The sequence below is a fragment of the Sus scrofa genome, chromosome 5, assembly GCF_000003025.6.
Source record: "Sus scrofa isolate TJ Tabasco breed Duroc chromosome 5, Sscrofa11.1, whole genome shotgun sequence".
In the NCBI taxonomy this organism is placed as follows: domain Eukaryota; kingdom Metazoa; phylum Chordata; class Mammalia; order Artiodactyla; family Suidae; genus Sus; species Sus scrofa.
The window spans coordinates 94981758-95125936 of NC_010447.5; positions in this window are offsets into that span (position 1 = coordinate 94981758).

Consider the following 144179-nt stretch of genomic DNA (forward strand, 5'->3'; position numbering starts at 1 on the left):
CAACTGGTTGAATCCGGCCTACCCAAATTAACTAAAATTATCCCTTAAAATCAGCTGTTCCTGGACTTGAATGCTATCTACAAAATGCCTTCAAGCTATACCTAGATTAGTATTTGATGGAATAACTAGGGACTGTAACTTAGTCAAGCTGACATATAAACTGGATATTAAACTCAACTCTCTCCTATACTGCAACTTTTGTGAATTCTTTAATTTTAGTAAGTTTAAGCTTTCTTTTATGGACATCAGGAAGAGGTTTTAATATAATCAAATACATTAATGGCCCATTTGGTTTGTTTGTTTGTTTGTTTGTTTGCTTCTTAGGGCCGCATCAGTGGCATATGGAGGTTTCCAATCGGAGCTACAGCCGCCAGCCTACACCACAGCCACAGCAATGTGGGATCTGAGCCGCGTCTGCAACCTACACCACAGCTCATGGCAACACCAGATCATTAACCCACTGAGCAAGGCCAGGGATTGAAACCCCATCCTCACAGATCCTAGTCAGTTTGGTTAATCACTGAGCCATGAAGGGAACTCCTTATTGGCCCATTTGTATTAACCATCACTAGATATTAGTTTCAACACGTGTGCCCTTGAATTTACCTGCTTTCTAACTTTTGCCTTACTTATTTTAATGGATTCCTTTCTCATGATTCCGCTTGCAAGAGTGACTTCATTTTCCAAATGCTCTAGTGTAGTTTGAAAAAACAAGTCTATATACTTCTTTGATATGCTAATATTAGTTTCTGAGTACTAGGAATTTCATTGTCCTAGAAAAATAACTGTTTGAAAAAAATACATGTTTATGTATTTTGGATGTACAAAGCAGTTCTCACTTTTACATTTAGTACATGAATTTTTCAATACCATCACAAAGTAAACTATTATCTTTCCTCCACCTTCCCAGTCTACTTTATTGAGAAAACAATCACATTTCTTTATGCCAACAATATTATTTATTTAATGAACAGCAATAGATTTCTTTCACATTATTTTTATAACATTAAAAGTTTAAATGCTTTTTAATTCTCATTCTCTCATTTTCAGTGAAGGTATAATTTCATGATATAATTTTAACACTATTCCTGAATGAGGAAATAGCAATGCGCATAGAGGGGTCAGAGAAGGAAGGAAATTGGGCAATTTTTTATTAACTAGGAGACAACTTTGACTCTGATCTCAAATAGGTTTGTGTTTTACAGGTTGAGGATGGTGTTTCAGGTTGTGGGAGAGGAGTATGTCATAGACTAAACTACCAAGGAATCAAAACCTTTGTAATATTCGGGTAAGGGGAGAAATTCAGTGTGAAAGAAGGATTGAGTGTCAGCATTGAAATAAAGAGGAAACAGGCTGCAGAAGAAGTTGGTTGGATTTGGACTTGGAGTTACATAGTCAAACTAAAGAATGAATAAGCAAGAGAAAACTCACAAAACTGTGGGCTTTCCTACCTTACTGATATTTATCTATGTGTACCTAACACAGTGCTTGACACATGGCAGGCCTTCAGTGTGTTCCTTTGCTGATGGAATATATCCTGTGTTGTTTAGGACAAGTAGGCCTGTTTTTTGTTTTGTTTTGTTTTGTTTAAAAAAAAAAAAACAAAAAACAAAAAACAGCGCTTAGTTTTGTTGAAGAGTGAATTTGCATGGTGATGGAGAGAAATGAGTGGCAGAAAAATCAAATAGGGGGTCAGACAAAGAGATTGAGTTTGAGAACTCTTTTCCCTACCCAGAAGCATTTTAAAAGATAGATTGTGTGTTGGTATCAAAAGTTTAAACATGTTTTTATGACAAAGAGGCAGGTGTGCATTGTAGCATTAAATCACATTGAAACTCATCTGTGAGCAATACGTTTATAAACATCTAAAACTATATCAGGTGGAGAACAGTGTTATGCAATTTCATAGAGATTTTTATATTCTTTTTTGTGAGAGGAGAGTCTGAAAAACATCTTTTATCACTGGATCAAAGTTGTGAATTTGCCAACGTATTTTTCTGTGACAGTAAAGATATTCAAGAGATAACTAGAAATTGGATCTGAAATAATAGTCCATCTCTGGGGTTGCATCTCTTTCTGTTGATGAGTAATTGGGTTGTATCTGAAGTAATACTTTCTGCCAGGCTGGAATATCCCACTGTGTCTCTGAAAACTTTTTATCTTCTTTCCACAAATTGATGCCAAAGATTAAAGAGTTCATGGTTGTGATTTCATGTTGGACTTATTGACACCTCTTCTCACTGAGTGCAAAAACAGATTGATGAGCAATTTGTTTTAATCCTCTTGGGAAAGAGGTAGAATTACTGCAGACTGCTTGTTGGGTGGTTTTTTCACCAATGTCTGCCAACTTGAATACCCACATTGAGCGAGCTTCTTTCTAAATTTGTATGATTTAAGATATTGCATACCAGGACACAGGAAAAAAAAAAATCTCTCAGAGCTTACATTTTTCTTACGATTATAACAAAGCTGAAATAAAGCCAATCCAACTATTCGATGCAAACAAGCACCAAATATGGAAGATATTTTTGATACCAGACCTGTTTATTTTAAACTGCTTCTCTATCAGTTAAAAAAAAAAAACTTTGAAAGAATTTAAATGCTTTCAAAACTAAGTGAAATATAGACCTAGATTTTTGTCCTTTTTTTCTTTTTTTAAAACACGTCCATGCAGGCCTGAATAGTTCTCACTCTCCGATAGCTGATGCTTTCAATCAGAACCACGAGAACTTTCCCACCAGGCCAACAAGCTCTAGTTCATTAGACATAAGGACCAGTGAGAGAACTTTTGGTTAAATTGAAATTTCAGGATCAGATGAATGTTGACAACTGCATCACTTCAATCATGGTATAAGACTTCTTGGAAGTGTATTTATTCCTTTCTTCTTCTGGATTCTTCCCTGAGAAAGACTTATGGCACATTATGACCCCCAGCTATATATCTTAGTCTCACATGGTAGGTATGGAACATTGTAGGAAATTAATTTTGACTAGACATTTGTCTCCATCAATTTTTACTATCAAAAATTTAAGCTAAAGTTTGAGTTTGACTTTTTATACTGACTTTTGTTCTCTCTCAACTTACACTCATAGATGTATGCCTACAGTCTACCTAATATAACTTCACAGTATATATTCAAATTTCTAATCAGGTTTGGGCTCTGTCTTTGTCTATTAGGCATTAAAAATTCCATGCTTCAGTTATGAGTTCAAACTTATTCATAGATAAATAAATGAAGAAATCACATCTTGTTTACTTAGTATTAACACGTTCGGCACAGAGAAAATATCTCCTAAGGCCCTCTACCTTTCTTGGCACAGGTGGACCCTGGTAAATTTCTTGCTAGATTCTAAGGCATGGCCTACATGTTCACCCAGTAATCTTTTGTGCCAATACTGGGCATTAAACAACTTGGTTTATATGGGAATTGATTGAAAAAAGCAGGAAGTTTTCCACTTTTCTTGAAGTTTACAAATGGTATTATACTGATTTTCAATTTATCAGTGTACTAACCTACCAAATTGAGCCCAGGAAAATGAAAAGGTACCATTCAAGAAGGAATAAACAACAAGTTAAGCGGATGTGTACCTTTTTATGGGAAAATCGGTATCAATTGGAACTGAAGATGGACTGCATGTGGTGGGAGGTGGTTGATGGTGACATTTGAAGTAATAACTGGACCATATTGTATTACTCAAATCATCTTTCACAAATAGAAAATACTTGTATTAATCGCTTGAAACATTTGATTATTGTGACTATGAAAATCAAAATAATAGTTTATAATCATATTTCTATCAAATTCTAATCAAAGAATTTACTGACTCCACCAATTGCCCTCTAAACAGGTCTTCTTGAAGTTGAGGCACATAGTAACCACTAAGGAGAATGATACTTTTACTCTATGTCAGAAGGAAAATTATAGAAGGACTACTTGTTACATAATACATTTCTGTGCTGAGTGATTGCCAACATAGAAATGACCAGACCCCCATTTATTAGTTACTTTGAATTTATCTCTATTTCTCCTTCCTTGGCATTAGTTCTTTTCCATCTCCTTTGTCCCTGGAAATCTTCCTGGTGTCTTTCTGTCTTTAACTTTTCATCTTTCCCATCTTCTATCTCAGAGCACTGCTTAGTGCGTTCCAACAGTTTAAAATACTATCTGCTCTAAACATAAATAAACCTCTCATTGAAAATTAAGGAATAATTGTAGTTTGCAGACTCTCTGAGGGTCCTGTCTGGTTTAATTTTGTACATCCAAATAATAGGATAATTGGTTGTCTAATTAATAAATAGTAGAAAATAGTAGTTGCTCAACAAATGTATGTTAATTTAAAAATGATTTTCCAGAGCTTCATTGCTGTTACATTAAATAAATTAATTAACATTAATTATAATTGTACTAAGAGAGTTTCAGTGCTTCAAGGTGATAATAGGCTACCCTGACTGAACATGCTTCCACCTTGACAGATATTGTATATATTTATAAATGAATTAATTGCTGACTTATGAGCTAAGTTGCTTTCATTAGTTTGTTTTATATCTGAGGAAATGAAGGAATAGACTAATTAACTTGTCAAACATCTCAGTGCCATTCTTAGGGTTATAATATAAATACAACCTTACTACAAAATACGCTTTTTTTACCACTCTGTTTTAAAATAAAAATTGACCATCCATCGTAGCCAAGATTACTATTTTACAAATATTTGGATTTCATGATAGAGTTGACAACTTTAATTTTGTCAAAAATGGTCTGACAAAATTAGTATTGCCCAAACTATGTACAATAAAACATATAAAATATATCTTAGCACAAAAATCGAAATTATAATAATCATAATAATGGGCAGTTCTTTAATACTGACCTTAAAAAATGATGAACCAACCAATGCATTGTCCTCATTTCATTGCTCCCTGATTGCAGTGCCATCATAGATGGCAGCCGCAAATACACTGATGTTGGGGAAACGTTTCAGTATATTATGAGCTTTTGCCATGAACCTTTCTATTCCCATTTGTTCCCTTCTACCTAGGATAGATGTTAGCATGCCCTGGAAGTCTATACACAGGGAAAGGGCATGATTTGCTCCTGTGGAAATGAGAACATGACCATTTCACCAGCTGACCTGCATTTCAGGGTATCTGGGCATGAAGCCAGCAGCCTTAGAGAATTAGAGGAGGATGAAATCCTCTTGAGTTCACATCCAAGAAGGTATTTTTCAGTGCCCTCTGGGATCAAAGGCAAGAATAAAGCTGACTCTTTATAACTGGCTAACACAAATTGATAGTAGCATGAATAAATAGCAGTGTTTGAGGCAAACTTAAAACATGAATATCTGTAAAAAAAAAAAAAAAAAAAAAAAAACAACTAATGCCATTTGCAAGAACATGGGTGCATCTAGAGACTTTCACACAAAGTGAAATAACCCAGAGAGAAAGAGAAAAATACCATATGATATCACTTATTTATGGAATCTGAAATATGGAACAGATTATCCTATCTAAAAATAACAAACAAAACAAATAAACAAAAAACAGAAACAGATCATGGCCGAGAGCAGACTTGAGGTTTCTGAGGGGGAAGGGAGAGGGAGTGGAATGGATGGGCATTTGGGGGATACAAACTGTTATATCCGGAATGGATGGGCAATGGGATCCTCCTGCACAGCACAGGGAAATGTGTGTGATTGGGTCACTTACTTGTTCCACAGAACTTGATGAAACATTGTAAATCAACAATACTTGAATAATAAAAAAAATGCGTCTCTCTTCAAAGGTACAATTTCAATTTTATCTTGCTCTTTGGCTGCAGATTCATACCGACTCAGTTGCAGTACTTAATTATTTCTTTTGGCAGATAAAAGCACACATTTCCCCCTATTTTCTCATGCATTAAAAATGTTTGCAAAGGGATCCCACTCTTGGGCATCTATCCGGACAAAGCTCTACTTAAAAGAGACACATGCACCCACATGTTCATTGCAGCACTATTCACAATAGCCAGGACGTGGAAACAACCCAAATGTCCATCGACAGATGACTGGATTCGGAAGATGTGGTATATATACACAATGGAATACTACTCAGCCATCAAAAAGGATGACATCATGCCATTTGCAGCAACATGGATGGAACTAGAGAATCTCATCCTGAGTGAAATGAGCCAGAAAGACAAAGACAAATACCATATGACATCACTTATAACTGGAATCTAATATCCAGCACAAATGAACATCTCCTCAGAAAAGAAAATCATGGACTTGGAGAAGAGACTTGTGGTTGCCTGATGGGAGGGGGAGGGAGTGGGAGGGATCGGGAGCTTGGGCTTATCAGACACAACCTAGAATAGATTTACAAGGAGATCCTGCTGAATAGCATTGAGAACTTTGTCTAGATACTCATGTCGCAACAGAAGAAAGGGTGGGGGAAAAAACTGTAACTGCAATGTATACATCTAAGGATGACCTGACCCCCTTGCTGTACAGTGGGAAAATAAAAAAAAAAAAAAAAAAAAAAAAAAAAAAAAAGATATACACATCACAAAAAAAAAAAAAAATGTTTGCAAAGGGGAACATAGAAGATGGCACCCATGGGTAGGATACAGATCTCCCTTCACTGAAGATGGGGTTATGTCCCAATTAACATATCATACGTTGAAAATATTGGAGGTCGAAAATGCATTTAATATACCTAGTCTATCAAAAATAATAGCTTAGTCTAGACTGCCTTAAATGCTGAGAACACTTGCACTGGTCTACAGTTGGGCAAAATCATCTAACACAAACCCTATTTTATAATAAAGTAGTTTATTGAATTTCATACTGAAAATAAAAAACAGAATAGTTGTAAGGGTATAGAATGGTTGTAAATGTATCAGTTCTTTCTCGTAGCGATTGCATAGCTGCCTGGGAGCTAGAGCTCCCTGTGCCTGCCCAGCCTCACGAGAGAGTATCCTACAGAATATCACGAGTATGAGAAAAGATCAAAATTCAAAACTCAAGGTGAAGTTTCTATTGAGTGCTAATTGCTTTTGCGCCATTGTAAAGGTGAAAAATCCTAAGTCACAGGCCATCTGTATTTTTATTCTCCCTAAGTAAAACAGAATAATGTACATTACCTATTTCACTGGAAATAGGTTTAATTATATCTATACAGTTCATCAGTTATATTTTATTGCATTCAAGTCATTTCCTATTGGTAGTATACAGACTGTCTACTCTGATTCATAAATTGTCTTTTTAGATCACCTGCAGAATTGCCAGCATATTAAATATCCCCCTCCCTCGTCACCTTCTGAGAAGTGAGGGATAAAGTATCGCTCCTCTGGTCAAAGGTGGATTCCTTCTTCTCTGCTCCTCCAGATGCCACCCTAGCTGGCTTTCTTCAGAATTTCTCTCCTGCTTGTTTCCCTTCCACCTTGATTTTCATCTATCTCACCCTTGTCCTGGCTTATTCACTTAAGCCTAGGCTCTCTGACCTCAAAGAAAAACAAAACAGAAAAACTAAACAAGTCCTCCTGTATTCCCACTGCTCCACTTTCTGTTCACTTTCACACAAAAGTTTCTTGAAAAATTTTGTATAGAGATCTGCACACAAAAGTTAAGGTCTTGATGATATCAATGATATAAAGGAAATATGGAGGCTAGGGAAGTTTATTTTTGATGGACTGTACTTTTAGGTAAGAATAGCTCATGAGCGTATGTACCATGTTCTCTTCTTTGTTTTTAATGATTTATCTTCTGCTTCATATTGTATGTCAAAAACAGTTTGTGTTGAACGGAAATGGGGGCCTGCAGCCTCAGAGCCTCTCACAGACTATAATCAAGGAATCTTCTGCTTTTGATCATCCCAAAGCCAGACAGGATAAGGATCCACTTCCAAGCTCATGCAGTTCTTTGAAATATTCAGTTCTTGGGTTGTTGGACTGAAGGCCTCAGTTCTTTGCCAGGCAGGCCTCTCCATCATTGAAATTTTCTCCATCAAGTCCTACCAGCTGAGAAGCACATAGAGCAGATGCCGATGAGTTCGATACCACAATCTTTAGTCACCGAATCACAGAAGTGACATCCCTTCACTTTTGCCATATTTCGCAGGTTCGAAGCAAGTCAGTAAACCCATAGCAAGGGGAAGGATTGTACAGAGGTATGCATGTTGGGACATGTGTATCACTGGGCACTATTTTAGAAGTCTGCATTCAAATTCCCCAACTCCTGACAAAGTACCTGTCAAAAACTACTCTCCAGAAGAAAAATAAGTAATGTAAGAGCATTGATAAGAACAATCTAAATGTGATACTGAAAATTTTATAATCACATGTGGAATTTTTATTAAGTGCATAAAAACAGCTTATACATGACCAAGTGCAATGTGATTCAGATTTTATTGAAATAACCAAATGGAAATATCAGCAGTATAAAATAAGTTGATGGCACAATTTCAGATTATAAGGAAAAAACAGGTGTATAGTTTTCTTTTTTCAGTATGCCTAGTAGAAAAGACAAGGGCCAAGGTAATTAACCAAAAATGTAATAGTATTGTGCCAAAGAACATTCTAAGTATTCTATGCATGTTATTATGTATGTAACTTAAGTATTTTACATATATCATCTTATGAGGAAGCAATCGCTATTATAACCTCATTTTAAAGATGAGGAAACTAAGAACCAAAGTATCATGACTACTAAGTGATGGGGTTAGAATTTGAGCTTAGACTTTCTGACCCGAGTCCATACTCTTAAATACCAGACAACATTGTCCAATTGTTACCTGCAATGAGTTTCAATAGGTATTTCTGGGATAACAGGAGGCCAAGCAAGAACTACTGCGAGTTCAAAAGCAGTAGACTACAACTGGCAAAGGATAACATTTTTTTAACTCTGTGTCCTAAACAAAGACATTTGAGAGTGAAAATAGTCTTAATCATGCAGGAGAAACAAGCATAAGCAAGCCAGTGTTCCAGGCAAATTGAGATATCCGGTGACCTTATTTTTCTGGAATGCACCATGATTGGCTTGTTGAGATGGCTTTCGGAGGAAATTTTCAGAGCGGAGATAACTGATAACTTCCTAACTTTGACTCATCACAAGTGTAAACTTTGTTTATGGACCAAATACCATTGTTTCATTCTCCATGGGCAACAACCTCTTCTCACCCACCTACAAAAGCTTCCTTTTCTTTCCATGTGCAAGATCAGTTGAGAAACTAACAGAACCAAGACGAAGTTACACATTTCAAAGAGCATGAACAAGGCTAAGTCTGTAATAAAACATCGCTTGATTAACTAATATATCCTGTCCCTAGTTCTTTCTGCCAGTTAGCATAACCTACTACATAAGGCAGATTCTGATTTTTCATTGTATCCACGGTATTTGACTGGGGGTGATTTTTGCCTTGAGGGAAATTTTGGCAATGTCTAAAAAAATTTTTGGTTGTCGTGACTGGGGATGTTGCTGGCATCTAGTGACAGACAGAGACCAGGGACACTGCTAAACATCCTGTGATGTATAGGATACCCCTCTCCTCCCTGCCTGCCCCCAAACTGTCCTTCCTCTGACCACTGCCTCAGCAATGAAGAATTATGTAGACCAAATCGCCAGGGTGCTGAGCTTGGGAGACCATCCTTGGTATGAAGGAAGTTAACGAAGAGTCCTTCACGTCCCTACTTCCTTTTCCTCTTCACTGTGAAGACAACGGGCTACTTACATGCTTCAATAAAAGGAACCTATGTAAACAGGACAGTCATTAGGACCACGGGTTAGTGAACTGTAACATGGAATAAAAGAAATCCTCACTTCAGCTTTCCAAATTTAGACCAGATTTCATTAAGAATTTCACAAGTGTATCTTCAACAAATTCCGAAAGATATGTCTCAGTCTCTTGACACTCTATATCAGAAATAATATAGTAAACCATGTTCCCCTTCAAACAGTTTCACATTAGTGTTAGTTATCAAAAACTCCTGGACAATTCTGAGAGGGCAACATTAAAGAAAGAGAGAGGGAGAAAAGTCCTGCTTAGGCCAACTCAATGATAGGTAAAAAGAGATTAAATAGTGTTGATTGTCCTAATTTTAAAAAGTAGCCTGCTCTGGCTTGCATTAGCAAATGGAATGCATTTGGAGCAACTATAAAATATTTTAAGAACATATATTTAAATAAAAGAGGGATACCTCAAACATTAGGTCATTATAGGGGCTTATTCCTATCAATGTTCATGCATTTTTAAAATATATTTCGAACACAGAATTATGGAGAAAAATGAATTTATTTTTTTTTTTTTTTTACTTTACATTTTTAGAAAAGTCATTAGAAAAATAATGTGGACATGTGACATCATATCAATATATGTATTATGCTTATACTCACAAACCAATTTGGAAAGAAAAAGACTTGAATTATATAAACAATTTTTTAATAGGTAAAACTTTGGAAATGAAACTTACTTCTGTTTTGCTTTTGTTTGTTTTTAAATCAGTAAATATAGAAAGACACAAGCAAGCAAATAAGATTACATGACATATCACCAGTCACAGGACATCGCTATTAAAATTTTCTTTTTCTGATTAAAATATAGGTGATTTATAGTCTTGTGCCAGTTTCTGCTATACAGCATAGTGACCCAGTCATACATATTTATATATACATTTTTTTCTTATATCATCTTCTATCTCGTTTTATCCCAAGAGACTGGATAAAACTCCCTGTCCTGTACAATAGGACCTCATTGCTTATCCATTCTAAATGTAATAGTTTGCATCTACTAACCCCAAACTCCCAGGCCACCCCACCTTCTCTCCTCTCCCCCTTAGCAACCACAAGTCTGTTCTCTATGCCTATGAGTCTGTTTCTGTTTTGTAGGTACTTTCATTTGTGCCCTATTTTAGCTTCCACATGTAAGTGATATCACATGGTATTTGTCTTTCTCTTTCAGACTGACTTCACTTAGCATGAGAATCTTTAGTCGTATCCACGTTGCTCTTAATGGCATTATTTCTTTTTTGTGGCTGGGTAGTATTCCATTGTATATATGCAACACATCTTCTTAATCCATTCATTGGTCAGTGGACATTTAGGTTGTTTCCATGTCTTGGTTTTTGTGAATAGTGCTTCAGTGAACATAGGGGTGCATGTATCTTTTTGAATTATAGTTTTGTCTAGATATATACCCAGGAGTTGGATTGCCGGATCATATGGGAGTCCTATGTTTAGTTTTCTGGGGAAACTCCATACTGTTTTCCGTAGTGGTTGTACCAGTTTGCATTCCCACCAACAGTAAAGGAGAGTTCCCTTTTCTCCACACCCCTCTAGCATTTGTTGTTTGTAGACTTGTTACTAATGGCCATTCTGACCAGTGTAATGTGGTACCTCACTGTAGTTTTGATTTGCATTTATCTTATAAGTAGTGAAGTTGAATTTTTTTTATGGGCTTACTGCCCATCCATATGTCTTCTTTAGAGAAATGTCTATTTAGGTCTTCTGCCCATTTTTCAGTTGGGTTGTTTGTTTTTTTGTGGTCGATTGCATGAGTTGTTTGTATATTTTGAAGATTAGGCCCTTGTTTGCATTGTTTGCAAAGATTTTTCTCCCATTCTGTGTGTTGTCTTTTTTATTTTTTTTTTTTTTTTACAATTTTCTGCTCTTCAAAAGCATGGGAAAAATAAATCCTGTGGATTTATTTTTATTGTCATTATTCTACAAGGTGGATCAAAAAAGATGTTGTGATTTATCATTCTTCCAGGTTCATGCACATGCTCATATATAAATAGAATCTTCTGTGCTGTTTTATATTTTTTTTCTGTTATTTTGAAGACAATGTGAGGTCCAGTATAAACAATCATTTAATAACCAGGTTGGTCAAAAGGCTAATTGCTGCTTCTTAAAGTATATGTGAGCATAATTAGCTCTGTGATACTGGTTTTTTCTCACTCTTCATTCTTTTTTAAGCTTTAATATTTTAATTTTTGTAAGAATAAATTTCCATTTATGAGAAAGTCATCTATAAAATACCTATAAAATACTTCCAATGTAGTTTGGAACCTGGTTTCTTCCTAAGTACATTTTTCAAGTTATAGAAATATTTTGACTAGTCCAGACTCAATTTTCCAATATCCTTTTCTATAAAATACGCACATGCACATACACACAAACGCATGTCATTACATTATTTGATCACAAGATTAAATTAATATTTAAGAATTATTTATGAGGAGTCCCTGCTGTGGTGCAGTGGGTTAAGCATCCAACTGTGGAAGCTCCCATTGTGGCTCAGCAGGTTAAGAACCTGACAGAGATCCATCAGGATGTGGGTGCAAACCGTGGCCTCACTCAGTGGGTTAAGGATCCAGTGTTTCTGCAAACTAAGAAAGAGGTGTGTCTCAGATCTGGTATTGCCATGGCTGTGGTGTACGCCTGCAGCTGCACCTCCCATTCGACACCTAGCCCCAGAATTTCCATATGTTGCAGGTGCAACCATTACCAAAAAAAAAAAAAAAAAAAAAGAATCTGAGAATCTGACTGCAGTGAGTGGCTGTGGAGGCTCAGGCTCCATACCTGGCCTAGGCAGCGGGTTAAAAGATCTGGCATTGTGATAGCTGGGGCTCAGGACTTAATCCCTGGCCCAGGAACTTCCATATGCCATGGGGGTAGCCATAAAAAAATTATTTATAATGAAACTTGCTATATAGAGTGTTACAGTATTTATCACAAATATAGCCATATAAATCAAATTTTGTCAAGACTCTAATGAGTCTGAGACTTTATGCTGCTTGTAAGTTATTAAGCTAGTTTGCCAACATTATATGAATGCTGGCAACATGAGATTCTGTGCTAGAGATAAAGGATAGTTTATTTCCCACTGCAATAGTAGTACCCAATGTATGATCATTTTCTTAGCGTTGTTACCTGACCCTAAATTCCCATAGGATGATGCAACCAGGCAAAGTGACGCCTGGACATGCAATGAGTTTTATAACTAAGAGACCGCAATTTCGGGAACCACCTATCTTTCATAATGGTCTGCAAGCAAATCTGTCCTTTTGCTTTGGAGGGAACCATTAATCTTTATTTTACTAGAAAATCAACAACCACCCTTTGCTCCAGATACAGACACTCTCTCTGTCTTCTAGGTCTGGTTGCTGTACAAACATCCTTGAAAAGATAATCTTGAACAAGTGATTGCAGAAATGTTAGAGCTCTGTGGAGAATTATCTGCCAACACGGGGTAGCCCAATGATTAACAGTCACTCATCTGTACAACTGCATGTGGATTGTCTAGTTTTATAATCTACGTAGTGTAACATAGAATTATTTTATGTCTGAAACAGACATAAATATTCTCTTCCCAAGACACAGCATACTTTTTGAAATGGGTCATTGACTATTCAAATATTAAAACAAATATGAAGTCAGCCCCCCCACTCGATTCCTTCCCCTCTATTTTGCTACTATCTAACACTAACCACGTTCTCAGGTTCCTAGATATCCTTTCTGCCTTTTATTAATGCAAGTGTAAGAAAATATGAACAAATCCTTGTTTTCCCAGTTTCTTAAGTAAAAGTAGCATACTATTTCACAATTCCAGTGATATTTGTCTTGGTACATGTTGAATCACTTTTCCCGAGTGTGTGTGTTTGTGTGTGTGTGTGTGTGTGTGTATAGAGAGAGAGAGAGAGAGAGCACTTCATCTTTTTTATATTTGAATAATATTTCATTATGTTGATGTACTTTAGTTTCAACCACAAAAGTCTTTATCATTGAATAAACGCATTTTTCTATCTTTCATTACTTCAAAATACAAAAAAATTATGGTATATATATATCACTTTACACCTGTCCAGGAACAACTTCAGGATAACTTCAGAAGTAGCCTTACTGAGTCAAAGGGAAAATGTAGTTGAAAAGTTGTGAAAGATATTGCCAACTTACCTTCCATAGGTATAAGATTCTGCACTCTCTCCAGCAGTGTATACGATTATGTGTTTTCAGAGAGCTTTATTTAAATTAATGATGCTCAAACTGGGTATCCATCTGGAAATGATAAAATTGAACCATAAGACATACCATATACTAGTGTAAACTTCAAATAAATCCATGATTCAAATACAAAAACAAAGCCATGAACACGAGACGAAAACATAACTAAATGGCTTGCTAAACAGATAGCGCTGTTAGAAACACACACACACACACACACACACACACACACAGAGACATCGTCCATGTGACAATTATAATACAAAAAAGTATTAATGACAATCGGGGAAAACACTGAACAGAGCAATGAGGGAACGGTAGCCTTGTAAGTTTTATTAAAGCAATAATGAAAAATCATGTGTTACTGGTTTGTGAGTGGACAGCAAGAAAAAAGAGAAAAGCTCAAACAGATGGGAATTTAAGGAGCCATTTCAACAGAGCGATTAAAGCGAGACTGTTCCACAGTATTGGGCCTTTATTTGTTCCCATTTCTCTAAAGATTTCATTTATTTATTTATTTATTTATTTATTTATTTATTTATTTATTTATTTTGAGTTCTGTCAGTTCTTTCACTTTTATGGGTTGTTTAGCCACATCTTGCTTGAGTTCTTGTATTCCTGCTTGGAACTTTCCCTTCATTCTGATTGGTTCATCATTACTATAATTGTTTTTAATTCATGGTAGAGTGTTTACAATGTTTATCGGTCCCACGGCGATGTTTACCTGAGGAATGATTTTTATAGAGAAGTCCCAAAGTCACGTGGCTCTCTGTCATTTATCTACTACTTACCTGAAAGTTTTCATTCTTCCTTTTTGGTTACCTCTATTTGGACAAGTGGTCATTTTAAGGACCACTTCTTTGCAGAAGTTTCCTTCCTGGGAAGGGAGGGGCATAAGCAAGAGTGAGGGGGTAGATGTCTCACCCTTGCAAAGGGCTTCTTCCTCACTTGATAAGATGATTTGCTGTTTCCTTCTGTCCTGCCGTATCTTTGCTGCCTCTTAAATACAAGCAGCCACTAAAGACTTTTCCCTGCCTGCCCTACGTTCCCAATTTCTTTCTCAGCTGCTCTCGCCATGAATGCATCCAATAGGAGGCCCTCACTTTTGAAAGGGGTTTCTTGCTGGTGCTTCCAGAGCTATTCACTGTGCATTTTCCCCATCTCCTCGTTACTTCTCTACTGCTGCTTTTGCTTCGTTGGAGAAATCTGTCCTGCTCATAGTATTTGTTCCTAACAGCAGGGAGCTCACCTTTGGGGAATGATTTTTAAATGGACATGTCTGAAATGACTGTTGCTGGGATCCTGAGACTCCGCGCTTTCTGTAACTTCTGACAGAAATTCTTACACTGCTCTAATAGTCTCAGCTGTTTTAGTTGCACTTAAAAGCATATTGCAATTTTCAGGTTTTATGTCATATCATTTCCATGAAAATTCACTTATGGATTCCCCCCCCAAAACCCTCTAACCTCTTTATTTTGTTTTTGGAGTAGAAATGAGAAGATTCAGAATTAAGTTGCCACAGTGTTGGTACTAGTAATCTTTTTGAGTGTTTGATTTTTAATGAGGGGCTTGAAGCCCATTTTAAAACTAAAAACACAACATTTAATCAACTATAAATGATAAACCCGTTCCATACAAATATTGCTAATAGGCATATGATTCGATTAAACCAGGGAAATATAGCCTCATAAAGTTCTTTGAACATGATCTAGTTAGTGCAAAAAGTTATCTTCTTTATATTCTTGCCTAATCTTTATTGCAGCCGTTCGGAAAGTACAGGGACAGCTTTAAGAGGATTGATGCTTTCTGGGGGGATTTCAAGAGTTATATTTGAGAAGCTATTAACTGCAACTTTGAGTAACATGCTATCATTGTGAGAAAATTATATCAAGAAATGATTCTCTGGCTTCTTCTCACTCATTGCAAATTTCCCTGTAGCCAGCCTGAGCTTTATATTTCAAGTTATTATTCACTCTACTGCTCTAGGAGGAGAAAAGATTCCTACTTTTTGACTTTCTATCCCATCAATACTGGCTTCCTTTTGGGTCATGTTTAGTGAACTGAGGTCCCTCATTTAGTTAACTTTGCTTACTTTGTAGTATTAGTCCATTAATTTCTTACTTTGTCTTGCTATGAAATGCAAAAAAGAAAAAGAAAAAAGACTAAAAGCTATTGATTGATCGACAGTCTATCTCAGAAGCAAACAGTGTTGTTTATTTTAACATTATTTATCATTTATTTATTTATTTTTTTTTTTTTTGGCCACACCATCTGCCCTTTTCTTAGAATGCCAAACCCTTTAATCTTTTACTGACCATTTTCAGGAATTGCATCTCTTAGGCAATAAGACCGTTCTATTTCACAGTCAAAACAGAACACACATTTTAATGAGTATTGGTTTTCATAATATTTATTATAGGAAATTATAAAATTATTCCACTCTATGTTGTCATTTGCCTAGTCATTGTAGACAAGTATTTCATTTTCTTTCAGAGGGTGTTTCAATCAACAGTGGACAGCCAATCATCATTTTATAGTAACTCACTACTTCTTCTGGTTCAATATCTATTTCTTTTTCCAAAGTTGGTTTGGATGAGCTAGGTTGATAGATCTCAGCTGGACTCTGCAGTTAATTGGAGCGCTGTCTGAGCTGTGGCTGTGGCAGCTTTACCTGAGACAGATCACGGCATGTAGTCTCCCCTTCCATATCAGCCTCTCTGGTGCTTACTCCCATGGTAACTGGCAGCTGTCAAGAAAGAGAACAGAAGCATTCTATTGGCCAAAGCAAGTCTTACAGCCATCACAGATTCAAAGAGTAGAGAAACAGACAACGCCCTTTGTAGTTAGAACTGCAGAGTCACATTGCATTGCAAAAAGGTGTGCAGACAGGGAAATGGGAGTAATTGATGCCATGTGTGTAGTAAGTGTACCCACCCTTTCGATATGGAAATGTCCCATCCCCACCTTTAGTATTTGTTATTTATAGTGATCTTCATTTAGCTGTTCCAGTAGGCATATGTCTTAAGACCTGGGACAGTCATTGTTTCCAAATCCTCTGATACAGTGATTGATCAGGGCTGAGCATATACCCAAAAAAGTCTCTTCTTTTTAGAATAGAAGCTGATGATACAGCTGCAGAATAAGGGGAGGTTGACAAAGGAGGTGCAAGAGATGAAGAAAGAAATAGAGCCCTGGTACATTATTTTAGCCCTTAGATTCCAATGTCCTGAGGTTAGAATCAATCTTGATTCCTAGAAGTCATATTTACATTCCTAATAAAATCCCTTTTCTTAACAAAGCAAATTTGAATTAGGTTAGTGCCTACTTTAAGATGAGGCAGCCCTCCAACACCGCCAACCCCCTGCAAGAACCCCACAGCCTAAAAACACCAGAGCAAGCTCTGCATGACCAAGTGAAATCTGCTACCATCGCGGTGTGGACCTCTCAGTCCTGTCTGCCCTCAGGAAGTCCTCCTTTGCTTCAAAAAACACTGTTAGCCCCATCAACACTCCAGAAAAGCCACACTGCCTCAAAAAAGATTGACCAACAACGCCAGCCCTCAGGAAATATTCCACGGCAGTGACAAGGCAAACACTGCCCAATCACGGAGAGTACAACTCCCTCAGGAGAAAGAAAACAACAAGCAAGATGAAGAAGCTGAGAAACCACCCCCAGTCAAACCAACAGGAGAACTCACCTAAAACAGTCAACAATGAAACAGATCTCGGCAGTCTGACAGACTTGGAGTTCAAAAGAGAAATAATGAAAATACTGAAGGAATTAAGAGAAGATATGAACAGTAATGCAGATACCCTCAGAAAGGAACTAGAAAATATAAGGAGGAGTCAAGAAAAACTAGAACATTCATTTGCAGAGATGCAAACTGAACTAGGGGCAGTAAAAACCAGAATGAATAATGCAGAAGAACGAATCAGTGATATGGAAGATAGAATAATGGAAATCACTCAATCTGGTCAACAGACAGAAAACCGAATCAAAAAACTGGAAAGCAATATAAGAGACCTATGGGAAAATATAAAGCGGGCCAATCTACGCATAATAGGAATTCCAGAAGGAGTAGAAAAAGATAAGGGAATGGAAAATATATTTGAAGAAATTATTGCTGGAAACTTCCCAAGTCTAAAGGATACTGGATTCAAGATACAAGAAGCACAGAGGGCCCCAAACAAACTGAACCCAAACAGACCCACACCAAGACACATCATAATAAAAATGGCAAAAGTTAGTGATAAAGAGAGGATCCTAAAGGCAGCAAGAGAAAAACAGAATGTTACCTACAAGGGAACCCCCATAAGAATATCAGCTGATTTCTCTACAGAAACACTACAGGCCAGGAGGGAATGGCAAGAGATATTTAAAGTGCTCAAAGGAAAAAATATGCAACCTAGAATACTCTATCCAGCAAGAATATCATTTAAAATAGAAGGGGAAATAAAAATTTTTCCCAACAAACAAAAACTTAAAGAATACAGCAACACAAAACCCAGGTTAAAGGAAATATTGAAAGGGCTTCTCTAAACCAAAAAGAAAGGAAGGAAAGGGAAGAAAAAGAAAAGAAAAAAAAAAAAAGAAGAAGAAGAAGAAGAGGAAGAACTAGGACTGAGGAAACTGCAATCAGAGAGCAGTCATTCAAATAAGCCAGCATACAGATTTAATCATGAACATGCTTCAAACAAAATAAAATTAAAAAGAAAAAAATAAAAAGAGTCATCAAAACCATAAAATGTGGGCAAGGGATGTCAGGAGGTAAATAACCCTTTTTGTTTATATGTATGTCTCTCTTCTTAATTTTAATATAGTAATGAAGTGTTTGAACTTACAGGACCATCAGGCTAAAACACACATTTATGGGAAGGGGTTAGCATACTTAAAAAACAGGGCAACCACAAGCCAAAACCAAATATTGCATTTGCAAAAAATGAAAAAAAAAAATACACTCAAGCAGATAATAACAGGAGACCATCCAACCAAAAAAAAAAAAAAAAAATGGAGAACCATAGAATCAACTGGAACACGAGATTCAAATGGCAATAAATAATCATCTATCAATTATCACCTTAAATGTCAATGGACTGAATGCCCCAATCAAAAGACACAGAGTGGCTGAGTGGATAAAAAGGCAAAAACCTTCAATATGCTGCCTACAAGAAACTCACCTTAGGACAAAAGATACATATAGATTGAAAGTGAAAGGGTGGGGAAAAATATTTCACGCCAATAGACATGACAGAAAAGCAGGAGTCGCAACACTCATATCAGACAAAATAGACTTTAAAACAAAAGACATAAAGAAAGACAAAGAAGGACACTATTTAATGATTAAGGGATCCATCCAAGGAGAGGATATTACTATTGTCAACATATATGCCCCAAATACAGGAGCACCCAGATACATACAACAAATATTAACAGACATAAAGGGAGATATTGATGAGAATACAATCATAGTAGGAGACCTAAATACCCCCCTCACATCAATGGACAGATCCTCTAGACAGAAAACCAATAAAGCAACAGAGATCCTAAAGGAAACAATAGAAAAGTTAGATTTCATTGATATCTTCAGGACACTACATCCAAAAAAAGCAGAATACACATTCTTCTCAAATGCTCATGGAACATTCTCAAGAATCGACCACATATTGGGACACAAAGCTAACCTCAATAAATTTAGGAGCGTAGAAATTATCTCAAGTATCTTCTCTGACCACAATGCCATGAAATTAGAAATCAACCATGGGAAAAGGAAAGAGAAAAAACCTACTCCATGGAGACTAAACAACATGCTACTAAAAAACCAATGGGTCAATGAGGAAATCAAAAAGGAAATTAAAAACTACCTTGAAACAAATGATAATGAAGACACAACCTCTCAAAATCTATGGGATGCTGCGAAAGCAGTGCTCAGAGGGAAATTTATAGCAATCCAGGCCTCTCTCAAAAAAGAAGAAAGATCCCAAATTGACAACTTAACCCTCCACCTAAACGAATTAGAAAAAGAAGAACAAAGAAGTCCTAAAGTCAGCAGAAGGAAGGAAATTATAAAGATCAAAGAAGAAATCAATAAAATAGAGACTCAAAAAACAATAGAGAAAATTAATAAAACCAAGAGCTGGTTCTTTGAAAAGGTGAACAAAATTGACAAACCCCTGGCCAGACTCACTAAAAAGAGGAGAGAAAGAACCCAAATCACCAAAATTATAAATGAAAAAGGAGAAATCACAACGGATACAGCAGAAATACAAAAAACCATAAGAGAATACTATGAACAACTGTATGGCAACAAGTTTGACAATCTGGAAGAAATGGACAATTTTCTAGAATCTTACAGCCTGCCAAAACTGAATCAAGCAGAAACAGACCAACTGAACAGACCGATCACTAGAAATGAAATTGAAGAGGTCATAAAATCACTCCCTACAAATAAAAGTCCAGGACCAGATGGCTTCACAGGTGAATTTTACCAAACATATAAAGAGGAATTGGTGCCCATCCTCCTTAAACTCTTTCAAAAGGTTGAAGAAGAAGGAATACTCCCAAAGACATTCTATGAGGCCACCATCACCCTCATTCCAAAACCAGACAGAGATACCACCAAAAAAGAAAACTATCGCCCAATATCATTGATGAATATAGATGCAAAAATTCTCAACAAAATCTTAGCCAACCGAATCCAACAACATATCAAAAAAATTATACACCATGACCAGGTTGGGTTCATCCCAGGTTCACAAGGATGGTTCAGCATACGCAAATCAATCAGCATCATACACCACATTAACAAAAAAAAGGTCAAAAATCATATGATCATCTCAATAGACGCAGAAAAAGCATTTGACAAAGTTCAACATCCATTCATGATCAAGACCCTCGCCAAAGTGGGTATAGAGGGAACATTCCTGAATGTATTCAAAGCCATTTATGATAAACCCACAGCAAATATAATCCTCAATGGGGAAAAACTGAAAGCCTTCTCACTCAAATCTGGAACAAGACAGGGATGCCCACTCTCACCACTGCTCTTCAACATCGTTTTGGAAGTCTTAGCCACAGCAATTAGACAAACAAAAGAAATAAAAGGCATCCAGATAGGAAGAGAAGAGATCAAACTGTCACTGTATGCAGATGATATGATACTATACCTAGAAAACCCTAAGGACTCAACCCCAAAACTCCTTGAACTGATTAATAAATTCAGCAAAGTGGCAGGATATAAGATTAACATTCAGAAGTCAGTTGCATTTTTGTGTACCAGCAATGAAACATTAGAAAAGGAATACAAAAAATGATACCTTTTAAAATTGTACCTCACAAAATCAAATACCTCGGAATACACCTGACCAAAGAGGTAAAGGACCTATATGCCGAGAACTATAAAACCTTAATCAAAGAGATCAAAGAAGATGTAAAGAAATGGAAAGATATTCCATGTTCCTGGATTGGAAAAATCAATATTGTAAAAATGGCCATCCTACCCAAAGCAATCTCCAGATTCAATGCAATCCCTATCAAATTACCCATGACATTGTTCATAGAACTAGAACAAACAATCCAAACATTTATATGGAACCACAAAAGACCCAGAATCGCCAAAGCAATCCTGAGAAACAAAAACCAAGCAGGAGGCATAACTCTCCCAGACTTCAAGAAATACTACAAAGCCACAGTCATCAAAACAGTGTGGTAGTGGTACCAAAACAGACAGACAGACCAATGGAACAGAATCGAGAATCCGGAAATAAACCCTGACACCTATGGTCAATTAATCTTTGACAAGGGAGGCAAGAACATCAAATGGGAAAAGGAAGGTCTATTCAGCAAGCATTGCTGGGAAACCTGGACAGCTGCATGCAAAGTAATGAAACTAGAACACACCCTCATACCATGCACAAAAATAAACTCCAAATGGCTGAAAGACTTAAATATACGACAGGACACCATCAAACTCCTAGAAGAAAACATAGGCAAAACACTCTCTGACATCAACATCATGAATATTTTCTCAGGTCAGTCTCCCAAAGCAATAGAAATTAGAGCAAAAATAAACCCATGGGACCTCATCAAACTGAAAAGCTTTTGCACAGCAAAGGAAACCAAAAAGAAAACAAAAAGACAACTTACAGAATGGGAGAAAATAGTTTCAAATGATGCAACTGACAAGGGCTTAATCTCTAGAATATACAAGCAACTTATACAACTCAACAGCCAAAAAACCAATCAATCAATGGAAAAATGGGCAAAAGACCTGAATAGACTGTTCTCCAAGGAAGATATACAGATGGCCAACAAACACATGAAAAAATGCTCAACATCGCTGATTATAAGAGAAATGCAAATCAAAACTACCATGAGATACCACCTCACACCAGTCAGAATGGCCATCATTAATAAATCCACAAATAACAAGTGCTGGAGGGGCTGTGGAGAAAAGGGAACCCTCCTGCACTGCTGGTGGGAATGTAAACTGGTACAGCCACTATGGAGAACAGTTTGGAGATACCTTAGAAATCTATACATAGAACTTCCATATGACCCTGCAATCCCACTCTTGGGCATCTATCCGGACAAAGCTCTACTTAAAAGAGACACATGCACCCGCATGTTCATTGCAGCCCTATTCACAATAGCCAGGACATGGAAACAACCCAAATGTCCATCGACAGATGATTGGATTCGGAAGAGGTGGTATATATACACAATGGAATACTACTCAGCCATAAAAAAGGATGACATCATGCCATTTGCAGCAACATGGATGAAACTAGAGAATCTCATACTGAGTGAAATGAGCCAGAAAGACAAAGACAAATACCATATGATATCACTTATAACTGGAATCTAATATCCAGCACAAATGAACATCTCCTCAGAAAAGAAAATCATGGACTTGGAGAAGAGACTTGTGGCTGCCTGATGGGAGGGGGAGGGAGTGGGAGGGATCGGGAGCTTGGGCTTATCAGACACAACCTAGAATAGATTTATAAGGAGATCCTGCTGAATAGCATTGAGAACTATGTCTAGATACTCATGTCGCAACAGAAGAAAGGGTGGGGGAAAAAAACTGTAACTGCAATGTATACATCTAAGGATGACCTGACCCCCTTGCTGTACAGTGGGAAAATAATAATAAAAAAAAAAAAAGATGAGGCAGCCCTAAATAATATGTCAGATATGCACTTAAGTGATACATGTGCAAATATACGGACTGGTATAAATCTACTTGAATGTTTCTTGCCTGTTGTTGATGTCATTAATAATTTTTGTATAATTAACTCAATGCCAGAAAGGATTGTCACGAATTAATAACTTGAGGATTATCCGCCTGTGCATTTCATCGTCACTTTAATACTTATATTCTACAATAAACCCTTTTTTATTCATTCAGTAAATTGATCACTTATTTAAAACATTTATTAGGTGAAAGATATTGGGCTCGGCTCTGAGTTTTATGACTGAAGGAGACAAAGCCACTATCCTCAGGGAACTTACATTTTTAATAATATTTAAAATCTTGGAAAATTTAGCTTTGCAGAAAAACATTTGACTGTTGCTACTATTAAGAGTATCAGTGTTAAAATGGTGAATGCTGAATGATGCCTTATGTGAAAGTTAAGTTTCAAAAAACCTGTTAAGCTCTTTTTGAGACATGACCAGCAGAGTGAGAAAATCTATTTTATTCGTTTTTCAAAAGTTGCCCTTTTCTAATGTCAAACAACTACAGAATGGATGAACTTTGGATGTGTCAGTCTTGGAGTGTTATGCAATTTGTTCTGAGTATGAATTAGGCTGAGCCTTTGAGTGCATTGGAAACAAGCAGGATGAGCTGAACACTTTCTTAAAGGGCAAAAATACTCGTAGGTCTGTTTGGTTCAGTTTGTGTGCCATTTCTTCTACAGTGGAGATTTCCTAGTTTTACTCTCCATTCATCTGGCAGGATAGCCTCAGAAGTTTTATGGTCAGGACATAATGGATGGAAGATGTGGAATAAAGTAATGACATGCTTTATTGGATTGATTTACTACCCCAAAATGAATAAATCTTCTCCCACGAAAGCTGAAAGATATAAAGACAGTTTGTCCTACAGTCGCTGTGATTTAACTTTGTCCTAGCTTAAAATTAAATCATTCATTTACTCAACAAGCGTTTTATATGAAAATGACAAAGCCAGTAGTGCAATTTTCATTTTAACCATATTCACAAGTTTTCCAGTTGAAGTAGTTAGTGTCTTTAATATTGTAAAAGCACACAGCATATCCTGAAAAGACACTTGACAGTGAAAGGTCTAGGACACTGCAGAAATAGCCATATACTAAAGCCACAATATGATCCTAGGATGCTGGGAAATAAAAAGAGTTATGGGGAGGTGGGGTGGGAAAGACATCCATTCATGTTTGCTTCCCTTTCTTACACTTTCCCTAATTTCTGTCAGCCTCCATCTGAACACTGCAATATGCCCCTGTTTGAGGGATAGTCTCTTTCTCTTTTTTCTTTATTTTTTTAGGGCCGAACCGGTGACCTATGGATGTTACCAGGTTAGGGGTTGAATCAGAGCTACAGCTGCTGGCCTAGGCCACCAGCATAGCAATGCAGGATCCGAGCCATGTCTTCAACCCACACCACAGCTCAAGGCTACCCTGGATCCTTAACCCACTGAGCGAGGCCAGGGATCGAACATGAGGCATCCTCATGGATCCTAGTCAGGTTTGTTGACCACCGAACCACAAAGGGAACCCTTGTTTTGGGGACATGCTTAATGAAGACAGTATGTATATATACCAAAAATATACGTGCATTTTTCTTCTGCTCTGATTCTGAGAATTATCCCTCCCCATTTCATGTGACTCCTGTGACATTGTCAGAGAAGGAGGCCTGCCCTTCCTACCCTGTGCTCTGGCTGTGTCATCACCCAGGGCAAAGACTTGTTCACAGCTGAGTGCATTCCCCAAAGTGAGTCAATCAGGGCCCTTACAGTACTGACACTTTTATTTATTTTTGAGAGAATTTTAATAGAATGTTTCTAATTGCCAAATACTAATTCTGAGTGGTTTATGCAGAAGCAATCACTAATTCTCACAATAATTTTATGAGCTGTAATACTGTTATTATACTCCCTTTATAGATAGAGAAACTGAAGCAGCTTCGAGGTCAAGTTGCTTGCCCAAGGTCACAGTAGCGCTAGGAAGTTGCAGAACTAGAATTCTAAACCACACTGGCTTAAGCTGCTTTCTCTTAACTGTCTTATGACATTATTTCTGTTCTGAAATTGTCAATTATCAGCACAACATAAGCCTGAGTATACTAGGGGTCTTGCTTGAAAATACGACCAACAGAATAAAAGCACAGCCAATAATAACAATAATAATGACATATCAATAAAAAGTAATGAGAGAGAGAGAGACAGGCTCACAAGAACATTATTTGAGCACATTTCTGTTCTATCTTAGAATGAATCAGAAAACTTCCTCCTTCCATTCTATTATCTTTGGTAGGCTATTTCTTCTCCAGAAAATATAGAAAGAACAAGTATTACCATGTGATACCCCAGATCCTTTGCCATCACTTTCTAATATCCTGGTGACAGATCAAAATCGCTATTGTGAGAATTTAAAAATATAGGGTAAATGGCTGTCTTTCCTGGGATTAACCTTGAGTGTTTATGTATTTACTTTTCCTTCCTTCCTTGTTTCAGGCTAAGACCATTAAGTTGACATTGACTTTAAGAATTCATATCTGTTATTAAATTCAGGTAAATGTGAGGGAGGTAGCACCATTCAATTACATGTCAGAAAATATTATGTAATAAAAGAAAACTCTCCGTGGGTGATTTCATGCTCAATGGCATGAAAGCATCACTTAGGACCCTTCATAACACAAAGAGAATTCTGTCTTTTTCTAAACACTAAAGGGGTCAGTTTGCAAACAGTAGCAAGGAACTCAAGCAGAAGACTCCTACCAGATTGTCCTTGTATGCATACAATGCACCTCCCTTCTCTAGTTTCCTATAGGCTCTCATCATACCCTCATTCTGGACCAGCTATTCAGGTCTTTTGGCTACTTTGGGGACATATAGAGAAGTATGTCAGAGTTTTCAATAAAATGATTCTTTACCAAAAGGAAGAAAAATTAATCACTGTTAGTGCACCCTATATCTTGTAGCTTATAAGTAGAAGTATTTGGAATTCCCATCGTGGCTCAGGGGGTCAAGAATCCAACTAGTATCCATGAGGATGTAAAATCAATCCCTAGCCACACTCAGTGGGTTAGGGATCTTATGTTGCAGTGTAGGTCACGGATGCAGCTCGGATCCAGTGTCATTGCAGCTGTGGTATAGGCTGGCAGCTACAGCTCTGATTTGACCCCTTGCCTGGGAACTTCCATATGCGACAGGTGCAGCCCCAACAATAATAATAATAATAATAGTAATAATAACAACAATAATAATAATAATAACTGGAAATACCTGAGACTAGAAAATGAAATAGTAAAACAAACAAACAAACAAAACAAAACAATAAGCCAGAGTTGTTTCTTCTTCTCATTCAGCTGGCAAAACACTCTAAACACAAAGCCAGTACCCAAGTGCGATACTTCTAGAGAACCTAGTGTGTGTTCTTCAGCAGTTCCTGAAGTTCTAAACACACCATGAACTTTCTTTACATGCAACTCTGTTGACTCTTCAGGACCTGTGGCTGAATGCCTTGATATCAAATATCTTTAGCTGTTAGATATTATTTTCAAAATCTTTTCTATTTTGCCTCTATAAAGCTGACTGCCAAATAAATCCAGATAAAACATGTATCCATATTAAAAAATAATTATGGGCTGTCTGAATTATTTGCTTTACCAATTGAGGACAAAGTTTAAATTATCTCTATGATCCTTGGTCTGAAACATTGTGGTTTCTTTCTGAGAAAGAATCATTTTTGTGTTTTTTATGGTGAGTTGTATTGCTACATGTATTTTCATTGTGAAATGTATTTATAAAGAAAGAATTTCTTAATCTTTTACTGAAAGTTTTTCTTAAATAGATCTTTTTTTTTTTCTTAATGTAATTTTATAGATTTTGGGTTGATCTTTTATTAGTCTTTGAGACTTGCAACAACATTTTCTTTCATTACAGAAGTAATAAGCACAGCCAGATAAGCTGTGTGTGATAAGTTCATTTAAACCTTTTTAAACAAAATACCAGTTTGTTCCTGTTTGTTTAGTTCTTTGTGGAGTCAGCTGCCGTAGTCTTATATAAATTAGTGCACTGACACAATGTAGATGGATTTACTCTGGCTGATCCTTTAAACTCCTTTAGAGAACCATTAGGAACTCTGTTGACAATTACTAGTAGTTGACATTTTTAAGCAAATAAGTCGCATGATATATTCAAATTGCAATCAGAAACATTAAGTCTGTTGATTGTATATCTAGCTTCATCTTCCAAGTCTAATTATTCACCAGATCTTGTCCATTGTGTCTGTAAAATATCACTTGAATCCATCCATAATAGCTATTGTAGGCACTTGTCACCTCTTGCCTGAAATTTTAACTTTCTATATAATGTTGTTTGCATCCATTCTCTTCTATCACAATTCAATCCATTCTCAATCTTGCTGACCTACTTTTTAATAAAAAAAAAAATATTTGCAAATAGTTCTGTTGCTGAAGAGACTGGTGATATTCTATTGCAAAATAAAAATCTGAAATTCTTACCATGATATGCTGAGACGTTTTGAAAATTGTTTTTAATCATAGTTTCCCAGCTTAATTTCTAGCCAACAGTTACCAAAAACACAATATACTTCAACACATGTGTGCTTGAGAATTTCCAAGCACTTTTTACTTTCCCTGACTGTTCTAAGTAGATTTCATTCAATGACATTTGCTGGGATTGGATTTTGTGCAAGATAATTTTCTAAGAGTTGCAATACAGGAAAAAAATAAATCAGACAAGATCTTTGTTGTCTTCTAAATTATACTAAAAAGAGAGAGAGCTAAACAAATGAATAAACATATATATATGGAAAGAAATACAGTAAATATGAACGTTTCCATGTGTGATAATTTCAGGTTATAATAAGTGCTATGATGAACATTAAAAGATATGGTAAGTTAGACAAGTCGAAAGTAATTCAAATATCACCATATTTATCACTTATCATAGTAGCAGTAGCTAAAATGTACAGTGTGTTTATTATTAGTACATATCCAAACATTTTTCATACGTTAAATTATATTACCAGGCAGATAAAGCCACAGAGCTGGAATAATAGAGTTTAAATAAATAGCCTAAACCATAACTAGAGATGCTAAGACGATTCCTTCCTCCAGAGCTTACAGTCTTAATAACTGTGCTCTGCTGCCTTTTCACACTTGGCACCACAGTTTTCTATGTCTATGCAGTCCTTCCCCTCCAACTCCCACCAATCGATTGCTGAGCGGTTTGTTGGAAGGTCCATGCCCAATTCATCTTCATATCATGTGTGCTCAGTGTTCACTAAATCATTGCTGATGACGTCATGTTCTTGAAGCGAACGTGTTGAATGTGCTAATTTTGTCAAGTGACATACACATCGTACATGTTCCATGGGGAAAAAAGAGAGAGAGGGGATGCTCCATAATGTCAGAATTTTTAAATTAGGTTGTACATACTTTCTAAATCTGATACCATGTACAGAGTGCGGGCGAGAGGCTGTCCACTCCTGATTCACATGCTAAATCTTTGTGTCACATGCTAAACCTCGGGAGAAGTAGGAGAACGTCCCTTTGTTACAAACTAATTATGCATGAATCTCTTATGTTACTTCATGTCTAGACATTAACAGTCAACTGGCCAGGATTTATTTATATTCCAGTACAGTAAAGATAGGGTTATCTCACTCCCATCCCTGGAGAAGATTCACTTACACTCCCTGGTAATAAAGATAATGTCTCTGTCTTTAGAAAAGATGTTCAGGTTTCCAGCAGCTTCTGCATAAGACCGAGGGCTTCCTCCTTTGTAATACATCCTCACAGTGCATGCATTCAACCATCATGTTGCTGTGTGTGAACCGGAGCTCAGTTAACCAGCACTCAGACAATAATATTCTGTCTACTGCCATTTTTGTTAGGTAATAAACTTTGTCTCTCTGGCCCAGAGGTCTCATGTTTTTCTGCTAGCATCTATGAAACTATGGCAAGATAACTTATCTTGCAAGTAGAATAAAATTTCAATCTCGTCATAATTCTAGACTTCAAAACTCATTAAAAAGTTCAGAAGAGCCTTGAATTCTGGGAAGCTAAAACTCAACATTATCTGTTACGGATGAAACAAAGTATCGACATCAGGACTGTTTTTCCTACAGTTATTCACCTGGTGGGGAGCAGGATCTGACTTTAGAAGATACTTGTTCTAGTTTTGCTTAACAAAGCAGTGATCAGTAATACAAACAGTAACACCCCCATTCAAACCCTCCAGTGGAGTGAGGAAAATCATTTTAAATAATATTTGCAGTAAATTTCCTTCCTCAGAGTTCTTAGTGACACACACATCTAAGGATTGTACCTGCATATCTGTTTCACGGTTGCTGGATATTTCATGAGAGTTAGAGATCATTTGATTGTGATACAATTTAGATAATACACTGTTGCTAGCCTAATCCACCAGTTCAAGCCACTGTTTGGTTGGTTAAAACAAATACATCAATACAATTTTACTTTCTAGAAGTAAGTGACAAATATCTAAAAGTAAAAAGAATGGTATATACATACTGCTACTTTGATGTACTGTATCTCATGAGAGCTCAGTACAAAATCTTCTGAAGAAATGTTCTATTTCCTATTTCCTGACTTGCTAATCTGATAAACTCATTTGCTTCTGAGAATTTTTAATGATATAAATCCTGTCTTTTGTGAATAAAGAGAATTCTCCTTTTTTTCCCACTTATTGTGTCTTTTCTTTGTTGATCTATCTTGCCCTGTTGGAGAACCCAGGATATCAAACACTGATTCTGACAGTCCATGTCTTTGTCTTGTCCCCAACTCTAAGGAAGGAGCATTCAGTTTTTATCATTCAGGTGATAGGAGCTGCAGGATTCCCACACATGTCCTTAGTTGGCTTGAGGAAGTTCCCTTCTTGTTATCAGCAGACTAGCTGGGTGCCTTGATGCTGCTGAAGTTTCTGACTGGCGCTGTCTCTTCTGTCTCAATCTATTGACTGGGACATGTCATTTGAACCCCAAGTTAAGTGACATAAAAATGTAGTCTGTTTTATGGAAGAAACTTCAAAATCATATGCCTTTGGTTATAGGAAGAATGAACAACTGCAGCAAATAATGCAATCTACTACCTGAAGCAAATATTGAAAAGTGTAATAATCGTTAAACAATAGATATTAATTATACTAGTCCCTCAGCTTTTATATATATATATATTTGAATTTTTTTTTTTTTTTTTTTTTTTTTTTTTTTGCTTGTTAGTGCTGCAACCCTGGCATATGGAAGTTCTCAGGCTAGGTGTCAAATCAGAGCTACAGCTGCCAGCCTATGCCACAACCACAGCAACGCAGGATCCGAGCTGTGTCTGTGACATACACCACAGCTCACATCAACACTGGATCTCCAACACCAGATCCTTAACCCACGGAGCAAGGCCAGGGATCAAACCCACAACCTCATGGTTACAGTCCTCTGAGCTGCAATGGGAACTCCTATTCAAACATTTTAATGGTAAAAAACTTAAAAATCAAAACCAGTGAAAATATGAAAGCTGAAGGATTAATATCTATAATAGAGTGTTTTTAGAAATTGGCAAAAAATAATCCAAAATGAAAATGGCAAAGCATATGAAGAGAAAATTTTCAAGGGCACACCTAAATTTCCAATAAACATTAATATCACAAATAGTTTGAGGAATAGAAATTAATCTAATGATGAGTAATATCAAGAAATATTTTTAAGATTAAATACTGCCAAAGGCAGTGATTTCAGAAAAGAAAATATTTCTATGCATTGCTAGTGGTTTTATGAATTGTTACAGCCTTTCACTGGAAAATAATTTAAATTGAAAATTGACCCAGTCACTGCTGATAATCTATCCCATAAAAATATAACATCAGTAAATGCTTACTAAAGCATTGTAATGACAGAAGAAAAATAATGGCCTTCAACTAATAAATGGTTGAATATAGTGTCATGCAACCACTAGAGAAAGAATTAATTCTTTACTGACTGGGAGAGATTTTCTCAGTGCATTCTTGATTGTAAAAGCCATGATGTAGATAACCATAGATAATATGACAGTATATTATTATTATTATTTTATTTTTATTTTTATTTTATTTTATGGCCACACCCATGGCTTGTGGAAGTTCTCAGCCCAGGGACTGAATCGGAGCCATGGCTATGGCAATGCTGGATCCTTTAACCCACTGCACAGCACCAGGGATCAAACCTGCAACCCCTCAGAGACCTGACCCAGTGCAGTCAGATTCTTAACCCACTTCACCATGCCAGGAACTCTGGTACTATTTTTTTAAATGAACTTAACTAATCCTATATGCATATAAATATATTTATATGTCATCATACGATTATGATAAAATGACATATTATCATAATCAAATGATGACATATAAATAGTTACTTACCAGGTTATAATCATTGAGTGTGGAAGAGTGGAGAATGGGAAAATAATGAACATAATAAAAAATATATGCCCGGTAAAATGCCCTGTACTATGTGGTATTATATAGATACAAGTTTCCATAGATGTATAATAGTATGTAGATTAGTGTCTTTTCTGTAGTCTCAGAGTTCTGGGCTTCATCCTCAAAGGACAGGAAGAACTCTCTAATAAAGGGAGCTGGACACATTCTCATGGGACGAGCAGTGGCTAAACTGGACCAGTGATTGTCACTCCAACATCCTACATAAGATAAAGCTATTTACGAGGAACGAGGATTTAAGGAAGGAACTTGAAAGATTGGGAATGCCCTGTCTTTGTCTCGGCCATAGAGAGGGGAAGGGGGCCCTAGGGATACTCCTCAGGGAGCTTGTCTGGAGGATCTGAATTGCTATCCCCTACTCATTGTCCGTGGAGCAGGAGCTTAAGATATTTCTACACGGAGTATGGAGCATGTCCTCGAGTTTGGAGGCCAGCAGACCTCAGACTTAAAAAAAAAATTATTGCTGTGTAGTTGACCTACAATGTTGTATTAGTTTCTTTGAGAGTAGTAAGAGGAAAGCATGGGAAAATACTTTTCTGCTCGATGGTGGGGCTAAGACATAGGTAGCAAATCTGGCTTTAGTGCATGTTGGGTTAAAGCTATCTTGCAAAGAATTTACCTGAAAGGAACTTCTTTTATATGTATAATGATTTTTATTTTTTTGCATTATAGCTGGATTACAGTGTTCTGTCAATTTTCTACTGCACAGCATGGTGACCCAGTCACACATACATGTATACATTCTTTTTTCTCACATTATCATGCTCCATCATAAGTGACCAGACATAGTTCCCAGTGCTACACTGCAGGATCTCATTGATAATCCATTCCAAAGGCAATAGTTTGTATCTATTAACCCCAAATTCCTAGTCCATCCCACTCCCTCCCCTTCCCCTTGGCAACCACAAGTCCACAATTGTCTTTTCTGTGGAAAGGTTCATTTGTGCCACATATTGGATTCCAGATGTAAGTGATATCATATGGTATTTGTCTTTCTCTTTCTGACTTACTTCAGTTAGTATGAGAGTCTCTAGTTCCATCCATGTTGCTGCAAATGGCATTATTCCGTTCTTTTTTATGGCCAAGTAGTATTCCATTGTGTATATATACCACATCTTCCTAATCTAATCATCTGTCAATGGACATTTGGGTTGTTTCCATGTCTTGGCTATTGTGAATAGAGCTGCAATGAACCTGGACAGCTGCATGCAAATCAGTGAAACTGGAACACGCCCTCACACCATGCACAAAACTAAACTCAAAATGGCTTAAAGACTTAAATATGCGACAAGACACCATCAAACTCCTGGAAGAGAACATGGGCAAAAAATTCTCTGACATCAACCTTACAAATGTTTTCTCAGGTCAGTCGCCCAAGGCAACAGAAATAAAAGCAAAAGTAAACCAATGAGACCTCATCAAACTGACAAGCGTTTGCACAGCAAAGGAAACCAAAAAGAAAACAAAAAGACAACTTTCAAAATGGGAGAAAATAGTTTCAAATTATGTGACTGACAAGGGCTTAATCTCTAAAATATACAAACAACTTATACAACCCAACATCAGAAAGCCAACAACCCAATGGAAAAATGGGCAAAAGACCTCAATAGGCATTTCTCCAAGGAAGATATATCGATGGCCAAAAAGCACGTGAAAAAATGCTCAACATCCCTAATTATTAGAGAAATGCAAATCAAAACTACCGCGAGATACCACCTCACACCAGTCAGAATGACCATCATTAATAAGTCCACAAAAAACAAATGCTGGAGGAGGGGGTGTGGAGAAAAGCAAACCCTCCTGCACTGTTGGTGGGAATGTAAGCTGGTACAACCACCATGGAGAACAGTATGGAGGTACCTCAGAAAAATATACATAGAACTACCATGCGACCCAGCAATCCCACTCTTGGGCATATATCCAGACAAAACTTTCCTGGAACTTCTTTTGAAAAAGTCTGTGAGTGGTATATTGTCAGAGGCCAGGTCCAAGGGGCCAATGTGAGACGTCAGAAGTCAGGAAATTCACGGTCCACACCGGCCAGTCCTACCTGTGAAAAATCCACAAATGTGCCTTTAGACAGAGAGAAAGAGAAAGGGATAGAGAGAAATGGTGTTTGAACATTTAGACGCTTATGGGAGAAGATACCAGCACCCAGCCAAGATAAATAGCCACAGTGATTGAAAGACCTTTTCTTTTTTTAATTTTTTTTTTTAAATTCTAGTCATAGTTGAGTGAGGAGAAAGGAGACTGCAAAAGACCACACTTTCTTTTTACTGCTGTTCTTTATTTTAAGGGGAGAAAAGAAACTTTACATTGAATGTAAGATAAAAATACTTATTTAGCTTAGACGAGGCTTTTATTTAGTGCCTGAAAATGACCATTAATCTTTGAGTTCTGACCACATGGCTGACAAGGGGCAGGGAAGTGAAAAAGATCAGAGCATTTTAAAAGTGAAAAATAAAACTGTTTCTTGCTTTTGCTCTAAAACTGTAAGTTCAGTGCATCTTTATAAAAACAGGACATTTGGGAGTTTACACATTGTGACTCAGATACGTACACACAGAAAGATTGGCCACTAAAATATTACTGTTATATCAAAGAAATGGATTTTCAGGTATTTTTTTTTTAACATGAAAGTGCAGTCCCATTAAGTTGTAACCTGAACCTAGAATTAGAAATTGGTGCTCATCTCTCTTGTAAAGCAGATGCATTTTCTTTAGGCTTATCTTTACCCACAAGTCCCCAAACATCAGCAAAACCTCTCTCCCAGGACACACATATATGAGCACACACACAAGGATGCAAGGAGAAAGTTTCCCAAACTCTTCAACACTAAGTTCTGACAGAGCGTCTCTGCAAAGATGCAATTTGTGTGGCTCATTAAAGAGCGAGTCTCAATCAAAAAATATATAAAACCTTAAGTATTCAAATATGCAGCACAATCAAGGAAGCATACCAGCTGATTGTTAAAATATGCAGCCTGTTCAGTAAATCCCATGAAAGACAATTTTAGACTAAAATATGTTTGAAAATTAGTAAAATATGTGATGTTAGTTGTCAAGTATATTCAAAGATTTCAAAGGATACAAGAACTTGTTGTGAGGAAAGATACAAAACGTTCAAGCTCTGCCAGTGAAGGAAGCCTGAACTAGTTCTTCGGGTGTGGGGTTCTAATGTGATGAGAGGCAGTAGAGAGCAGGAGTGAAAGATACGGTCCCTCCATCACAGCTCTGCTTTTGAAAATCTCAGGAAACTAGAGCATGGAATGGTGAATGGCAAAGGTTGAGATTAGGTTTTCTTTCATTCCTGAGAGGGGCAGCATCTTCCTCTCCTGGAAAAGATACAATGTGCCCAGGGGATAGTAAGTCAGAGAAAAGGAGGTCTTTTTGTGAAATTGGCAGAAATTGCCTTCTCATCTTCCAACAAAGCCTTGGGAGGCAAAACTGCCAATTTAGCATAGTTTTACTTTAAAACCATTTCCTGGTCTTGTCCATTAACTTTTAAAACTCTTTTTCTCCCACAAAGAAAACAACAACCATAACAACAACAACAACGACAAAAAAACCATAGCATGGAAATACTGTGGTTGATGCTTATATATTGCAGCTTGATTATGTTACATTAGTCATCACTTGTGTCTTTAATATGACAAGGAATATTTTAAAATACTGATACAGTCTCTTCTTTTGGCGAATTCAGCTTGTGATGGGAAAGGACCTATCTGGTTTCACATATGCAGGCGCTATGCAACCTTTCCATAAACGTGCAGATGGTCAGTTGGTAATAGCAGTAGTCTTTTGCACAGATGGAGGAATAAAAATGATTAGTGGAAATTACAGGAAGATTCATTCAGATCATGGCAAATGTAACTGTGTAGGAGTTATGGTTTATATTTGCAAGCTGAAATAGGGCAAAAAGAGATTGGCCAATGAAAAACGCTGTAATCAATTCAGCGATCAGTACCCAGAAGTCCAATAATGTCTTAAATATATGGTCATTTTATGAATACTCAGAAGGCTACGATTTAACATTCTTCTTTTACAGGCTCTCCACTCAACACATTTATTAGAAATCATATTCTCTTAGCAACAATAGTTTGGCTTAGAAACACCTTTGGGAAACTTTACTCATTTTAAGTTTTCAAGTTCTCTCCTTAATGGCTAAGCTATGCAACTATTCATGACTATGTAAAGGCTAGCATGGCATTTATGTAAAATAAGCAAAAACCTTGCAGTTACATCTGTGAGAGTTCTTGGTTTCTCTCAAGTCAAAAAATATCTGAGTTCTTTCGCAGAGTTCTCACTATGGCACAAAGGGGTCTGTGGCATCTCTGCAGCACCAGGGCACAGATTTGACCCCTGGCTGAGCATAGTGGTTTAAAGTATCTGGTGTTACCACAGCTGTGGCATAGGTCTCAACTGTGGCTCAGATCTGATCTCTGGACTGGGAACTCCATACGCTGTGAGGTGGCCAAAAAAAGAAAGAAAGAAAGAAAAAAGTATATCTGAGTTCTTTCAAATCCCATTCTAGAAAGTGAGCATTTTAATTGTGCACATTTATCTCTCATCTATCCCTGGGATTTAAATTCTGAGTTACTCAAATATGCTGAGAAAAAAAATGAACATCTATTTTACATAGAATCGCCATCGTGAAAGTTTGGAAAAACGATTCAACCAACTTCCAAAATATTTTTTAAATACAAAGGTCAGTGGACTTCATTTAGAAAATTACGAATATATTGTTATTGGTACATTTTTATTAAGAAAAATGAGGAGTTCCCTGTGGCTTAATGGGTTAAGGATCTGGTGGTGTCACTGCTGTGGCTCAAGTTCAATCCCTGGCCCGGGAATTTCTGGATGATGCCAGGGCACAGCCAAAAAGAAAAAAAAAAAAAAAAAAAGAAAGAAAGAAAGGAAAAGAAAAATGAGATCAATTTTTAAATTTAATGTAAATCTAAGTTGATTTTGCCTATTTTTAGACCATTAATTCATATTTTATTGAAATAATTTATTATATTTAAAGTTTCAGCTCAGTTTCAGTATGCCATATGACATTATAATTTAGGATTTCTGAGAACTACTGCAAGGTTTTTGAAAGAATAATTTAAATACCAGTTAAATTATAATCACAAAGACACACACAATGACAACAAAAGCACAATATACCTAAGGGTAGACTTTTAAGAAATATTTAGGTTACATGTGAAGAATAGTCTCTACAGGCACACACAAAGTTTTGTGTGTTTTGATATGATGTTTCAGAAATATAGACATGCATGGGGTTCTGTTTGTGGCTCAGCAGCTAATGAACCAACTAGTATCCATGAGGACATGGGTTCAATTCCTGGCCTCGCTCAGTGGGTTAAGGATCTGGTGTTGCCATGAGCTGTGGTGTAGGTCACAGATACAACTCCGATCTGGGGTTGCTGTGGCTATGGCGTAGGCCAGCAGCTCCAGCTCCAATTCGACCCCTAACTGAGCCTCCAAATGCTGCAGGTGCAGCCCTAAAAAAAGAAAAATAAAATAAAAACATAGACATGCCTTGTCTTAGAGAGGATAATACCATAAAGATGTTAGATTTCTCTAAATATTTTTTCCAGATTCAGTGAAATTACAATTACAATTCTAATGGGATTATTGGAAACTTGATTAAATGGTTCAAAGGATCATCTGTAAGAGGAGAAGGGCAAGACATTATTAGAAATATCCAAAGAAAAAATAGGGCTGGGTCATGCCCTTTCAGAATTAAATGCATTAGGAAATATAGTAAACATAAGTGTATAATACTGATTCAAAAATAGGCACATTAACTTATGACCCACAGAAAACAATCAAAAAATAGATAGAAATAAAGATGAGAATTCAGTGTAGGCTAAAATTTGAAAAAAGGGTCATCACACATAACTAAGTGATTCATAAAGAGAAAACTTACTTTTTTATTTCATTCAACTTTTTAGTCTTCGATATCTACTACATCCTAAACCTGCTCCAGTTGCCAGAGATAGAAAACTAAAGAAAGAGAAAAGGTCCATACCCTTACAGAGTATAAATCCTGGTGGGGGAAGATAGACAATAAATAATAAATCAACATATGCTATGTCCAATAGGAAAAATGACACTGAAATAAAGAATTAGGGAGGCAGAGTGTGGTTGTTGAATAAAGTTGTGCTATGTTATAGAAGGTGACTAGGGAAGGTGTCCAAGTGGCATGTGTGCAAACTAATGTGATACTTTTGTATAAAAGATTAGCAAAGACGAAGAGATTATATTAGCATAAGAATGTAGAGGAAGATATAGTTTTATGTGCTATGTAGATGGATAACTTTTCTGCTGTGAAAATGGGTGATACGTATAAAATTCTTTTCATTAAGGATGTAATCAAACAAGTGGCAAATATTCATGTGGAAGCACTTTTTATATGGACATAAAAAAGAAACAACCTCAGATGTATTACATGGTAGTGGTAAAATAAAATTACATTTTATCCAAACAAGGAGAGATTATGTACCTGTGGAAGATAGATAAATGCTTTGTTTAATAAAAAAGTTATAAAATTGCAAGTACAGTGTAACTTTATGAGTATAAAATGATGTTATCAGTTTGTATTCCTCTCTCCCCCACACACACATATCTGAAAATTCATTTATCAAACTATTTACATAGATTATCTAAGAGAGAGAGGATCTTGAGTGATTTTTTACCTTATTTACTTTTTTATTGTTTGAGTTATTTGGAGTGAGCATATATTATTTTTATAATGGCTTATAAAACAGTTATTTTCCTGTTTTAAAACACTCTATATAAACATCAATTCTGTAGTAGTTATAAAGAAATTATTACCATAATGTCCTCTGGGTAGGCTGGTGGCTACAGCTCTGATTCTACCCCTTGCCTGGGAACCTCCATATGCCACAGGTGCGGCCCTAAAAAGACAAAGGGACAAAAAAAAAAAAAAAAAAAAAAAAAAAAAAAGACATTATCATAGTGTCACTACAGGTTCATTAATGTAATTTCAAGCAAACATTTAAAGTGAAACAAAGATGTGAACTGCAAGCAAAGCCATGTTTTGTGAATGGGACAAAAAGAGTCACTCTAAAGTCAGGTCTATAAGACACAGATTTTTTTCCTCTCCCGGTACCTTAAGTCAGATGGGAAGGAAGGAAGATCTTTAAAGGCAACGGAGCTGTAGATATCTGAGTCACTAATCAAATAGACTATAGAAAGAAGGCAAGTAACGTGTATATGTCCTAAAGTGGACACGGTCTTAAGGTAACATGCTAAGGAAGGGATTCCCTTTCTTCTCCATGCCCTCCCTTCTGCCCTGGTCCCCTCTTTCTACTTGAATAGGCAGGCACTGGGTGAAGTAACAGTCATCTCTTTGAAAAAGACTTCATTGAGTTGTTATTGAGAACACACAGTGCTATTAAATGTTTTGATCAATGAAACTAGGAAGGAAAAAGAAGATGAAGATGGTAAAGGTTTATAACAGTTGACGTTGAGTGTGATTAACTGCAGCTTGGACCTGCTATTTAAAAAATTCTGCAGTGTTTTATTCTTAAGTGTTGTTAAGCAATTTAGTTTATTGTGTAATAGCAACTCGTTTATCCTTGTAGGGGATGTGTTCTATTTTAACCATGATCAAATGAAAAAAGAAAGATTTCCTTTTTTAAAAAATCGCTATCACAGTAAGCATTCTGGTCATTTGAAACTTAAGACATGATGACACCCCCCTGCCAACTCCCCGTAAGATCTCTTTTCTTCCTTATTCCTTTCCAGATAGATATTTCCACAATCTAAAAGATACGTCAAGCCAGAAATTCAAGTGTCATCTTCAATTCTTTCCTGTCTCTTAACCAATGCTATATCTGTCACTGAACCTTACTGATTTTCTTTAATGTCCTTAAAATATATCTTCCTCTTTTCCTTTTTTTTTTTTTTTTTTTTTTTTTTTTTCATCTCACTATCACAACCTTAGCTCAGGCTTTTGTAATTTCTCACCGGGGGAGCTGCACAATCTCAAAACTCTCTGCTTTACTTTCCTATGTCTTGTTTTCTGCAATCCATCCAACCCTTTGCTGTCAATAGTCTTTCTTAAGTACAAATTCAATCTACTTCTCTTTGATGCTTAAAAGCATTGAACAGCATCGTCACATCTAAAAGGGTATAGATAATCTATCTACTACCCATCCTCCCCCTCTATTCCCCCTCTGAACCTAATATACTCACACTCTAGTTTTACTAAAATGTATGTAACTTCCTGAGTGTGGTCATGCCTCTCTGCTTTTACTCAGATATTCTCTGTCAAACACACCCTTGCATTTTCAAACCTCTCACCATCCCCACTTGTTTATTTATTTGTTTTAAATGAAGTTATTATTTTACTAGTCCTTTAAATTTCAGCTCACAACAGCCTCTAAGAAACTTTTTCTGTGTAATCTAGTATGAAATAAATGGTCTCATAGCATCCGTACTTCCTATATCACAGCGCATATCACATTGCATTGCCATTGTGTGTCCATTTATCAATTTCCTCCATTTACAGCTCCTGATGGGAAGACATTTTTCTAATTTTCGTATTTCCAGAATCTTACAGAATGACTGTGGTCAGTGAACATTTTTTGAACATAGAATCTGGAGATTACCTAGTTTATCTATTTGAATCTATCAAATCCCATCAAATAGCTATACGTAGGCCATCAGAAGAGGGTTCCTCTCTTGTATAGTTTTAAACTTTTTTTTGTACAAGAATTCATAGTATGTTTTATGTTGTGCTTCTAACAAAATATAAGATCACGTTCCTAAAATTATACATTAACAGTTCCTTTTCAGATGAAGTTTCATTGTAATGTTCCAAGTGTGATACACCATAATTCCTGTAAATGTTTATGGAAGTGAGCAATTATTGATTCATCAGATATGTATTGACTACCTACTGTGTGTCAGGTCCTGGCCCAGAGTACACTTGAGAAGAAAAATAATACAGTACATTTCCTATCCTTGTGGGACCATGAGTCTTCATCTTCTGTACGTGGTAAAACACAAGGCAGTGAAGCTATTGATAAAGTCTCTTCACAGCATAGAAATATAAGAAGCCTGCAAAAAAGACACAAACTAGTAGGGTAGACAAAATGTTAATGAAAATGTGAAAAAATAAGAATTGTTATAATAAAGCCACTTCTTAGGATGACCTGCTTGATTTCATGCATGAAATTTAAGCCTCTTAAGAGAGTGGGTAACTGTCAAACTTTTGTATTACTTCCTAACATGGAACTATTTATGACTGTGACTTAATGGAGGTTTATACCCGCAAGATTATTGTAACATAGAAATCAGGGTGAGGTTTGACATGGGCCTTGATAGGAAATATATTTTTGGCAGGTCGATACAAAGAGGAATGACTGTCTTAACAAAGAGGACAGGGAATACATTTATTCGGCTTGAGTAGGGATTTAGAGTGGGGAAGAGCAGGTTTAGCTCTGGAAAGGCAAAGCAGTTGGATTAAGCAGACCCTTGAATTGCAGCCTAAGGAGCTTGGAATTTATCCTATAGGGAGGCAAGTAGGGTGTCTTATTTTTTATTCTGCAAATGACACTACTGAAATAGTGTTCTAGAAAGACTGATCTGGCTAGGGATTACAGGGTGCATTGGAAAGAGAAAACTCTCCTTAGAGAGAGAGGAATCCATAAAAGATGTGGCCATGGAAAGAGAAAGTATAAAATATATAGAAATTTAAATTTATCCATGTTGCTGGGTAGAATATATTCTACTACATGTTTCATGTCCATTTGCTCTGTCTCTCTTCTGTTACCTAATATTGCAATCAGCAGTCCAACAAGCTCATTGTTTCAAACATTTGGAATGTTTGGGGAAGACGCCTAGTCGATTTACAGGAAAGTTCACTTTTCAGAGAGTTGATTTGTAGGTTGGAAGACTCAGTTTACATTCATGTGTTTTCTTTGTCATCTTCTGGAAAGTAATCAAGAAAGTAAAAGTGAACTGGACAAAGAAAAATAATTGATTTCAGGAAAACGTGGAAAGTGCAAAACAGAGAAGGATCTAATTTGGGGGTAAATTTAAGGACAATCGACAACACTTTGAAGGAGTTTCTTCTTTTTAAGTATGTTAGTATCAACTCTTTATCACTTAGTGCACTAGATAGAATTAATGTGGAACCGGAATTGGGATCAAAGCCAATGAAAGCAAGTATTCAAATAAATATAGTAATAAAGAAATGAGTCTTTTGGGAATTGTAGAGAGATGGAAGAGAGGGGATTGTGGAAAGCAAGCTGTCATTTTCGATTCAGACGACATTTATGTGAGGAGAATGTTCTGTCAGTTTATACAAAGATGGGTTTTTAGACAGGTATGTCATCCAGGTGTGAGAAGGGTATCCTGCCGTGTTATTAGGAATGGTTCCTGGTAGGGAATACCTCCTACTGTCAGACGTAGTGATCAATCTGCCTCATTGTAAGAGTATAATTTTAATTTAGTCCCTGGACCAGATTTCAGTTAGGCATGTATGACCCTATTGCAATGTTAGTTTGTATGTAGTTATAGGAATATCTCCTTCACCATAAATGGCTACTGTAACAAAGGGAGACATAATTTCTAATTCTTAATTTGTTGCCAAATCTCATGCTCACGCCTTTGCTCACAGATTTTTGTTGTTTGTTTACTTTTGGTTTGTTTGTTTACTGATTATTGTTTTCACAAAGCCCCTGGTTTTCACAAAGCCATCCTCATCAGAAATTAAGTATCTCAAAGATGATACATATCTCGTTTTTATCAATTACAGAATGAAAAGGAAATGATCCTTTAACATAGTCCAAGAAGAAGGAAACTATATGAGTGCGTCGGGGCTGTTATACAGAATAATGTCATAATCTGGGTGGTTTATAAACAATACAGATTTATTTCTTACAGTTCTAGAGGCTGGGAAGTCCAAGATCAAGGTGCTGGCCGACTTGGTGTCTGGTGAAAGCTGGTTTCCTCATACAGGGCACCTTCTTGCTGGGTCATCAGGTGATGGCAGGAATAGGCAACTCTCTGGAACTTCTTTCATAAGGCACTAATCCCTTCCTGAGGATTATTACTGAATCACTTCTCCAAAGTCCTACTTTCTAGCACCATCACCTTGGAGATCAGGATTTCAACATGTGAAATTTGAAGGGACACAAACATTCAGACTATAGCAGTAACTCAGACTTCTCTGAAAGGGTCTTTGTTGCCTTCTTGAGAAAGTAAGATAAAGACACCATTTCCTTGCTGCTCCTTCTCTTTCCTTGCTGCCTAGAAGAAAAAAAAAAAAAGAAAGATGGGGTTGATTTTTTAGCCAGAATAGGTCTAGTTGTACAAGAGTTCTGCCATAGATTAAATGGATAGAATTTTTTTTTCTTTCTTTCTTTCTTTTTTACAGCAGATCCTGCAGCATATGGAAGTTCCCAGGCAAGGGGGTGAATTAGAGCCACAACGACAGGCCTATGCCGCAACCACAGCAATACCAGATCTTAGCCCCATCTTAGACCTATGCCTCAGCTTGTAGTAACACCAGACGCTTAACCCACTGAGCAAGGCCAGGGATTGAACCCACATCCTCATGGACACTATGTCAGATTCTGAGCCACAGTGGGAACTACTGACCTTACTATAGCCTTTAATTCTTCTTCTTAATTCTGTTTCTTTTGAAGCCACAATATCGTAATAAATAACAGAATAAAAAAAGCCAATTTTATAATTACTTATAATTTGCTAACATTTTGGTTTTGAGACCAAATATTTTAGCCATTTCTCTCTGAGGACTCTTTAAACAAACTTTAATCTGTATACTTATCCTTTGAGGTAGAAGCCATTATACTCATTTAGAGGTGCAGAAATTGTAACCTAGAAAATTTAAATAACCTTCACCCAACTAACCAGTGACTAACCCATGTAAAGAGTATAACTCAATTCAAAGTTCACTTTGTTAAGAATTGTGCACTGCTACCTTGTGCAGGTCTGCTGTGCTGTGAAGAAAGCTTTTGGGGGCAAGGCAAAGGTCAGCAAGTCACAGGGGTCATAAATGAACAGAGTATTGTAGTGTTTTTTTGCTAAGAGTTGTTCAAATGATGTCTCCTCCTCTCTAAAAATTCCCACTTATAAGGCACAGACGAGCCTTTCCACAGAAAAGAAAATCATGGACTTGGAGAATAGACTTGTGGTTACCAAGGGGGAGGGGGAGAGAGTGGGGTGGCTGGGGAGCTTGGGGTTAAGAGATGCGGACTATTGCCTTTGGAATGGATTAGCAATGAGATCCTGCTGTGTAGCACTGGGAACTATGATGGAGCATGACAATGTGCGAAAAAAGAATGTGTACATGTATGTGTACCTGGGTCACCATGTTGTACAGTAGAAAAAATATATATTGGGGAAATAACTATTACAAAATTAAATAAATAAATAAATAAATAAATAAAATAGTGAGCCAAAAAAATTTAAAAAAAAATTTTTTTAAATAAAAATTCCCGGAGTTCCTGTTGTGGCTCAGTGGTTAACGAATCCGACTAAGAACCATGAGGTTGCAGGTTCGATCCCTGGCCTTGCTCAGTGGTTTAAAGATCCAGCTTTGCCGCGAGCTGTGGTGTACGTTGCAGACACGGCTCGGATCCCACATTGCTGTGGCTCTGGCGTAGGCCAGCGACTACAGCTCTGGTTCGACCCCTAGCCTGGGAATCTCCATATGATGAGGAAGCGGCCCAAGAAAATGGCAAAAAGACAAAAAAGTAAAAAGTTAAAAAATAAATTAATTAATTTAAAAAAAAAATTCCCACTTAATTGAAGTTCATACTACTAGGCTGCACTATCTATTTCCTCTGAGTTTCCCAAATACTACCATTATGCAAGTACTTCTAGTCCCACAATTCTTTAGCCCACATGTTGAATTCTGTCTCCCGGCCCTACATTGTTTTAGTCATTCAGATTCCATGCCATGTTCTCACCGCCTTCCTTCCCCTCACAGTTTAGTTTAGATATGAGAGTTTTTCCCTTATGAATAGTCTTTCATTCTTTGAGTTTCTGTGCTTTTGTCAGAGTCATCTGTTCAGTCTCTTTCTCTGGATAACCCAAGTGAGCCACTGAACAGGGCAAGGGAAATTCTCTAGGATCTCTGGATTCCAAACTGACTTTTAACACTACCAGACAATTCTACTACGCTTTCTCCTTCTGCTGAGATGACTGTCTCACATTTTTCACCTATGTTAATATACTCAACTCGCCTGTCCTCCCACTCTCTGTTGGTTGTTTGCTCTGTATTTCCTTAGGGAGAATAGATGGAATCAGCTGAGATTCACCTATACCTCTGATCACCAAGTCTAATGATTTCCTTCAAGTTCATGTGCATTGTACTCCTTTCTTCTCATCTAAACAGAAGTGTCCTTGTCAATCCAATCCCTCCCCTTGTGTTGGGGACCTTGCCATTCAAATAATCTTGCATGGGCTTCATTTCATTTATAGTTAATTCAAACTCCTAAAAATATATGCAAATATATAAGACCACCATACAACACATAAGTCCCTCTCATAGTCATTCAAATCCAGGGATACTGATCTAAAAGTGGCTTCTCTCCGTGAGTCAGAGACTAAAAGTTCATTTGTTTTATTAATTAGATGTCCTGGGGCCTTGCCACCATATGGAAAGGAGAACCTAGGGCATGGTATGCATATTCATTATTTAAAAAGTGACACACATATTTTCTCTCATACTCCAGGGGTGAAGACTAACTTCACAGCCATACCCAGAAATGAAGGGAACAATGTAGTCTCTGGTAAGAGGCAACCACTTATAAACATAAACTCTGTGTTTTAGAAGGAAGAGCAAAAAATATGGCATACGGTTAAGCATCCTTTCCATAAGAATTCAACCAAAGAGATCAGATGTGCAATTTAATTTTAAAAGATATTTTAATGCTTTTTCCCTTTAAAACCTAGAGAAGAACCTGTCTCAAAAGTAAAAACATGCCAATTAAATGACAGGCATCCATATTAAGTATTTATATTATGTACCAAGACATATGCCAATTGTACCTCAATATAAAATTAAAAAAACAAAAGCAAGAACAAGACTCAGTGGTATGCTGCCTGTAATAAATCCACTTTAAATGTAAAGGTACATATAGGTTAAAGTAAATGAATAGAGAAATATATCCAGTGCTAATACTAATCAAAAGAAAACAGAAGTAGCTATGTTAATTTCAGACAGGGCAGAGCTCAAAGCACTGAAAATTATCTGCAAAATAAGGGCATTACATAATCATAAAGGGGTCAATTCTCCAAGAAAATATAAACATCTTTAATGTGTATGTGCTAAAAACAGAGTATCAAAATTACATGAGGGAGTTTCCATCGTGGCTCAGGGGAAACGAATCTGACTAGCATCCATGAGGAGGCATGTTCAATTCCTGGCCTCATTCCGTGAGTTGGGATCCAGGGTGGCTGTGAGCTGTGGTGTGGGTCGAAGATGCAGCTCGGATCCTGCATTGCTGTGGCTGTGGCATAAGCCAGTGGCTGCAGCTCTGATTCGACCCCTAACCTGGGAACCTCCTTATGCTGTGGATGCAGCCCTAAAAAGCAAAAAAAAAAAAAAAAAGAAAGAAAGAAAGAAAGAAAAAATTACATGAGGCAAAAACTGAAAGAAATTCCAAAGGAAAATAACCGAATCTACTATTGTACTTGGAGATTTCAACATTCCTCTATCAGAAATGGATAGATCTGCTTTCAGTGTGTATACATACATCAAATCACAATGATATACACTTCAAATATTTTAAAATTTTATATGTCAATTACATCTCAATATAGCTGAAATTCTTAAAACATGGACAGATTCGACAGGAAGAAAATCAGTGAGAACCCAGTGGAACTCAGCAACATCATCAACCAACAGGGTATAATCAGCATCTGCAGACTGCTTCATTCAACAGTAGCAGGACACATATTCTTCTCAACACTCATGGGGATAGACCACATTTGTCACTATAAAACACACATAAACAAATTTAAAGAATAGAAATATACAAGCAATCTGAGTCTGCTCTCAGAATAAGGTGGAATTCAAATAGAAATCAATAACAGAAAGATAATGAGCAAAATCCCCAAATGCATGGTGATTAAACAACATTTCTGAATAACACATGGGTCAAAGATAACATCTTGAGAATTTTTTTTTAATTGTGAACTAAATAAAATTAAAAAAACAACTTATCGAAATTGGAAAAATGCAGTGAAAACAGTGCTTTGAGAGAAATCTATAGCACTGAATGCATATAGTAGAAAAGAAGAAAGATCTAAAGACAATAATCTAGGTTTTTATAAAGTAAATTAGAAAAAGAAGATCCAATTAAACATAAAGTAAGCAGAATAAAAGAAATAATGAGGGCAGAAATCAATGAAAATGAAAATAAGAAATCCATATAGAAAACCAATGAAACCAAAAGTTTATTCTTTGAAAAGTTCAATAAAATTGATTTGTCTCTACCAGGATAAGAGAGGACACAAATGACTAATACCAAAAATGAAAGAGGGGACATTACTCTAGATCCATGAATTTTAAAAGCATAATAGAATAATAATATGAAAGACTCTTTAACAATAAATTTGATAACCTTTATGAAATGGACTAATTTCTCAAAAGACACTACCTGCCAAATCTTACATAAGAAGAAATAGATAATCGGAAAAGTTTTATATCTATTAAAGAAACCGATTCAATAATTAATAACTTTTAAAAAAAGAAAACATCAGGCACAGATAGACTCGGTGGTGAATCTGTATTAAAGGAGAAAAACAAAGTTGGAGAACTGCACTACCTGACTCCGAAACGTACTGTAAATTTACAGTAAGCAAGGCAGTGTGGTATTGGTGAAATAATAGACTAATAGATCAATAGAACAAAATGGAGAGGCCAGATATAGATCCACATAAATATAGTCAACTGATTTTTGATGAAGGAATCTTCTCGACAAATGTAAAATGCAAGCTAAAAAACTACAAGATAACATAAAACCTAGATGACTTTGGCCATTGTGATGTCTTTTTAGATATATCATAAGCGATTTTACATGCTTCAGTAAAGAAATACCTATGTTGGACTTCATGAAATTAAAAACTTATTCCCTGAGAAAGATAGTATCAAGAGAATGAGAAGACAAACTATAAACTGCAACGTTTGCAAAAGATATATCTGACAGAAGATTGTACTCCCAAGTACACAAAGAATTCTTAAAACTCAACAATGAGAATACAAGGAACTCACTTGAAAACATGTACTAAAACCTTCATGGACACCTCACCAAACAAGATGTACAGAAAACAGATAAGCATATGGAAAGATAATCTACAAAATATTTCATCAGAGAAGTGAAATTAAACAATAACGAGACACCACCACACAGCTACTTGAATGGCCAATATTCCAGAACACTGGCAAACCAAGTGCTGGCAAGAACGTGGAATCTCATTCATTGCTGGTGGGAAGACAAATGGTGGCACCACTTCGAAAGACAGTTTGGTGGCATTTTTTTAAACACAAAATGAAACACACTCTTACTATACAATCTAGCAAGAGCATTCCTTGGTATTTATCCAAATGAGTTGAAAGCTTGTGTCACACAAAAACCTGCATGCAGATGTTTATAGTAGCTTTATGCATAATTGCCAAAATTTGGAAGCAACCAAAACTTCCTTTAGTAGGTAAATAAATACTTCTCGACAGTATGTAGTTTTTAATGCTGCCATTCAGTTACAAAAAGATACAGAAGGATTTCAAATTCATTTTACTAAGTGAAAGAAGCCAGTCTGATGATTGTAATTATCTGACATTCTGGAATAGTCAAAATGCAGAGGCAATGAATAAATGGATCAGTGCTTGCCAAGAGTGAGAGCATGGAGGATGGGGTTAGGTGGGAAGAGGTGGAGAACAGAGGAGTTTTAGGGCAATGGAAATACTGTTTGGTGTTACACATGGGACCACCCAACACCGAGAGTGAACTCTCATGTAATTTATGAACTTTGAGTGGTTATGACATGACAACATAGGCTCATTAGTTGTCACAACCGTACCTACCATTCTGGTGCGGGATGCTTATTACGGGGGAGGCAATGCATGTGGGGGGCTGGATGTTTGCAGGAAATCTTTGTAACTTCTCAGTTTTTACGTTCTCAGTTTTTCCTAAAACTGCCCTAAAATTATCTTTAAAAATAAAAAAGTAGACAGATGTGGTTAAACTGTTTTGAACGCGGCTGAGAAATTGGATACAATGAGAAAAGGGCAGTGACGATGGAAATTGGAAAGCCCTCAATCATTTTTAACTTTAACAAAAGTAGTTCTAATAGGCCCTCGGGAAATAATTTCAAATTGTCTGGTTCAACTGAAGGGAAAAAAGAAACATACGGAATTGCCAATTGTAAACAACGCTTTTGAAAACCTTTGCCGTGAGGTGAGTACAGAAATGATGCACTCAGTTGAAGGATGGCGTGATTATTTCAGTAAGCGCATGGATGTGTGAGTAAATGAATACAGGAAGGTATAAACGAAATGTAAATATTTCTAGAATTCTTTGAAATTTCTATTTGCATACAAATGTCAGCACATTTATTCAGAATGTTGCATCTTTACATCGCTGAAAGAGAGATTTATGGCTTTTTTGGCTGTCGTGACTTTTTCATAAATAATGAGATTTTCTTGATTGGAATGCTGTCAGCTTTCAGAAACCTGTCTTGGCAGCATGCCACTTCTTTCTTCTCACTTATGTTACCGCTTCCTTTCAAATAAACAGATCCCACACAGGTAGGCTTCAATAACAAGAGTTCTAATTACTTGACTTTTCAAAATCTAAACAAAAGGAGGTCTAGCCTTTGTATTCACTACCTGATTGCAGGAAATTCAGTTCAGAAGAATCACTACCGTCATTAAAACTCACCACATAAGGAAAATATGTTAAAAATAGTTTTATACGTTTTATATGAATTTTTAGACAAAGGTGATGCCTATCTTAAATGACCCATTCTTCAGAATTCCAGCATTGTTTAGCTCATAGAAGAAGTCACATAAAAATATATATTTTTAATTACTAACCTCTCTCTCATAGCACATTCTCTAACCCCACTTCTTTTTAGAGCTCAGGAAAAGACATTTCTAAACATCTCAAGACCAAATGTCAACTTCTGCCTATTGTTGAACTATTCCCTTTGGTCAGATGCCACAGATTTTGAGCGAGAAGCCATGAAGATGAGAGTATAATGAGAAAGTTCCCTGGGGACTGTTAGCACTGGGCCTCCGTATCAAGCTGCACAGTCTGTGCATTTCGCAGAGATGCCTGGTGCTGGGAGTGAGAGGCTGAAATCCAGTTTCCAATTGGCTCTTTAAAGGGCTGTATCACCTAAAGTAAGAGACATTTTTTCCTAATTTGTTCACACTTCATTCTATTTCTAACTCATGCAATGATGCTCTGTAGATGGATGGCAGCCCTGATACTCACTTTTCAGAAAAAAGTCAAGAAAACACAAATAAATATGTAGCACCTATGTGCAGAGCTGTCTTTTTACCCCCACAACGTGCTTCTCTCTCTTTTTTTAATTCCTGACTACATAATTCAAGAATTAACACATTTATTGGCATTCTACCACATGCACTTTTGTAGGAATCCTGTATACTTTTTCTTTGAAAATTTCTAAAATGACACTTTATTGTAGGTACAGTTACTTTTACTTTAAATAAGAGGAAATTGAGTTTCCCGGGGTTTAATTAACTTGCCAAACACCTAATAAATAGCAGAAATAGCTTTTAAGTCCATAACTCTGAAGCCAAAACTCATTTTCTTCTCAATATGCATTTTAATGCTTATGTGATCAGTTCTCTTACTATAGAAATGCCTCTCATTGGAGAACTGCTTGCAATATTCCTTTTAAAATATATAAACCATGCCACTGAAACCTCACAATAACAATGCAGAGCAGAAAGGGCAGATAATAATACCTTAATTCCACAGATGAAAACGCTGGAGCCCCAAAAGACTAGATGACTTGCCCTTGGCCACAGCCTCTAATTTCCAAAAAAAAAAAATACAGAGTAAGTCTACATCTTCAGATTTTTTTTTTCTTGCCCTGTCCCTCTTGACTACCCAGACCATGTTGAGTGCATTTTATTTGGATATCAGAATCAAAATATTTGATGTTTTCATTTCTAGCTAAGTGGTATAAATGGAACGAGATTTAACCTTCTGCTTGAAACAGTTAAAAAACTGCACTGAATAGATATTAATAATAACTTTCACAGAGTTCTTTTGTGGTGCAGCAGGTTAAGGATTTGCTGCTATCCCTGCAGTGGCTTGAGTCACTGCTCCGGTGTGGGTTCGATCCCTGGCCTGAGAGTTTTCACGTGTCGCAGGTGCAGCCAAAAAAAAAAAAAAAAAAAAAAAAGAGTAATTTTCAATCTCTTGGGCTATGAAAGACAGTGGACTTTGAGAGATGGAAAACATGAGGCTTTCAGTTTCCTGAGCTTACTGTCTTAAGAGAAATCCCACAGTGCTGCCCCAGGAGGGACATAGCGGGGCAGCCTCCCTAGGTTCATGGGATGGAACCGAGTGTCTGCCAGGCCAAGGTGACTAGACTTTCTAGGGCACCGTGGGGATTTTCAGAGGGTTCTCTCCAGGCTCCACCTGAGTATTTATTGATGTGTGCATGTGATGAAGCTACGCTAGGCTAGGGACAAAACCGCCAAAAAAGATTAGAAGAAACACTCTCTACAGCTTACATTTGACTGGAAGTCATTCTTTTCCCACCAGCCAGACCAGAAAACCTTGTAAAGCCTAGGATTTTGGATGGAGTTCTGAGAAGGGTTTTGCCTCGGTAGGAGTGTGAGAGACGAAGGAATACTTAATCCGTGATATTACGCGGTCTTAGTCTCCCCTAAGACCGCGTAATATCAGGAACTGAAAGGATTAAACCCTTTACTATTAATTTAATCACCAGCAGACGAAGGCACAATACGTCTCATACACAAGACACAAAATTCTGCAATGTATTTTGAGTTAATTTTTGTACATGGATTAGATTTGGATGATAGCACAATTCTTGGATGTGGATATCAAAGTGTTTCAGCATCATTTGCTAAAAAATCTTTTCTTCCCTGAATTGTCTTTTTACCTTTCTTATCTTTATTTTATTATTATTATTTTATTTTATTTTTGCTTTTTAGGGCCACACCTGCAGCATGCAGCAGATGGAGGTTCCCAGGCTAGGGGTCCAATGGGAGCTACAGCTGCTGGCCTACACCACAGTCACAGCAACAGAGGATCCAAGCCACATCTGCGACCCACACCACAGCTCACGGCAATGCCAGACCCAAACCCATTGAACAAGGCCAGGAATTGAACCTGCAACCTCATGGTTCCTAGTCAGATTAGTTTCCGTTGCGCCACGATGGGAATTCCATCTTTTTACCTTTCTTGAAAGTAAGCCGTTTGTGTATGTGTGAGTCTATTTTCAAATTTTCTCTTCTGTTTCTTTTATCTGTTTATCTCTCTTTGTGCCAGTGCCACACTGTCTTGATTATCATAAGTCTTAGATTGGGTGGTGTTTTTTCTCTATTATTACTCTTTTTCAACTCTTAGCCATATTTTGTAGTGTTCGTTACTCTTGCTCTGACACGTGAAGACAGCAGAGATGGAAATGCTTAAAGGATCTTGTTGATGGGGTTTTAAGGGCCTGGCCTGAATGAGATGTGCATTGTTTCTGCTTCATAAATTATGTCAGCTACGTTGTCAAACCTGCCTGCTAAGGATGCTGAAAAATCCAATACAGCCATGTCTACAGAAAAGAGAAAATGAGATTAAAAATCAGAAAGGAAACTGCCACAAGGGGTAATATCATTTTCCTGGAATCAAAAATAGTCTGAATCTAGAAACATAGGAGGCAATGATAGCTGGAAAAAAATAGTTACCCAATAGTTATATTTGTTCCTGCATTATAAGTAAGAGGATAGTTAAATAAAGAGTGAAGCTTATTGAAAGTTCATAGATATGATATTGGAAACAGTGTTTCTAATTATATTGATAAAACTAAAATTATGACGAGATTAAAAATAATAACTAATATCAGGCCATTTTCTAGTACCTTTATCAATTTTTTTCTAATCCTCTCAATAACTCATGAAATAGGTACTTATGATTTCAGTTTTCAATCAAAAAACTGAGATTTTTGTAAATTATTTGTTCAAAGTTATAAAACAGCGTGGACACAAAGTCAACTATTTGGCTCTGGTGCCATGATCTACACTACAGGTAATTCTTTTTATAGCTTAACATTCTATAATAATTCAAGTATTTTTGCCTCATGTAATATTTTGACATATCACAATTAATAAAGTTAGAATAGTTTATTTCTTTTTGATTTCATATATTGAAAACACCAAGGCTTGTGTGGGAGTTTTTGCCTTTTATTTGTTAGTTTTTATAATTTTATTGGAGTGTAGTTGACTTGCAATGTTGTATTAGTTTCAGGTGTACAGCAAAGTGAATCAGTTATACATAAACATATATCCATTCTTTTTTCCCATATAGGTTATCACATAATATTGCGTAGATTTCCCTGTGCTCTACAATAGGTCCTCATTAATTAATTATTTTATGTACAGAGATGTGGTATATGTTATTCCCTCCTTCTAATTTATCCCTTCCATGCGCAGTTTCCCTTATGGTAACCATAAGTTTGATTTCAAAATCTGAGTTTGTTTCTATTTTATACGTAAGTTTTTTGTAGAATTTTATTAGATTCCACATATCAGTGATCTCATGGTTTTTTCCTTCACTTAGTATGATAATCTGTAGGTCCGTCCATGTTGCTGTAAACGGCATGATTTCATATTCTTTCTGGCTGAGTAGTATTCCATTGTGCAGATGTACCTCTTCTTTATCAATTCATCTGTCGATGGACATTTAGGTGTCTTCCATGTGTTGGCTATTGTGAATAGTGTTGTAATGAACGTTAGGGTGCATGCGTCTTTGTGAATTAGGGTTTTCTCCAGATAGATGCCCGGGAGTGGGATGGCTAGGTCATATGATCGTTCCATATTTAATTTACAAGGAACCTCCATACTGTTCTCCACGTGGTTGTACCAGTTTACATTTCCATCAACAGTGCAGGAGGGTTTCCTTTCCTCCACACCCTCTGTAGCATTTCTGTTTGTACACTTTTTGATCATGGTCCTGCTGACTGGTGTGAGGGATACCTCACTGCAGTTTTAATTTGCATTTCTCTAATAATTAGTGATGTTGAGGATATTGTCATGTGCTTTTTGGACATCTGTCTGTCTTTTTTGGAGAAAAGCCTTTGAGGTCTTCTGCCTATTTTTTTGTTTGGGTTGTTTGGTTTTTTTCATATAAAGCTGTGTGAGATATTTGTCTATTTTAGAGATTAATCCCTTGACAGTTGCTTCGTTTGCAAAGATTTTCTCCCATTCTGTGAGTTGTCTTCTCATTTTTTAAATGGTTCCCTTTCTTTTTAAAATCTCTTAAGTTTAATTAGGTCCCCTTTTTATTTTCGTTTTTCTTTTCAATACTCTAAGAGATGGATCACAAAAGATATTGCTACGGTTTATGTGAGAGTGTATTCTGTCTGTTTTCTTTTAGGAGTTTTATTGTATCAGACTTACATCGAGGTCCTTAATCCATTTTGAGCTTACTTTGTATATGGTGTTAGAGAGTGTTCTAATTTCATTCTTTTACGTGTACCTGTCCAGTTTTCCCAGCACCACATATTGAAGAGGCTGTCTTTTCTCCATTGTATATTCTTGCCTATTTTGACATAGATTATTTGATCATAAGTATGTAGGTTTACCTCTGGAACAGGCCCTCCTGTTCCATTGATCTATTTTTCTTATAGCAGTAGCTTAAGGAATCAAAGCATAGAATTACATACTTTCTCAGCTTCCTGCTATTCCCGTGTATGTAATTTCACAATATACTTTAAAAAGTGTGAAGTAGCTGCGTGAAACTACATTGATTTCTTTAGCAGGAAGCCAGAGCTTCCAATGAAATCTTTCAAGAAAATACTGAAAGTGAGAGTGTGAAATAGAGGAAGTGATGATGCATATCGGATGGCAAATTATCCTTTGTTGTTATCTGATCCCTCAAGTATTTGTTGGCTGAAGAGATCTGCTACCTGCTCCTTTGTCACATCTGCCAGCAAAACCGCATGGTTCTTTTGGTTCAGCTCTCACAGGCCAGACCTCTGCCTAATGGATATTTTCAGAAGTTGTTTTCACCTCTCATAAGCTTCAGAAGAGCATAGCATCATCGTTTGTATTTGCACGGTATGCTTCAACTTCTCTCCTGGCATGCAACGTTTGGCCTTTTTTCCAGTGTCAGAAAGATGAAAGTTCACATTGCAAGATGAATTGCATTTTCTTAGAATTCTCTGTTCTATCTGGATACACAGAATTGGATAATGCCAATCTCAGTTTGATAAAATTTTATTAATAAATTAACGTAATTGACAATGTTCCTTTCGTTTTTCCTTCAAATCCACATTGTGTTTCTGCTTAACATGTTGCATAAAATAAAACTTAGAAACTCAAGTTGATGCACAGGCAATTAGAACTTTTTTTTTTTAAATAATCATATATTTTTCAGAGCAAGGTAACTAATTGGGATCAGTGTCTGGGTTTACATACACATTATCTAGCAGGGCATGGTGTGCCTATAAATGAAGTGCGAGGTTCAAGTTATTTGTCTTTAAAGTTAACAAGTACATATTAATATTGTGGGGTTTTCTTTTTTTCTTCCTTTACCATAAGACACTTGTGAAGATAAACCTCAGGAGTGAATTTACTTGAGGGAATCTCCTCCCTTTTGCTTCAACATAGACAACCCATTAAAAAATCAACTGAAGATTTTAAGGCCGTAGTATGGACCCTCTCCCTAGGGAATGTGAGCCCTGGTGAAACATTGCAAAGAGGAGAGGATGACATTAAGAATAACTTTTTTCCAACTAGGGTGTTGATTGTTAGCACAAATATAAATTAAGCTAATTATATAAAATAAAAGAGATATCCTTCCAATTACCTCAAATAAGAAAAAAAATTGATTAACTACAACAGAGGATCTTGCAAAATATTCTGAAATAGGAATCTAGAATACATTCTAATGGCAGACACATTTGCAAATTTCCATTTTTCTGTGATGCAAATTACAGTGAAAATTATAATCTTATGACCATGCAATAGCACCATTGACTTCATTTTTCAAATATTTTTCTTTAAGGTTAAATATTGTAAAAATGCTTCCCTTAGAACTCCTATACGGAAGAGGTGATTGTAATAGCACAATGTGTATGTATTGATTCGGAATGCTGTGAACGATGGAGTTGGAATTTGCTTCAATTCTATAACGAGCACAAAGTATGATTAGAATCTTTATAATAAAATTTGATAATAGCTTGAGTATTGGATATTACAGAATTAGTAATGATTTTCTTAGATGGGATAATAACGTAAGGTTATGCTAGAGAATATCCTTAAATTTTTTAGACACAAGGTTAACTATTTAAGGCAAACTATTATGATATCTGAAACACTTGGAAAGTGTTCAGTAAAATTTAGAGAGGTGGTAAATAGAAAAATAGATAAATATAATAACAAATACGGCGAAGTATTAATAATTGTTGATGCTATGCTGTAAGTATAGTGTAGTAGAACTTTTCTTTAACTTTCCGTACAGTTAAAAATATTACCAGTAAAAATGTTAAGAAAATAAAACAACTTTAAATCAGAAGAAAAAATTACATGTCACAATTATCATGTACATTTTTTTGCACATTTGTAGAATTGGAGGGTAAATATTTTCTTAAATTCTATTGCAAAAATACCATAGTAAAATAACGAAGGACTATTCTGTTTACTCATCATCAACAGAATTCTTGACTGCAACACATTTTTCTGATGTACATCTTCTTGCATCTCACTTGTATGTACTTGCAAGTGTCATATTTACTATAAATAATTTTAAGCATTCAGTGATATTAATGGTTGTGTGTATAAATGAACTTTAATTATACCTTTGTGGTGATTGCACAAATGAATAATTCACATTAGTCATTTCTTCAGTTCTTCAAAGAACTTAAATACCTAGTAAGAGTGTACATTCCAGAGGTGGCCGCGGTAAGTTCTTTAGGATATTACACTATAAATAGAAGTTAGCTTAAGGCTAATAGAATTTTTCTTTGTTGAATTGCATTGTATTCAAGATCTGTATTGACTAGATATATGGACCAAGCACTACTACAGCTGTATGAACCATGAATGGAGACTACGCAATCTGCGACTTGCAAGTAGAGCCTTGAATCTAGAACTCTATTCAATATTCTGTCCTTGCTTAGTAGAGGTTTGTGTAGATTGTTCTGACAAGAAGATTAGCTGCTTCAGCCACAAGAGCGTTGTCTTTACCTTAAGCACTGAGGTCATCTTTGCCAGTATCCATGACAAAATGAAATCTGTTTTTGCCAGAAAAAAAAAAAGTTCACCTGGTTGTATAGGGCTGTACACCAATAAATGGCTTTCGAATCTGTTTCTGGAAACTCCTAAAAATCAGTTCACCAGTGACAACAATCTGTACACCTAGGCAAACGTCAGTTGTCAAACAAGGTTAATTGTCAAGACTTGCTTGGAAATCCTCATTCTCATTCTTGTCCACCAATCCTTGACTATTTTGTCAGCTACTTTGCCCAATACCAGTCAGCTGTAAGCCTTGAAAGATCTGCCTCCAAAACGCTTGAATCAAGTCCATACAACTCTATAGCCTGTCACCTCTGTCGACTTAAAAAATAGCACAACCTAAAATTGAGCGTTAAGTTTTATTTGGGGGTAAAATGAGGATGATAGCCTGGGGGGCAGCATTTCAGTATAGCCATGAGTTACTACTACGAAGAAATAGGGGAGAAGGTTGGTATATATGTGATTTTGGTGAAGACACGAAGTACATGTAACCAAGCATACATTTTTAGGCATAATTTCTTCTTCATGAAAAGATAAGTATTGTAGTAAAGAAAAGAAAACTTTTTTTTTTTTTGACTTTTTGCCTTTTCTAGGGCCACTCCCACAACACATGGAGGTTCCCAGGCTAGGGGTTTGATCGGAGTCGTAGCCGCCGGCCTACACCACGGCCACAGCCACAGCAATGCGGGATTCGAGCCACATCTGGGACCTACACCACAGCTCACAGCAACACCAGATCCCTAACCCACTGAGCAAGGCCAGGGATTGAACCCACAACCTCATGGTTCCTAGTCGGATTCGTTAACCACTATGCCATGGTGGTAACTCCAAGAAAAGAAAACTGTTAATGAAACAAACTAACTAAAATCAACATTCAGGGAACAATATTAAAATAATAGTTATAATGTCCTGCTACCAGAAATTTGCTATATGTGTGATTTATAACCTTAAATCACATATATTTTTTCTCGTGTATATATATATATATATGATATATATATATATATATATATATATATATATGATGATGGTCACTCAAATTTGATTATATGACAAAGCGAAGAGAATGTTGCCTAAAACTAAAATTTTAAATAATCTTTATCTTTGGAAATATCACAAAAACCCAGAGTTCTGCAACTTCCTATTGTGCCTCAGGGGGTTAAGAACCCAACTAGTATCCATGAGGATTTGGGTTCCATCCTTGACCTCACTCAGTGGGTCAGGGATCCAGCATTGCCACCAGCTCTGGTGTAGTCACAAATGTAGCTCAGATCTGGCATTGCTGTGGCTGTGACTTAGACCAGCAGCTGCAGCTATAATTCAACCCTTAGCCCAGGAACTTCCATATACTACAGGTGAGGCCCTAAAAAGAAAAAAATAATAATACACATTATATCAATCAGTGTAGCACCTGTAAAATACTCCCATATTGCTATGGCCTTTGAGAAAAATTATATAATAACTGAAGCTTGTTGTATAATTATTCTGCTTTTCTTGGTTTCCTCAAAATCTTAGTCCATGTAGAAATAGTTTTGAGTATTTATTCATGCTAAAGTATGAGTGATAGAAATGAGGGGATAGTTCACTTCAAGTATTTTTTTAAACACTTTGTGCAAAGCACTGTGATAGGCTTGAGTGGATTTGTGTGGGTGAGATCCATCAACAAAATTTAAGCATGTGAAGTATTGGGAGTCTGATCTGGGTATCAATTCTTTCAGCCTTTTATTATCTGCCTTACGATGGAAAACTTTTTCCAGTTTTGTTGAGAAATAATTAACTTTAATCAATGTCACTAATGTCCCAGTATCAGTTGAAGGACTGCAGTGTGGTGGTTTGATTTGCATATATTGAGAATGGAGACGAAGGAGTGTAGCACTGGCTGAAAACGGTGGGATAGGACTACTGGTTTGCCTCCCTACCCAAGTGAGGCTGAGGATGTCCTCTGCAGCCGCCTGGCTTTTCTCGTCAGGCTTACTAGAGGGTTGCGACTGGACCTTATATTTAGTAGTGGATGACGCTATGATGAACGTCTCTGCTCTGGCAGGGCAGCAGGATGGAAGCCAGGACCTGTACAGCTCTTCGTTTGGGGATCTGGATCAGGCCAGAGTGTCACTGAGTTTGCTAGTCAGCGGAGGACCCCAACTTTGCTCTGCAGGTGCAGGAAGCCATGGACTGTGCTCTCCGATGAAATGCCACTGGGCTGTGTAGCCTCCCATGTGCTTGGTTAGATTCTCCAGTAGGACAGGCTAAAACCTGTATTCAGCAATGAGTGGGACTATGAGTTCTATTTCCTGTTCTGGTGCAGGGGGAGAAACAGCCCTACAGCCAGTCAACATCTTTGTTGTCTTAACTCAAGCCAACCCATGCTCTAAGTTCCCTGACTCAACAGGGCCACTAGCTTTGTTTCACAAATGATCAGCTTTGCCCACCCACCTCTTGGCTCCAGTGCTGCTGGGCTGCAAGTCTCACAAGAGTTGTCTTCAGCCTTTTTGATCAGCTGGGGCCGGAAGACAGTCTCTACAGCAGGTGGGGCTGTGATTTAACACCTTGCCTGGGGGTGGACAAGTGGGGCTCTAGGTCCAGCAAAACACCCTCTTTGAGGATCCATATCCAGCAAATCTGCAGTCCTCTGAGTTCCATGGTCAGAGTGCACCCCCAAGTTGTTTCTGCAGATGAGCAAAGCTGTTAGTTGGGATTACGACTTGGCCACTGCAGGTAAGTCTGCCAAGACCCCTGGGAGACTTGTTGTGAGCCCTGCCCCCCCTCTTTGATTGATTCCTAAAGACTTTCCCGTAATTCTCATGGAGCAAGAAAGCAACCCACAGTGCTGGGGGTGCTGGTTTTCATCCTCTCTCTCTATTTGCTTTCCTGCTGGAGGAATTGGAGACTCAGGAGCAATCTCTCCATGTGTGGTACCCTAGCCTGGGAGGGAGGGGGCAATGTGGTGAACACGCAGCTGCTTCTCTTACCCTCCTAAGGCAGCCTGTTGTGGTCTCTCTGGTATAGGGGTGGGAGTGGGCTTGCTTCAGCCTCAGCCCAGGATCTAGGATTCTCTCAGTGGTGTCTTTTTCTTAAATACTTGTTAGTTTCCTTGTGGGGAGGAGTAAAATTAGGAACAACCTATGTCACCATCTTGGCGATGTCAGAAAGAGAAAAGCTCTTAATCTCTCTTTAGTTTTCTTACCTCTTAAAAAAAAATTGTGTTACTGATTCTTAACTTTTATGATGGTTTAAATAAAATAATTTATAGGAAACATCTTGTATTCTATTCCCTACTCTCAAAGATACCACCATCTTGCTGGAGAGAGGGAAAGAGAAACAGATTGCCACGGAGCCACCAGAAGTAGTGTTGATATGTAACACATTAATTACTATGGCATGTAATGGGTACAAATGATGCTTCCAAAAGTTTACTGATGTGTGTCTTATTTGCACACGATGGTTTCAGTGCTTCTGAGTACTCGAAACCATACCAAGAAGTAGTCTGTTTTCAATGGCATCTCACAGTCACAAAAATCATCCTGTTCTCACTCAGGAGTAAACTTTTTCAGATCATAGAATTAGATTGCCCACTGAAATATAAAGAAGGTAGTATACCATGGGTGAGACGATGTCATTATTATAACTGCCTTTCTCTTCACCTTATTCTTTGAAGTGTAAATTTTAATGAGATAAAGACTTGAAGTCAAAAGCTGCTCTGTAGATTTTATTTTTCATATGAAGAAAGGCTGAGCTAGGTTGAGCTCACAGGCTTCCTTCTCAGTTGAGGGCTGGATGTTTTAAATATGCTCTCACTCTACAACACCTTGAGCAGACTTGTGACTGAATGAATTAGTTTTTGCAGCTCCTGCTGTCGATTTAATGATGTCAATATGCAACTTGTCTACTTTTATATTCTTTATTTTAAATATATAGGGGAAAAGAGAAAGTAATTTCTCTTTCATTATTTTTATGTACTGTATAATTTTTGGAGGAAAAAATAACTGATATGCCTTTCTATGGAAAATAAAAACAACTTCAAAACAAAGTTAGCAAATGAAACTTTGCTAGTTCAAAATATACTATTAAAGTATATATACAAATTCGCTCCTTTGATTCCTCAGTTAAAGTGGAATCCTATTATGATGGATTACAATCATTACAGAGGCAAGTCACACCCCTTACACGTATTGGCTCTTTCAATTACCTTCTTCCACTCTAAAAGACTCCTCTCCTCTTTTCCCTTATACATATCGTCCCCATTCTTCTTCAGGAAACTCTTCCTGATCTCTTAATTTTATATTTAATATTCTCCTTTAATTCTCTTATCATATTTATAGATTCCAAATTGGCTAGGACTATGTGCCAAGTTCAGATTTTGGTTTTGGTAGTTTTGTTTTATTTTTTTCTGAAATATTTCTAAAAATGAGAATGTATTACTTGAGTTCAATTTCCAGCTTCTCAGTGTTGCTCCTTCATCATTATTAAAATGAAAATGGTACTAATACTTGCGTGAGGCTTTGTTGAAGATTGAGGTAACACATACCCAGGATTTAACCAAGCACATGGTGAACATTTCAGAACTTTAAGCTGTTGTGATGATGATTAGAGTCTAGGATTGCTATATTGGAATCTGTGCTTGTAACAAGTATTCGCTCCTTAAATAATATGCCACTCTGAACCATTATGTAATGGTACTCTTTTTAAGTACTCTGAACCATTATGTAATGGTACTCTTTTTAAGTACTCTGAACCATTATGTAATGGTACTCTTTTTAAGTACTCTTTTTAAGTGTATAGTTCCGTGGCATTAATTATTATATTTACAATCTATTACCTTTAATAAAAATAAATAAATCAGCTACAGTCCAATCCAGAATGTAAGCTCATGGTCAAGAATTTTTGTCTGCTTTGTTCAATAATGTATACATGTGTATAATGTATACAAGTGTAACAAATACTAGAAATACATTAACAAATAATGTATACAAGGTTTGTAACCAAAGCCTCAATAAATACTTGTTAATGAAAATACTAAAAACTTCAAATTACTAGAAAATTCAGGTCTCTTCTAACATGGGCAATCTAATGACAGTGAATATCTATGAAAACATCAAGATCCATAAATACAAATGACTGATAGGAGAGAATTCAATAACTATTCCATTTATTCAATTTTAAGTATGCTCAGAATGTCAAATAAAAAGAAAGCCATTATCCATCTTGAAAAACATATCACCATTATGACACAGAACAAAGGAAACTGAGAAAACAGCAACTTAAAGTATCTATGTGCAGACAAAGAGGGAAAGGGGTTTCAGGATTTAGGATTCTAGGCAGTACACTTTTACATAATGGTATACAATGTAGGGATTGATTTTTATAAAAAAGTTCCTAAAGCTCTAGAACTTTACTCAAAACTTGGTCTGACACCAGCAGTACTGGCAACACCAGGAAGCTTATTAGAAATAGGAAGCCTCAGGAGTTCCCTGGCTCAGTGGAAATGAAACCAATTAGGAACCATGAGGTTGCAGGTTCAATTCCTGGCCTTGCTCATTGGGTTAAGGATCCAGCGTTGCTGTGAGCTGTGATGTAGGTCACAGACACGGCTTGGATCTGGCATTGCTATGGCTGTGGTGTAGGCTGGCAGCAACAGCTCTGATTGGACCCCTAGCCTGGGGACCTCCATATGCCGCGGGAGCGGCCCTAAAAAGACAAAAGACAAATAAGGAGGAAAAAAAAAAGAAATAGTGAACCTCAGTCCCCACCTCAGACTTACTGAATTCAGAACCTGAATTTTAATAAAGTCCTAGGAAATTCATATGCTTACAGAAGTGTGAAAAGAACTGCGCCAGAAAATGACCTTAGCAATTGTGCTGTTCTTGTCACCTAGAACCCTGTTTGGGTTGTTTTTTGGTTTTTGTTGTTGTTGTTGTTGTTGTTGTTGTTGTTTTTATGCTGCACCCACAGAATATGGAAGTTCCCAGGCTAGGGGTTGAATCGGGGCTACAGCCGCTGTCCTAAACCACAGCCACAGCAACCCAGGACTAGAGTTGCGGCCACAACCTATACCACAGCCCACAGTAACGCTGGATGGATCCTCAGTCCACTGAGCAAGGCCAGAGATTGCACCCTAGTCCTCACGGATACTAGGCAGGTTCGTTACTGCTGAGTAATGATGGCAACTCCCCCTGTATGGTTTTTGTCTTCTACATTTGGCACTTACCCATATATTGAAACCATGGTGTATATAAATAATAAAAATGTATGTATATTTAACAACACAGAAAGATTACCATATATTTATCATATCAAAAAGCATTTAAACATTTTATATGGTTCAATTAAGAAAAAAAGTATATATGCAAGTTTATACAAGAAAACATCTAGAAGTCTATATTGAGTGAAGGGAGGAAAGAGTTTACAAGTTATTTCTTTTTTCTTTTTTTTCATTGTTTTCTAACTTTTCTAAAATGAGCATCTATTACTAGTATAGTTTACTTTTAAATGGTAAAAGGGAAAAAAAAGCATGGAAATTAAAAACAGGATAGAGAAGTTCCCATTGCAGCTCAGTGGGTTAAGAACCCAACTAGTATCCAAGAGGACTTGGGTTCGATCCCTGGCCTCACTCAGTGGGTTAAGGATCCTGCATCGCCTTGAGCTGTGGTGTAGGTCACAGACACGTCTTGGATCCTGAGTTGCTGTGTCTGTGGTGTAGGCTGCCAGCTACAGCTTGGATTCGACCCCTAGCTTGGGAACTTCCATAAGGGATTGCAGCCCTAAAAAAAAAAAAAAAAAAAAAAAAATAGGATAGAGTTTCATCAGGACACACGGTGGCTTGACAAGCATTAAAGCAATGCGTTGTCTTGAATCTGGGATGGATGGTTGAAGCACATGGCATAGACACCCTGCAGAAGCTGTGGTTTCAGCAGAAGCTCTTCAAAGGACTTCACTGAGTAGACTGAGGAGTTTGGATCCCACCGCAGGACTGCCTCTTGTTTGGCATTATCTGCAATGTTGCTGCTGATCAGCTTGTTGAGTAAGGATTGCTCTGTCCTGTTTCCCTTCTTCATCTGTCTCCTCTGCATTAGCATTAGCCTTGGCAGCAGCACCACTGGTGTCTAGTTGGATTTTCTCTTCCTTAAGATCTGTGAGTTGCTCAACGACTGGGCTGCTGCTTCCTGCTGGTCCCCCACCAGGGCCCATGAGTTGATGGTCAAGGTCCCGGGCACCACTGGTGAACTCGTGCGCTGGCATGGCATAACCCACCATCGACGATCCAGGGCCTCGATGATACTCTTAAATGCGTATTGTTCCCTTAATAAAATTCTGAATCTCAGAAGTTGTGATAATGTCATCAGTTTTTTTTTCAAGTCAGCTCACCCTATCCAAAACCGTACTTTATTCAGAATTAGGCATATAATAGGAATTTGCTGAATAATCACATCAAATTAATAAACTTTCATTAAATTCCTTCTATACCAAAGAAACTGTGATAGAAAGAAAAAAGCCTTCTTTCCAGGAAATTCAGTTTAATAAAGCAGATAAATCACAGTAGCAAGGAGGAATCCCAGTAAAAAAGGATATTACTTAGAAATGAAAACAGCCCGATAAATTCACAACATTCAAAATACACACATTTATTTAGTATATATTTTAGGCTTTATAGGCCATATAGTTTCTGCTGCAACTATTTAACTCTGTCATTGCAGCATGAAAGCAGCCATAAACAATACATAAACAAATATGTGTGGCTAATATTCTAATAAAACTTTATTTATGTATATAAAGTTTGAATTTTATACAATTTTTCATGTCAAAAAATATGATTCTTCCTTTGATATATGTATTTCCTAGCCATTTAATAATGTTAAAAACTCTTCTTAGCTTGCAGGCTATATATAAAAATAGGTTGCGGGCCAAATAGGGCCTTCAAGCCAGAGTTTCCTGGTTCCGGAAGATATAATTACATCTTGTTAGGAAATCACTGCCTTGTCTCATTTTATACTGTGCTAAAAAGTCTACAGTGTTGGAGTTCCCGTGGTGGCACAACAGTAATGAACCCAACTAGGATCCATGAGGATGCACGTTCGATCCCTGGCTTCGCGTAGTGGGTTAAGGATCTGGTATTGCCCTGAGCTGTGGTGTAGGTCACAGACACGGCTTGGATCCTGCATTGCTGTGGCTGTGGTGTATTGCCTGCAGCTGGAGCTCCGATTCTACCCCTAGCCTGGGAGCTTCCATATGCTGTGGGTGAGCCCTAAAAAGACAAAAACAAAAAACAAAAAAAGAAAACCCTTTATACAGTGTTAAGGGCCAAAAGAAGGTTGAGGTAGGGTGTGCAGCAAATTGTAGACAGTCCTTAGGAAGAGGGAAGATTTTGAACTGGCTCCAAATTTAACAGCAAGGGAGAACAATTAGCTTCATGCTCTTACCTACCTGGAAGTTGCAGGCATAAAACAGGTCAGCCAGCTGACAAGGTACATGATCTTTGGCATCCAAAATATAAGTGAAAATTTCCCAGACCTTTAGATATGCATCGTTTCTTTGGCTCGGTCATGATCATACTTCTTTAGGACTTGTTCCAGTCACTCTTAGCAGTGTATGTTGAATTGCTTAAGAGTGTGCAACTGTATTTCACGAGTTAAATAATCTTTTTTTCCTTTCTCCCTACATCCCACAGTTTTCCTCTTGGAAATGACTCAGACTTTCAGTGAACTGCGTTTCCAGGCCTGTGTTGCCTAAGGCATGTCTCTGGCTTGTAGTCACTGTGACCTCAATTTGAAATTTTTGCTGTCTTTAAATCTGACCTCTTCTTGCCTTGCCCTCAAGTCTTGGCCCCACACAAAAGCCACAAGGACCCTTTTATCACACCTAGGCTCTAGTCTCCTCGTGGCAGTGCCTTTCGAAAATATTTCCTGGGGTCTGTTTATACAAAATTCTGTACAATGTAATACTTTTTTTCCCGTAATTGGAATATGCCTATAGTCACAGCTCGTATCTAAAATCTTGAAATGTGTGACTCTTACTTGTTAACCTGTGATTTTGTTCTCTCGAGTGTTTTGTGGCCATGGCCACATTCATTTCATAAGCAATATCCTTTTCCCATTAGGTTTCTTCTCCCTCACTGGGTTTAAAGAAAGATTTATTTTCACTCCCACTGTCAGTCTGGCTTCCCTGACTTCTGCATTCTTTTGTTGTCACTTTGAGCTTGTCTGTTGGTGTTATGGATATTTTATATAGGTCACGCACTGGATAGGTATTATCTCTGGCTGAATCTTTTTGTCTCCTTCAAATGTCAAATAGCCAGCTTGATAGTTGTCTAAAATATTCAGTGCTTTTCAGCGGATACATCCTGGTAGAGAATTAAAACATGATTTCTTCTCAAAAATTATTTTTTCTTTTTCCTCCCCAACCGGAATATTTATGCCGGAGGAATTTCAAATTACCAACTAGTCCTATTGTTCACCCCCAAATAAGGAGGACATTCAACAGTATATATCCGAGTGCTTCTATTTACATGAATAACAAGACTACGTCTTGGCTTTGTGGTCAGAAAAAGTTTCCGATGTGGAATTAGACCTGGATTCACATGTTTAACTTTTGTTTCTGTGTTTAGCCAAGTCATTTCACGTTAATGAGTTGCTGTTTTCTTATTAGTAAATTTGAGACTTGCAAGAACAGTAATATCTATCTCTAGAGTAGTTATATTAAATGTTTTATAAATGTCACCTATTATAAAAGCAAATTGTCTTGAAATATTGCTCCTTCTCATGGAATTACAGGGCCTGTTTCTCCCAAATTAACTTTACCTGCACAAGCAGTTGCAAGGAATAAATGTTTGGAGATTTTGTGGGGTGAGGTAGAAAAAGGTTTACATCATACATCCCATACCACGCTAGAATATATATCCTCTGTATATGTCCATTTTTTTTTTCCTGAAAGTTTCTTCTCTTGGCACCCATCAAGTCTTACTTCTTGTCCTGTAAAACCTCTCAGGTCCCCTTTATTGTCCTTAGACTTCAGTCCTAGTGATTACTTTCTCTTTCCACTTCGGACATTGGAAGTTTTACAGACTATTGATTCTCTCGCCCTAGGAATGTATTTCACTATCCATTGCTTCTGTTTTCAAACATGTTCCCATAGTGGTCTTACTGAAACCCTTCATCTTCTCCCCAACCCAGTACCTCCAAGAATTTTATCAAACAAATGCAGTCTAGGAAGCTTATCTCTTCTATAAGCAAATCATCTGCTTTGATGTCATAACACATGACAGAAGGGATGTGATCTACAAATTAGCAAATCTTACAAGAGGTAATTGAGTGAATATCTAAGTGCAACAATATTTTAGGTCAACGAGTTCACCACTTGTCATGAATTTGTACATCATATGTTCACTCCATAAATTCCAACTTGACAGACTTTATTAATCGTGAATAATTTGTACTTTTGTCTGCAAAACAGAAGTGTGTGTAAGAATATCTCCATATATCCACACTCACCTACATTCACACACAATGACAAAAACATCCCACTGGGAAAAAGATACTTATTTTTGACATCTTTCTCCTTTTTCCTATATCCATTTTCATTGCCTCCGTAGCATATCCCATCCCTGGCTTCAGATGACCAAGTAGGACACTTCTAAGATGACATCACAGTGCTACTTCCAAAATGCACCTGCCTAGTAATTCATTTGACCTCATTCTCATCTTTCCAAAATAATAGCTAGTGGCTTTATAGACACTATAGATACATTTACAGTGCTGATGTATTAGCTATTATCTAATTCTCCTCTCAAATAAATCCATTTACATTTCAGTGGGTCTGTTTGGCATGGTGAGCCTTTTTTCAATTGCTTTTTTATTTTTTGTATATATTCATTATTTTTTTAATATTATTTTCCATCATGATCTGTCCCAGGACATTGAATATAGTTCCATGGGCTCTGCAGTAGGATCTTGCTGTCTCTCCATTCTCAGTGTCATAGTTTGCATCTATTAAGCCCAAAGGCCTGATCTATCCTACTCCCTCCCCTCTCCCCCTTGGGGAACCACAAGTCTGTTCTCTATGTCTCTGAGTTGGTTTCTGTTTTGTAGATAAGTTCATTTATGCCATATTTTAGATTGCACATGTAAGTGATATCATATGGCATTCGTTTTGTTCTTTCCTACTTCGCTAAGTTATAAAATCTCTAGTTGCAACCATGTTGCTGCAAACGGTGTTATTTCATTCTTTTTTATGGCTAAGTTATATGCCACTGCATGTATGTAACACATCTTCTTAATCCATTCATCTGTCAATGGACATTTAAGTTGTTTCCATGTTTCAGGTTATTGTGAGTAGTGCTTCTGTGAACATGAGAGTGCATGTATCTTTTTGAGTTATAGTTTTGTCTGGAGCGGGGTTGCTGGATTATATGGTAGTTCTATATTTAGTTTTCCATAGTGTTTTCCATAGAGGTCGTACCAATTTACACTTCATCAACCTTGAAGGAGGATCACCCTTTCCAGCATTTGTAATTTGTAGACATTTTAATGAGGGCCATTCTGACTGGTGTGAGGTGGTTCCTCACTGTAGTTTTAATTTGCATTTCTGTAATAACTAACAATGTCGAGCATCTTTTCATGTGCCTACTGGCCATCCACATATCTTCCTTGGAGAAATGTCTATTTAGATCTTCTGCCCATTTTTTAATTAGGTTGTTTGTTTTTTGTTGTTGAGTTGTAGGCGTTGTTTGTGTATTTTGGAGATTAAGCCCTTGTGAGTTGCATCGCTTGCAGATATTTTCTCTGGAATGATGAGAGGTTTTTTTATTTAATGATTTTTATTTTTTTCCATTATAGCTGGTTTACAGGGTTCTGTCAGTTTTCTGCTGTATAGAAAAGTGACCCAGAACACATACATATATACATTCTTTTTACTCACATTTTCATGCTCCATCATAAGTATGTGAGGTTTTAATTGAAAAATTTGGGTACTTTGTGGGACATCTTTTAGGTCAAACTTCCACTGTATGAGATCATGACACATAGCTTATTTTAAGAGATATTATGAAATGTTCCATTTAATTGGTTTGGTTGGATATGGCACCATTTCACTGCAAGTGAAAGCAGCAATTCAAAAACTAGTAAAACTTAGGTTTACAGACTGCCCAGCTGAATTGAGGACTTGCTTATATTTTATTGTTGCAAATAGTTTAATCACATTGTCTTAGAAGGAAATCGTTCGAATGTCCCAACATGATGTAGTTGTTATTACTTAGTGTGTATGTGGATTGAACTCTTATTTTTTGAACTTTATTAATCAATTTGTTCAATAGATTTTTTGTTCTTATTTATCAGATTTTGCTAATTTGGAGGGTATAAAGACATGAAAACATTGCTGCTACATTTGTAGAGGTCCTTTAATCTGTGTAAAAATGTTTAAATTTAATGTATTTCTTTTTATTATTACAACACACATTCAAAAATCACTAATTTTAAGACAATTGTACTGGAATGAAACTTCCAAGTCAACCAGTTTTCAAAGTATGCCAATAAATTATCAAGGAAATTATAAACTATAAAAATAATAGCATGTTGTAAGGATAACCTGACCCCCTTGCTGTACAGTGGGAAAATAAAAAATAATAATAATAATAATAGCATGTAACAAGGAATTGCCAATGTATGAAACATTGCTCTAAACCCATAAGACACATCAGCTCTTTTAAACCCTCACAATCCTATGGATTGGGTACTGTTCCCACTTTACAGAGGAGGAAAGTGAGGCAGAGAGATTAGTTTTCTCAAGTCACACACACATAAAGAAGTAACTGCCACGGAGGTCCCGTTGTGGCTCAGTGGTAACAAACCTGAATAGTATCCATAGGGAGAAGGGTTCAATCCCTTGCCTCACTCAGTGGGTTAAGAATCAGTTGCAGAGGAATTCCCGTCATGGCTCAGTGGTTAACGAATCTGACTAGGAACCATGAGGTTGCAGGTTCGATCCCTGGGCTCGCTCAGTGTGTTAAGGATCCGGTGTTGTCACAGACACAGCTCAGATCTGGCGTTGCTGTGGCTCTGGTGTAGGTCAGTGACTACAGCTCCGATTCGACCCCTAGCCTGGGAACCTCCATTTGCCATGGGAGTGGCCCTAGGAAAGGCAAAAAGACAAAAAAAAAAAAAAAAAAAAAAGAATCAGTTGCTGTGAGCTGTAGTGTAGCTTGTAGATGCGGCTCGGATCTGGCGTTTCTGTGGCTAGGGTAAAGGCCAGCAGCTACAGCTCTGACTTGACTCCTAGCCTGGGAACCTCCATATGCTGTGGTTGTGGCACTAGAAAGACAATCAATCAATAAATATATTAAAAAGAAACAACTGGTAAAATGATAAATTTTAAACTGGTTCAGTGATAAAGTGTGACTTCCTTTTAAATTTCCCAGCTCCTAAATCAACCACTAAAGCCTCAAGGAATTCTAGGAAAATAGTCATCAGGGCCCTTTTCCCTGGATCAGGAATATCTTATTCCTGTTTCTACATTTTTACATTCATAGGACGCTTTCAAAAGAGTCACGTAGGTACATATGTTTTGGGCCCTCTTGGATACTCACATTTCTCTTTTTTCTTTATTTTGGTTTAATTTGTAGTTTCTAAATCTGTTTTTACTTGCAGCCTTTATTTTAGTGTGCCCACAGATCCCAAGTTCTGTAGTGATAATAGGTTCCATGGTCAGTTAAGTTTGTTTTTGTTTTTCATGATGGAATGCTTGGATTCTCCAGTATGTTAATATGGATTGTGATTTCCCAAGAAAGAGATTACACTGTAAAGAGTTTCCCATATTTATCGGTACCCCCCCCATTCTTTAGGTTTTTATGTGTGCATGCCTTAAATGTTCTCTGGAAGTCACTCTGGAAAAAAAAAAAAAATGGGCTGAATGGTCACAATTAAGATATTTGTAAAGATTGATATGACATATGTTGACTACGTGGATATTAAAAGGGGAGATGAGTTCCTGTCATGGCTCAGCTGTTAAGGAACCCGGCTAGGATCTCTGGCCTCCCTCAGTGGCTTAAAGATACAGAGTTGCCATGAGCTGTGGTGTAGGTTGCCGACACGGCTGGGATTCCTCGTTGCTGTGGCTGTGGCATAGCCTGGCAGCTGTAGCTCCAATTCAACCCCTAGCCTAGGAACATCCATATGCCGTGGGTGTGACCCAAAAGGCAAATCAAATAAAATAAAATGACAGATGAACAAACATTTTAATATACAGACGAATATAAGAAAGAAAAAAATTGCAATGTCTTCTGAGAATCCATGTTTAATGCTGGGATTTTCCTAATAAAAAAATTTCCCTGACTCTGTTGCTCGTCCCCTTCTGCTGGCATTTGAAGAAAAGCACTAGCAAACTGTGACTCTCTCTTTCTGCAATTTCATCTACATTCACTTTTTCCTTATTATCATTCTTTTCAATTATAATTTTAAAATGTGAATTGAACTCCAGAGCACCAAATTACCTTAAACCAAAATTGTGTCCAAGCACTATGAAAGCATTTGTTTCAATAATCTATTGTTTTTTATGGAACCCATTTTTATGTTTTTCTGTTAATAGTGCCATTTCTTCATTCACTTTTTTGTTTTTCAAACAATGTTTGAGCTCTAGTTTTTTTCAATGAAATGAGTGGCAAATAATTTGTGGCCATTTTAAATTTACCCAAGTAATTCTTTACTTTCCTTTCTTTTTTAATTTTACTTTCTTTGCAACTAGGATTCTAACATGTAGATTGTTAAAAGAAATATTATGTATACAAAAATAGGAGATGAGTTCTCATCGTGGCTAAGTGGTTAAGGAACCCAACTAGGATCCATGAAGATGCCAGTTTCATGTCTGGTCTCCCTCAATGGGTTAAAGATCCAACGTTACCATGAGCTTTTTTGATAATGCAATGTATCTTGAATCATTATTTTAGGTTAAATATCTATTTCTAAAGGAAAAATAAAAGCATGTGGGATGAGGTGGCAAATTAAAGTGAAATCAGTTGAAACATGAAGTCATTTATATGATTTTAGTTAACACTCACTATAATGCTATTTGTTGTCCATCCCATTATATCTAAGTCAAATGCCTACGTGCCTTTATTTTTTATTTCCTTGGAAGGATGTGTGGAAAAAAAAAAAGATGGTGAGTAACCTGTTTGTGTTTATTCCCATTTTAGCAAGCTTCATGTTGCCTCTGACTCTGAAAATAATATTATAAAAAAAATGAAAACAAAAAACTAAGCTTCAAGGGAAAAATATGGTACTCATTTAACTGAATGAAGCCTCTTAATGATGATGAAATATGTAATTTCCTCTCCTTGTTTGTTTTTAATTCAATTCCTGTCATCTATTTCTAATAGTAAAACCTAAGGTGGTATGAAGATTTGATTAGTGTACTGTATTTCACATCAGGCTTAAATTTCAGTAGATTTTTAATATACAGACTCAATACCTACTGATGATAAACAATTTGCTTTAGGGAATGAGTCTCCTTTCTGTACCTGGTTGATTGGTCCCATATGCTATTGCTCCTGAAAATAAAAATGTTTCATCGTCTGGGCAGCATCACGGAGAGAATACACAGCTCTAGTGAAAGAGACGCCATCCCTAACCCCAAAATATTTGCACATTTTAATTCCATGGGCTGTGTTCTCCTGAGAGACTCTGTAGGCTGTTGTTTCTGAAGAATGTAGAAAAACGTAAAGAAAGGAAAAAGAGAGCATTTGTGGTTAATGATCTTTGCTAACTACATCTAAATGCAGCCAAGTGTTTGCCTCAGGGAGGTAAATGGGATGCAGGGAGGGAAGCTGTGTCTGTGTGGCTTCAGTTTGTCTGGGACATTGCTATGCCAGTGAGCAGTGAAGGCTGCAGTTTCTCTGGAAGCGTTTAACAAAATGTTGTATGCATTTGGGGCTGTCCCAGTGGTATCTTATAAAAACGTGGTCATGGGTCTTGTCATGTTGAAGGGAAAAGTGAAACTCACTACAGAAGGAGCATCTCTCATGTGTTCATGTTGTGTGGTTTGGTGTGTCTCAAGCCAATGTTCTGGATTGTCTTTCTTCTCAGTGATTCTTTCCTTGTCTTTACTAAACAGCCTGCTCTTTTCCTTCAATGCAAGCAATTTTCATCTCATTTTTTTTTTTCACCAGGGCCGTAAACGTTACTTTGGTTAAAAAATTACTCTTTGGTCATTTTCTCGATGCTTCTAAATGCATCCTTTATAATTAATTTCTAGAACTTTGTGTAAGTTCGCTTTGAGTTGGTTAACAAATCACTTCAAATATTTAATTGTTCAAAACAACTGACTCTTACTCCTCATGAGTCTATAGATTTACAGATTTAGATCTGGCTCAGCCAACCTTGGCGAGGCTTCCTCTGATGTGCACAGTTAGCCTCGAGGCTGGGGACTACCTGTTCCCATTCACAGGATAATCACAACATCGCACAGGCCAACCTGGAAACATCTTCACGGCAGTGGCAGGGGTCCATGAAAGGACGTTGGAGTGTCCACGGGTTAATTTTATACCCGGCTTGAATCACGTTTGCTAGTGTCCCACTAGCTTAGGTCATCAAATGGCCAGGCCCAGAATCAGTGGAGGAGGTGGGGGTACTAGCGAAGGCACAGATATAGGTAGACATGAAACATTGTGTCCATCAGTGCCTCCTCCCACAGATTTATACGACTGAAACAGAGATGCCAACAAAAACTAATATGTAAAGGTACCCAGAGGAAGGAACATTAATATGTGGAAATAACAGAATAAAGTTAAGGGACTGGTAGATAAGTGATAACGCATCTATATGATTAATATTATGTATTCATTGGAAAAATGTTTTAGAATAAAAAAATGACCGGAAAGTATTTCTCTTATACTAAGTGACAATAGTAAGTTACAAAAATGTATACGTGGTAAGGTCTAATTATTACAAACATTTAGATAGATATATAGATAGATAGACAGACAGAAAGAAAAAAAGGGAAGAATAACCAGAATGTTAGTACTAAATACCCATAGTGAGTACAGAAAATGTTTTTTATTATTTACCTAATTTTTAATAATCAGTATATGATATTTTATAATAAGAAAAGGTGTAAAATAAACATTATATAAATAGTAACCTGTGGTAGGCATCCAAATTCTAGGGCGGAATTCAAAATTCCCTCCTGCTATTGTATACATTCTATTTATAATCTTTCCCCCTTGGGTGTTAAGAGGGACTGTTTATTGTAAATTTCCTTCCCATGGTTACATTATTTTATATCATAAAATTGAAGGATTTCAAATATGCAATTAAGATCTCAAATCAGTTACTTTTTGTTTGTTTGTTTGCTTTTTAGAGCCACACCCACAGCATATGGAGGTTGCCAGGCTAGGGGTCAAATTGGAGCTGTAGCTGCCAGCCTACACCACAGCTACAGCAACATGGGATCCAAGCCACATCTGTGAGCTACACCACAGCTCATGGCAATGCAGGATGCCTGACCCACTGATGGAACCCACATCCTCATGGATACTTGTTGGATTCGTTTCTGCTGAGCCAAGACAGGAACTCCCCAAATCAGTTACTTTCCATTTAATCAAAGTGAGACTATTCTGGGAAGGTCTGACCAAATTTGATGAGCCATTAAAAGAGACTGGACCCTTTCTGAAAAGGAGATTTGACACATGAGAACAGTTCTGCTGGTTTCAAAAAAGTAAGAGGCCGTATTGGGAGAGATGTGTATGGCTGGGAATTGAGGCATTTTCTAGGAGCTGGAAAAGATCTTCTGTTACTCTAAACAAGGAAAACAGGGACCTTAGTTCCACAGCCCTGAGAAACGGAATTCCATAAAGAACTAATGCACTTGGAAGAGAGCCTAAAGCCTCAGAGGAGATGGGAGCCCTGAATGATGCTTGGCTTTGAGTCAGTTAACCTATACCTGGATTGCTGGCCCAGAAAAGCTGTGAGATAATAAATGCCTTTTGGTTTAAGATGCTAAATTTGGGGCGATTCATTATGCAGCAATAGAAAACTAATACTTAGCCTGTTAGAACCAATGCTCTTTTTCTTTTTAATTTCCTTGGCTTTCTAGATCTGTGCTGCAGGGAATAGCACAGCACTCACACATCATGCCAGCATCACAGACAGCTGGTTACCACTATTGTGCATATCCATTCTTGTAACCTATCAAAGTCACAGTTTTACCTCGGTTGTTTGTCATATGAGTCACAGATTTTACTTTGTGCTACATGGAGAGTCACGTAGAAAATTGTGTAGACTAGTCTTGGCATTAACAGGTTATCCACCTATTGCAGATGTAGAATTTTATTGGGCAAATCAATCAGTATCTGCTTAAACATCTGTGATAACGAATGTTTACGTGGTCATGATTTGTAGCATAAACTTCTAGCAAATTTAGAGCCATGTAAACGTTTTTTGTATGAAAAATGGGAAAAACTATCATGAATGACAATAACAACTCAGAATTGGGCAATATATAATATTGATGTTCCTTCTCTCTTTATTACCCCTAGCAGATAATTATCTTTTCCTCTTAGCCCCAGATTAGTATCCAAATAATTTTCTAGGCAGTACTCTAGGCAACTATATCCAATCCATCTGATTTAGCCTGGGAAATAAAATCAATTTTCCCTTGAGAACATAACATTCATTTCATGATTTAAATAGCCCAACTTTTTCTAGTGCATTTCAGCAGTTGAAGACTAAACTAGACAAAATCCGTTTCATCCATTTTCATTACAACTTTAAAATGAACTAATGGAATTTGTTATAATAAGGTTCAGAACAAGAGTTAGCATTTATGAGAAAATGGCATCAAATGTATTATCTTGATCCTTTTTTCCTAATGGTTTATTTAGTCCCAAAGTAGCTGGAAACCCTGGTAGCTTCTACAATGAACTTGGGCAAGTCCCCAGTCATTTTGTCAGAAGACTGACTCCATATAAATTCCTTAGACAAATCTCTGTGGTCCTTTATTCTTTTTACCCTTCCAAAAGCAGTTACTGTACAACCTCAGATACATTCTTTTTTTTTTTTTTTTTTTTTGCTTTTTAGGGCCCCACCGGTGGCATAGGGAGGTTCCCAGGCTAGGGGTGGAATCAGAGCTACAGCTGCTGGCCTACGCCAGAGCCACAGCAACACCAGATCCGAGCTGCACCTGTGACCTACACCACAGTTCAGGGCAACGCTGGATCCCCAACCCACCGAGCACGGCCGGGGATTGAACCCGCATCCTCATGGATCCTAGTCGGATTTGTTTCCATTGTGCCCCAAGCAAACTCCCTGGACACATTCTTTTCTTAGTTTATTCCCATGTAAAATGAGTGGTTTAGACCGCAGCAGTAGTTCTCAAATAATGGCCTTAGATCAGCCTCAGCATAACCTCAGAAGTTGTTATAGATTCAGATTTTCTGGCTTCACCTGAGGCTTAATCAGAATGTATGTGGTTAAGGCTGAGCAGCAATGTGTGTTTTAATTAACAAGTCAGCCAGGTGGACTAGCTTATCTCTGAGAGACATTTTAGATCTAGCCATTACTCCTTCTAGAGGCTTTAAGCTATTGCAAACACACTTTTCACCTCTGGATTTTCAGAGTCCCATTGTGAACTTGGCTTAGTTGTGCATGAGGATTTTTAGTTTAGCGAGGGGCCAAGGTTGTCTCTCTCTGGGTGTGGCATTGGTCTAAAGTGTTCATTTTAAAAGCAAGACAGTGGAGTTTCCGTCGTGGCACAGCGGAGACGTATCTGGCTGGGAACCATGAGGTTGCAGGTTTGATCCCTGGCCTTGCTCAATGGGTTAGGGATCCGGCATTGCGGTGAGCTGTGGTGTAGGTCACAGACGTGGCTCGGATCCTGTGTTGCTGTGGCTGTGGTGTAGGCCGGCAGCCATAGCTCTGATTCGACCCCTAGCCTGGGAACCTCCATATGCCGAGGGTGCAGCCCTGAAGAGACCAAAAAAAAGAAAAACTAAAATAATAAAATCAAGACAGTGCTTGCTTTTGTCCTTAATACACTGTCCTCTGCTCCATTTCCCAAATGTCCTATCTACCTAGGTCCCCCGCTTTGTTACACTCTGCTCCAGGAAACTACATTCCCAAAAGGAGAGTCCCTCATCCTGCTATAAATTGAAGGCAGGCTCCACGTTGTAGATAGATTTAATTTGTGTATCAGAAGCTCTTGCAAGTGTATTGTTTATTCCATGGAAAAGAAAGCATGAGAGAGAAGAGGTGAGTAGCTTTGGATTTAGACAAAAGTAAGGCTGAACTTAGACCTTTGATGTTAAATTGTGTAGATAAGTTACCTGATGTCTCTGTGTCCTTTCCCTTATGAATCTATAAAAATAGAAATACCGACAACTCTGAAATAAGGCAACATGAATGCAATTAGCTGGCATGTAGTGGGTGCTCAATAAATTATATTTTTGTTCCATTTTCCAGTCTCCACCGTCAGGAATAAATGCCAGAGAATTTCTTGTTCTAAAGCCATTTGCTGTCTAAGCCTGCTGGCCCACATCAGCAATGCCTCTGTTCCAGCCAAACTCCCACCTACTGACTGCAGACTTGAATTTTGTGATACCGTCATTTCCATTTGTCATTGCACTTCTTTTGACTACTTTTCGTCCTCCTAATCCCTCAGTCAACCATGGCTTCTTGGTGGTAAACAATCTCATACAGGCAAGCATCCTAATTAGTAATAACAGAAATAATTCAAGATAATAATGAAATTAATATTTCTTGAGAATATACCATGAGTCTTGTACTCTATATGTATCGACTCACTGATTTCTCAAAGCAACCTTTTGACGTGGGTGGTATTATTACCTGCATTTTATGGATGAGGAAACTGAAACACAGAAAATGAGTATCTAGCCCAAAGTAACAAAGCTAAGAAATGGCAGAGCTGGACTATGAGAAAGAATGTAAATAAAATAGAAATTCTTGAGATCTGAATTTCTGGGCAAAACTTGAAAATATCTATATACTTTAAGCAAAATATTTACAACCACAGTATGGCATTTCAGTTATTTTTTCAACAAATAATAATGAAATCTACACTATAAGCCATGTACCATGTAGAAACATAAATATTAGCAGGAAAGACAAGCTCTCTCACATCATAGCTAATGCTCTATAAGCAATAGGTCATGATATGTGTTAAGTAAGAAATATATGTTAAATAAGAAATATGTATTAAGTAAGAAATAAGATAGTGGTACATATTCTTTTTTTTTTTTTTTTTTTTTTTTATGGTCTTTTTGCCTTTTCTTAGGCCTCTCCCGCAGTATATGGAGGTTCCCAGGCTAGGGGTCCCATCGGAGCTGTAGCCACCAGCCTACACCAGAGCCACAGCAATGCAGGATCCGAGCCGCGTCTGCAGCCTACACCACAGCTCACGGCAACGCAAGATCCTTAACCCACTGAGCAAGGCCAGAGATTGAACCCACAACCTCATGGTTCCTAGTCGGATTCGTTAATCACTGAGCCACGATGGGAACTCCAGTGGTACATACATATTCTTAAAATTAAAGTAAAATGTCTATTGAGGGGCAGGGTGCAAGGGAACATTTTATTTTACATAAAGTGGACAAAGAAGGCTTTTTTGGTGGAAGTTTTATTTATCCGATCAGATTTATATTTATGAAAGAGTATTCAGAATACTGAGTAGAGAAGTAGCAGGAGATCAGTTAGGAGGCTCTTGTCCCACAAGTGATGATGGTAGCAGGGAAATTACAAGACCCACCTTCTTAGATTCTCCTTCACAGCAGATATTCTCAAAATGCATTCCCTGAACCAGCAGGGCCAGGCCATGCTGAATTCGCTGAATCAAAAGCTCTGGGAATGAATCCCAGAGTTCTGTTTTAAAAAGTTCCCCAGGCCATCCTGATGAATGCTAAAATTTGAAAGCCACGAGTTAGAAGAAGAGTTGACGAGACACGAAGATGGCAAGCAAGCCAAAAAAAGCATCAAGATGATTAACTTCTAGTCGTGCTTGTTTATCTTTAGAGAGGCGAGTAACAGGCTGCACCCACTCCAGAAGATTAAGGAAGATTAGCAATTTTCTCTTTAAAATGAAAAAAAAAGCTTGAGAATCAATGCTGAATAGCTAACAAAGTTTCTCAGCCAGTTCTGCAACTCAAGCTTTGGTGGATCCCGGAACTACTTGACTGCGATCTTAAATTCTTCCTCCTTCCTCTCTTCTCTGCTCCCCCTACTTCCAGTTTCTATTTATTTTTAATGTATAACAGTTTTCCTCCTCATTGGCTCATCTGATCTATGAGCTAAAACTAAAAAAGCCCTAGGAGTTCCCTTTGTGGCTCAGCAGAAATGAATCTGACTAGTATCCGTGAAGATGCAGGTTCGATCCCTGGCCTTGCTCAGTGGCTTCAGGATCCAGCATTGCTGTGAGCTGTGGTGTACGCTGCAGACGCAGCTCAGATCTGGCATTGCTGTGGCTGTGGCATAGGCTGACGGCTACAGCTCCGATTTGACCCCTAGCCTGGGAACCTCCATATGCCAAGGGTGAGGCCCTAAAAAGACAAAAAAAAAAGCCCTAAAACCCTATTTTTTTTCCTTTAATATGATTTTCCAAACGAACACAGTTCTTGCTTAATGAAGAATCCTGGATCTCCTATTGAGAAAATATATTTTTTATCCGCACTGACTGGATAAGTCAATTTTTGACTTGCAAAGAATTGAAAGTATCTTAAAAATAATTTCAAAAACAATGAGATTATTTGGAAAGATTGAAATTAAATTTTAAAAACTGTGCTTAAATTTTGCCAAATTCCTTAAAAATATTAAAATTACTGGCATCTTGGATGGACTTTCATGTCCATTTGTTGGAGACTTTAGATAGGCAAATGAGTTTTAATTAATATCCTCAGTCTTATGCCAAAACAATATTGATTTCACTCTATTTTAAAAATTATTTTTCAAATTTCACTGTCAGTTTGTACCATTATACTTTAAAATCTGATACAGAATTGAAATGACAACTTAATAATTTATTATTTAATCACAAAAATTATTTTTCCACTCAGTTATTTTACTGTAAAAGTATTGTACCTCTTTTTAATATTGATGTGGCAGCATTGTATAACAAAATTATTTTCTTTTACAACTGTTCTTCTTCTATAAAAATGCTGCTCTATTAATCATAAGTGTGGCAGCTCAGTGCTTGGATTGCAACATAAAATGTAATTGATTGAAATCTCTTCCAGGCATATCTGCGACAGGGAGTTCAGTATTTATTAATGCTTTCTCCATTTTAGGCTTAGGGAAAGCTGAGTTAAATACAGCAAAGCTTGCGGCACTGTCTTCACATCCATTTCTTAGAGACACAAAAAGAAGTCTCTATCATCCCAGATAGACTGAACTAAACATCATCTTTTGAAGGCTGACATTTTTTGCCTTTTCATGTGGCCTTTATAATTAAGTACTAAGTCAGGGTACTTTTTTTAGGACAGTGAAATGATCCTATGCACTTTTGTTTCTTCATGGTCCAGACCAGATGACCGAGCTGAATTAGATTAATTTATAATCCACCTTCACTGGCTATATATATGTATATGCTATAAAGCTGATTTAGTATATTTTCTGGAAGATGGATTATTTGAGTATGTATTTAATGTACATTAAAGAAGAGCATTTTTTTATTTCTGGTAGCTAGTATGGGAAAAAAGATGATAATTTGTTGAGGGTAATAATATTAAGCTCAAATTGGTAAGCAGTTATTGACAGAAGAGTAAGTGTATTCAAAATAATTAGCCGCTATTCAGAACTGAACATTTCTCTTTTCAAGTTAGCTTATGCAATTTTATATAATAAGATTTGTTAACAGTTTCTCTAATTTTATTTTAAAAATAAAATCTTTAAACCAAAACAAACAAAAATCTTTAAAGTGATTCCAATATCTACCAATTAAGGTCTTTGATGACCCTGAATTATGTCAGCTGGGCTTGGCTGAACTATTTCCCTTCCTTCCAGGCTTCCTGTTGAAGTGGAGGCTGGTGAGGGCGTATCAGTTATTTTGTACTGTTGCTCATCTGCTGACTCACCTTGTTGACCTGAAGCAGCATTTGGATCATGTAAGGAACATTTGGCACATATCTGACTCTGAGGGTTCTACAGGATGCCCTCATGACCAGGGATGAGCACAGGATTCAAACAGCCCTTTGGGGATTGCAGCTCGTGGTCATGAGAGTCCAGTCTGTTCCTCAGCTTCCCTTCCTGGCTGTTTCCCTGTGGTCTCCAGGCTCCAGCATCAGAAGTGGGGAAATCTTTGCAGGGACTGTCAAAGCAGGTCCCTCCCTGCAAAAAGCATAGGCCGATCCCCTGGAATTATCTGTGTGTGTGTGTGTGTGTGTGTGTGTGTGTGTGTGTGTGTCCCATTCGTTGACTCCTGTCACAGGTCCCAAACCTCTCTTCTTGGCCACCATGCGTTTCTCGAACTGTCCTAAATTGCCTTTTAAGTCTCATGCTCATGCACGATTCTCCACATAATATAAAATTAAACCATGATTAGCTTCTTGTCATTACAGAAACAAACCAAGATCTCCTGTAATTTCATTCGTCTAAGTACTTCTTTACTCCCATACTATCCTTTTGGCATCTATCAAAATACAATTTGTTGGTGATGGTGGTGGGTCTTTTGCTTGGTTTGTTTTGTGGTATTTTTGTTTTGTTTTGTTCTTTTTTATTTTTTTATTTTTTATTTTATTATTATTATTTTTTTTTTTTTTTTTGTCTTTTTGCCATTTCTAGGGCCATTCCCGAGGCATATGGAGGTTGCCAGGCTAGGGGTCGAATCGGAGCTGTAGAGCCAGCCTACACCAGAGCCACAGCAACACGGGGTCAGAGCCACGTCTGTAGCCTACACCACAACTCATGGCAACGCCGGATCCTTAACCCACTGAGCAAGGCCAGGGATCGAATCCGCAACCTCACGGTTCCTAGTCGGATTCGTTAACCACTGCACCACGACGGGAACTCCCTGTTTTGGTTTTTTAAAAATATTTGTTTCAGTGTAAATGATTTCCTCCTCTGAATTACACTCTTCTAGGTGCGGTTCACTTCTCCACGCCACCTCTAATGGTAAATACCTGCGGCACATGGCCCACATAATGTCTGGATTTCTTTCCATGCCACATTGAACAGAGTCACTTGCCCCTTAAGTTCTTAATAAATAACTATTGGATCAAAATGAATCTGTCAAAAATGATGAAGGGTCTGAGATTTTACCCTGCTTCTAAGCTAATGAGTTACGCTGCCATAGTTTCATAGATGCTGGCAGAGGGAGGAGACCCATAGAATGGAGACAGAGGGCTTTATGACTCATAAGAGAGCAATCAGCATAAGATAATTTGCATCTGTTACTCTCTTGCCCCCAAAGTCCAATGGGGACCATGAGGGATGGCCTAGGTGGGTGCTGCACAAACACTGGATCTGCATCATAGCTATGGAATACTGAGCTTAGGCTTCTCCCAATGTTTTACGGAGGAAGGAAGAAATTATCCATATTTTCCTGGTCAAAGAACAAGTGTGTCCACTCACTCAAAGGGAAACTATTTCATCCTCTTGGGTTGCTTACTATACAAACATTCTTGTAAAGATAGCCTGGTCCTAAAGTGTCATACAATGTGTGGAAACGCTGTGGAGAATCACGCTTTGCCCACTCCCGAAGCAGCATCGTCTATTGGAAAATAATAGCTATTTTTTAAACTCACTGAAATGGCATTTTAAATATCCTTTGTTTTTATTACCACTTTTTTGTTTTCTATAGATTTCATCTTCAAATATTTATAGCTTGGGACAAAAATTGGCTCATACTCTATAATTTAAAGTGTGATTGAATCAGGCACGTTATCCTGCTTTTAAAAGCATATTGCAAATCATATGTGATTAATCTCCATGGAGATGGCAGAGTTGCCAGTCACCTCTTAAGTCCACAAAAAGTCAGTAGACTGTGTGGAAGAAATTGGAGCATTTGAGAGTATGCAAAAAGATTCCTTTAGTTAAATTGACTTGTATGTTTCCAGCAGCTCAGACTGGAAATACAAGTTCATATGCCCATAGTATACATTTCAGTCCAGTATGCATATCATTTGTTCCTCTGCAGCAATACGAATCAGTGAACAAGTTCTTTCCTTCTTTTTCTTTTACTTCGTTTCCTCAAAGCTAGCCTTTTATATTCTACTTGGATATTTAAATGATGTTAACGTTTCAGTGCCTAAATATTTTATTTCCATTCCAGTCCCTAAGGCCCATCAATTTTAAAGATGGATTATAAATCTATATCAAGTTGTTCCTGGAACATATGGTGACCAAAATAGCTTACTTGAGATGTACTGCCAATTTCATTCTTTTTCTATGCTCAATTTTATAACCAGGGTATCCCAAAGGGATAAAAAAAAATTTGGCGCTGCTAGTGAATAGTTGGAGACGTAAACTGTTTTGAAGACATGGTTGATAGTTATCTATTAGGAATGAGGTAAAAGAGCAGTGAAAAGCACAATTCTAAGAAAGCTAAACCATGAAAAATATTCACAGCCTGCATTTCTTGCCAGTATTTTGAATTTGAGTTTTCTTTTTCTTTTTTTTGCTTCAAATACAGATTTATGCAGAAGACATCAACAAATTTTATGATATTAGAGGAAATCAGTGTGTGAAGGATGATAAAATAAGTAAACTCAAATAAAAGTTCATCTGATTGTATGGCATAATCATATATTACCTTATTTTGAATTTCTGTCATTTTTATTTGATATGCAAGGAATTATGAAAATTTTTATGGCTGTTAAAATGCGTCCAGAGAGTTTACATTTTTTTCCCAAAGTTACAGAGCTATTAAGTAATAGCATTTTTATTAGAGCTCAGTATTTCCTGCCTAGGGTTAATTTCACTGTATTATAAATTCACTTTCATTAACAATATCTATAATTTTTAAACATTCAGGATGTTTCTGGCACTGTGTAAGGCATTTGGTCTATCTCATTTAATTTTCGTAATATTTCTGCCAGACAAGGTCAGTTAGTATCTTCGATTATATCCAACAGGTATCAATTTTACAAGGCCCCAGAGAGAGTAAAAGCTTAATCCCAGGCTCAAACCTATGTATTTCAAAATCAAAAATCTTTGCTGAAACGTAACACTAGAAATTAAATAGATTCAGTAATCTCCCAGTTCCACGTATCCATATCTCACACTGGGGATACACTCTTCTGTCAATAACAAATGTTTTTAAGATTCCATGAATCACTTCAACTTCAATAGAAACTCATTGAAAATGTAAATTTAAGCATATTCTTTTAGCTAAAGATTATACCTTGGAGGAAAATATCAACAAAAAATCCTGTTGATAGATCAATTTCTATAACACCAAGTGAATAGATTATCATCAACCAAAGCAAGGCATCTCTTTCAAAGTCATTTTGAAATATGTAAGCAGGTAAAATATTTTCATTTCAACTGCAGAGAGTGAACATTATATTCACTTTGTATGACATTCAATGCTCATTTGATTTGACTGATGATTCAGAGGCAGGAGCTAAGCCTGGGTTCTGTTTATTATTCTCTGCAAATTTTGTATTACTCTGTGATGCTCTGGAAACAAAACAATTATTATTCCTCTCCCAAAGGGAAAGCCAAGCTATATATAAAGTTGTAGCCAGTCAGCTCTGTTTCCATAGCAGTGTATTATAAGGAGCTGAGTTTCCTTGCAATTTTGTTAAGGAAAGAAAAATAATCAGAATGCATTCAAGTTCAAAATCCTTTTAATCTGTCACACCTACTCTAGTAGTTCTTGATATCACATTTTACTGCAGTGAGAATTCAGAGAGAGTCTGTCCTGCTGCTCAAAAAAAAAAAAGAAAAGAAAATCTATGGAAAGTTTCTCTGTGTTGGCTTTGCCTTTTCAGAAATACATAAAATATAATACAGTATTTGCAAAGAGCTGCATCACAAAGACTGAGAAATCAGATCAAATTTATAGTTAAATGGAGAAAAATGGATTTTTCTGGTTTTCTATTTGAATCCTAAAATTTGGATGATTGAAGTATACTTATGATAATCTTAATTACACTTGTGATAATCTTATACATTCTCATGATAAATAATTTGCATTTTATGGGGAAAGGAAAATAAACACCCCAAAGACTCTTATCCCAATTTATTCTTTAGACCAAACTTTCACCAAATCAGTTACACCGAAGTCACTGCTTAATGTTTAAATCTACATGTTGAATGAGTTTTACAATATTCTTTAGCAGATGTGATATAAGTAGAAACATTTCTCATTATTCTCTATGAATGAACTTATGGTAAAATATAAGTAAATAAATTTTGTTTATTTTTCTTTCTTCTTGAATTCCTAGATGACAAACACAAGAAATCTCTCTCTTTTTTTAATTTTTTGGCCACACTTATGCTTTTTTAAAAAAAATCTCTCTCTTTTTTTTTTTTTTAATTTTTGGCCACACTTATGGCATGTGGAAGTTTCCAGGCCAGGGACTGAATCTGCACCACAGCAGTAACCCAAGCCACTGCAGTGACAATGCCAGGTCCTTAACCCTCTTCACCACAAGGGAACCCTGAAATCTCTTAGCCATTTTTATTTATAATGTGATAAATGAATTACCTTTTTATAGTGCTATTAGAACATTCTGATTTTCCAGTGATGTCAATTTTAACATTTTCATCTGGTTTAGTGATACCTAGTTTTAACAGATTGTTTGAATGTCTAGCTCTTTGGAAGTAATAGATACAACCTGAATAAATTCATGTATTTTGTTAGGAAATGCACAATATTTTAAAAATATGACTGTAGATGGAGCATTCATGATAATTTTTCATTTATTAGACCACAAAATACTTCCCAACACCCAATATTTTGTAAAAATTGAAGTGGTTGACCATGTTCTCTGATTGCAAGGTAGTAAAACTACACATCTGAGAAATATAGACATTTTCCCCTATTCATCTATAGATTCTATCAAACACAACACAAAACTGTTTCTTAAGCAACTAAGTTGTAAAGTTCAGTCACAAATTGCAAACTCTGTAAAATCATGCCAATTGAAGCCTGGTACAGAAAAATGGATGGGGCAGCCAAAAACACCTCCAATGAAAAATTTATAAACTTGGGACATATACCTATGAAAAAGAAAAGGCAAAATAACTCCGCTATTCAAGATGCAATGATAGGAAAAGAAAAAGAAAAGTAATGACAGGAAAGCATAATGAAGAAAATGGCCAATGAGAAAACAAGAATCCATGTGTTAGACAAATGCACCGGAGAACCAAGATGGAACACTTCCGTGTCCTTCTTTGGTACAGTTTGAAGAGATGATGTCTGCTGCCTTATTTTGCAAACTTAAGAGAAAAACCTGAAGACAAATGTGGTTGGCAGAGCAGAAAGATAAAAGGCTCTGGCTTTTTCATTCATTGACTGCACATTTATTGGGAAGTTACTCTGCTCTAGGCATGATTCAAAGTCTTAGATATACATTGCAAAAAAAAGATGAAAATCTTTGTTCTCACAGCTTTTATATTCCAGCAACATTAGGGAAGATCAACCAACCAAGACAAAACTTGGCAAAGCAAGTTTTACAGTATAGAGAGACCTCTGGGGGAAAAATGCTTTAGAAAACAGGCAGGGTAAGGCACATAGGAAAACCGTGGCTGGTAGTGGTTTTAAATAAGTTGGCCAGGGTGAGCCTCAATGGGAAGGAGATATTTGAGGCAACTTGAAGAAAGTTAGGGTATTACTCATCCAAAGACCCCAGGGAGTATTTATTGTGAACCTGGCAGTATGATCATATGGTCACATGTTTTTGTAAACATTTCAGAGATTAGATTTTTGTTAGCTTTGACGGGGTAAGGTCACTCATTGTCTCATTGCTTCAAATTCCTTTTGCATTAATACAGAAATTATATTCCTATTTGTGTAGGGTCGTCAAAAAGTGCCACAGTCATTTTTGGATGCAGCTCAGATCTGGCGTGGCTGCGGCTGTGGTGTAGGCCAGCATCGGTAACTCGGATTAGACCCCTAGCCTGGGCATTTCCATATGTCATGGGTGTGGCCATAAAAAGAAAAAAGAAAAGAAATACAATTTTGTAAACTTTCCCAAAGTAAATACAGAAGGAAAATTATGAGGCTTCCTTCTTTTACCTTTTAACTTTAACAGATAATGTCACATTAATTATTTTCCTTGATTGTAAATATTAATAATTATTCCTTTACACTTTGATTTTCATCTTTTTATCTATTTTTCCTTTTTTTTTAGGGCCACATCCACAGCACATGAAGTTTCCCAGACTAGGGGTCAAATTGGAGCCGTAGCCACTGGCCTGTGCCACAGCCATGCCAGATCTGAGCTGCATCTGTGACCTACACCACAGCTCATGGCAACACTGGATCCTTAACCCATGGAGCAAGTTCAGGGATCGAACCCACAACCTCACGGATCCTAGTCAGGTTCATTAAACTGCCTAGTCATGATGGGAACTCCCTACCCTTTGATTTTTTAAAGCAAATGATCCACTAAGCTACTATATAGTTGTGGAAAACCCATTACAAAATTACCTACATGCACACCCCGATGGAAATAGCTATTTTGTATGTGCCAGTGATCCTTCATTATAGTAAATGGAGGGATGGCAAAAACACGTACTTGGTTTTTTTTCTTTTTCATGTGTGAAGAGGTGCGCACAAATGATTGTCTATATTATTTGTGGATTCTTCTGTAATAAAGCTATCTGTAATTAAGAACAAAAATCTGGGTCAAAATGAATTACTCATTGCTAACATTCTGGTTATCCAAGCCATGTTACAAAGTTGTATCTAATGGAATATCATAGTTTCCAAGTAACAATATGATACTCTTCGTATAAGGAATTTGATATTTCCTAGAAATGTGATGTAACATTTTGTAACAAATACAATTTGCCTCTCAAAAGCAAAAGACACACTCAACACTGTTGAAATTCCATACTTAGGATATATATAACTGAAACACTTTGTTGTACAGCAGAAATTATCACAACATTGTATATCACATATGTTTCAATAAAACTTTAAAAAATGAAAAAAGTTAAAAATTAAAGCTAAATTAAAAAAAGAAATTCTATACTTACAAAATTCTAGTTATGCCATTGCTTTTCATCACCTAACAAACCTAATTATCAAAACTACAAAATATTTTGTTAGAGTAATTGATTTCAGAAATAAACTATTTGGTTGTGATGTTTGAGAAAAAACATAGAGATATAAATAGGAAAGTATCTATAAAATAAAAATACAGTTGTTTGCAAATATATGCTATTACGTAAACTTTTCTAGAAAGACTGGCATGGCCCAACATTCGGGAATTCATATTTCATAAGACATCATAGTCATTCTCTTAGGTCTTACAAAAGCCATCCATAGTAATATTAAATATTTTTTTGTTATTGTTTCAATTAATTTATGCATATGTGTGTGTGAATGAACAACCTCTTAGATAATTGAAATATGTACAAACCCAAGTTTTCACATTGCTAAGTTGTCCTATAATGAATTTAAATCGTTTGTTATAACCTCTAAGTATTAACTCTGGTAGCTGATTTGGCAAGTACTTTGAATATCATGATTCTCTCTGTGTAAGCGCCTGATGTACATATTTCTACACACTTTCCACTGGTCTTGAATTTGATATCTGCCTAAGTGTCTATTGGAAGAATGTTTTCTTCGCAGTTCTTTGACTTGTTGATACTTCCAGTTCCAGTAGAACTGCCCAGCTGAGTTCATGCCAAATTACGTAATTATAAGCCAAAAAATACTTGTTGTTTTAAGTCCCCAAGTTTTAAGGTAGATTGTCCTGACAAACTCGATAATTTCTATGCCTCATCCCAAAATATTTGAATTCATTTTGGCCCAAGTATTTTTAAAGCGCTTTAAATAATTCTAATGTGAAAGTGATGTTGAGATCAATAGCCTTGGCAAGGAACGAGAGTAAGGAGAATAACAAGAAGCACAGGAGAGTGAGCTACATGGTCTTGCACTAAGTTTGACCTTGACTCATTCTCCCTTAAGCATTTTAACACAGAGCCAAAGACCCGCCCTGCACACACACACACACACACCCAGCTCCAGCAAAGGGGGTCTCTCATCTGCTCACTAAGCCAAGAGTTTCTATTTTGTTGCTCTTATTATTTCTTATATGCTGGTGAAACTTCACTTTCTTTCTGCTAAGGTTTTATGCCTCCTCATAAGGTGCCTTTAAAAACATAGATTTCGTTCACATGAAAGTTTCCGTGAGAAACATAATCATTATTGGGAGAATATTTTCAAGTTTATTACCCCCACCACCACCAAAACAAAACAAAAAATAGCTCCTCTTCTTTTGTTCCGTGATAAAAGCTGCTAGCGCACCTGTCTTTTACTTACCAGGCCTCCCAGGTAGGAGAAGACCAGTTTACTTTGTGAGTACAGGGCACATATATAAGCGCTCCAAGAATCCCATTAAGTCTCCGTACCTAGATGAATCCTTTGCCCTCCTCTCGGTGTCAACTCTTGATGTGCCATCAACCTTGATGTTGCCAGGTGGAAGTCATCCTTGACTTTCTCCTTTCTTAGTTTTTATCCCCATGTGATTGTGATATCCTATTAGTTTTTTCTTATGTGTTTTCTAGATTTGGGCCACTTTTCCTCATTGCCACCACTCTCCAAATCATCCAAACCGTTCCCATCTACTGCGAAGATCTCCCAGCACCAACTGAAACCCCTGCCAGTTGCCCCTCAGCCCCTTTTCCTGCTTTGTTTTTCTCTGTAACGTATCCATCTATTTGTCTCTTGCCACTAGAAGGTAAGCCCCATGATAGCTGGAGTTTTATCTTGTTCACAAATTTCCTCTAGCTTATAGTGCCTGGCACATTGTTGGTTTTCATTAACTATTTGTTGAATGAATAACCGAACCAATTTTAATTATCAATCAGTAGTTATCACTTTCTTGGTCATTTTGATTAGCCTTTATGTGGAATCGTCTTATTCTTATAAAACTTTAATACGTCAGTTTCATCGGCTTTAGCAAACACAAATGTGACTGTCATCTTGTATCCATTTGAATAAAAGTAAACCCTTCCAGATTTTTCATTATTATAATGTAAACAGTACATAAGAGCATTTCATAATTAGTTTGTACTAAGTGGTACCTATAACCTGGGCGGTTAGTGGTGCTATTGTGAGACATATTTCTTTACATCTATAGTAGTAATTTCCATAAATGTTAGTGACTGTAGCTTTTTTTTCTTTTTTATTATTATTTTTTATTTAATTTATTTTTTTATTGCTATTTCCCCAACACACTTTTTTTTTCCCACTAGCATATTTTTTTGCTCTTCTTAAGCTTTGTTGTTAATATGCAGTACGTATTGGCAAAGGGCAAATGTCCTCCTTATTGCTAAATATTCCTAATTAATCATGTCCATGAAGATCTTAGAAAAATGGTGTGTTTCACATGTGAGTATCTGTGTCTTAATGAGGTGGTGGAGGAAGAAGCAGCAAAACCAGGAGAATGATAGTATCCTTGAAGTGTAGATCCAACTTGTGATAAAAATATAGAGAGAAATTCAAAGCAGAAAGGGGTTTATTTCTGAAGGAGAGGGACTAGTGATACAAATTCCCACACTAAATAGAAGCGTGGCACAGCTGTGTGTATGGGATTATTTAGCTGTCCTTACCCTAGCACTTCATGCACCTGCCTGTAGCACCACTTCTCAGTGTCTGACTCTCTTCTCACACTGCGCGTTTCTTCGGTCCAGAGTTATGGACAGGCTCTCATTCTTCTTCATGCTGCCACCAGTCCATAAGAGTCATTATGGTAAACTTTCGGTGATGTTAGTTAAAATTACTGTCACATTCCTTACATGGTTTAAAATTCGCCGGGATGATTTTTAAAAGGCATCTGGGGATGTTCTCTCTGGAATTACCTTGTGTAATATTTTGTTGCCCTAAAAATAGGGCATCTTCATGTTATCCTTTTTGGTTTTTGTGTGTTTTTACTTTGTACGCTAAGCACGATTTACTTTCATAATTTAAATATAAGCTTAAAAAGTATGCATATCGTTTTTACTACTTCATTTTTTCATTTACTATGTGTTCCCAAATGGCATTACACACCAAATATTTACTGAGTGCCCAGGAGGTGTAAGATCCCATATTAGGTATTTTGAAAAATACTAAAAGAATATATCTCTGTCTTCAGCAGAAGCTCTGAAAATACGGTCTGGAACTCATCTGGAGGATATTTGTGTAAGCGTGTGTGGAGGATGGTGGGGGGGGGTGAGGGGGCAACTGGAGAGAAATGAAATGCTCTTCAGACCCCTTATAACTTTTCTCATGATAGAAATAGTGGCGCGGTAGTGAGCTTCTGTTACACGTCCTAACTTATGTGGTATGTTGATGAACTAGGCCTCTCATTTTTATAGAAATAGAAAGGGGAAAAAAAAAAAAAGCCATGATGGTTTCTAGGCAAAATGATTTAAACAGAGGATTTGTAGATGTTGCTTGTGGCTGTGTGCCAGTCCCGAGTACTGGCATATACCTTGGCTACTTTGCTTAAGAACAATGCATGACAGTCACAACCTGCTTAGTCCATCTGCTGTCTGGGGGAGAAAAGTCCATTACACACGGTGATCTGGATTAACAGGTTACATGTTGAGGGTTTTCTGATGCTTTCCCATGATATTAAGAAACGTAAAACAAATCAGGCCGACAGAAAATGTGCTTAATTAGAACTAATGTAGTGGGCAGTCAAGTCTGAGATGTTTTTTAAATGCTTTATTCTTGATGGGCCATCCAGAGCAGCTTGAAATGAATAATAAGAATGGGAAAGACTTGCCATGAACCACTGTGTGTTGAATGAAAGGTTGAAATGAATAAACAACTGAAATACTTGAAACACCTAACAAAGGTGATGGTTTGGGGCTCAATAATTTGAATTAATAGCAGAAGAGAATAATTTTGGAGGGGAAGACATAATTAAAATATGCTGAAGAGTGAGATTAGCTAAATTCTTTTTTTTGTTGTTGTTGTTGTCTTTTTAGGTCCGCACCCACGGCATATGGAGGTTCCCAGGCTAGGGGTCGAATCAGAGCTGTAGCCACCGGCCTACACCATAGCCACAGCCACGCCAGATCCAAGCCACGTCTGCAACCTACACCACTGCTCATGGCAAGGCCACATCCTTCACCCATTGAGCGAGGCCAGGGATCAAACCCGCAACCTCATGGTTCCTAGTCGGATGCATTTCCACTGTGCTATGGCAGGAACTCCGAGGTTAGCTAAATTCAATCTGGGTATTTGGCTCTGAGGATTCAGAAACCAGGGCAAATCTGAGAAATGGCAACAAAGAAGGGACTGATAACCTGCAATCCCACTCTTGGGCATCTATCCGGACAAAACTCTACTTAAAAGAGACACGTGCACCCGCATGTTCATTGCAGCACTATTCACAATAGCCAGGACATGGAAACAACCCAAATGTCCATCGACAGATGATTGGATTCAGAAGATGTGGTATATATACACAATGGAATACTACTCAGCCATAAAAAAAGGATGACATAATGCCATTTGCAGCAACATGGACAGAACTAGAGAATCTCATACTGAGTGAAATGAGCCAGAAAGACAAAGACAAATACCATATGATATCACTTATAACTGGAATCCAATATCCAGCACAAATGAACATCTCCTCAGAAAAGAAAATCATGGACTTGGAGAAAAGACTTGTGGCTGCCTGGTGGGAGGGGGAGGGAGTGGGAGGGATCGGGAGCTTGGGCTTATCAGACACAACCTAGAATAGATTTACAAGGAGATCCTGCTGAATAGCATTGAGAACTATGTCTAGATACTCATGTTGCAACAGAAGAAAGGGTGGGGGAAAAAATGTAATTGTAATGTATACATGTAAGGATAACCTGACCCCCTTGCTGTACAGTGGGAAAATTAAAAAAAAAAAAATTCCAGACTAAATTCAAAAAAAAAAAAAAAAGGGGGGACTGATGAAAATGATGTTATAAACTGACTAATATCATTTCAGATTAAGCAAGTTAATTCTTTTTCTTTTTTTTTTTTTTTTTTGTCTTTGGTCTTTTGTCCTATTAGGGCCACACCCACCACATATGGAGGTTCCCAGGCCAGGGGTTGAATCAGAGCTGTTGCTGCTGGCCTACACCACAGCCATAGCAACGCAGGAACCAAGCCACATCTGTGACCTACACCACAGCTCATGGCAACGCTGGATCCTTAACCTACTGAGCGAGGCCAGGGATCAAACCCACAACCTCATGGTTCCTAGTCAGATTCATTTCCGCTGTGCCACAATGGGAACTCCTAAGCAAGTTAATTCTTACATCATGCTCGGAATGAAAACTGGATGCCCAAAAGACTGTGTACCATTTAAAATCACACATCTGTGAAGCTTTTGTGAGTAGACCCTCAGTCAATTCCCCTTCTCTGTTCTGAAAGTGTATTTACTAGGCTCAATGATTTATCTGCTTCTTCAGAAAAGTATCATATCTGTGTGCCCACAGTGGATCTGTTTTAAGTATTTCACTATGTTCTTTTTTTTTTTTAACTGAAGAGAAAACAATTCTTTTTTCCTGACCTTCACAAATACATTTTTCTTCTTTGTTAAAAGTTGAAAGGCAATAGAAATTGAAGCACACCGAATTGAGAAATTCCACTGTGATGCACTATTGTTTTAATAGAGAGAGATTTTCCTTAGTTTTACTTTTCCTTTTATTTGTTCTTGGTTTCCTTGTACAATTTCATGTGTGTATATGTATTTTTATTTATAGATGTGTATATATGCATGTATAAAGTGACTCTGATATTTAAAAGCATTTCTACTGATGAATCTTTTTTCCATTTCACTTATTTTCCTTTAGTCATATAATTTTTGGGGGTATGGGGGCGCTGCACCTGCAGCATATGGAAGTTCCCAGGCTAGGGGTTGAGTCAGAGCTGCAATGGCTGGCCTATGCTGCAACCACAGCAACGCCAGATCCAAGCCCAGTCTGTGACTTATACCACAGCTTGTGACAATGCCAGATTCTTAACCCACTGAGTGAGGTCAGAGATCAAACCTCATCCTCATGAATGCTAGTTGGGTTCTTAATCTGCTGAGACAAATGCAAACTCATTTATTTATTTTTGATTAATATTAAATGTTATACAATGTGAATTACATATATTTTCAATTCTATGGTATACTTTAAAATATTTTAAAATGCCTTTTCGTGTTTCTAAGCATATCCTATTAGTCATTTACTTTTGTTTCTTACTAATCATATGCAATTACTTTCAGCTATTAGCTATAATTCTTTAAAAAAAGTACAATATTTAAATGAATGAGAAAAAAACAAATATAAAGTATACAACTGAACACTTTCTACTTAAGCCAATGGTATCCCAGGTTGTTCAATCAATATTTTAGTGTCTGATTGATGCCCTAGCAAATTACCTTTAATTTAGTGATTTAAACACATTTATCTTCAAGCTCTAGAGGTCAGAAGTCCTAATGGGTGAAATGCAGACAACATCCAGGTGTTGGCAGGCTGCATTCCCGCAGAGGCTGTAGGGGGAAATCCCTTTCCTTGCCTTTTCCAATTTTCAGGGGTCACCTACTCCCTGGCTTTCAGCCCTCTTCCAGCAATCATCCAAACCTCTACTTCTGCTGTCATTTCTCTGACTCTAATCCTCCTGCCTTCCTCTTATAAGAACCTGTGTGATAACACTAGGTCCACTTGGATAATTCAATAAAATCTCTCCATTTCAAGCTCCTTTAATTTAACCACATCTATAAAGCCCCCTTTATCCTGTAAGGAAATATAGTCATGAATTCTGGGGATCAGCCACACACATGTTTGAAGGTTCACTATTTTGTCTAACATAGTAACTTAAAAACTTGGTGATAGTGATGAGTCAGCATCTAGGCTCAGGTTTTGCAAAACTAATTTCAGAGTCTAACTGTTGACCTCACCTTGCCTTATTAATTATATTTTAACGATATATTTGGCTCTTTGAGTAGCCAATAATCTAGACAGTCTTGTCCTATTAATTCTGCTTGGTTTTGGTTTCTTATATTTTGGGGGTCATGATGGCTAAGCTGGCGGGAAGAGACAAACACTGCATCTGTACATAAACATCACTGTATAAATACAAAGGCACAGTTATGAATCTCTTAGATGCTGTAAGAACTCCAAAGAACACTAGAGGACACGTGGTCATCAGCTTACTCAGTATCTTTACCTGCCAAATCTCTCATAGTTTGAATCTGGCTCTGTATCTCTGGCCCTCTGATTACTAGTTTTATACAGACATGCAAACATCTCTAACAAATTCCTGTAAATAAACTGCCTTTACTGGCTTAACTTGGAAGGGATGTCTTGAGTCGATGCTGCCCCTGAGGATTATGTTTACACGCCATCACTTTAGTCACAGAATAGGCCAGGGCTGCCCTACGGATGCTGCAGCACATGATTCCTTCTTAGAGAGAACAGCCCACCACTGACAGTGAAGGACGAATGGCAAAAACTTTTGACAGTGCATGTCCAAGGAACCTCCTGGATGACAAGTACAGCACCCACCTCTTCCACGTATTTTTGCTTTCCCATGGTTGGCAAGGAAACCCTGCAACGTTTCAAAGAGCTCAAATCTTAAATGGATATGAAGTCAATATACTTTCTCCTGGAACGATTGGAAGTGGTTGCCTTCATTTACAATTTCATGGATTGTGTCCAAAGGAAGATACAAGTTGAGGATGACAATACAGGGAAGGAGAAATGTTATTAAAAAGAAGAGTACAAAATATTTTTGTAAATGTTATAGGAATACATAATCCTATCCAATACTGGTAGAGCCTTTCTAAGGAGTCTACAGAAAATGAGCAGCTGAGACCCTTAACTCTCCACTAGTTTGACAGGCATTTTACCCCTAGATATGCATCTTCCACTTACATAAAATTAGTACCTTACTTGCTAAGTATACGGTAGAAATTAGTAACTCTTTACCAAGTACCTTCCATGGTCTTCCTTATCTTCTGTTTTTGTAGAGATGCCAACATTACGTCATTGCCTGAGGGTGCTGTTCCTTCAGGCTGCTGCCAGCAGCAAAATCAGACTCTTCCTTGTTTCATCTCCCAAAATATACAAGCCAAGGTAATTGTCAGCACCTCACCCAGAGAAATAAGCAAAAGTGTGAGTTCTTTAGGCGCGAAGATAGCCAGTGTTTACTGACATTCAAGCTAAATATTAGCCGCCACTCCCTAGCAAATGCCTACAGCACGTAATTTCATGGTGACCTTAGAGATATAGTCACTGACTGGGAGCCCTTTCAGTTTCCAGATTTCTGGAATGATTGATTACTCTGCCTCTTCACCATCCTGCTTGAGAATTAGCCATAAATGAAGATCACATAAATATTAATGCAAAATTAAGAACCTAATATAAAATGTTTTGAAGCAACTTAGTATGTGTTTAATTATATCGCTAAAGAAGCTATATGTCACCTATTTTTTTCAAATTGGTGTCCTGTATATTTTCATATACATTCCTATGATAAAACGTCCAGAAATTTTGGCTAAAATGCAATATAATTTTGAATATGTAGCTGTGCATGTGAGATAATAAAAGACAGTCTTAAAGGCAAAAGAGAAGAAAACCAACCAAATAAGAAAACGTGTTTCCTTTTTTAATTGGATGTGTTTCTATATTTAAAATGGTTCAGGTAAGTTTAAAATTAAAAGCCGCTTGGGTGTGTAACTGGGTCCCCATGCTGTACAGTAGAAAATTGACAGAACAATGTAAAAAAGCTATAATGGAAAAAAATAAAAATCATTATACAAATTAAGAAAAAAAAAAAAAGCAGCCAGGAAAGAATTTGCAGTATCAGGAACAGAGAAACTCTTTTTCCTGAGTCTATAATTTAAAGAGAAAGATTTCTGGTTTCTTTAGGCCTTAATTTCTTCTCTTTTATAATCCTGAAGGTCTTTAAATGTAGTAATGTTTATTATCACTCCTTGATTGCAGTTCTGTGATTACTTTGTGGAAGTAGAAGCCTCATTCCATTTACAAGGCAATGGGGGATAGAGGAAAATATCTATGTTAGTAAGAACAGAAAAAAAAGAAAAAAGAAAAACACCCTTCTTCCCACTCAGCTCTCCACTCACAGAGTATAGACCCTTGCAGAAGCAAATAACAGTGATAATAAGATGTAGTGCATGCAATGTGTAAGCACATAAAGTTAGAAAATGGGGGTATAATTAAACCCTTAATACCACTGCTAGCTTATCTGAACAATGGAAATAAAAATGCTTGCATTACCTAGCTCATAAAATTATTTTGGGGCGTTCTCATCATGGCTCAATGGTAACAATCCAGACTAGTACGCAGGAAGATGTGGGTTCGATCCCTGGCCTCCCTCCCTCAGTTAAGGATCCATTATTTCAGTGAGCTATAGTGTTGGTTGCAGACACAGCTCATATCTGGCCTTGCTGTGGCTATGGTGTCGGCCAGCAGCTACAGTTTGATTGGATCCCTAGTCTGGGAACTTCCATATGCCACAGGTGTAGCCCTTAAAAAAAAAAAAAAAGGTCAAAAAACAATTGTTTTTGATGTACTACCTTGAAAGCTTTATTTGTCCATGATATCATAGTTTTACTATGTGCAAAGCAAAAAGGCTATTTTTCCTCTCAGAAACACATTTTCACTTAGAAATTCTTTTATCCAAAATAATACTGTATTTTTTTCTTAGCAATCTTCCAAATTTGGTGTGCAAAAAAATCCTTGATTAAAGACCAGTTTTAAATGCCTGTCCTTCAGAAGATTCTGATGCTGGATGAGATTTTAAAACATACATAGGGTACTTCTGGTTACTCAAGGTTGTGACTGGTAACCAAACTTAAATTTTAAGCATTTACAGGACATGATTCGCTGAGAGATGGTGGTATCAGCTTTATAATTATCAGAGTATATAATGGATATACTTTATAATTTAAATAGATTTCTCTTTGAACATGATTCCCTGGTCCCATCATTTAGAGATGTCATCTGTCCACTCTGGAACAGGCTGCATCCCAGTATGGCAAGAAAGAATGCGAGGAGCAGCACTGGCGATCGCAGCGTCCTTTGGGCTCTGTTGGCTAATCCGTGGGTTTTAACTGAGTCTCTCTTTGTTCGGCATTGAATTCTCTATTTTGCCTGATGCTAATTTTCTTATGTTTTCCTGAGTATTTTCAGCTCTACCCATCTACTTCACTGTGAAGTAAACAATGGTATCTAACGTGAACTACATTTGCTTTTTAGGGCACCTATTTAGGGCACATACGACATATGGTGGTTCCCTACACCACTGCCACAGCAACACAAGATCCGAGATGCGTCTGCAACCTACACCACAGCTCACGGCAACGCCAGATCCTTAACCCCCTGAGCAAGGCAGGATTGAATGCCCTCGGGAGGGCGAGGCTGGGGCCGGGAAGTGGGAGACCAGGTGGGTCATCCAAGAGGAAGAGAACACCATGGAAGGGACTTCGCTTTCGATGCAGCAGCACCATCTTTTTTTTGTAGATTCGAAACTGCACTTGCATTTTTATACTAATCTCCTCCTATACCATTTCAGATCAGTCACCTCCTCTTTCACTTTTATCTTCAGATCCTGTTTACTTGTCACCAACTTCCCTTCTCAAATATTCCCAGGCATACCTAGACTGCACACTTGTTTCTCTTCACTGTATTCGTATTTTTGGAAACCATTTCCTGAGTACCAAGTATTGTATCAGGCATCGAACGTATTGTCAACGTGTCCTCTGTGATTACAACTTCAGCTTCTTAGGAATGAGCTGCTCCCTCCACAGGGTGATCAAGATCCAACAACATGATCCTTCCTTCAGTAAATAGTTATTGGGGATTGGCTAGATGTGCAACGGGAAATAGGGATGAGGTGAAAGACAAATAAGATCAGTGCCTATCAAAATCCTAGCGGTGATGGAGTTTCAGGTAGAGGAGGGGGAATGCAGGTAAGAAAACAAGTAAATAAATATATGCTACTTGCACGTTATCTGCTGGAAAAGTGATTTTAAACTATAAAGTCGTTTAAATGTGTACATTAATTTATTCATTAATTCAACAAATGTCTGGATGGGCGTCTGTTCAGCAGGAAATGTCAATACAAGAGTGTCCTGGTCCCAAGGAGCTCACACTCTCAAGGGGGCAAACGAATGAACTGATAAGCTGCTTTCCGATGAGGCAGATGATAGAACAGAGGTGGGAGTAAACTGTTAGAAGAAGAGACTCAATAGACTTAAGACTGGAGAGGCAAGGTTTCGTAGAGGAGATAAGTCTACGGAGCCGAATTTTAAAAGCAAAATGAGTAAAAGGCTATACAAGACAAGGTGCAGTCTTTACTAGCTGAAGGATTAGCATGACTACATGGATAAATGCGGAAGAGTTGGGCACATCATCTAGTGAGTCTGGTTCAGTGGCAGGGACAAAAAGCAGGTAAGGGGTGGTAGGACAGAGGGCTAGTGGACATGAGGAAATACTCATGAGCTCTTGTAGCCCTAAATTCCAAATTAATATTATTATTATTACTTTGCATCAGTTTAAGGCATTAGCCTTCAATCAGCTATTCAGCTAGATTATCAAATAAACTAACTAAATTCATAGTGTAATTAACTATTTATCCCATTACCCTTCATGTTGAAATCAAGCCTACCATTCAGCAACTAATTAAATAGGATTAGTCTTTTCAAAGGAGACATAACCACGTTTTTCTTTCGTCTTGGAATTAATGAAACGTTCCCTTCAACAATACCCATTTCATCACTGAACTGAAATTCCCACTGGGCAGCAAGATATTAGTATTTGAATATTTATGATGATGCTGAAGTATAATCAGTGATTGTGTTTTCTGTGATAAAAATAACAGTAAGAACAACCATTTCTTATGTATTATAAGTTTCCTGCCTACTACCAGGACCCTTAGGGGAAAAATCCCATTAAAGCAAATCAAATTAATAAAAGTGTGTCTAGCCACACCATCAGCATGCATCATTTTAAAATGATAATGCCATCCACCTTCTATGATAGAAATGCAGTTATTGTTATAGATCATCATCACGAGATCAATGTCGAGAGCTTCAAAAATATATCTGTCTCTTTTGGCTTCAAATTAATCTGCTAGCAGGAGTCGGGTATTGCTTTAGTGTATTAGTATGAAAATATGCCCATGAATATTCATTCATGAACACCCATTTCTCCATTTAGACTGTTAGCTTTTTAGTATAGTTTCTTTCATTTTGCTTGGCCACTATCTGTTATTACTTTGCATTTACACAGCAGCTTTTCTCTAAGGAATCTGAAGTACTATAGTTTAATTGTCCAAAAGAAATGGTGTCAGGGTAAAGGAAGGGAGGTAGAAAAATGTGTTTCCTGATTGTCTTAGGGAATTGGGAGATACTTAATTTTAATTCTGGCTTTAAGCCCAGGCAGTGAGGCTGTGTCTACACAAGTGAGGTTGCATGTGAGATTTCTAAATCGTGCATGTACACAGAGCCCACTTCAAGAAATTCATGTTATTCTACCTAAGCCAGGGGTTCTCAATCTGGGGCAATGTTTCACTTCTCTTCATCCACCCTACCCTGGGGAAATTTGGCAATTTCCAGAGATATTTCAGGGTTGGGGAGGAGTATGCTACTGGTATCTCGAAGATAGAGGTCAAAGATGCTGCTCAAAATCCTATAATGCACAGAACAGCTCCTTACAGAACAAATTATCCAACCCCAAATTTCAGTCATGCTGAGATCAGAAACCTAGGTGAGACTTAAGACTGCATATACACTTGATTTCTTTGCTATTTACTGAAAATTCTAACACCAAATAATCATGGAAGATGCCAAATAGAATTCCGATTTTAGTGAAATATCATTTGGAATACTGAAAATTTCCAGGCATGGTATAACCTGCACCCTTTATTAATCTCAAAAATAAAATGCATTTGACCCCTAGATTCCTGCCATCTGTCTAAGGTAATAATTCCCTTTTCTAATTTATTATTTTCTAGATAATTCTCTTTTCTAATTCCCATTTTATCTGGAGGGTCCGAGAGCCTCCCTACCTTTGTCTGTAGTTAAGGTAAGTTTCTAACAGATGTTCCTAAAGTTAACCCATTCAAATACCAGGAGGGTCTTTTCTTTCCAGTGAAAGATATTGACTTCAGCTCTTGTCACCTTCACCCTCAGAGACACCCAGCGTCTTCCTTAAAACATCCCCGAAGAGAAGTGCACTACAACTCAAGTTTCTAAAGGAAAGAATATTAGACCATGCACATACACAAAATAATCATTCAACTACAGAACTTTCTGTCCAATTTTTTCTTTTGTCACTGTTTGCTAATCGGCCAGTAATCCGGCTGAGAATATCTTAAATATTTTAGTACTCAGAATATAGCATAGTACAGTATGATGCAATAACTTCATAGAAGACAATTTTCATTTTTCCTTTTGTCCGTGTCTCGCGAAGGCACTTTCCACTTTTCTCAAAATTTCCCCACTCTTAGGATTGGTTACTACATTTCACCATGATCACCAAATTGAAAAATTTTGGAGAGTGCAAAGCAGCACATTCATTAATACTCTGTTGATCGGGTGTGAAGCAGAACTGCTTCTGGCATTCTGTGACATTTGATGAGGCCAACTACAGATATCTCAAGTCATTTGCTATTGACATCTGTGGTTTTATTCCCTTCCTCTGAGAGCACGCTTGCTGATATCAGAGTTTCCTGAACTGTGCTGGCCCATGTGCTGAGAGCTGAGAACAATTTCTATTTTCTCTGGGTGTCATTGAAGTATACACTAGGTGCTCCCTTTTTCCAAATATAATCATTATTTCCTTTATTTCCTCTGGGTAACTGCAGATCCTACTATATACTGGGCACTGCCACAGCCATCACAGTTACCTGGAGTCCTCAAGAAGCCAAATCTTTAGAGTCAGTGGGAAGAAAATGTCTCCATTCCTATTGTTTGTAAAATTTGGATAGAGTATATGTATATGAAATAGTTGCTGCCTTGGTCTTATCCCTTGCAGATTTTTTCATGCAATGCACCATATACTACAAGTATAAGTTGACAGATGGCTAGGGTAGGTAATTCTGGTTGATATATTATGTGTGTTCCCCTGCAAAGATAAGCTGTTTTTTTTTTTTTTTTAACTGATGAAGCTTATATTCTATGACTCCTTCTTCTCCTAGAATGTGCCCCACCCCCACCCCAAGAGACTCCTTAATTCCTTAAGCAAATAGGATTCCTATAGATTCATCCAACCATTCCATCCAATGATTCATCCAACATTCATTCATATTCCAAACTGTGAACATGTCCATACTAGTTGATATCCCAGGGGTTCATACAGCTTAGACTTAATCTAGGATATATCGCCATATTAGGGACACAAGGAAAAAAAAAAAAAGAGAGAGAGAGACACTATATCATTTTAGAAGTAAAATAAAGAGAGCAGCTTACAAGTGATTTCCAATCATCCATAGGTAAAATATCTGGTCCCAAATGCGGCCAATTATTATTTTTGTACATATTTAGCTTCCATACACATGCTTCTCCAGGTGTCCTTTCTTATACGTTGATTTCTTAGAAGCATACAAGTTAGAACTATTTATGTTTACTTGGTCATTTTGAATATACGTGTGTTAAGGACTCGTTGTGTTCCCCCACAATATTTGGAAATCTTTACCCCAAGTGGCTGCATTTGGAGATAGGGCCTTCAAGGAGAAAGACGGAGCCTATTTTCCTGTATCACCCAGCCCAATATCATCACGAGGTGACTATCAATTATTTTTTAAGAGAAGGATATTTCCTTGAATGTAAATGACTCTTTGCCACACATTTTCATCATCTTTTTGCCATGGCTTAAAATATCAAGTTAACCTAATAACTGGAGAATAAGATGTATTTTCTATAGCATTACTTATCTGATACATTTATCTCCATTGGCTTGCTCAATCAACCCTGCATATACTTTGCAATATTTAAGAATTTTAAAATGGTTTCAGACAATTAACATCTTGGAATACTATTGGCTTCTGATAGAAATGGCTCCAATGACTTAATGATAGCTGGCTAAATGCTTAAATTTCTAATTACATATTCTTTGGTGTATATTGATAGATCAGGGCTTCAAATCTAATTTATTCATCTAATTATTTCTTCTTCAAAGGAATCCTCTGTTGGGAAGCTATGTAACATATGCATTAGATCTCTATTGTCTTTCTCCAGGTAGGGCGATTCTCACTGATACGAGAATTAAGCTTAAGCTTTGGACTGGAGCACTATATTACCCTATGATAAAGCCGATTCACTTTTCTGGGAGCACAAAGAGGGAGTGAACTGCTGTAAAATTCTTTAAGAGGGAAAAAAAAATGCCTTTTGCTATGCAGGCTGGGAAAGAGCAAAAGAGAGGATGAAATGGAAAGGAGAATGAAGAATAATCTCTCCTAGTGAGATGCCTACAGCAACTGATGAGGCGGTGTTGCTAATGAGCTCCTTAGAGGTGGCCCAACTGAAGCATATTAAAAATCAAGTCAGAAGCAAACCGATCTTATGTCTTTGGCTAGAATTTCATTAAACCTTTCTGACAAGATGTGACAAATGTGCCTCTATTTGTGGTTGCAAAGACGTCTAACTCCCCAAGCTTGGACACCAGCAAGAGTAATAGAGCAATGATTGTAATAGCTACCATTAATTAAATGCCTCCTAGATGCCAGGTGCTGTACCATGCATTTTATGGCATCATTACAGTAAATATTTTCATCACCTCTAGGAAGCAAGAATTGTAATGTTTCATTTTTAAAGACTAAAAACAAAGCCAAAAAGAGAAGTTACTCGTGCTAAGGTGGCTTAGGTAAAAATGCTAAGATTTGAACCCAGGTGTCTCTGAAGTGCTTTCTTGCACTCAAAACGTTACTCCAGAGCAAAGCTTGTCTCTAAAACTGAGAAAGTTATATCTTAAGGAGAAAGAAAATTTCTTGTCCTCCCAAAGTTATGAGAAAGCTGAGGAGTTCTATGTGTTTGAAGAATTATACAGTTGAACTTTGAACAATATGTGTTTGAACTCTGTGAGTCCACTTATATATATATTTTTTTTCCCGGCCTCAAAAAATATATTGGAGAAAATTTTGGAGATCTGTGATAATTTCAGAAAATTTGCAGATGAACCACATAGTCTAGACATATTTAAAAAAGAGGAAAGTTAGGTATGCCATGAATACATAAAATGTATGTGGATAGTCCGTCTTGTCATTTACTATGTACAAGTAAACAGAAATCTATTACACAAGTTAAAGTTTATTAAAACTTCCACAAACACAGATCGTATATGCTGGCATTTACTGTCGAGAGTTGTAAACACATGTAAAGATGCAGTAAATCGTAACTGCATAAAATTAACCAAAGCACATACTGAACTGCTGTAATAATTTTGTGGCCTCCTCCTGCTGCTATTGCGGTGAGCTCAAGTGTTGTGAGTATCTGCTTAAAATGCCCTGGGGTACTAATCATCTCCACCTGACCAGTTTTTTCACCAGTAAATTGTGAATTCCGGGGGTGATCTCTCGTGGTTCTCGCGTGTTTTTTGCCATGTTTCGTGCAAACCCGTAAACCTTGGCTAAGTCCCCTAGTGATGCTGGAAGTGATCCCGGGAAGCAGAGAAAAGTCGTGGCATTAGAAGAAAAAGTTGAATTGCTTGGTATGTACCATAGATTGAGGTCTGAAGCTGTAGTTGCTCACCATTTCACGAGCAGTGAATCTGGTGTAAGGACCATTGTTTTAAAAAGAATTTCTGAAGCCATCAAGCGGCTATGTCAGCAGATGAAAAAAATCTTGCGCTTTGTTATCAATACATAAATTGTTATACCTGCAAATAATATGGATGTCTTTTTTACATTATCTTTCATAGTAATAGGTATAAAATATCTACATTTGCACACGGAAGAGTTTTTATCCCCCTAAATATCCCCTGTACTACCTGTTTATTCCTATACATTTTTAGAGAAATGAAAAAGCAAAGTATGATGTATTTCCAAAATTTACATCAAGTGTGTCTGCCTCTCCTGCCTCCGCTTCCACCCCCTTCACCTCTTGTGCCCCTGCCACCCTTTAGACTGTAAGACCGACCCCTCCTCTCCCTCCTTCTCCTCAGCCTATCAGTGTGAGGACAATGAGGATGGAGCCCTTTATGATCTACTTCCACTTAATAAATAGCAGCCATCACGCCATCCAGTTAAACTTATCTGTTGTGTGTGCATGTAAAAATCTGATAGCTATGAGATGTATTTGTGTCATCATTGCCTAGGTATTCATCGTGTAGAAAATTGTGTGCAAGACTTGCATTGAAGTGGATAACCTATACTTACTTAGGCAGGAGGTGAATGATATTTAGTAATAATGTGTTAGTTTTCTCACTGTTTTGTAGCTTTGCTTTCAAAGAATTATATTACCATACAATATGTCTTTCTCTCTCTCTGGAGAAGCTTGTAGCCCCCTATGACCACAGGTAAGTTTTTTTTTTTTTTCATGTAACAGTTTTCCAATACTTTATTATGAATATGACTGTAATACTGAATGGCATGAAAATTTTGATTCATTCATTAGTGTACAGACTAGGCTATCAAAAGCAATGGTATCGATTACACTAGACTACCATAGGACAATCATGTTGCTGGTGCTTTGTTATCAATGCATAAATTGTTATACCTGCAAATAAATGTCTTTTTTACATTATCTTTCATAGTAATATGTATAAAATATCTACATCTACACACAGAAGAGTTTTTATTCCTCTAAAAATCCCCCGTGCTACTTATTTATTCCTTCCTCTCAAACCTTCATCAACCACTGACCTTTGTACTGTCTCCATAATTCTGTCTTTCTAGAATATCATATAGTTGGATTATACAGTACGTAGCCTTTTTAGATTGTACATTTACTTACTAAGGTGAATTTAAATCTCTTCCTTGTCTTTTTATGTCTTGATAGCTCATTTCCTTTTAGCGTGAATAATTTTCCATTGTCTGATATACCACAGTTTATTTATCCTTTCACCTGCAGAAGGACACTTTATTGTTTCTTAGTTTGGGCAACTATTAATAAAGCTGCTATAACATACATGTGCAGGTGTAGGGGGTGTTGACATAAATTTTGAACTTACTTGAATATAATACCAAGAAGCATTGTTGTTGGATTGTATGGTAATCATGTTTAGTTTGATAAGAATCTTTCTTCCAAAGTGGCTGTACCATTTTGCATTCAGATCTCATCTGGTTTTGAAGTAAAAAATAGAAAGACTGGAAAAACAATTTGGAGAACATTTCTTTCTTTTTATTCTCTTAAATTGTTTGCAAAGTGTTGTAATTATTTTAGATGTTTCCTTATAAATGAAATGTTTTGGATAAATTTTATATGATCCAACTATTTTAATTATTTTTTAACTGAGGAGTTTGTTAATTTTTCATTACTTTTAATCACTAACACAGTTTTATTCTTCTGCTCACTTGCTTTTGTTTTCTATTCATCTTGATGTCTCTTTCTTTTGCTTTGTTTTCCTCTACACAGCCTGTCACTATAAAAACAATTTTTACATGTTAAATGAATACATAAAACAAAGCATAAATTTTTGCGACATGGAGACAGTTATGAAATTCAAATTTCACTGATGCATTTTTAAGTCCAAAGCATTTTGAGTGCTATATGTATTGCATACTGGGATTTTTCATTTTTATTTTTTGATGAAGTGGTGCATGTTCATCATGCCAAATTATAAAAGTGAACTTGAAATATATTGATGGATATTTAGACACAGCAGAGTGTTGATTGTTATCAAATTAGATAACACAGTGTTGTGTTTATTATTCAGTGACATCATAGCTGTGCTAACCAAATAAAATATACATAAACATTTTATCTCTTTAGCAATCATCACAATCTGTAGCCCAGGAAAGCAAAAGTTATTAATATTAGAAAAAATTTTTAATTATTTTTATTTTTCCATTATAGTTGGTAGACAGAGTTCTGTCCGTTTTCTACTGTCCAGCAAAGTGACCCAGTCATACACACATATATACATCCTTTTTCTCACATTATCCTCCATCATGCTCTTCATAAGTGACTAGATATAGTTGCCAGTGCTATACAGCAGGATCTCATTGCTTATCCATTCCAAAGGCAATGGTTTGCATTTAAAATGAAATATTTTACCACAGCAGAATGAAAATGAGGCTATAACCAAAGTAAGTTTCCAAGTGGCTCATTTGTTAGTATGTGGACTATCTGTGTGAAAAGACATTTTCAAGCACGAGATATGCAGAATCTCACTACAGATGAGCCTTAGCAGTTACACATCTGCAGTAAATTTGGATGATGAAGAATACTAATTTTGAACCCTAGTTAAGCCAAATATTCCCCCCCAATTTTTGATTTTTACCAATAGTAGATCTGTGTCTCTCTCTCTCGGGTACACACACCACATCGACACAATTGCTGTTGATCACTGCTACTTCATTTGAAAGTCACCAGTTAAAACAACTGCGGAGATGTTTTTTATCTTTTTGTATAGATATCTACACAGTATCCTATGCTGTGCCTTTTTGCCCGCAAAGCTTAAGAGATTTACTGTCTGGCTCTTTACTAAATAAGTTTGCCATTACCTGTCTAAAGTACATAAAAATACTTTCCTTCTATGAAACAATACTTTTATGTCATAAGACTAATATTTTGATTACGTAGTTAATAAATAGTTCATTCTACAGTTGTTTTTAAGACACAAGTTAGGTATCGTTTCATTATTGATTTACACATTTGAAAAATATTTAACATTTCTAGTCTCTTTACTGCCATTCTTTCTAATGCCTAAGCCCTCCCTTTCTCAACCCTTTTCCTTTCCCCTGAAGTATATCATTTAGAACAATTTTAAGGAGGATTCAGCTTTGGCTGATGTTTATTTTGTCTTTATTTCCAATGTATAATTTTGCTGAGTATACTCTGAAAGTTATTTTCGTTTAGCATGGGGAAATATTTCCTCCTGTCTCTGGGCTTCCACAGTGGTTGCTGAAAATTCTGCTACTGGTGCTGTGTTCTTAGATACTCAGAGGACTTCTAAACTTCAACATACTCATCACCAATCTAGAGTGGGTACTATAGCTAATTTTAATAATAACATAATCCTTAGCATAAATGATTTAATATTCTAAACTTCAACATGCCTTGCCCTTCTTTTCAAATTTTTCAATATTTTTTAATCTGAGCTTTAGAGGAATTTAAGATTATAGTGAAATTTTCAAACACAGCATTGCTGAAAGTATATCAATTTTTTTACTCTGCATAATGAAGATAACATATAAATATGTAACAGTGCTTTTCTTTTGTGCATTCGCATCCATAGATGATTTAATATTACTAAAATTAAAATATTGCCACCCATTTTCAGATGCATTGTTCCATTTTATTCTGGCAGCAGTCCTACGTATTAGACAGCTGTGGTAGACTATATTTTTCAAAATTTGTTGCACAAATAGCTCCCACTACTTGCTTGTCTTATATTGTGACTTTTACCCCTCCTTTTGAAGGTAGGTGTGATTATGACAGGTATGTCCCTGGGATCTCTGACCTTAGGTGTAAAAGTCCCACAGTATCTGCCTGAGTTATTTGGGTGCTCATTGTAGACCCGAGTCTTTGTGAGGAAGTCCTGTGACCACAGGGAGAGGCTCCATGTAAGTGTTCCAACTGAGATTCCTGGTGACATACCAACCATCAGGCAGAGGGAGGCAGACTTCAGATGCCTTCAGCCCAGGCCATTGCGGCACCCCCAGGCAGTTACATCCTGTGGAGCAGAAATGGGCTGTTCTTATCAATCCCTGCCAAAAGAGCAAAATAAATCTCTATTATTTTAAGCCACTATGTTTGAAGTACTTTGTTTCCCTGCCACAAATGACTAGATAGTTATTATTTTCATCAATTGAAACAAAAATGGTATGAGTCTTAGCATAACAAGTGAATTAGCTTTTCCAGTTCACATAGCAACTGAGTAAAGATAGAGGATTACACGAACATTTTTAAACTCTGCAACCTTTATATATATTAATATTTGTAATTTCGCATAGAACCCCAATAAGATACACACCACTGAGGATCTTGATAATAAACATGGGGCACAGGGAAGTTAAGGCAAAGCGTCCAAATTTATACAAGTTGTAAGTGGCCATAGCCCAGATGCAAACCTGGTAGCTTCTCTCTCAAATATGTTTTCTTAACCATTCTATAATCAGACTTTTCGACTTCTTCCTCTTTCCACTAATCCATATCACATTGACAGCTCTAAAACCGTAAAAGTTTAAGACAGGAATTGAGTTATCTGCCCTAATATTTGGTTTAGCAGTCTAAAAAGAGCAGAGGCAGGTTCTCTCTGCTAATAATGACACATACATACAAACTATGTGCACATGTTCAGAGGGTTACAGACCTGCTTGAAGCCAAGAGATTTAACTGTAGGTTGTAGGAAACTCACAGTCTCCTTTTTTACATCGTAAGTGGACCTCCAGACCTCTAATGTGAAGCAACAGAAGGAAATTTACACCATAATGATGCAAAATGAAGAAATTGATGAATTACTCTAAGCAGAGATAAAATGGAAATCAACTTAGTTTTATCAAGATACATTAGGCAGTTTCCCAATCTGCATATTTATTATGAATAACACTCTCCTTTTTCTACAATAAGTTTATCTTAGGAATGGCTTTTGATAATGCTCCTGTCTATGATTCCTTCTTTGTATTAAAAGATTAGCATCCAATATTAATCTTAAGACTTAGACTTTTGGCCAAAGCATTGATGTTTAGTAGAATCCAAAAAATAAATTGACGTCTAAATTGTTTAAGTGCAATGGGAATAGGTGTCAAAAAAAAAAAAATCCTTGACTATAGAATGGCAAGAAAACGTGTGGGAGTGAGGCTACTGGTTTTGAAACTAGGTCATGGCCATTTATACCTGTGAAAATTAAATTTTCTTGGTGTCTCTGTGTCCTAGCTTTATCATCAGTGAATTGTGAACAATAGCATTGCATATGTCATCGAAGCTTAGCATACAATTAAACAATTTTATAAAATATCTACTGTAACACTGGTAAATAATAGGTTATTGCTAAATGATACCTAAAGTCTCTGTGTGTGTGTATGGTGCATGTGTGTGTGCCCTGAAACAAACTCACAATATAATCCTGTAACTTCACAGGTGTTGCTTTTCACTTCAGTTGTAGGATGGGTTTTAGTTTATTTTTTAATGTTAAGACATAGATGTAGCCTTCTCTTGTGCTACCCATGAGAGCCTGGCAATTGTTTTCTTCTGTCAGATCTTTGGCAAAGATAAAAGATACAGAGTTAAAACACAGAGAAATCTTTCCTTTGAGTGAGGCATTTCAAATTTTATGCAGAACAATGAGATCATGCTGGTAATAAAACCCATTGTTTACTAGTTATGGGATACAACTCAGGCTGTTAAATTATAAACTAGCAGTAGAAGGTCTACGTGGGGATGCTGATAGGCTAAGAGGAAGAATGACAATCTCTGACATGTTTAAATCCTCTGGTAGATGAAGAATTATCTAGAAACATAAGGGTGCATAGATAAACATATATATATACATATATATATACACACAGGAAACATTTCATTTTCAATGGCCAGTTCAATCTAATATGAGTAGGAATATCATTCTAATACCACAAAGTTAAATTACATTGCACTTTTTTTCTCAGCAACTGGCTAATTCAATCATAGCACATAGATTTTTCATCAGTTTTTAATTTGCTTAATTTTTGTGAGCTGGTGGTTTAGAAAATTTCCCATTTTTCAACCCTAAGACTGTAGGGATAAGGCCATGTGCTATTCTTTCTCTGTGTCATTTTCATTTTAATATAGATTTTATAGTTCATTACCTGTCAATCAGTTTTAAATGGCACAGTATTCATTTTATCATGTTCTGTAAAACTGTTTTATGCTTCTTTCAATGTCTTACATTCATTTTAGACTGAGCCCTATTTATTTCTCTAAGAGCCGTAGCCATCTGTAGCTGTGCACATTTGAACTTGTATTTATTTTAGCAAATGCAGTATTTTGCTTTATATAGTATATTCATTAGATATTTATTCAAGCACGTGAGTACTGAGGAAGCAGCACTGTGTAAATGCTTTATCTGTGACAAGCCATTTTATGCCCCACGTTTTTATTTTTCTTAAACTTTGAAGGATGCAATTTCAGATACAACCTGTTACTGACATAGTATACTTTGTTACCTGATTATTTCTAATCTAATAAAGCATATTTACATAATTAACATTCAAAACACCAGGGCAAACATAAATTTTGAGCCTAAAGTTTTTCATGTAAATTAACATCTAAATATATGACAAATGGAAAATGGTGTATTTTTTAAGGTTAGAATGTATCTTTTTTTTGCTTGTCTTTTTGCTTTTCAGGAATGTACCTGTGGCATATGAAATTTCCCAGGCTAGGGGTCGAATAGGAGCTGCAGCTGCTGCCCTGCACCACAGCCACAGCAATGCAATATCTGAGCTCTGTCTTCGACCTACACCACAGCTCAAGGCAACACCAGATCCTTAACCCACTGAGTGAGACCTGGGATCCAACCCGCATCCTCATGGATACTAGTCAGGTTCGTTACGCTTGAGCCACAATGGCAACTCCAAAAAGTCTCTTTTTTTATTTTGGTTGGTACCTTTTTACCACTGTCATGTGTGTCTTTCATTTGACACTCTTCTCTTCATTAAATGGTATCAGCTTTATTTCTCCTCCTTTAACTGAGAAAAACTTGTCTTTTATTTATCATAAATCAAACAAGAAAATTTAGAAAAATTCCCTCAAGAACTAATTAGTATAGGTACAGTTTTACTAAAGGAACTGTGTTTTGACTTTTGACCTGTTAAATAATGTAAGAAACAATTTAAAACGATAGTTATGACACTCATTCTTAAAACAATGTTTTCTATTACCAAATTTATTTGGAAACCCATTTCAAGTTACAACAACAGTTTGTGTGGAGTGCTGGTAAACCAGCCCTCTAGAAAAGCAAACACACACAACCCTGACTTGTAGCATTGATAGGTTTCCATAATGTACATTTTTTTACTGTTGTCAATTTAAAGACACCAGCATTTAAATAATCAACACTGTCATACTGAAAACCAAGCTCAGCATACCGCAACGCCCTTCCATCTAACCTACAATTTCTTCTGTGTATGTAAGTTCATTTTTTTTAGAACAAAAAGAATTGTCTGCTCACTACTTCATGGGTCCTCAAAATTTTCTCTTTACCAAATAACTAACATTTCCTACCAAAATCATGTGAAACACTGTGTCACATACACTCTTGCATTAGATAAAGTCAATATATTTGCCATCCTTACTTTGCTTTTCCTCACCTCTCTTATATTGGAGTGACATTCTTCATCCCTAATCCATGGCTTTCTCTATTTTCAAAGTTCATTTCTAACCTTGTTACTTCCCTGAAAACATTCAGGAAAGCTCTATTTTTTCCACTTATCAAGTCACTTGAGGAATTCCACACTATTTTTTCTTATCCCTTTAAAATACATAGCCATTTTTGTATCTCAGTACCACTAGTTTATTTTTATAATTTTGTTACATGATTATATTTATTATAATAAAAATAGAATTGTTGAGGCATTTGTATACAGAGGTATGACATATGCTTATACCTTTATGTGTATAATATTTTTCAGATTTTTTGGAAGTCTAGTTGATTTAAAATGTTGTAGTTTCAGTATATAGCAAAGTGTTTCAGTTTTATTTATATTATATACATAATATATGTAAATTCTTTTTCATATTCTTTTCCGTTATAGGTTATTACAAGATAGTAAATATAGTTCCCTATTCTATATAGTAAGTCCTTGCTATTCTCTTATTTTATATGTAGTAGTGTGTGTATCTACTAATCCCAAACTCATAATTAATCCTTCTCCCCATCTTCCCCTTTGGTAACCATGAGATTGTTTTCTATGTCTGTGAGTCTGTTTTGGTTTTGTAAAGCTTATTTGCATGATTTTTTTCATATTCCACAAATAAGCAATATCATATATTTGTCTTTCTCTGTCTGACATACCTCACTTTGTATGATAAACACTAGGTCTTACACAAATGGCATTCTGCATTCTTTTTTTTTTTTTTTTTGCTTTTTAAGGCCACACCCATGACATATGGAAGTTCCCAGGCTAAGAGGTCAAATTGGAGCTACAGCTGCCAGCCTAGGCCGCAGCCACAGCAACACCAGCTCTGAGCCAAGTCTGCAAACTACACCATACTTCACGGCAACACTGGATCCCAACCCACTGAGCCAAGCCAGGGATCGTACCTGTATCCTCATGGATTTTAGGCAGATACATTTCCACTGCTCCACAGCAGGAACTCCATGGCATTCATTTTTAATGGCTGAGTAATATTCCATTTGTGTGTGTGTGTGTGTGTGTGTGTGTGTGTGTGTGTGTGTGTACCACATCTTTATTCATCTATTGATGGACTCAGGTTGTTTCTGTGTTTTGGCAATTGTAAAGAGTGCTTAATGGTGCTATAAACATTGGAGTGTATTTGTTTTTTTTCTTTCTTTCTTTTTTTTTTTTTACTTTTTAGGACCATACCCGCAGCATATGGAGGTTCCCAGGCTAGGGGTCTAATCAGAGCTACAGCTGCTGGCCTACACCACAGCCACAGCAATGCCAGATCTAAGCCGTGTCTGCAATCTACACCACAAGTCATGGCAATGCCGGATCTTTAACCCACTGAGCAAGCCCAGGAATTGAACCCACAACCTCATGATTCCTAGTTGGATTTGTTTCCACTGCACCACAGTGGAACTCCTGTTTTTTTCAATTAGAGGTTTCTCAAGATATACGCCCTGGAGTGGGATTGCAGGATCATATGGCAACTTTACTTTCAGTTTTTTAAGGAACCTCCATGTTGTTTTTGATAGTGGTTGCACCAATTTACATTTCTACCAACCATGTACGATGGTTCCCCTTTCTCCACACTCTCTCCAGCATTTATTATTGGCAGACTTTTTGATGATGGCCATTCTGACCAGTGTGAGGTGACACTTCGTTGTGATTTTGATGTGCGGTTCTCTGATAATTAGAGATGATGAGCATTTTGCATGTGCCTCTTGGCCATCGGTATCTTCTTCGGAGAAAGGTCTCTTCAGGTCTTCTGCCCATTTTTTGGATTGTTTTGTTTTATTTTGGTTTTTATTGAGGTGTATAAGCTGTTTATATATTTTGGAAATTAGGCCTTAGTTGCATCATTTGCAAATATTTTCTCCTAGTTCATAGGTTGTCTTTTCATTTTGTGTATAATTCCTTTGCTCTGCAAAAGCTTGTAAGTTTTATTAGATCCTATTTGTTTATTTTTGCCTTTATTTATTTTGCCTTCAGAAACTGACTTAAGAAAACATTGCTACAATTTATGTCAGAGAATGTTTTGCCTATGTTCTCCTCTAGGAATTTTATTTATTTAAGTTTTTAATGCATTTTGAGCTTATTTTTGTGTATGGTGAGAGGGTATAATTTAATCTGCTTTGTTTTTCTTTCTTTGATGAAAACTCCTCATAGGCAGTATTCCACAGCTACCCTTCTGAGCACATACTCTGATGCCATGTACACAGTATAATTCCTAATAATTGCCTGACGTTCTTAAGGTAAATCTTTAGTACTGTCTTTACCAGGTTAAAAAACTGTGTGAACCCATTTCCTAAACATTTAGGCTGTTTTAGTTCCTATTATAAGCTTTATTTAAATTCCCCAGAAAAATTAATACAATTTCCAAAGAAAATCTTGTATTCCTATCATTTTATTAGCTTCCTGAAAGTCTGAACTTCTTGTTTTCCTGTTTATTGCAAATTTTATCTTTATAATACACAATAAGGGAGGGGAGCACCAAACACTTATTTGACAATTTAGTACCAAGAGATGTGATTAATACCAATGAAACAACTCAGTAGGATTACATGTTTATTATTTTATTCTAAAACATGTGGCAAAAATAGAATGTATCAAGTGTATTTTGCTCAGTTTTGTCTTACCCAAAGTAGATTTTCATATTTTTTTACAAATGAAATGTTTTCTCTTTCAAGGAATGCACTTTCTGTAAAAGCAGCTTGAAAAACCACTGGCCCAAAATATGGGATTAGTAGGGGAAGCTGAGAGGCTTACTGCAAATTGAGTAAGCAGTAGGAAGCAGTGTTGAGTTAGGAGAAATGCCAAGAGTATTTCAAAGGTGTTAACAAAGGGGAATAATAAACTCGACCACAGAAACAAAGCTGACTACATGCTTCCCACCTTTGGGATGAATTATTCTGTTGGGTATATAAGAACCATACAGAAAGCCAGCATCGGCAGATTTCAGCATTTGATACTGGGACTGCAACAGGCCCTAACCTATACGGAGAGATCCTAAGATTTAACAGTGCCAAGAACAATCAACCTGCCATTTTTTCTCCTCAGAAAAGAGACCACAGTGTTATGAGGACAACCTGTACAAAGATCCTACAGATCTCATTTCAACTTTGGGACCACCATTTACTAGCTGTGTCACCTAGGTGGGGTTTCTTGATAATACGTAGGACACTGAATTTCAGATCATTGTTTAGCATAAGAAGGTCCCAAATATTGTAAGACTCTTGTTGTAGCTACACACACACACACACACACATATATATTCATTGCATATCTGAAATTCAAATTTAACTGGGCATTCTGTATTTTTATTTGATAAATCTTACAATCCTATACCTAGGTAAGTTATATAATATCCCCAAGTGTCATGTATCTGATCTACAATGAAGTAGCAATAATTGTAACAAGTGGGACAAAAGTTATGAGAACACACACACACACACTTTATGTAAAAATATTTGTGTAATACCAGATATAAGGGAGTTCCTGTAATTCTTACTTTAGCAAATTATATTTTTGGCATGTAATCTTAAAGGTACTTTTTTTTTTCCCCTTCTATCTTTCTATTTTCTGAGGTTAGCCCTTAGTTTTGATGAAATTTAGGCAAATCCCATCACTGTATGATCAATTTATAGTAGTGTTTCTCTAGTCAATGATTAAATATCAATTGTTATTTAGTTGTCTTGACGTACCTTTTGATTTAAAGTTGAGACCTCTCCCCTTCTTCAGCTTGGTCCTACATTAGAAACTGGATATGATGAACTTTGTTTTCATAATTATTTTTCCCCCATTTTAGGGTCTTGCCTGTAGCATATTGACGTTCCCAGAGTAGGGGTGGAATCAGAGCTGCAGCTGCTGGCCTATGCTACAGCCACAGCAACACTGGATCTGAGTTGCATCTGTGACCTACACTTCAGCTTGTGGCAATGCTGGATCCTTAATCCACTGATCAAGGCAAGGGATCAGACCCACATTCCCATGGATACTAGTCAGGTTCTTAACCCACTGAACCACAATAGGAACTTCATATCTGTTTTTTTCTAATCTTTTTCTCCCAGTTTGCAAAGCATGTTTAGTAACAAAACTAAGGTATGCACAATGAGACATAGCAGTAGGATTTAGGAAAGTCTAGGAGAAGAAAGAAAAGGAGGGTGTGAAAAGTTACTGCTATGATATGTGTCTGCTATATGGCTGTATCCCTGATAGTCTCTATGCTTGGGAGGTGTTTAAAGTGATTATTCCTTTAATGGCTGCTCTTATAGGCTGTGTGCAACTACTACCCTCAAAAAATTATATATCCAGCAGGTTTATGACTTCAGTCCCTTATTTAATCTGCGTGTCTTATTTTAGTGGTGGTGCTAAGGTCTCAACATGTAAAAGATCATATTATTGAGACAAAATCACCTAATAAATTCAAAATCTGCAGATCATTGTTTAATGCAGTACTATATTGTAAAATATACATCTTATTTTTTATTTTTTTTGCAAATGATTTTAAAAAACTTTAGTTAAATGAAAGACTCTAATTTCTACAGTGCTTTAGGTTTTCAAAAGTTTTACACACATCATTTCATATAATCCCATAATACCTCCTTTTTTCTTTATCCCCTAACCCTTCACTATTCCCACTAGTTTGCTATCTATGTCTGTTCGTCTGATTATTTTTGTTTGTTTGTTTTAGTCCCTAGTTTTTTGTAGTTTTTAGGTTCCACAATAAGCAATGTTATACAGTATTTCTCCTTCTCTGACTTATTTTACTTAGCATTGTGCCCTCCAAGTCCATCCCTGTTGCTGCAAATGGAAAAAATTCATTCTTTCTATAGCTGAGTAATATTTGTGTGTGTGTGTGTGTGTGTGTACCACATCTTCTTTATCTATTCTTCTGATGAGGGACAGTGAGTTTGCTTGGCCATTGTAAATAGCACAGCTCTGAACATTGGGATGTTGTATCTTTTTGCCGGTGAGAATGTGGAGAAAAGGGAACCCTCCAATGCTGTTCCTGGGAATATAAATTGGTGCAGCCACTGTGGAAAACAGTATGGAAAGTTTCCAAAAATCTAAAACTAGAATTACACACTCTAAAAATAGCAATTTCACTCCTGGGGGTGTGTGTGTCTGTCTGTCTGTCTGTCTGTCTCTGTGTGTGTATATATACATATATATGAAAAAAAGAACACTAATTCAAAAAGATACATGCATCTTACATAACATTCACAGTACTTTTGCTTAAGGTTTATCACTTAGAAGAAATCTTTATTTCATATTTTAAAAGCTTGAGGTAGTATCTGTTTCTTAACGACAAACGTTTTTGATATATTTCATCTATGCCAAAAAGAAGTAAAATCAAAAGGATATAGACTATTATATGATATTAAGTCAGTTTCAGCTTCCTGACTTACATTATTTTTGAAGTGGAAATTTCAACTTTTGGTTGGCCAGATTAGGAACTGAAGTATTGAATTCTGAAGACTAGTTGCATTTAATTAATTCAAGGAAAGAGTGAGATGGAGTTCCCATCATGGCTCAGTGGTTAAGGAATCCGACTGGGAACCATGAGGTTGCGGGTTCGATCTCTGGCCTTGCTCAGTGGGTTAAGGATCCGGCGTTGCCGTGGGCTGTGGTGTAGGTCGCTGACACGGCTCAGATCCTGCATTGCTGTGGCTCTGGTGTAGGCCGGCAGCTACAGCTCCGATTCGACCCCTAGCCTGGGAACGTCCATGTGCCATGGGTGCGGCCCTAGAAAAGACAGACAAAAAAGAAAGAAAGAGAGAGAGAGAGAAAGGAAAGAAAGGAAGAAAGAAAGAGTGAGAGAAGGTATCTTCTGAACTATTTTTATTCATCAGAACACTTCTGACACCACATGTGTGGGATTTTTTCACCCACAGCCAATTCTTCCATTCTCCTAACACCAGCGAGGTGTCCTATGTTCAGTTTGGTTCTGACACCATGTGGAGTAAGGGCAGATCCCACAGGCTGCCCCCACTTGGATGGTAATCACAAGTCTGGGTCGCCCATAATTTTGACCAGCTCCCTCCTCGGGCTTGGTGATTTACTAGATCTGCTTGCAGAACTCAGGTCACTTTACTACTGTGATATATTATAAAAGCTACAACGCAGGAACAGCTAAATAGAAGAGATGCACAGGGCAAGGTATGAGGGAAGGGTGGCTTCAGGTACCCAGTCCAGGCTTGTCCCACTTCCAGCACCTTGATGTGTTCAGCTCGCAGAAGCTCTCTCAACCCCACCATTCAGGGGTTTTAAAATCAGTTCCATTATGTAGGCATGGTTGATTGAGTCATTGGCCATTGATACTTAATTCAATCTCCAGCCCTGCTTCCCTCTTCAGATATCTTCAGGCAGGGGTAAATTTCCAATCTTTTATTTTTGTGTTTGTAAGACTGCACCACAGCATATGGAAGTTCCCAGGCTAGGGGTTGAACTGGAGTTGCAGCTGTCGGCCTATGCCACCGCCACAGCAACCCAGGATCTGAGAGCCACATCTACAACCTACACCGCTCATGGCAACACCCACCCACTGAGTGAGGCCTGGGATAAAACCCACATTCTCATGGATACGAGTTGGTTTCTTTACCCCTGAGCCATGAGGGGAACTCCTCTAATCTTCTAATCGCATGGAAGATTCCTACAGCAACCAACCCCACCCAAAGAGGGAGCCCATCAAGAGTCCCTTTTTACCGTAAGTTCAGATTTAGTGGAAAGAGGCTTGCTACGAATGAAAGAAAATGTTCCTATCACAGAAGATTTTGGAAGCTCTGTATCAGGAACTGGGAACAAAGACCAAATATGTATTTCTTATTATCACTGCATTGGTTAGCTCAGGCGAATCTAACAAAATACCAAAGACTGCGTGGCTTAAACAAGATAAATATTTCTCACAGTCATAGGGGCTAGGCAGCACAAGATCAACGGGCTGGCCAATTTAGTTTCGGGTGGAACCCTCTTCTTGGTTTGGACTGCTCTCTTCTCATTATGTCCTTACAGGGCAGAGAGAGACCTTGTCTCCCATCCTCCTCTTTGAAGGAAAGTCATCCTGTCATGGGGATCCCACCCTCAGGACCTCCTGCAAATCTAACTACCTCCTAAAAGTTCCAACTCCAAATGCTAGGACATGGAGAGTTAGGGCCTTGGCACATGAATTTGGGGGAGATGCAAACATTCAGTTCATAACAAAATGATTTTTCAATGGGTTAGAGTATGGGTAAAAGTCTTCCAAATTTTCAGTTTGATCTCTTCTGACAATCAAAGCCACACAGCGTATCTGGTAGAATGGTAAATAACTTAGGGATTACCTGTTCCTTTACTGTATCCCTCTTAAGAGTGTAAAGAAGAGTATTTGTTTATTCTCATTAAATATTTACTAACTGTATGTGGGCAGAAGGATAAAAGTATGATCGAAGGAATGAATGAAAAGATGGATGATGCAGCCATTTAGGCTTAAAGTGAAATAGAAATAAGTCAACTAAAAATTATTTATTTATTTAATTTTAGGGCCACACCCAGGCATTTGGAAGTTCCCAGGCTAGGCATCGAATCAGAGCTACAGATGCCAGCCTACACCACAACCACAGCAATGCAGGATCTGAACCGCATCTGCGACCTACAACACAGCTCATGGCAATGCCGGATCCTTAAGCCACTGAGCGAGGCCGGGGATCAAACCTGCATCCTCATGGATCCTAGTCAGGTTCATTAACTGCTGAGCCATGAAGTGAAGTCCTATTTTTAAATCATGAACTGTAAATAGTAATTACAGAACTTTTTTTGTTTACTTGTAAAACATTTTAAACTGTATATATATATATATATAAACTATATGTGTATATATAAACTATATGTGTATATATAAACTATATATATAAACTATGTGTATGTATATATATAAACTCTCTCTCTCTCTCTCTCTATATATATATAATATATATATCTCTCTCCACATCTCTGCAAATGTTATCTTCTCATATTTGTGCAGTTTCTTTTTCCTCTTGAGTGGGTTATCTTCCTTCAGCTTCAATAACTAAATCCCAATTTGTTGACATCTTCCTACACATCCACTTGTTAGGTTTTAAAATGTGATTCTCTTCTCCAAGGTGTCAACCAACTCACCCAAATTAAAGTTGTCAGTAACTTAATGAATAAAATTTCTCCTCTAGCATCCCCACACCCTGAATACTTTTCTCATAGCAAACGGGGACCACAATAGCAGTAAAATGACCTCTAGTCCTTAAAAAGTGTGAAGGCAACACCTGTAATTCATACAGCTTGATTATAATCTCCAGGAGGTGAAACAGATATATGTTGAACCAGGCTCAGTCTTATTTATTTTCTGAGGGTTTTATGACCAACGGGTCTCCGGTCCACTCAGGAACTGAGTATTTGAGATTGTCTCTGATTTACTTAACTGAGTGGATATATCTATAGGATGTTTCAGGCACCTGTCAAACATGTAATCAGCCTTCAGTTTACGAAAGGTGATGAACGTTAATAATCTAAAAGGACAAGTTGGAAAAGAGTTCTTATTTATTATTGCGTATTATGCAGAAGTCCAAAAAAGTATTCATATAAAAACAATATTATAAAAAAACTTCCACTGTATAAATGTACAGCTAACCTTCCTAGAAATACCTCAGAATCATTTTATAGCTTAAAAGATTTTAAAATGTTGTGCACATTATGAAATAGAGTTGACCACACTTACTGAATTTACTATTTTGAAACTGGAGATATATATATATATATATTTTAATCTTAAAGGAGAAATTTTGATGCTTGTAAGACAGATCAAAAGAAAAAAATGCTATTCTGCAATAGGCTTCCTTTAAAATCCCTATTTAAAAAGAATATGACATTAAGAAAAAATATTTTTTAAGAAGGAAAAGTTAAGAGTAATGAAAAGTGAGAATTTTTGCCTCTATAATTTTAAAGATTTTTTTTAAAAAACAATCATACCAAGGACATATATGCATATGAATGAAGCACATTTTTAAGATAACTGCTCCTGAATCAGTAAGATTGGCTAAATGACCTCTGGTGTTTCAGGTAAGGCTGGTATTTTATGATCAGCAGTTAAGGGACAGTTTAGAGAGTTAAAATGGTAGAAAATGGTAGCAAAACACTTTAAAATGTGGATTTTAAAAAGACTGCTGTTTTTTACTTTCCCCTCCACATTCCCCACTGGACTTTTGAAAGTGGGCTGAAAACAATATTCATAAAATAATTCAATTAAAAAAATACAGCTTTGGGAGTTCTTGTTGTGGCTCAGAGGATAATAAACCTGACTCGTATCCATGAGGACGCGGGTTCTATCCCTGGCCTCACTCAGTGGGTTAAGGATCCGACATTGCCGTGAGCTGTGGTGCAGGTCACAGACGAGGCTGGGATCCTTCATTGCTGTGGCTGCGGTGTAGGCCGGCAGGTACAGCCCCATTACGACCCCTCGCCTGGAAACCTCCATATGCCTCGTGTGAGGCCCTAAAAAGGCAAAACACACCAAAAAATATCTAGTGCTTGGATACCCTAACCCTAACCCACTTATAATTTAGCTTTTAAGGCCAGTCCTTTCTCACACAGATGCTCTCCACTTGCCTGAGATATAAGCAAGCACAACCAAATACACAACGAGAGCGAAGTGGAAAATGACAAACATTAGAAAGCCTGATTCACTCATGTACAAAGCGTAAAATCAAGTGAATGAAGAGAAAGTTACGCAGTGATTACGAAACAATTTAGGGCAGAACTCTAAGATTCGTTTATGGAAAGTCAGGATGATTCAGACATCTCAGATGGAGGGCAGACTGCTTTGGTTTTCCTTCTGGCTCATCCACTTACTGGTTCTGAGCCCTTGGACCGATTTACTCAGTTTCCCGGTGCTCAGCGTCCTCACCTCTGAAAAGTAGGTAACAGTGCTGCTTATCAAGTGTAAGCACTCGGGGCTGTGGCCCATGTGGTCATCTTGTAGTATTTGTTGTTTAGTTGTTATTAGGCAAGAGGCCTTACAGTTTATTTTTTAATGGAGGTTGAAGATAAATACTAGAAGTGAACGTGCCGAGTCTCTAAAATGAACGTGTGACTGGCGTGAGGTGTTGTATCCACACGATGAAGTTGATTTGTTAGAAACACTGAAATGCTGGATGGTTAAGAAAGAGAATGAGAACCTAGCACCATGATGTCTTATATGTTTATTAATATTGTTATTGTTATTATTATCATTACTGTAAGACCCCTTAACATGAGTCCCCTCTCTTAACAGAGTTTAAGTGTACAGTTGTATGGCATTTTTAACCACAGCTACAGTATGTTGGCTAATTTTTTTAAAAAGTTGAATTCAGGAGTTCTCTCTGTGGCACCATGGGTTAAGGATCCTGCATTGTCTCCGTGATTGTGAGGGTTCAATCCCTGACCCGGAGCAGTAGGTTAGGGATCTGGTGTTGCCATAATTGTGGCATATGTTGCACCTGTGGCATGGATTTGCTCCCTGGCCCAGGAACTTCCATATACCATGAGTGCTGCCAAAAAAAAAAAAAGTTTAATTCAAAATACCTTCAAATATAAAATTTTTCTAAAGTATTAAAAATAACATATTTGCATACATTAAAGCAAATTAAAAAATGAAACTTTTATATTGGTTTTTCTGAAATATAGGCAGAATATGTCCTTATTTTAGCACCTACTCATGTCATTGATCGGTTTCTTAGCCGTATCTGTTTCTAGTACTATGTCAATGGTATTTTTCTAAAGAGTGTGTTTTTTTTCAATAGGGATATATTCTTTTTAATTATTTTCAGAAAATATTTCATGCAACATTCGTCAAGTTTTATTTTACGTTAATCAATTTGAAATTGTTCACCTCTTCAATTGAAACTTTCTAAAAGACCAAGTATCTTAATTGAGATAACATTATTTCTACAGCTGCTGACCAAATATGGCTACATGATAGATATTTTAATTCCATGGTTAGAATTAAATTTTATAAATATGTCAGCCCATTAATTTCATAAATATCTATCAAAAGCAAAATTCCTCAAATATCTTGTCACTGTTAGTGAATATTTTAAATGTTACCAAAAAAATAGATACTGCAAAATCATAGATTTTCTCAACGTCCTTCAGCTTCCAGTTATAAATGTATCCAGTTAAAAATAAGAGTTCCATCTTACTGTAGGTTGAAATATTAAGGTTTAATTTTAGCATCTCAATATTAAGTCTTGTGAACTGAATTCTGATCATTCATTTTTCAGTTTAGTCCTTACTTTTAAAGAATAATTTCAATATCTTCTTGTTTGTAGACTTTATTTTCAATAATCACAACTCAATATTTCAAAATCTACAGTATCTGGGCCTATTTTATAGATTAGTTTTATTAAGGATTTCTAACAGATTGTAAGTTATAACCAACATTTAGTGGGCTGACATTATTGACTTAGGGAGAAGTTCTTCAAAGGATGCAACATTTCTGAAATCTATTAATGATGGGGCAGCAAAGACAGCACTTGTCATGGCATGTTTTTTTTTAATGTTTTTAGCATCAGATTTGTCAAAAATTTCTAGTTTATTCCTTGATTATATTTTAAAATTATAAATTTTCAAAATTTTGATTTCTATTAAGATTGTTTAATTATCCACATTAGTTGGTAGCAGGCATGGATTATGTCTACACTGCAGCCAATTCCAAGTACATTTCTGACCCATTTTATTTTAAATTAGTAAAAAAAAAGTTCCATGAAAATAAGTCCCCTGAACTACGTATTCCTCACTTACAGGAAAATGTGTATGTCTCTCTACAATACTGATGTTTTAAATTGATCATTCATATAACATCAAATATTTTTCCATTGAAAAATTGAACTTCAGAAGCTTTATCTATTTGCGTAAATTGATTGAGAAAAGACAAATCTACATTGAATAAACTTCACTGGTTTTCTACTTGAAGTACTTAATATCACTGGTATAATTTTTTTTCCAAGTTCTTCCTACAATGGAGTCTATATATGAACAGTTATTACTTCACTTTTCATATATGTACAGGAAATTATAAATGGACATAGTTAATTAAGAATATTCTAATTATGACCCTGATTCTTTACTAAATACTCAGATATATGTATGCACACAAAGAGATATTTACATAATGATTTCTATATTCAGGCCTGCAAATTTTGTGACGTCATGAAACTTAAAACTGCTTGTGAATTAAAGCCCACTTAAAATGGCATTGTGTCAGAGTTCCCACTGTGGCACGGTGGAAATAAATCTGACTAGTATCCTTGAGGATACGAGTTCAATCCCTGGCCTCGCTCAGTCGGTCAGGGACCAGGCATTGCCATGAGCTGTGGTGTAAGTCACAGGAGTGGCTTGGATCCTGCATTGACGTGGCTGTGGCATAGGCCAGCGGATATAGTTCTGATTCTACCCCTAACCTGTAAACCTCCATATGCCATATGGAGGAGCCCTAAAAAGAAAAAAATGGCATTAAGTGTGATACTTTTCCATTTTGAGTGTTGACTAGTGAGAATTACTTGGAAAAACACACTGGCTGAAAGCCTACTTATCTACTTGTTGAAACCTTCCAGTATGTAGTCAATGCCAAAGACGCTGATAGAATTTTGTTTTCTTTTCCTTTTATAGAAATTGGAGGGCCAAAGCTTGATACTAAAAGCATCATTTCACAGTCTTTTTTTTTTGGAGGCTATATATATATATATTCTTATGTATGTAATCTTAAACTCATTCTTTCTAGAAGATAGCCTCTGGGAAACATTTCCTTATTTAGTTTCACAGATTGTCACAGACTGTCATCTAATCATATCTTTCTCTGAAAAAGGAAAATGCATTTAATCTTTGAAACAACCTAAAACCTATAATGAATTGCAAATGGCTGATGATTCAGTTCTACTTTGATTTCTGAATGGCAGCCGTACTTTGTCTTTCCATTCTTCCTCCCTGTTGGGTTGTCAACTCATTGTTTTCACTTCTCTGTTAATTTTAAGTGAAGTGTGCAATTGGCTGTGAAATATTTTGTATTAAAGCTGTATGAAATATTTCATTTTGCTGCATCCTTCCAAAGCCAATTCCTCATCTCAGGTAGAAATTAGTATCTATCTCCTTCCACCCTACCTGGGTCAATGCCTCTTGGTCATTCCTTTGCCTGGTCAATTTGGAGTTATTAACTGAATTTGATTTTACCTACAACTTCTATTTTCTCAAAACTGCTACACTCACTGCTTGCAGTTTTATTTCAGTGAACACGGTCATTCAGTCTCCTAATCTGCACATTGATAAGAGTTGGATTAGTTGATTTTACATCCTCGATAGATGGAAGGAAGGAGGGAGGAAAGGAAGGTGAGGGAGGGAGGAAGGAAAACAGAAAAAAAAAATCTGTACATGTGGATTTTGAATTACCAAAACAGGTATCCACAACATATTATGGGGTTATACTCCCCCCACCCCTGTGGAGTATCTTAATTTTTTTCCATTTGACTTATCATGCCCTCAGTACCATTAGGAAAGACTGCGTAAAGTTCAGACTTGGTCATTAATGAGTTATGGTTGATGGAATGATCAAAGTTCCCATCCAGTTTCTAGGAATCCTGCAAGTCACCTGTGCCATCTTATCGTGATGCTTTAAACCCACTTTAAACACGTGTTGGAGCCTGTGTGACATCTGTGCCAGTTTGGCCCATCAGGCACCCTACGCTCCCTACAACGCTTCTCCCCCTACCTCTCCCACGAGGCCTTTGTTGACCTGATAGCACCACACCAAGGAGCTCCAGGTCTAGTGTTTCTGAGGTGTCACAGGCTCAGCAACTGAGCCCTCATTCCAGGAGCAAGCCTAGTAAGCCTCATTAAGCTAGTTAGAGCATAGTTTTTCACTGCCAGAATGGTGCTGATGACTTGATTTAGGATCTCTCATTCTCACTGGACTCAGAATGAGTCAGGGCTCTGGCTGTGTATATTTCACTGCCAATATCCAAGAAACTTGGATGTTTGCCTATCAGTAGTTTGACTGTGTGCTGCCTCAAATCTATAGCACCCCTGGGCAATGAAGATGATGGCAGAATTCCTGTACCCTGTGTGCCAGGAACTGGCACCAAAGTTGTCTCCCCCCCTCCTCCAAGGCTCCACACTGCGTGTCAGGCAGTCTTCCTGTGTGTTTGTGCCTCTACCTATAGCTTGTTAAGATATTTACTTCGCAATACCAGTGCACCCTTCCCTTCTCTCTTGTTATGGGATAAAACCCTGCTCTACTGGGTAGGTCTTAAGCATTTCAGACAAGGTGGGACAATCCTTTAGCAAATGTCACAACCCTTCCAGTTCCGCTCATGAGAGCTTTGTCTATCGTTCCTGCCAGTGGTGATATGTGGAAGGCAGAGATATAGCCATCAGTGGAGATCATATTCTAGGAATGATGTGAATGTAGCCTAAAATGTTCAAGAATATAAGTGTGGAAGATGTATTGTTTTTGTTTACAAGATTACCAATGATAAATTTAACATAATAAGAAAGTAAATTATCATTCATATTTTTCCACATGCAAGTAAGGCTTGCATTTGTTGCTTATCATCAATGAAGCGCAGTCACTGTCTTTGAGAGTCCTTGGAATCCATTACTTTTGGCAGCAAAATGGACAAAGCAATCATAAGAAATTGTGTCTTTAGCATTAAGTGGTATTTGGGAACTGCTGAGGCATGGGGATCTATACTGTTTTATAATAAACGGGTCCCAAAGACTCGTGATAGAATAAGAGCTTTGACACCTCTTTTGTCATAGTGGAGACAGGAAATTAGCCAAAAGTGTTACACATATTAATACAGAACTTAAAGCGATGGTTGTTGCTTGACCTTAATGTGAACAGATGGTGTCTAGATGAATGAACAATTTCCACATGTACTAATAAAACAAGTAAATAGGTACTTATCACTTCTCTAGCTCTCCTTCTCTCATTATTCTAAATCCTAATTGATAAATTACTGCATATGGGCTCCTGAATTTTATATTTTAAAATCATTGGCGGGGCCTCACGCAGTGAAGCATAGTAGACAGTTTTATCTTCTCTGAGTATTATGCAATTGCTCTATCCTTAATTGTCTTTGGTCGGTTTGATTAGTAGTCTGTAATTCTAGATACGCAGTTGGTTTTGACATGGTTCTCGGCATTCCTGCTGATCCTGTTTCTTAAGACGAATCACAGTGAATTTTACTGCGGTGGTTCTATGGGGCATTAACATCATTTTTCTTAATGTTGGCAGAGAGAGGACTTGGAATTTTATTAGGAACCACTGATCTCATTCACCTGTACATGTTAATAAAAATGGCCCGGTGTACTAATTTCCTCAAAATTTGATTTTCTTTTATGTACTTTGTCATGTTAACATCATTTTGTTTTTGAACAGATTTCAGTAAGTGCGTAATTTTAGAAGTGTTATTTTACAAATAAATAATTGTCTACGTGACACGGTAAACATCTTATTTTTCTCTATGCATTGTACACATTTTTCATTCCTTTTGCCCTTTGTGGGTGGATCTAACACAAAATGCATTATTTTGTTATATCAAATAAATACCTTCTATGGACTAAAAAGGAAAAAAAACAGTAACTAGAACCTAGAACAACATCAACATCACGGGGAAATTAACAAATGCTCACAATGATTTTGTAAAAATTAAGAAAAAACTGAACTCGAATTATGAATTAATTTTTTCTTTATTATAATATTTATGCTCCTTGATTATTTATTATAATAAGTCAGAAAAAATGGGTAATTTTAATACAAGGAAATATATTATTTGGAATCAGCATTATTCCTATTTTTCTAATGTGCAGAGACTTCTTGCTGAGGGCATTCTAACCAAGCACACACTCTTTTTTATTTGTTTTTATTTTACCATTAAAAAAGGAGGTATTTTAAAACATATTTGACTCAGGCACTATCAGGGAGAGAGAGAGAGAAATAGAGACCAAGAGAGAAGGAAATTACAGGGTAGGATATAGAAGTTTCCATGGGAGGCTAGTTTTCTATACTTGGAATATGAATAAAAAACAAGAGAGATTCTGATGTTTGGCAGGATAAATTATGGTTCTTCACTTGTGTGGGTCCTTTCAAAGGAACCATCAAGCCAAATGCTAGCTGTTAGTATTCTGTGGAATCTGAAACAATTGATTGTGCTTATCTAAATGTAACAACCAAAAGTTGCCTTTATTTTTGTATTGGTAACTTAAGCTACAAATACTTGTAGTATGCATCTGATTTACAGAGTTTTGTTTTGTTTCGTTTTGTTTTGTTTTGTTTTACCGCCGCACCCATGGCATATGGATGTTTCCAGGCTAGGGTCTAATCGGAGCTACAGCCACTGGCCTACACCACAGCCACAGCTACAGGGGATCCAGACTGGGTCTGCAACCTGCACCACAGCTCACAGCAATGCCGGGTCCCTGACCCACTGAGCGAAGCCAGGGGTCAAATCTTTGTCCCCACAGATACTAGCTGGTTTCATTTCTGCTGGGCCACAGCAGGAACTCCATGATTTACAGAGTTTGGATCATATTCCTGTTCTCTGAATGTGCCCATGAAGAGTTAAAGGAACAATAGGCTTTTGTCCTGGGCTTTTCTTATGAGAAGCAGTAGAAAGGGAATGACCAGAATTACTCTACTAAGAAGATCATACAATAAAGAATCACCTTCAAATGAAGATGTGGGAATCCAGAGGAAGTACGGAATGGAGAAAGGGGATAGGTTTTAGCCAGCCAAAAATATGAAACATAAATGCCATAGCCGGCACTTAGTCTAATTAAATACTGGTCTAACTTTAGGTGACTTGAGTTGTATACCTTGGACTGCCACCGATTATGGTAAATTGCTTCACCGTTTTGAACCTAGGTTTTCTCATCTGTGGAAAGAGAAGAGATGCAAGGGTTGAATTAAATGCTATAAAAAGTAAATTCTATTTCTTAAATGCAATCTATTCTATGGTGCCTTTTCACACTTTTGTCTAGTATTTTCCCAAATCCATTCTTGTTTATCACATAATGTCAACAAGAAGAGCTGAAAACTTAAGATTACATTTATATAGAACAAAGGCACATCGATGCAACTTTAATGCAAGGCGAAATCTTGCTTGCATATGCTAATATGAACAAAGAGCAAATGACTTCTGAGTCCAAGATGCAAGACGTTGTTCCATTTGAATGAAAAAACATAAGAAAAACCCTTCAAGGTTTCTTCATTTTTCATGTTACTTCAAAAATTTTAGAGCTGTAAAGAAACAGGTCAAGATACCAATAATCACCTTCTTCCTAGATATCACTGAGGCTATCTGAATATCACTATTCTTATAGTATAATTAATAAATTATACTCAATATGTTGAAGTAGAATGAAGTTTTTCAGTCTCAGCATAGTGCCTAGTATATAGAGACACTCGATACATATTTGTAGAATAAATAAATACATGATTTGAAAGAGCAGATCAACAAATGTTTAAAGTTTTAATTCAATCACATACTCTGGAGATAGAGCTAGAAAATCTGAAAACACCTTGGTATTAGACTGCTATTCAGGTTTCATCTGTATTCTTTCCGGGATGAATACTTCACAATGATTGTTATGTAACAGTTGCTCCTTATACAACTTTTAAGCAAAAAAAAATTCATTTTAGCAACATTTACTAACAATATTGTAGGTGATAGGGAAATGAAAACAGCACTGTTTGCTGAATAAATAGTATAAACTATGTTCAGGAACTAGTCCCTAGAACTTATTCTGAGATTAAGAGGCAAAACCTGCACTTTCTTACTGAAAAGTTTGTCATTATGGACAGACTAAGCCAAGAAACATGAGAGCAGATGGTAAAATGCCAAGTAGGAAAAAATTCATCTCTCTCTCTAGTTTCTGAGGCATAAGGACTTGGACATAGACCAACACTTACTACCGTGGACCCACAGAGGAGCAAAAAAATAATTCAGCAGTCATCACAGTGAGGAGTAGAATCTTGGAGAGTAATTGCGACACTCCGGCCATCTCCATTACAAATCCTGCATAGTCTCTAGGAGGCCATTGGTACGGCAGGGAGTCTGCCAATGCGTTTACTTAAAATTATCTCCGCCTCTGAAGAAGCCTCTGGAAGAGCCCACAGAGCATTCCCTTTTTCCTTTGTAAATTTACTGTTCGTCTATCCCCATAGGTTATTTTGAGGATTGAATAAGATGATTTTGAAAAATATGAAATGTTATTTGTTATTTACTTATATTGCTTTTACTATCATAAGTTCATCAATTAAACCCGAATTTTTCCTTTGAGACAATACCCTAACACCATCAACGCTTTTGGAAATGAAGTTGGTTAGCATGGTGATGGTCGAGGAAATATTTTCTCTTTCTTTCAGGAAAACAGTGATGTTTATAGGTAAAAACTCCAAACATTTTCTAGTATATTATAAAATTTAAAATGTTAGATTGCACAGGTAACGATTATCTTTTATGTCGATTATGTTTGGGAAACGATAACTCTATAACTGTATTATGTGAAGTAACTCAGACCTTGAATTCCATAACAGAGAGCTACACAAGAATTGGTTAGTAAGAGTGAATATAGTAAAACATGTCTAAAAGAATCAATGAGTAAATAATGATTATAAAGGATGTTTCACCTCATGGAAATTAGGCCCATCAATACAAATTATGTAACTCTTAAAAATAATTTTCCAAATCAGACTAATAATAGAATACCTACTTTGAGAGCTGGGAGAGCACTAACTTATCCAAGTAGATTTTTTTATGGAGACAGATACTGCAGCATATAGATTTCTCATTAACTAGTGAATTTAATGATTTTTAACCACTTTGTCAACAAATGATCCATGTTTACTTTTTGTTATATCCTATGCTGGGGGACTGATATGATAACATAAGGGTTGATTTCAATATAGTTTCAAACCTTTGCCTATATCTGAATAAAGAAACTATTAAAAAAAAAAAGTTCCCATTGTGGTGCAGCAGAATGAATCCAACCAGGAACCATGAGGTTGCAGGTTTAATCGCTGGCCTCGCACAATGGATTAAGGATCTGGTGTTGCCGTGAGCTAGGGTGTAGGTCACAGATGCAGCTCAGATCCTGTATTGCTATGGCTGTAGTGTAGGCCGACAGCTGTAGCTCTGATTTGACCCTTAACCTGGGAACCTCCATGTGCCATGAGTGTGGCTCTAAAAAGCAAAAATAAATAGATAAATAAATAAATAAATACATACATACATACAAAAAAAATACCAATAATTTTAAATAAAAATGTTTCCTTTTCTTCATATAATCTCATAACTTTTCTTAACTGATTATTTACGATCTTAAACTGGAAACTGTTCTTCAAGGGTTACTTCGCGATAATTTAACAAAATTAGTTTTCCCTTGCCAAATCTTCTGAGAATAACAATTTCATAATTATCCATGAATTATGTGTGTGGTGTGTGTTGAACTGTGATGAATAACCCATTGTTCAGTGGCAGACTCAAGTAAAAACTCTTTGTTAAATGCCTACCATGTTCCAGGCATACAGAAAGATGAGATACTACGTTCAAGGAACTTTCAATCTTGTTAGAAGATAATTTGTTTTATAAAGTAGCATGAAATATATAAAATTAAGCCTGGGAATTATGAAGTATATAAGTAGGGTGATTCGTCATCAATAGTATCTCTACCTACCATTTCCTTATTTAAATACTAAAGTGATCCATCAGTATATATTTATCAAATAAAAATGAGTTTCAGGTTCAGAGCACTCAGAAGGAATGTTTATGACTTCAATGCAGAATTAATGATTGTTTCTGTCAGTGGTATTTATCCTTTGCATATTTTATTGACATGATGTTTCTGTCAGTGGTATTTATCCTTTGCATATTATTTGATTTGATTTTTTTTTACAAGATTTGAAGTACTTACCTTGGGAGATGCTAAGGAATTATTATTAAATGATCTCAATCCACCTAAAAAAGTATAAAATAGGGAATGTTTAGTTTATTACTAGTTTCTTTTGTAAACATTTTTCCAAAATATTTTTATTTTGAGGAAGATGGATATTGTACAATATACTATCTGCAATGTATTTGGCCAAATCAATTTTGAGCTAGTTTGAATGAATAAAGAAATATGTGGTATGATGCAGTCAAATATGCTTAGGTTCCTTTAAATTCGCAAGACTGGGGAAAAAAAGATATATAAAAATTTTTTTTCCAACTTCAAAATAGAATTAAGGAAATGTTTCAATTGCTGGTGTACTTTCTTTTTCTACATGCTTTCCTAGACTGGAAATGATGAGGATTCTCTTGTTTCTTTGGATTATTTAGGCATTTAATCAGAAATTCTTAGAGTTCCCTCCTGGCACAGTGGAAACTAATCCGACTAGGAACCATGAGGTTGTAGGTTCGATCCCTGGACTTGCTCAGTGGGTTAAGGATCCAGGATTGCCGTGAGCTGTGGTGTAGGTCGCAGACGCAGTTCGGATCTGGTGTTGCTGTGGCTCTGGTGTAGGCTGGCAGCTGCAGTTCCTGTTAGAACCCTAGCCTGGGAACCTCTATACGCCATGGGTGCGGCCATCAAAAAGACAAAAAAAAAAAAATTCTTTCGTGTGTGTTTGTGAGAGAGAGAGAAAAGTATATATGTGTCTCTGTGTGTGATATATAACTACATATATCACATAGGTGTATATATATAAAACCATACACGGATTTATGTTTGTATTTATTGCTTGGTGTATGCTTATGGAAGGCTACATTATTGATAAATTATTGTAGTTCTAACTCAAATGTTAACATGCATTATCTTAGTGTATTAAAGTATGCAAATTCCTTCATATAAGCATTTTATCAGCCAAATTAAATACCAGAATTAAGTTAGGTATGTTACAAAGATGAATGAGAATCCATCTAGATCTTCCCTTGTCTTCTCATTTATAATAGAAAGTGATGGTTCAGTGAGCATCGTTTGTGTGTCTCATTGTATGTATATTCTAGCATTTTACTAAAACATGCACTGAGTAGTGGCAGGACTGGATGAATCATCAGCTATCCCATGCAGTACAGAATTGCTTTTCAATTTTAGGTCTCACTCAGCATTGCCCACACACTTGATAGTCACATAACTTTTGACTGCTGCCAATCTGATAGATTTAGAATAAAATCGCACTGTTTTAATTTGCCTTTTCCTCAAGGATAATGTGGTTGAGCCATGTTCTGTTTATTGTCAGTCAGCTTTTCTTTTCTGTTCCTGTGTTTTGAATTATTTATTTTTTCTGTTATGTTTTTCTATCTATAGTCTAATTCTTTGTGACTCGTATAATATATACACAATCACAAACGTATTTTTTTTTACTCTTTGGTTATGGTTTTCTTAACTAAATCAAAGCTTATATTTTTAACTGCTGTCAAATTTATTTTAGTAAAGTCTTCTGAATTTCTTTGAATAGTTTTAATCCCACCAGCCTAAAGACATTTTCTTTTAAATTTTTGTTTGTTTTTTATGTTTAATCATTTTTATATTCAATTAAATACATTTATATATGATGTATATAAGTGTGTGTGTGTAGTGAAAGTAGTGCTATTTTTTGTGGGTTTTTTTATTCCGACAGAGTGACCAACTGTCCAAGAACTTTTTTTTTTTTTTTTGGTCTTTTTAGGTCCACGGCTGTGGCATGTGGAAGTTCCCAATCTAGGGGTTGAAACAGAGCTGTAGCTGCCGGCCTATACCACAGCCACAGCAACATGGGATCTGAGCCACGTCTGTGACCTACACCACAGCTCACAGCAATGCTGAATCCTTAACTCACTGAGCAGGGCCAGGGATCCAACCTGCGTCCTCATGGATTCTAGTTGGGTTTGTTACCACTGAGCCACAGTGGGAACTCCTGCTTGAGAACATTTTTTAAAAAGACATTATTCCCTACCGATTTAAAATGTTTATTCTGTTAGGTAAGTTCCACATGTGGGGGTCTTGTTTGAAAATTCTAATGCTGTTCTATCTACATAGCTTTTGCTATCCCACTGCAAACACCATACCATTTTAATTATTATAGATATTAAATACTGATTTACTTTTTCTCTTTTTTTCTGAAAATTATTTCAATTCTCCATAGATCTCTTCCTTATTATGAATTATCCTTCCTATAAATTTTAGCATCATCTGGAGGATTGTAATGGAATTTGCTGGTTGAGAATGTATTGAGAATCCATTGATTACTTATAAGATTGAGTCTTTTATCACATGAATATCCCATCTTTTAATTTAATTGGGCTTTTCTCTTATATCCTTCAGTAAAGTTTAACTAATTATTTGCATATATTTTGTTAGAGTTATTCCTAGGTACATATGGTTAATGAGACATTTTTATTTTTCAGTTATTCCTAATGAGTTGGTTTAAGGAAGTATATGGTTTTGCTGTATTTATCTCTCTTGCTCTATTCCATTTCATACTCTTAAATTTATTTTTTATTTTTTGCATTACATTTCTTTCTTTCCAAGTCTTATATGTAATGTTAAAAATTGTATCCACTTGGCCTGCTTTTTAGAATAGTGGCTGTGATGATAAACATTTTCTTTCCCATAATTTTGAAAAGAACACATCTAATTTTTACTTTTGATTATTTTTATCCCTATATTATGTGTTAGAAATTTTTTTTGAGACAGTAATCTCGGACACTCCTAGGGCTCACTTTTATTTTCTTTCTCTCAAGGTCCACTCTCTTGCACTGCCTTGTTTAGTGTTTGAAAACCATCATTTCAAAAAATTTGACTACTTTCTGGTTTCTAGGTTGGACAGGCAAGTTTGTTCCTGTTATTCCCTTATGGCCTAAGGCAGATATCCAATTTTCAATTTTCAAAATATTTATATTTCTGCTTTCTTGGCCTGTCTAGACCTTTCATTTCAGTGTTAAATAGAATTGCTTATTTGGGGTATTCTTCTCACAGTCTTCTTCCTAAAGGATGCTATCTAATGTCAGAAGTGGGTGCTGTTTGCTGGAAGTTTATGGTAGATGCCCATTACGAAGTTAGGGTACACCCTTTTATATACCTTTTAATGGGAGTTTCTGTAGGGTTAAGAACCTGACTAGTATCCACAAGGATGCAGGTTCAATCCCCGGCCTCGCTCAGCCTATTAAGGATCCTGTGTTACCAAAGCTGTGGCATAGGTCGCAGATGAGTCTTGGATCCAGTGTTGCCGTGGCTGTGGTGTAGGCTGGCAGCTCAGGTCCAATTCAACCCATAGCCCGGGAACTTCCATATTCCTGTGGGTGCAGCCCGGAAAAGGGGGGAAAAAAAAAAAGGTTTTTATAATGATTTGGATTTTATCAAGAAATTTTGGCAACTATGGTTTTTTTCTTTTTTCCGGTAATAAGCTAAATAAAATTAATTTTCTAATTTTGAATATTAAATATCCCTAACCCTGAAATATATTTGTATGTTTGAAATAATAACCAACAATGAGTTATCTTCCTTAATCATTCTTTGTTATATTTTGTTAAAGATATTAACATTTATATTTATATGTGTGACTCCCCTATATATTACTGTTATGGTTTGGTTCAAGAGTTGTTATTTGAATAGTTTTTTTGAAGAAACAATGTTTGTTTTTGTTTTTTTTTCTGATGAATCAGTATTTTATAACTGATGAAGATATGCCTTATCTTTAATTTCTTTGTAGTATCTATGAATTCATTTTGCTGTTCTTTTGCTAAATTTTGAGATTTGAGAGTATAGGTAATTTAAGTTCTATTTCTTCTTGAATATATAAACATTTAAACATCATATGTTTTCTTCATTTCAGCTACATTGCATTAATTTGACTCATTGTACAGTGACTGTCATTCAGCCGTCTTTCTTATTTGGCTTTATGATTTTTGACTTTACTTACTGATTATTTAAATACTTGTTTTAAATATTGAAATATATGTTTTTTAAAGTTATCTTTTTCTTTTCTGTCTTTTTTTTTTTTTTTTTTTTTTTTGTCTTTTTGCCTTTTCTAGGGCCACTCTCACAGCATATGGAGGTTCCCAGGCTAGGGGTCTAATCGGAGCTGTAGCCACCAGCCTACACCAGAGGCACAGCCAACACGGGATCCGAGCCGCGTCTGCGACCTACACCACAGCTCACGGCAACGCCAGATCCTTAACCCACTGAGCAAGTGCAGGGATCAAACCCGCAATCTCACGGTTCCTAGTTGGATTCGTTAACCACTGAGCTACGGTGGGAACTCCTAAAGTTATCTTTTTCTTAGCAGTTATTTGAAGTGAGTTGAGATATGATTCATTGAAATTTTTATAAGCACTGTATATGTGCTTAAAAAGAATGGATTTCTAGAAGTACTTGCAGGGTCTTATAGATCTCTAAACAAGTTCAAAGTTATTATTTGAATTGTTGAAATATTTTCTATCTTATACATATCACACATGCACACATATAAGTATTTTTTATGTTTGTGTATACAGAGATAGTCAACAAAAGTAAGATAGCAATATATTTTATGATATATACATATTGGTATATGCTTATTGATCTAGTAAATCATGACATATGTAATTACATACATATATTCAGACATATTTGCAGATACTGATACATAATAGATCCATTAAATATTCACACAAGGATTTTGATATTTCTGACACTGCTTCTGAGAGAACTAATTTTTTGACAGATTAGATGTCCTTTGTTAGAAAAAGAGGAAAACAAGATTTCTGAAGGACTTGAGTTATGTATTTATGTCTTTTCGTGTTTATTACTTATTTATCGAAGTAACTGCAAGTCTTGGGTTGCCATTGACTGATGTGGAAACTGTAGGCCAGTCAGTTTTGGTGGCAAAGGGGTGTTTATTTTGATGCTAATTTAGGATAGATTTGGATTTTAAATTTGAGCTATGAACTAAAAATCCATGCAGAAATGCAAAGCAGGAAATCGAATATATATATATATATATATATATATATATATATCTGGATTTTGATGGAGAATGACCGTAAGAGTTATTTTGTGTTTTTCAGAGTGAGATTAACTTGAGAAAGACTGAAGTCCTTGAGAAAGTAATTTTAAAATTATGAGCTCCATTCCCCAGCAAAATTTAGCACCCTTCAATGACTTATTTTTTTTTCCATAACTGTCATTACAGTTAATGTACTAATTATTTACTTTTAATTTTGTTTAGCAATCTTTCCTACTATAATAAAACTCTAAGTCATATTTATCTTTCTTAAAAAAAGACTAAAGTAGTGTCTGGCACATATTAGGTGCCCAATAAATACTTGTTGACCAAGTAAATTAATTATGCTTTACTTACATTTCTGGCCTCTTATATTTTCTCTCACTTCATTTCATTTAAACCATATTTTAAAAAAGACATCTCCCCTTCCCAAATTTATAGCCATTCTGTGTCATACAGTTTCACTCTGTAAATCTGATTTTCCTTATTCTACATTATTGTCCCTTTGTTTTTATTGTATTAGTTGATGGATTTTTTTATTTCCTTATTTTGATTTTTAAAATTGATCTAAATTATTGGCTTAGCAATTTTTAGTTTTTCTGATGCTGAAATATTTTTACCAGAAGCTATGTATTTGCCTCTATCCACAATTAAATGGAATATCACAAGCTTTGAAACAAAAGTAGACACTTTTGGAGTTCCCATCATGACACAGTGGTTAACGGATCAGACTAGGAACCATGAAGTTGCGGGTTCGATCCCTGGCCTTGCTCAGTGGGTTGAGGATCTGGCATTGCCGTGAGCTGTGGTGTAGGTTGCAGACGCGGCTCAGATCCCACGTTCTTGTGGCCCTGGTGTAGGCCAGTGGCTACGGCTCTGATTAGACCCCTAGCCTGGGAATCTCCATGTGCTGTGGGAGCAGCCCTAGAAAAGGCAAAAAGACAAAAAAAAAAAAAAAAAAAAAGTAACCACTTTTTTAAGATTTTTATTTTTCTCTATTATAGTTGATTTATAATATTCTATCAATTCCTGCTGTACAGCAAAGTGACCCATACACACACACACACACATTCTTTTTAAGTAATCACTTTTTATTTTTTTCGCTTCTAAATACTTCATTATTTTTCTCTTTCTTCTTTTCCCCCATGAACTATTTTGAAGTTTATTTTTACAGGTTGCAAGTATAGCTGGACATTTATATCTATTTAAACATTTGAATGCATTATTTCAGATAATACAATAGATGGTAACTACATTTACGTGATGGTTTTACCTAGCAAATCACAGAGGCATACTGCCTATTGAAGCCCTAATGCAACACAGTGCAATAGGTAAGGCAGGTAAAATTAAATTACTGCTAAGGAAACTGTAGATTCAGAAAGTTAGGTGATAATAAAGCAACATGACTAGAACTTGAACCCAGTAATTGATACTTTAAATTGGGATTTCTTTTCTTCCTAGTGTAAAAAGAATGATTTAAGTGTTACCCTTTTCTTTCGTATGTTTAGAGAAAACATGATTGTGTGATATATCTTCCAACACACGTACTTGTAATGCATATACATATAAACAGGCTCATATTTCCAATCTTATGATAATTTTAATACATGCCCCCCAGTGCCTCATGGTCTTTTAATGTTCCTAAGCAAGAGAGCATAGCATTATTAGAATCCCACACTATACTGCATTTATTATGAGTTATAGTTATTAAAATTAACTGAAGCATGAGAAAATTTTTTATTTCTACAACTCTAATTGTTTCCAACTTTATAACTGTTAAGGTATTTTAAGTATCCTTCAAAGAATTTGGACAGTTGAAAATGATAGACTTTTAGGTTGGTTAAGCAGAAACAGAGCAAGAACTGGTTTTCAATCACTTTCAAGCTCATTTCTGTACTATTATCTAAAGACACCACGATCAGCATTTCATTTGTTCTCTAAGTATTGAATATATTAAAGTCAAACCACCTAAGGAAGGTAAAATAGTTTTAACTAGTTGGGGAGTTTGTGTTCTGTGGGTGTTGTGGGGTTTTAAAAAGAATAAAAGTATGTTGTAGTGAAATGTATCTTGATTTTATGGTCCAGGCATTGGCCTTATCATGTGGCTTTATTCATGTGACTAGGTGACCTTAGGCTTAACCTCTCTAAGGTTTATTTACTTATAGGTAAGATTTCTAAATCTAAATAAAATAAAAATTCATTAAAAATATTAAAGTGAGGAGTTCCCGTCGTGGCGCAGTGGTTAACGAATCCGACTAGGAACCATGAGGTTGAGGGTTCGGTCCCTGCCCTTGCTCAGTGGGTTAACGATCCGGCGTTGCCGTGAGCTGTGGTGTAGGTTGCAGACGCGGCTCGGATCCCGTGTTGCTGTGGCTCTGGCGTAGGCCGGTGGCTACAGCTCCAATTCGACCCCTAGCCTGGGAACCTCCATATGCCGCGGGAGCGGCCCAAGAAATAGCAACAACAACAACAACAACAAAAGACAAAAAAAAAAAAAAAAAATTAACGTGAGAGCAGCACAATGTACCTATAGAACAGTTGATATCTTTTGCTTCATACAACCCTTGTGATCTTGGCATCACTGCATCAGGAGTGACGGCAACTTGTTCAGGCCAGTCTGCACTTCCAGCAGATGTCACCTGGTGACCAGTAATCCACAGAGTTTTATCTTTTTGCCTTGTACTTGGTTCCCAGTTAAAATGCAATGAACTAGAGAAGGTTAAGCTATTATCTATGTCATTTATGGCACGACGTGAAGGCAGAAAAAGGAAAGAGTTACGTACAGGGAGGAAGTGAACAACTTTGGATCTTAATAGCCTCCAAGTTGGAAAATTTGTATGGAAAATGAGTATCACTGGAGACATCAAAGACCTTTTTTGATCTAAGGTTATAAGAAACCTAAGAGAAAAATTTTGACAAAAAAACTTTACAAAAAATAATGACTCCATAAATTTAATATCATTAAAAAGCTTAATCATCATAAAAGCTTTTTTTAACATCCAAACTACATCTAGAGGAGTGCAGAAAGCATATAAGTACTGTTATAGCAACACCACTGTGGCATGCAAAATGTTCCTCCTAAAGTTATGTTTAGATGTCAAAACTAATGACAGCCTTGGGGACAAAGAACAAATTAATATTGATTCACATGGATGGGATATGCCACAGTCAGGGACAGTGGATGTGTTTCCCAGGAGGAAGCCAGAAGGAAGAGCAAGCAAAAGTATGCAGTTATTTGTGAAGGAAAATCTCACCAGTGGAAGAATTGAAAGAATTTCTCCTGGCACTAAGTTGAAAAGGGACAGCAACAGAATTTAAATGCTTGTGTCTGTTTGTGTGGGTGCATGGCAGGGGGTGCTTTATCAGAATGCTGGAGAGATGATGGGCCAAGGTAAAGGGAGGAAATGAGGCACCAAGTTTGCAGATACTAAATCGAAAAGTCAGTGTGGATCCTAACGTGTTCTCCATATGCATATTTGAATTGTAATAATAACATTACTAATTTAATAATATTAATAGCAATAGTGTTACTGATTTAATCAACAAAGCAAGTTCCCCTGTGGCAAAGAGGGTTTAGGATCTTGTGTTGCTGCAGCTATGGTGCAGGTTGCACTGGGGCGCAGGTTCATCCCTGGCCTGGGATTTTCCACGTGCCTTGGGTGGAGCCAAAAAAAAAAGAAAAAGAAAGCAAACACAACTGTGCCTTACTCGGATTATGAAGCAGAACCTTGCCAATATCTTAGAACTATCTTAGGTTCCCCTCTTCTTTCACAACCCAGGATAAACCACTGTTTGAGTTATGCAGTAAATATTTACCTAGTTTTCGTTCTTATATTTTCAATATATATTGTAAATACACTAGTATTCACCTCTATGTATTTCACATAATGGTATAATGCTATATGAATACTTGGTTCTTTCTCTTACTATGTTCTGAGTTTCAAACCATAGTAATGCATGCAATGGTAGCTTATTTATGTCCTTTGCGATATACTGCTCCACTGCATGAATATGCCATGATCTATTTACCCTTTCTAAACTTGAGGAGAACTTGTGTTGCTTTCAGCTTTGAGCTATTTCTTTTTTCTTTGCTTTGCTTTTTTTTTCTTTTCTTTTTTTTTTTTTTTTAAGGGCCGCACTCGTGGCATAAGAAGCTTCCCAGGCTAGGGGTCCAGCAACGCAGGATCTGAGCCACATGTCTGTGACCTACACCACAGCTCACAGCAATGCCAGATCCTTAACCCACTGATCGAGGCCAGGGATCGAACCCATGTCCTCATGGATGCTAGTCAGGTTCACTAAACACTGAGCCACAATGGGAACTCTGTGAGCTATTTCTTTTTTTAACCAATTTTTTATTGAAGTATGGTTAGTTTATAATGTGTTAGTTTCAAACATGATTTATTATATATATGTATATATATATTCTTTTTCAGATTCTTTTCCCTTATAAGTTATTACAAAATATCAACTATAGTTCTCTGTGCTATATAGTAAGTCCTTGCTGTTTATCTATTTTATATATAGTAGTATGTATGTGTTAATTCCAAATTCCTAATTTCTCCCTCCCCCACTTCCCCCTTTGGTAACCATAAGTTTGTTTTCTATATCTGTGAGTCTATTTCTATTTTGTAAATAAGTTCACTTGTTCCTTTTTTAAATAATTTTATATATGTTATTTGATATTTGTCTTTGTCTGACTTACTTCAATTATATAATAATCTCTAGTTCCATCCATGTTGCTGCAAATGGCATTATTTCCTACTTTTTGTGGCTAAGTAATATTCCATTTCGTGTGTGTGTCTCACATCTTCTTCATCCATTCCTCTGTCAATGGACATTTAGATTTCTTCCATGTATTGGCTATTGTGAATAGTGCTGCCATGAATATCAGAGTGTATTATCTTTTTGAATTAGAGTTTTCTCCAGACACATGCCCACAAGTGCGATTGCAGGATCATATAACTCCATTTTTCAGTTTTTAAGGAACCTCCGTACTGTTCCCCATAACGACTGTATCAATTTACATTCCCACCAATGTTTTTAGCTATTTATAAGGAAAAAATCATTTAATCAATTTTGATAGGATATATACATGTGTGTATATACACACACACACACACACACACACATATATATATGAATGGACTTGCTTGTCATAGTGTATTTATATATTTAACTGAATGCCAGAATGTTATCTGGTGTGTTTTAATTAGTTTATTCGCACACATCACCACTACTACTCCCCCACCACAATCAATATACAAATATACACGAAGGTTGTGGTTTCATAACTTCACAAAACTATATATTTTAAAGTCTAAATTCACAAATGCTCTTGCTCTTTTGGGAAGGGGATGGTGATAAGAGGAGAAGACAAAAAAAGATGAGAAAGGCAAAATTCCTTTGTTTTCCTTCTTTGCTTATTTATTTTCTGGAAGATGTTTTTGGTGGTATTCCTAATAATTGGTTGTTTAGAAGAGAAAAGGTAAATATTAGAAAAGGGTTTATTATCCATGAAGTAAAAGGATAAAATTAATTGTTTAGAAATGCATAAACTATTAAATTGTGCAGAGGAAGCAGCAAACATACAAATCATTTTGCAAAAAATGGTAAAAATGGGTGGGCAGTTTACCATTTGCAATGAGAGTTAGGATTGAGTCCCATTAATGGTAAAACTAGAATTAAAGATGATGAAAATCATAAAGGTTATGGTAGCTGACTTAATTTTTGTAGTCTTCTTGTTTAAATTCGTCTTGAAATTTTAGAGTTATATCTTACAATAAAATTTTATTTTTCCTGGAAGGTTTACTAAAGTGGATTTGTATTGCTTTCAATTTAAAAATTCCTACCAACCACAAAGAGTTGATAAGAATTAGAATATCTTTATGCAAAATATAATTATAACTTTTTATAAAGAATATTTCAAGACAAATGATTTAGCAGCAGGCCCACAGAGGCGAAAGTATCAATATTAAAATATGTAATATTGTTTTGAATACATCAAGTTGTATGAAAATAAAAGTATCAAAGGAGAAAAACTAGATGAATCGATATATGTATCTGTACTACATTTGGAAATATTCTGGGCTAAGTCTTTGAGTTTGATGCGCGTTAGTTTTTAACGATTTTAATTCAATTACTTAAAAATGCTGTAAATGCCCTTTTTGCTAGAGTTCTTGCTCAGAAAGCTGGGAATCTAAAAATACGGAAAACTGGGAAAAAATTAGATTAACTTGTACAAATACAGGTTAATATGTCTAGGGCATTATAGTATGAAACCGATCACATGAGAGGGAATTGTTTGGAAAGCAGTGATGCCAAAAAAATTTTCCCTCAAGGGTGATATGTAATAGACACAAACACATAATAATACTGTGCCAACTCCAGCCATTAGTTGGAGGCATAGCAGGAGAAATCATG